Consider the following 144,179-nt stretch of genomic DNA (forward strand, 5'->3'; position numbering starts at 1 on the left):
GGTCTCGAAATTGAGATGTTTGGGATATTTTGAAAACTGCAGGGGGGATTGAGACAAATGTGACCAAACGCCGCTTTCAGTACTTGGCATATGTTGGGTATATAAATTCATAAATTCAAACTGCGAATACGTGCAAAGAGCCAGAATTTGGCTCCAAAATATGGCTCATGCCTCGAAATTGGGTTGTTTGGGATATTTTGAAAACTGCAGGGAGGTTTGGGACAAATGTGACCAAACGCCACTTTCAGTATTTGGCATATGTTGGGTATAAAAAGTCGTAATTTCAAACTGCGAATACGTGCAGAAAGCCAGAATTTGGCTCCAAAATATGGCTCAGGCCTCGAAATTGGGATGTTTGGGATATTTTAAAAACTGTAGGGGGGGTTTGGGACAAATGTGACCAAATGCTGCTTTCTGTACTTGGAATATGTTGTGTATAAAAAATTCGTAATTTCAAACTGCGAATACGTGCAGAGAGCCAGAATTTAGCTCCAAAATATGGCTCAGGCCTCGAAATTGGGATGTTTGGGATATTTTGAAAACTGCAGGGGGGATTGAGACAAATGTGACCAAACGCCGCTTTCAGTACTTGGCATATGTTGGGTATAAAAAAGTGGTAATTTCAAACTGCGAATACATGCAGAGAGCCAGAATTTGGCTCCAAAATATGGCTCAGGCCTCAAAATTGGGATATTTATGATATTTCAAAAACTGCAGGGGAGTTTGTGCGAAATGTGACTCACTGCCGCTTTCAGGACTTGGCATATGTTGGGTATAAAATATCATAATTTCAAACCGCGAATACATGCATAGAGCCAGAATTTGGCTCCAAAATAGTGCTCAGGCCTCGAAATTGGGATGTTTGGGATATTTTGAAAACTGCAGGGGGGGTTTGGGACAAATGTGACCAAACGCTGCTTTCAGTACTTGGCATATGTTGGGCATAAAAAAGTCGTATTTTCAAACTGCGAATACGTGCAGAGAGCCAGAATTTGGCTCGAAAATATTTCTCAGTCCTCGAAATTGGGATATTTGGGATATTTCGAAAACTGCAGGGGAGTTTGTGCGAAATGTGACTCACTGCCGGTTTCAGGACTTGGCATATGTTGGGTATAAAATGTCGTAATTTCAAACCGCGAATACCTGCATAGAGCTAGAATTTGGCTCCAAAATATGGCTCAGGCCTCGAAATTGGGATGTTTCGGATATTTTGAAAACTGCAGGAGGGTTTGGGACAAAGGTTACCAAACGCCGCTTTCAGAACTTGGCATATGTTGGGTATAAAATATTGGTAATTTCAAACTGAGAATAAGTGCAGAGAGCCAGAATTTGCCTCCAAAATATGGCTCAAGCATCGAAATTAGGATATTTAGGATATTTCGAAAACTGCAGGGGAGTTTGTGCTAAATGTGATTCACTGCTGCTTTCAGGACTTGGCATATGTTGGGTATAAAAATCGTTATTTCAAACTGCGAATATGTGCAGAGAGCCAGAATTTGGCTCCAAAATATGGCTCAGGTGTCGAAGTTGGGATATTTCGGGTATTTCGAAAACTGCAAGGGAACTTGTGAAAAATGGTACTCACTGCCGCTTTCAAGACTTGGCATATGTTGGGTATAAAAATCGTTATTTCAAACTACGAATACGTGCAGAGAGCTTGAATTTTGCTCTAAAATATGGCTCAAGCCTCGAAAGTGGGATGTTTGGGATATTTTGAAAACTGCAGGGGAGTTTGTGCAAAATGTGACTAACTGCTGCTTTCAGTACTTGTAATATGTTGTGTATAAAAAGTCGTAATTTCAAACTGCGAATATGTGCAGAGAGCCAGAATTTGGCGCCAAAATATGGCTCAGGCGTCGAAATTGGGATATTTGGGATATTTTGAAAACTGCAGGGGAGCTTGTGCAATATGTGACTCACTGCTGCTTTCAGTTCTTGGCATATGTTGGGTATAAAAAGTCGTAATTTCAAACTGCGAATACGTGCAGAGAGCCAGAATTTGGCTCCAAAATATTGTTCAGTCCTCGAAATTGGGATGTTTGGGATATTTCGAAAACTGCAGGGGGGGTTTGGGACAAATTTGACCAAACGCCGCTTTCAGTACTTGGTATATGTTGGGTATAAAAAAGTCGTAATTTCAAACTGCGAATACGTGCGAGAGCCAGAATTTGGCTCCAAAATATGGCTCAGGCCTCACAATTGGGATATTTGGGATATTTCGAAAACTGAAGGGGAGTTTGTGCGAAATGTGACTCACTGCCGCTTTTAGGACTTGACATATGTTATGTATAAAATGTCATAATTTCAAACTGCGAATACGTGCAGAGAGCCAGAATTTATCTCCAAAATATGGCTAAGGTGCCGAAATTGGGATATTTGGGTTATTTCGAAAACTGCTAGGGAGTTTGTGCAAAATGTGACTCGATGCCGCTTTCAGGACTTGGCATATTTTGGGTACAAAAAGTCGTAATTTCAAACTGTGAATACGTGCAGAGAGCCAAACGTTGGCTCCAAAATATGGCTCCGGCCTCGAAATTGAGATATTTGGGATATTTTGGAAACTGCACGGGAGTTTGCGCAAAATGTGACTCACTGCCACTTTCAGTACTTGGCAAATGTTGGGTTTAAAAAGTCGTAATTTCAAACTGTGAATACGTGCAGAGAGCCAGAATTTGGCTCCAAAATATGGCTCAGGTCTCGATATTGAGATGTTTGGGATATTTTGAAAACTGCAGGGAGGTTTAGGACAAATGTGACCAAACGCCGCTTTCAGTACTAGGCATATGTTGGGTATAAAAAATTCGTAATTTCAAAATGCGAATACGTGCAGAGAGCCAGAATTTGGCTCCAAAATATGGCTCAGGCATCGTTATTGGGATATTTGGGATATTTTGAAAACTGCAGGGGAGTTTGTTCAAAATGTGACTCAAGGCCACTTTCAGGACTTGGCATATGTTGGGTATAAAAATCGTAATTTCAAACTGCGAATACGTGCAGAGAGCCAGAATTTGATCCAAAATATGGCTCAGGCCTCGAAATTGGGATATTTGGGAGATTTCGAACCCTGCAGGGGAGTTTGTGCAATATGTGACTCACTGCAGCTTTCTGGACTTGGCATATGTTGGGTATAAAAAACTCGTAATTTCAACCTGCGAATACGTGCATAGAGCCAGAGTTTGGCTCCAAAATATGGCTCAGGCCTCGAAATTGAGATGTTTGGGATATTTTGAAAACTGCAGGAGGGATTGGAACAAATGTGACCAACGCCGCTTTCAGTACTTGGCATATGTTGAGTATAAAAAGTCGTAATTTCACACTGCGAATACGTGCAGATAGCCAGAATTTGGCTCCAAAATATGGCTCAGGCCTTGAAATTGGGATGTGTAGGATATTTTGAAAACTGCAGGAGGGTTTTGGACAAATGTGACCAAACGCAGTTTTCAGTAATTGGCATATGTTGGGTATAAAATGTCGTAATTTCAAACCGCGAATACCTGCATAGAGCTAGAATTTGGCTCCAAAATATGGCTCAGGCCTCGAAATTGGGATGTTTCGGATATTTTGAAAACTGCAGGAGGGTTTGGGACAAAGGTTACCAAACGCCGCTTTCAGAACTTGGCATATGTTGGGTATAAAATATTGGTAATTTCAAACTGAGAATAAGTGCAGAGAGCCAGAATTTGCCTCCAAAATATGGCTCAAGCATCGAAATTAGGATATTTGGGATATTTCGAAAACTGCAGGGGAGTTTGTGCTAAATGTGATTCACTGCTGCTTTCAGGACTTGGCATATGTTGGGTATAAAAATCGTTATTTCAAACTGCGAATATGTGCAGAGAGCCAGAATTTGGCTCCAAAATATGGCTCAGGTGTCGAAGTTGGGATATTTCGGGTATTTCGAAAACTGCAAGGGAACTTGTGCAAAATGGTACTCACTGCCGCTTTCAAGACTTGGCATATGTTGGGTATAAAAATCGTTATTTCAAACTACGAATACGTGCAGAGAGCTTGAATTTTGCTCTAAAATATGGCTCAAGCCTCGAAAGTGGGATGTTTGGGATATTTTGAAAACTGCAGGGGAGTTTGTGCAAAATGTGACTAACTGCTGCTTTCAGTACTTGTAATATGTTGTGTATAAAAAGTCGTAATTTCAAACTGCGAATATGTGCAGAGAGCCAGAATTTGGCGCCAAAATATGGCTCAGGCGTCGAAATTGGGATATTTGGGATATTTTGAAAACTGCAGGGGAGCTTGTGCAATATGTGACTCACTGCTGCTTTCAGTTCTTGGCATATGTTGGGTATAAAAAGTCGTAATTTCAAACTGCGAATACGTGCAGAGAGCCAGAATTTGGCTCCAAAATATTGTTCAGTCCTCGAAATTGGGATGTTTGGGATATTTCGAAAACTGCAGGGGGGGTTTGGGACAAATTTGACCAAACGCCGCTTTCAGTACTTGGTATATGTTGGGTATAAAAAAGTCGTAATTTCAAACTGCGAATACGTGCGAGAGCCAGAATTTGGCTCCAAAATATGGCTCAGGCCTCACAATTGGGATATTTGGGATATTTCGAAAACTGAAGGGGAGTTTGTGCGAAATGTGACTCACTGCCGCTTTTAGGACTTGACATATGTTATGTATAAAATGTCATAATTTCAAACTGCGAATACGTGCAGAGAGCCAGAATTTATCTCCAAAATATGGCTAAGGTGCCGAAATTGGGATATTTGGGTTATTTCGAAAACTGCTAGGGAGTTTGTGCAAAATGTGACTCGATGCCGCTTTCAGGACTTGGCATATTTTGGGTACAAAAAGTCGTAATTTCAAACTGTGAATACGTGCAGAGAGCCAAACGTTGGCTCCAAAATATGGCTCCGGCCTCGAAATTGAGATATTTGGGATATTTTGGAAACTGCACGGGAGTTTGCGCAAAATGTGACTCACTGCCACTTTCAGTACTTGGCAAATGTTGGGTTTAAAAAGTCGTAATTTCAAACTGTGAATACGTGCAGAGAGCCAGAATTTGGCTCCAAAATATGGCTCAGGTCTCGATATTGAGATGTTTGGGATATTTTGAAAACTGCAGGGAGGTTTAGGACAAATGTGACCAAACGCCGCTTTCAGTACTAGGCATATGTTGGGTATAAAAAATTCGTAATTTCAAAATGCGAATACGTGCAGAGAGCCAGAATTTGGCTCCAAAATATGGCTCAGGCATCGTTATTGGGATATTTGGGATATTTTGAAAACTGCAGGGGAGTTTGTTCAAAATGTGACTCAAGGCCACTTTCAGGACTTGGCATATGTTGGGTATAAAAATCGTAATTTCAAACTGCGAATACGTGCAGAGAGCCAGAATTTGATCCAAAATATGGCTCAGGCCTCGAAATTGGGATATTTGGGAGATTTCGAACCCTGAAGGGGAGTTTGTGCAATATGTGACTCACTGCAGCTTTCTGGACTTGGCATATGTTGGGTATAAAAAACTCGTAATTTCAACCTGCGAATACGTGCATAGAGCCAGAGTTTGGCTCCAAAATATGGCTCAGGCCTCGAAATTGAGATGTTTGGGATATTTTGAAAACTGCAGGAGGGATTGGAACAAATGTGACCAACGCCGCTTTCAGTACTTGGCATATGTTGAGTATAAAAAGTCGTAATTTCACACTGCGAATACGTGCAGATAGCCAGAATTTGGCTCCAAAATATGGCTCAGGCCTTGAAATTGGGATGTGTAGGATATTTTGAAAACTGCAGGAGGGTTTTGGACAAATGTGACCAAACGCAGTTTTCAGTAATTGGCATATGTTGGGTTTAAAAAGTCGTAATTTCAAACAGCTAATACGTGCAGAGAGCCAGAATTTGGCTCCAAAATGTGGCTCAGGCCTCGAAATTGGAATATTTGGGATATGTTAAAAACTGCAGGGAGGTTTGGAACCAATGTGACCAAATGCCGCTTTCAGTACTTGGCATATGTTGGGTATAAAAAGTCGTAATTTAAAATTGCGAATACGTGTAGAGAGCCAGATATTGGCTCCAAAATATGGCTCAGGCCTCGAAATTGGAATTTATGTTATATTTTGAAAACTGCAGTTGAGTTTATGCAAAATATGACTCAATGCCGTTTTACGTACTTGGCATATGTTGGGTATAAAAAGTCCTAATTTAAAACTGCGAATACGTGCAGAGAGCCAGAATTTGGCTCCAAAATATGGCTCAGGCCTCGAAATTGAGATGTTTGGGATATTTTGAAAACTGCAGGGGGGATTGGGACAAATGTGACCAAACGCCGCTTTCAGTACTTGGTATATGTTGGGTATAAAAAAGTCGTAATTTCAAACTGAGAATACGTGCAGAGAGCTAGAATTTGGCTCCAAAATATGGCTCAGGCCTCAAAATTGGGATATTTTGGATATTTCGAAAACTGCAGAGGAGTTTTTGCAAAATGTGACTTACTGCCACTTTCAGGACTTGGCATATGTTGGGTATAAAAAGTCATAATTTCAAACTGCGAATACGTGCATAGAGCCAGAATTTGGCTCCAAAATATTGCTCAGTCTCGAAATTGGGATGTTTAGGATATTTTGAAAACTGCAGGGGTGATTGTGACAAATGTGACCAAACGCCGCTTTCAGGACTTCACACATGCTGAGTATAAAATTTGCAATTTCAAACTGCGAATACGTGCAGAGACCCAGAATTTGGCTCCAAATTATGGCTCAGGCCTCGAAATTGGGATATTTGGGATGTTACGAAAACTGCAGGGGAGTTTGTTTGAAATGTGACTCACTGCCGCTTTCAGGACTTGGCATATGTTGCGTATAAAATGTCGTAATTTCAAACCGCGAATAGGTGCATAGAGCCAGAATTTGGGTCCATAATATTGCTCAGGCCTCGAAATTTGGATATTTGGGATATTTTGAAAACTGCAGTGCAGTTTGTGCGAAATGTGACTCACTGCTGCTTTCAGGACACGGCATATGTTGGGTATAAAATCTCGTAATTTCAAACTGCGAATACGTGCATAGAGCCAGAATTTGGCTCTAAAATATGGCTCAGGCGCTGAAATTGGGATGTTTTGGATATTTTGAAAACTGCAGTGAGGTTTGGGACAAATATGACCAAACGTCGCTTTCAGTACTTGGCATATGTTGGGTATATAAATTCGTAATTTCAAACTGCGAATACGTGCATAGAGCCAGAATTTGGCTCAAAAATATTGCCCAGTCCTCGATATTGGGATGTTTGGGATATTTTGAAAACTGCAGGGGGGGTTTGGGAGAAATTTGACCAAACGCCGCTTTCGGTACTTGGTATATGTTGGGTATAAAAAAGTCGTAATTTCAAACTGCGAATACGTGCAGAGAGCCAGAATTTGGCTCCAAAATATGGATCAGGCCTCAAAATTGGGATATTTGGGATATTTCGAAAACTGCAGGGGAGTTTGAGCGAAATGTGACTCACTGCCGCTTTCAGGACTTGGCATATGTTATGTATAAAATGTCGTAATTTCAAACTGCGAATACGTGCATAGAGCCAGAATTTGGCTCCAAAATATTGCTCAGTCCTCGAAATTGGGATGTTTGGGATATTTTGAAAACTGCAGGAGGGTTTGGGACAAATATGACCAAACGCCGCTTTCAGAACTTGGCATATGTTTGGTATAAAAATTCGTAATTTCAAACTGCGAAAACGTGCAGAGAGCTTGAATTTTGCTCCAAAATATGGCTCAAGCCTCGAAAGTGGGATGTTTGGGATATTTTGAAAACTTCAGGGTAGTTTGTGCAAAATGTGACTCACTGCTGCTTTCAGTACCTGGCATATGTTGGGAATAAAAAGTCGTAATTTCAAACTGCGAATACGTGCAGAGAGTTAGAATTTGGCTCCAAAATATGGTTCAGGTGTCGAAATTGGAATATTTGGGATATTTTGAAAACTGCAGGGGAGTTTGTGCAAAATGTGACTCACTGCTGCTTTCAGTTCTTGGCATATGTTGCGTATAAAAAGTCGTAAATTCAATCTACGAATACGTGCATAGAGCCAGAATTTGGCTGCAAAATATGGCTCAGGCCTCGAAATTGGGATGTTTAGGATATTTTGAAAACTGCAGGGAGGTTTGGGACAAATATGACCAAACGCCGCTTTCAGTACTTGGCAAAAGGTTGGGTATATAAAGCCATAATTTCAAACTGCGAATACGTGCAGAGAGCCAGAATTTGGCTCCAAAATATGGCTCAGGCTTCGAAATTGTGATGTTTGGGATATTTTAAAAACTGCAGGGGGGATTGAGACAAATGTGACCAAACGCATTGGCATATGTTGGGTATAAAAAAGTCGTAATTTCAAACTGAGAATACGTACAGAGAGCCAGAATTTGGCTCCAAAATATGGCTCAGGCCTCGAAATTGGGATATTTGGGGTATTTTGAAAACTGCAATGGAGTTTGTGCAAAATGTGACTCACTGCTGCTTTGAGTACTTGGAAGATGTTGGGTATAAAAGTCGTAATTTAAAACTGCGAATACGTGCAGAGAGCCAGAATTTGGCTCCAAAATATGGCTCAGGCCTCGAAATTTGGATATTTGGGATATTTTGAAAACTGCAGGGGAGTTTGTGCAAAATGTGACTCACTGCTGTTTTCAGTACTTGGAAGATGTTGGGTAAAAAAGTCGTAATTTCAAACTGCGAATACGTGCAGAGAGCCAGAATTTGGTTACAAAATAAGGCTCAGGCCTCGAAATTGGGATGTGTGGGATATTTTGAAAACTGAGGGGAGTTTGTGCAAATTGTGACTCGCTGCCACTTTCAGTACTTGGCATATGTTGGGTATAAAAATTCGTAAAATCAAAATATGAATACTTGCAGAGAGCCAGACGTTGGCTCCAAATTATGACTCAGGCCTCGATATTGGAATGTTTGGGATATATAGAAAATTGCAGGGAGGATTGGGACAAATGTGACCAAGCTCCGCTTTCAGTACTTGGCATATGTTTGGTATAAAAAAGTCGCAATTTCAAACTGCGAATACGTGCAGAGAGCCAGAATTTGGCTCCAAAACATGGCCAAGGCCTCGAAATTGGGATATTTGGGATATTTTAAAAACTACAGGAGAGTTTGTGCAAAATGTGACTCACTGCTGCTTTCAGTACTAGGCATATATTGGGTATAAAAAGTCGTAATTTCAAACTGCGTATACATGCAGAGAGCCAGAATTTGGCTCCAAAATATGGCTCAGGCCTCGAAATTGGGATATTTGGGATATTTCGAAAACTGCAGGGGAGTTTGTGCAAAATGTGACTCACTGTCACTTTCAGGACTTGGCATATGTTGGGTATAAAAAGTCATAAATTCAATCAGCGAATACGTGTATAGAGCCAGAATTTGGCTCCAATATATGGCTCAGGCCTCGAAATTAGCATGTTTGGGATATTTTGAAAACTGCAGGAAGTTTTGTGACAAATGTGACCAAACGCCGCTTTCAGTACTTGGCATAAGTTGGGTATAAAAAGTCGTAATTTTAAACTGCGAATACGTGCAGAGAGCCAGAATTTGGCTACAAAATTTGGCTCTGGCCTTGAAATTGAGATGTTTTAGATATTTTGAAAACTGCAGGGGGGGATTGGGACAGATGTGACCAAACGCCGCTTTTAGTACTTGGCATATGTTGGGTATAAAAAGTCGTAATTTCAAACTGTGAATAAGTGCAGATAGCCAGAATTTGGCTACAAAATATGGTTCAGGCCTCGAAATTGGGATGTTTGGGATATTTTGAAAACTGCAGGGGAGTTTGCGCAACATGTGACACACTGCCACTTTCAGTACTTGGCATATGTTGGGTAAATAAAGTCGTACTTTCAAAGTGCCAATACGTGCAGAGAGCCAGAGTTTTGCTCCAAACTATGGCTCAGGCCTCGAAATTAGCATGTTTGGGATATTTTGAAAACTGCAGGGGAGATTGGGACAAATGTGACCAAACGCCTCTTTCAGTACTTGGCATATGTTGAGTATAAAATTCGCAATTTCAAACTGCGAATACGTGCAGAGACCCAGAATTTGGATCAAAATTATGGCTCAGGCCTCGAAATTGGGATATTTGTGATATTTTTGAAAACTGCAGGGGAGTTTGTGCCAAATGTGACTCAATGCCGCTCTCAGGACTTGGCATATGTTGGGTATAAAATTTCGTAATTTCAAACAGCGAACACGTGCATAGAGCCAGAATTTGGCTCCAAAATATGCCTCAGGCCTCGAAATTAGGATATTTGGGATATTTTTAAAACTGCAGGGAGGTTTGTGCGAAATGTGACTAACTGCCGCTTTCAGGACTTGGCTTATGTTGGGTATAAAATGTCGTAATTTCAAACAGCGAACACGTGCATAGAGCCAGAATTTGGCTCCAAAATATGGCTCAGTCCTCGAAATTGGGATGTTTGGGATATTTTGAAAACTGCAGGGGGCGTTTGGGACAAATGTCACCAAACGCTACTTTCAGTACTTGGCATATGTTGGGTATAAAAAAGTCGTAATTTCAAACTGTGAATACGTGCAGAGAGACAGAATTTGGCTCCAAAATATAGCTCAGGCCTTAAAATTGGGATATTTGGGATATTTCGAAAACTGCAGGGGAGTTTGTGCGAAATGTGACTCACTGCCGCTTTCAGGACTTGGCATATGTTGGTTATAAAATGTCGTAATTTCAAACCGCGAATACGTGCATAGAGCCAAAATTTGCCCCCAAAATATGTCTAAGGCCTCGAAATTGGGATGTTTGGGATATTTTGAAAACTACAGGGGAGTTTGCGCAAAATGTGACTCACTGGCACTTTCAGTACTTGGCATATGTTGGGTATAAAAAGCCGTAATATCAAAATATGAATACGTGCAGAGAGCCAGACGTTGGCTCCAAAATATGCCTCAGGCCTCGAAATTGGGATATTTGGGATATTTTAAAAACTGCAGGGAGGTTTGGGACATTTGTGACCAAACGCCGCTTCCAGTACTTGGCATATGTTGGATATAAGAAGTCGTAATTTCACACTGCGAGTACGTGCAGAGAGCCAGAATTTGGCTCCAAAATATGGCTCAGGCCTCGAAATTAGCATGTTTGGGATATTTTGAAAACTGCAGGAAGCTTTGGGACAAATGTGACCAAACGCCGCTTTCAGTACTTAGCATAAGTTGGGTATAAAAATCGTAATTTCAAACTGCGAATACGTGCAGAGAGCCAGAATTTGGCTACAAAATATGGCTCTGGCCTTGAAATTGAGAGGTTTGGGATATTTTGAAAACTGCAGGGGGGATTGGGACAGATGTGACCAAACGCCGCTTTTAGTACTTGGCATATGTTGGGTATAAAAAGTCGTAATTTCAAACTGCGAATACGTGCAGAGAGCCAGAATTTGGCTACAAAATATGGTTCAGGCCTCGAAATTGGGATGTTTGGGATATTTTGAAAACTGCAGGGGAGTTTGCGCAATATGTGACACACTGCCACTTTCATTACTTGGCATATGTTGGGTATAAAAAGTCGTAATATCAAATTATGAATACGTGCAGAGAGCCAGACGTTGGCTCCAAAATATGATTCAGGCCTCGATATTGGGATGTTTGTGATATTTAGAAAACTGCAGGAAGGTTTGGGACAAATGTGACCAAACGCCGCTTTCAGTACTTGGCATATATTGGGCATAAAAAAGTCGCAATTTCAAACTGCGAATACGTGCAGAGAGCCAGCATTTTGCTCCAAAACATGGCTAAGGCCTCGAAATTGGGATATTTGGGATATTTTGAAAACTGCAGGGGAGTTTGTGCAAAATGTGACTCACTGCCGCTTTCAGTACTTGGCATATGTTGGGTAAATAAAACCTTAATTTAAAAGTGCCAATACGTGCAGAGAGCCAGAATTTTACTCCAAGCTATTGTTCAGGCCTCGAAATTATCATGTTTGGGATATTTTGAAAACTGCAGGGAAGTTTAGGACAAATGTGACCAAACGCCACTTTCAGTACTTGGCATTTGTTGGGATTAAAAAGTCGTAATTTCAAACTGCGAATACGTGCTGAGAGCCAGAACTTGCCTCCAAAATATGGCTCAGGCCTTGAAATTGAGATGTTTAGGATATTTTGAAAACTGCAGAGGAGTTTGTGCCAAACGTGACTCAATGCCGCTCTCAGGACTTGGCATATGTTGGGTATAAAATGTCGTAATTTCAAACAGCGAACACGTGCATAGAGCCAGAATTTGGCTCCAAAATATGCCTCAGGCCTCGAAATTGGGATATTTGGGATATTTTTAAAACTGCAGGGAGGTTTGTGCGAAATGTGACTAACTGCCGCTTTCAGGACTTGGCATATGTTGGGTATAAAATGTCGTAATTTTAAACAGCGAACACGTGCATAGAGCCAGAATTTGGCTCCAAAATATGGCTCAGACCTCGAAATTGGGATGTTTGGGATATTTTGAAAACTGCTGGGGGCGTTTGGGACAAATGTCACCAAACGCCGCTCTCAGTACTTGGCATATGTTTGGTATAAAAAAGTGGTAATTTCAAACTGCGAATACTTGCAGAGAGCCAGAATTTGACTCCAAAATATGGCTCAGGTCTCGAAATTGGGATGTTTAGGATATTTTGAAAACTGCAGGGGGGTTTGCGACAAATGTCACCAAACGCCACTTTCAGTACTTGGCATATGTTGGGTATAAAAAAGTGGTAATTTTAAACTGTGAATACGTGCAGAGAGCCAGAATTTGGCTCCAAAATATAGCTCAGGCCTCAAAATTGGGATATTAGGGATATTTCGAAAACTGCAGGGTAGTTTGTGCGAAATGTGACTCACTGCCCCTTTCTGGACTTGGCATATGTTGGTTATAAAATGTCGTAATTTTAAACCGCGAATACGTGCATAGAGCCAGAATTTGGCTCCAAAATATGCCTCAGTCCTCGAAACTGGGATGTTTGGGATATTTTGAAAACTACAGGGGAGTTTGCGCAAAATGTGACTCACTGCCACTTTCAGTACTTGGCATATGTTGGGTATAAAAAGTCGTAATATCAAAATATGAATACGTGCAGAGAGCCAGACGTTGACTCCAAAATATGGCTCAGCCCTCGATATTGGGTTGTTTGGGATATTTTGAAAACTGCAGGGAGGTTTGGGACAAATGTAACCAAACGCCGCTTTCAGTACTTGGCATAAGTTGGGTATAAACAAGTCGCAATTTCAAACTGCGAATACGTGCAGAGAGCCAGCATTTTGCTCCAAAACATTGCTAAGGCCTCGAAATTGGGATATTTGGGATATTTTGAAAACTGCAGGGGAGTTTGTGCAAAATGTGACTCACTGCTGCTTTCAGTACTTGGCATATGTTGGGTATAAAAAGTCATAATTTCAATCTGCGAATACGTGCATAGAGCCAGAATTTGGCTCTAAAATATGGCTCAGGCCTCGAAATTGGGATGTTTGGAATATTTCGAAAACTGCAGGGAGTTTGTGCAAAATGTGACTCACTGCCGCTTTCAGTACTTGGCATATGTTGGGTATATAAAGCCATAATTTAAAACTGCGAATACGTACAGAGAGCCAGAATTTGGCTCCAAAATATGGCTCAGGCCTCGAAATTGTGATGTTTGGGATATTTTGAAAACTGCCGGGGGGATTGAGACAAATGTGACCAAACGCATTGGCATATGTTGGGTATAAAAAAGTCGTAATTTCATAATGCGAATACGTGCAGAGAGCCAGAATTTGGCTCCAAAATATGGCTCAGGCCTCGATATTGGGATATTTGGGATATTTTGAAAACTGCAGGGAAGTTTGTGCAAAATGTGACTCACTGCTGCTTTCAGTACTTGGAAGATGTTGGGTATAAAAGTCGTAATTTCAAACTGCGAATACGTGCAGAGAGCCAGAATATGGATACAACATATGGCTCAGGCCTAGAAATTGGGATATTTGGGATATTTTAAAAACTGCAGGTGAGTTTGTGCAAAATGTGACTCACTGCTGTTTTCAGTACTAGGCATATATTGGGTATAAAAAGTCGTAATATCAAAATATGAATACGTGCAGAGTGCCAGACGTTGGCTCCAAATTATGACTCAGGCCTTGATATTGGGATGTTTCGGATATTTAGAAAATTGCAGGGAGGATTGGGACAAATTTGACCAAATGCCGCTTTCAGAACTTGGCATATGCTGGTTATAAAAAAGTCGCAATTTCAAAATGCGAATACGTGCAAAGAGCCAGAATTTGGCTCCAAAACATGGCTAAGGCCTCGAAATTGGGATATTTGGGATATATTAAAAACTGCAGGTGAGTTTCTGCAAAATGTGACTCACTGCTGCTTTCAGTACTAGGCATATAATGGGTATAAAAATTCGTAATTTCAAACTGCGAATACGTGCAGAGAGCCAGAATTTGGCTCCAAAATATGGCTCTGGCCTCGAAATTGGGATATTTGGGATATTTCGAAAACGGCAGGGGAGTTTGTGCAAAATGTGACTCACTGCCACTCTCAGGACTTGGCATATGTTGGGTATAAAAATTCGTAATTTCAAACTGCGAATACGTGCAGAGAGCCAGAATTTGGCTCCAAAATATGGCTCAGGCCTCGAAATTAGCATGTTTGGGATATTTTGAAAACTGCAGGGGGGATTGGGACAGATGTGACCAAACGCCGCTTTTAGTACTTGGCATATGTTGGGTGTAAAAAGTCACAATTTCAAACTGCGAATACGTGCAGAGAGCCAGAATTTGGCTACAAAATATGGCTGAGGCCTCGAAATTAGGATGTTTGGGATATTTTGAAAACTGCAGGGGAGTTTGCGCAAAATGTGACTCACTGCCACTTTCAATACTTTGCACATGTTGGGTATAAAAAGTCGTAATATCAAAATATGAATACGTGCATAGAGTCAGACGTTGGCTCGAAAATATGACTCAGGCCTCGATATTGGGATGTTTGGAATATTTAGAAAACTGCAGGGAGGTTTGGGACAAATGTTACCAAATGCCGCTTTCAGTACTGGGCATATGTTGGGCATAAAAAAGTCGCAATTTCAAACTACGAATACGTGCAGAGAGCCAGAATTTGGCTCCAAAACATGACAAAGGCCTCGAAATTGGGATATTTGGGATATTTTGAAAACTGCAGGGGAGTTTGTGCAAAATGTGACTCACTGCCGCTTTCAGGACTTGGCATATGTTGGGTATAAAAAGTCGTAATTTCAAACTGCGAATACGTGCAGAGAGCCAGAATTTGGCTCCAAAATATTGCTCAAGCCTCGAAATTGGGATATTTGGGATATTTTGAAAACTCCAGGGGAGTTTGTGCGAAATGTGACTCACTGCCGCTTTCAGGACTTGGCATATATTGGGTATATAAATTCGTAATTTCAAACTGCGAATACGTGCAGAGAGCCACAATTTGGCTCCAAAATATGGCTCATGCCTCGAAATTGGGATATTTGGGATATTTTGAAAACTGCAGGGAGGTGTGGGACAAATGTGACCAAACGCCACTTTTAGTACTTGGCATATGTTGGGTATAAAAAGTCGTAATTTCAAATTGCGAATACGTGCAGAGAGCCAGAAATTGGCTCCAAAATATTGTTCAGGCCTCGAAATTGGGATATATGGGATATTTTGAAAACTGCAAGGAGGTTTGGGACAAATTGGACCACACGCAACTTTCAGTCCTCGGCATATGTTGCGTATAAAAAGTCGTAATTTCAAACTTCGAATACTTGAAGAGAGCCTGAATTTGGCTCCATAATATGGCTCAGGCCTCAAAATTGGGATATTTGGGATATTTCGAAAACTGCAGGGGAGTTTGTTCAAAATGTGACTCACTGACGCATTCAGGACTTGGCATATGTTGGGTATAAAATGTTGTAATTTCAAACCGCGAATACATGCATGGAGCCAGAATTTGGCTCCAAAATATAGCTCTGGCCTCGAAATTGGGATGTTTGGGATATTTTGAAAACTGCAGGGAGGTTTGGGACAAATGTGACCAAACGCCACTTTCAGTCCTTGGCATATGTTGGGTATACAAATTCGTAATATCAAACTGCGAATACGTGCAGAGAGCCAGAATTTGGCTCCAAATTATGGCTCAGGCCTCGAAAGTGGGATGTTTGGGATATTTTAAAAACTGCAGGGGAGTTTGTGCAAAATGTGACTCACTGCCGCTTTCAGTACATGGCATATTTTGGGTATAAAAAGTCGTAATATCAAACTGCGAATACTTGCAGAGAGCCAAAATTTGGCTCCAAAATATTGCTCAAGCCTCGAAATTGGGATATTTGGGATATTTTGAAAACTGCAGGGGAGTTTGTGCAAAATGTGACTCACTGCTGCTTTCAGTACTTGGCATATTTTGGGTATAAAAAGTCGTAATTTCAAACTGCGAATACGGGCAGAGAGCCAGAATTTGGCTCCAAAATATTGCTTAGGCGTCGAAATTGGGATATTTGGGATATTTTGAAAACTGCAGGGAGGTTTGGGACAAATATGACCAAACGCCGCTTTCAGTACTTGGCAAAAGGTTGGGTATATAAAGCCATAATTTCAAACTGCGAATACGTGCAGAGAGCCAGAATTTGGCTCCAAAATATGGCTCAGGCTTCGAAATTGGGATGTTTGGGATATTCTAAAAACTGCAGGGGGGATTGAGACAAATGTGACCAAACGCCATGGCATATGTTGGGTATAAAAAAGTCGTAATTTCAAACTGAGAATACGTGCAGAGAGCCAGAATTTGGCTCCAAAATATGGCTCAGGCCTCGAAATTGGGGTATTTGGGGTATTTTGAAAACTGCAATGGAGTTTGTGCAAAATGTGACTCACTGCTGCTTTGAGTACTTGGAAGATGTTGGGTATAAAAGTCGTAATTTCAAACTGCGAATACGTGCAGAGAACCAGAATTTGGCTCCAAAATATGGCTCAGGCCTCAAAATTTGGATATTTGGGATATTTTGAAAACTGCAGGGGAGTTTGTGCAAAATGTGACTCACTGCTGCTTTCAGTACTTGGAAGATGTTGGGTAAAAAAGTCATACTTTCAAACTGCGAATACGTGCAGAGAGCCAGAATTTGGTTACAAAATATGGCTCAGGCCTCGAAATTGGGATGTTTGGGATATTTTGAAAACTGCAGGGGAGTTTGTGCAAAATGTGACTCACTGCCGCTTTCAGGACTTGGCATATGTTGGGTATAAAAAGTCGTAATTTCAAACTGCGAATACGTGCAGAGAGCCAGAATTTGGCTACAAAATATAGCTCATGCCTCGACATTGGGATGTTTGGGATATTTTGAAAACTGCAGGGGGGATTGAGACATATGTGACCAAACGCATTGGCATATGTTGGGTATAAAAAATTCGTAATTTCAAACTGCGAATACCTGCAGAGAGCCAGAATTTGGCTCCAAAATACGGCTCAGGCCTCGAAATTGCGATATTTGGGATATTTTGAAAACTGCAGGGGAGTTTGTGGAAAATGTGACTCACTGCTGCTTTCAGTACTTGGCATATGTTGGGTATAAAAAGTCGTAATTTCTAACTGCGAATACGTGCAGAGAGCCAAAATTTGGCAACAAAATATGGCTCAGGCCTCTAAATTGGGATATTTGGAATATTTCGAAAACTGCAGGGGAGTTTGTGCAAAATGTGACTCACTGCAGCTTTCAGGACTTGGCATATGTTGGGTATAAAAAGTCGTAAATTCAATCTGCGAATACGTGCATAGAGCCAGAATTTGGCTGCAAAATATGGCTCAGGCCTCGAAATTGGAATGTTTAGGATATTTTGAAAACTGCAGGGAGGTTTGGGACAAATATGACCAAACGCCGCTTTCAGTACTTGGCAAAAGGTTGGGTATATAAAGCCATAATTTCAAACTGCGAATACGTGCAGAGAGCCAGAATTTGGCTCCAAAATATGGCTCAGGCTTTGAAATTGGGAAGTTTGGGATATTTTAAAAACTGCAGGGGGGATTGAGACAAATGTGACCAAACGCATTGGCATATGTTGGGTATAAAAAAGTCGTAATTTCAAACTGCGAATACGTGCAGAGAGCCAGAATTTGGCTCCAAAATATGGCTCAGGCCTCGAAATTTGGATATTTGGGATATTTTGAAAACTGCAGGGGAGTTTGTGCAAAATGTGACTCAATGCTGCTTTCAGTACTTGGAAGATGTTGGGTAAAAAATTCGTAATTTCAAACTGCGAATACGTGCAGAGAGCCAGAATTTGGTTACAAAATATGGCTCAGGCCTCGAAATTGGGATGTTTGGGATATTTTGAAAACTGCAAGGTAGTTTGTGCAAATTGTGACTCACTGCCACTTTCAGTACTTGGCATATGTTGGGTATAAAAATTCGTAAAATCAAAATATGAATACTTGCAGAGAGCCAGACGTTGGCTCCAAATTATGACTCAGGCCTCGATATTGGAATGTTTGGGATATTTAGAAAATTGCAGGGAGGATTGGGACAAATGTGACCAAGCTCCGCTTTCAGTACTTGGCATATGTTTGGTATAAAAAAGTCGCAATTTCAAACTGCGAATACGTGCAAAGAGCCAGAATTTGGCTCCAAAACATGGCCAAGGCCTCGAAATTGGGATATTTGGGATATTTTAAAAACTGCAGGGGAGTTTGTGCAAAATGTGACTCACTGCTGCTTTCAGTACTAGGCATATATTGGGTATAAAAAGTCGTAATTTCAAACTGCGAATAAATGCAGAGAGCCAGAATTTGGCTCCAAAATATGGATCAGGCCTCGAAATTGAGATATTTGGGATATTTCGAAAACTGCAGGGGAGTTTGTGCAAAATGTGACTCACTGTCACTTTCAGGACTTGGCATATGTTGGGTATAAAAAGTCATAAATTCAATCAGCGAATACGTGCATAGAGCCAGAATTTGGCTCCAATATATGGCTCAGGCTTTGAAATTAGCATGTTTGGGATATTTTGAAAACTGCAGGAAGCTTTGTGACAAATGTGACCAAACGCCGCTTTCAGTACTTGGCAAAAGTTGGGTATAAAAAGTCGTAATTTCAAACTGCGAATACGTGCAGAGAGCCAGAATTTGGCTACAAAATATGGCTCTGGCCTGGAAATTGAGATGTTTGGGATATTTTGAAAACTGCAGGGGGGATTGGGACAGATGTGACCAAACGCCGCTTTTAGTACTTGGCATATGTTGGGTATAAAAAGTCGTAATTTCAAACTGCGAATAAGTGCAGAGAGCCAGAATTTGGCTACAAAATATGGTTCAGGCCTCGAAATTGGGATGTTTGGGATATTTTGAAAACTGCAGGGGAGTTTGCGCAACATGTGACACACTGCTACTTTCATTACTTGGCATATGTTGGGTATAAAAAGTCGTAATATCAAATTATGAATACGTGCAAAGAGCCAGACGTTGGCTCCAAAATATGACTCAGGCCTCGATATTGGGATGTTTGGGATATTTAGAAAACTGCAGGGAGGTTTGGGACAAATGTGACCAAACGCCGCTTTCCGTACTTGGCATATGTTGGGCATAAAAAAGTCGCAATTTCAAACTGCGAATACGTGCAGAGAGCCAGCATTTTGCTCCAAAACATGGCAAAGGCCTCGAAATTGGGATATTTGGGATATTTTGAAAACTGCAGGGGAGTTTGTGCAAAATGTGACTAACTGCTGCTTTCAGTACTTGGCATATGTTGGGTATAAAAAGTCGTAATTTCAAACGGCGAATACGTGCAGAGAGCCAGAATTTGGCTCCAAAATATGGCTCAGGCCTCGAAATTGGGATATTTGGGATATTTCGAAAACAGCAGGGGAGTTTGTGCAAAATGTGACTCACTGCCGCTTTCAGTACTTGGCATATGTTGGGTAAATAAAGTCGTAATTTCAAAGTGCCAATACGTGCAGAGAGCCAGAATTTTGCTCCAAACTATGGCTCAGGCCTCGAAATTAGTATGTTTGGGATATTTTGAAAACTGCAGGGGAGATTGGGACAAATGTGACCAAACGCCGCTTTCAGTACTTGGCATATGTTGAGTATAAAATTCGCAATTTCAAACTGCGAATACGTGCAGAGACCCAGAATTTGGATCCAAATTATGGCTCAGGCCTCGAAATTGGGATATTTGTGATATTTTTGAAAACTGCAGGGGAGTTTGTGCCAAATGTAACTCAATGCCGCTCTCAGGACTTTGCATATGTTGGGTGAAAAAATGTCGTAATTTCAAACAGCGAACACGTGCATAGAGCCAGAATTTTTCTCCAAAATATGCCTCAGGCCTCGAAATTAGGATATTTGGGATATTTTTAAAACTGCAGGGAGGTTTGTGCGAAATGTGACTAACTGCCGCTTTCAGGACTTGGCTTATGTTGGGTATAAAATGTCGTAATTTCAAACGGCGAACACGTGCATAGAGCCAGAATTTGGCTCCAAAATATGGCTCAGGCCTCGAAATTGGGATGTTTGGGATATTTTGAAAACTGCAGTGGGCGTTTGGGACAAATGTCACCAAACGCCACTTTCAGTACTTGGCATATGTTGGGTATAAAAAAGTCGTAATTTCAAACTGTGAATACGTGCAGAGAGCCAGAATTTGGCTCCAAAATATAGCTCAGGCCTCAAAATTGGGATATTTGGGATATTTCGAAAACTGCAGGGGAGTTTGTGCGAAATGTGACTCACTGCCGCTTTCAGGACTTGGCATATGTTGGTTATAAAATGTCGTAATTTCAAACCGCGAATACGTGCATAGAGCCAAAATTTGCCCCCAAAATATGTCTAAGGCCTCGAAATTGGGATGTTTGGGATATTTTGAAAACTACAGGGGAGTTTGCGCAAAATGTGACTCACTGCCACTTTCAGTACTTGGCATATGTTGGGTATAAAAAGCCGTAATATCAAAATATGAATACGTGCAGAGAGCCAGACGTTGGCTCCAAAATATGGCTCAGCCCTCGATATTGGGATGTTTGGGATTTTTTGAAAACTGCAGGGAGGTTTGGGACAAATGTAACCAAACGCCGCTTTCAGTACTTGGCATATGTTGGGTATAAAAAGTCGTAATTTCAAACTGCGAATACGTGCAGAGAGCCAGAATTTGGCTACAAAATATGGCTCTGGCCTTGAAATTGAGATGTTTGGGATATTTTGAAAACTGCAGGGGGGATTGAGACAGATGTGACCAAACGCCGCTTTTAGTACTTGGCATATGTTGGGTATAAAAAGTCGTAATTTCAAACTGCGAATAAGTGCAGAGAGCCAGAATTTGGCTACAAAATATGGTTCAGGCCTTGAAATTGGGATGTTTGGGATATTTTGAAAACTGCAGGGGAGTTTGCGCAACATGTGACACACTGCCACTTTCATTACTTGGCATATGTTGGGTATAAAAAGTCGTAATATCAAATTATGAATACATGCAAAGAGCCAGACGTTGGCTCCAAAATATGACTCAGGCCTCGATATTGGGATGTTTGGGATATTTAGAAAACTGCAGGGAGGTTTGGGACAAATGTGACCAAACGGCTCTTTCAGTACTTGGCATATGTTGGGCATAAAAAAGTCGCAATTTCAAACTGCGAATGCGTGCAGAGAGCCAGCATTTTGCTCCAAAACATGGCTAAGGCCTCGAAATTGGGATATTTGGGATATTTTGAAAATTGCAGGGGAGTTTGTGCAAAATGTGACTAACTGCTGCTTTCAGTACTTGGCATATGTTGGGTATAAAAAGTCGTAATTTCAAACGGCGAATACGTGCAGAGAGCCAGAATTTGGCTCCAAAATACGGCTCAGGCCTCGAAATTGGGATATTTGGGATATTTCGAAAACTGCAGGGGAGTTTGTGGAAAATGTGACTCACTGCCGCTTTCAGTACTTGGAATATGTTGGGTAAATAAAGTCGTAATTTCAAAGTGCCAATACGTGCAGAGAGCCAGAATTTTGCTCCAAACTATGGCTCAGGCCTCGAAATTAGCATGTTTGGGATATTTTGAAAACTGCAGGGGAGATTGGGACAAATGTGACCAAACGCCGATTTCAGTACTTGGCATATGTTGAGTATAAAATACGCAATTTCAAACTGCGAATACGTGCAGAGACCCAGAATTTGGATCCAAATTATGGCTCAGGCCTCGAAATTGGGATTTTTGTGATATTTTTGAAAACTGCAGGGGAGTTTGTGCCGAATGTGACTCAATGCCGCTCTCAGGACTTTGCATATGTTGGGTTAAAAAATTTCGTAATTTCAAACAGCGAACACTTGCATAGAGCCAGAATTTGGCTCCAAAATATGGCTCAGGCCTCGAAATTGGGATGTTTGGGATATTTTGAAAACTGCAGGGGGCGTTTGGGACAAATGTCACCAAACGCCACTTTCAGTACTTGGCATATGTTGGGTATAAAAAAGTCGTAATTTTAAACTATGAATACGTGCAGAGAGCCAGAATTTGGCTCCAAAATATAGCTCAGGCCTCAAAATTGGGATATTTGGGATATTTCGAAAACTGCAGGGGAGTTTGTGCGAAATGTGACTCACTGCCGCTTTCAGGACTTGGCATATGTTGGTTATAAAATGTCGTAATTTTAAACCGCGAATACGTGCATAGAGTCAAATTTTGCCCCCAAAATATGGCTAAGGCCTCGAAATTGGGATGTTTGGGATATTTTGAAAACTACAGGGGAGTTTGCGCAAAATGTGACTCACTGCCACTTTCAGTACTTGGCATATGTTGGGTATAAAAAGCCGTAATATCAAAATATGAATACGTGCAGAGAGCCAGACGTTGGCTCCAAAATATGGCTCAGCCCTCGATATTGGGATGTTTGGGATATTTTGAAAACTGCAGGGAGGTTTGGGACAAATGTAACCAAACGCCGCTTTCAGTACTTGGCATATGTTGGGTATAAACAAGTCGCAATTTCAAACTGCGAATACGTGCAGAGAGCCAGCATTTTGCTCCAAAACATGGCTAAGGCCTCGAAATTGGGATATTTGGGATATTTTGAAAACTGCAGGGGAGTTTGTGCAAAATGTGACTCACTGCCACTTTCAGTACTTGGCATATGTTGGGTATGAAAAGTCGTATTATCAAACTGTGAATACGTACAGAGATCCAGACGTTGACTCCAAAATATGGCTCAGACCTCGATATTGGGATGTTTGGAATATTTCGAAAACTGCAGGGAGTTTGTGCAAAATGTGACTCACTGCCGCTTTCAGTACTTGGCATATGTTGGGTATATAAAGCCATAATTTAAAACTGCGAATACGTACAGAGAGCCAGAATTTGGCTCCAAAATATGGCTCAGGCCTCGAAATTGTGATGTTTGGGATATTTTGAAAACTGCCGGCGGGATTTAGACAAATGTGACCAAACGCATTGGCATATGTTGGGTATAAAAAAGTCGTAATTTAAAAATGCGAATACGTGCAGAGAGCCAGAATTTGGCTCCAAAATAAGGCTCAGGCCTCGATATTGGGATATTTGGGATATTTTGAAAACTGCAGGGAAGTTTGTGCAAAATGTGACTCACTGCTGCTTTCAGTACTTGGAAGATGTTGGGTATAAAAGTCGTAATTTCAAACTGCGAATACGTGCAGAGAGCCAGAATTTGGATACAAAATATGGCTCAGGCCTATAAATTGGGATATTTGGAATATTTTAAAAACTGCAGGTGAGTTTGTGCAAAATGTGACTCACTGCCACTTTCAGTACTTGGCATATGTTGGATATAAAAAGTCGTAATATCAAAATATGAATACGTGCAGAGAGCCAGAATTTGGCTACAAAATATGGCTCAGGCCTCGAAATTGGGATGTTTGGGATATTTTGAAAACTGCAGGGTAGTTTGCGCAAAATGTGACTCACTGCCACTTTCAATACTTTGCATATGTTGGGTATAAAAAGTCGTAATATCAAAATATGAATACGTGCATAGAGTCAGAAGTTGGCTCGAAAATATGACTCAGGCCTCCATATTGGGATGTTTGGGATATTTAGAAAACTGCAGGGAGGTTTGGGACAAATGTTACCAAATGCCGCTTTCAGTACTTGGCATATGTTGGGCATAAAAAAGTCGCAATTTCAAACTGCGAATACGTGCAGAGAGCCAGAATTTGGCTCCAAAACATGACAAAGGCCTCGAAATTGGGATATTTGGGATATTTTGAAAACTGCAGGGGAGTTTGTGCAAAATGTGACTCACTGCCGCTTTCAGGACTTGGCATATGTTGGGTATAAAAAGTCGTAATTTCAAACTGCGAATACGTGCAGAGAGCCAGAATTTGGCTCCAAAATATGGCTCAGGCCTCGAAATTGAGATGTTTGGGATATTTTGAAAACTGCAGGGGGGATTGGGACAGATGTGACCAAACGCCGCTTTGACTACTTGTCATATGTTGGGTATAAAAAGTCGTAATTTCAAACTGCGAATACGTGCAGAGAGCCAGAATTTGGCTACAAAATATGGCTCAGGCCTCGACATTGGGATGTTTGGGATATTTTGAAAACTGCAGGGGGGATTGAGACATATGTGACCAAACGCATTGGCATATGTTGGGTATAAAAAAGTCGTAATTTCAAACTGCGAATACCTGCAGAGAGCCAGAATTTGGCTCCAAAATACGGCTCAGGCCTCGAAATTGCGATATTTGGGATATTTTGAAAACTGCAGGGGAGTTTGTGGAAAATGTGACTCACTGCTGCTTTCAGTACTTGGCATATGTTGGGTATAAAAAGTCGTAATTTCTAACTGCGAATACGTGCAGAGAGCCAAAATTTGGCAACAAAATATGGCTCAGGCCTCTAAATTGGGATATTTGGAATATTTCGAAAACTGCAGGGGAGTTTGTGCAAAATGTGACTCACTGCAGCTTTCAGGACTTGGCATATGTTGGGTATAAAAAGTCGTAAATTCAATCTGCGAATACGTGCATAGAGCCAGAATTTGGCTGCAAAATATGGCTCAGGCCTCGAAATTGGAATGTTTAGGATATTTTGAAAACTGCAGGGAGGTTTGGGACAAATATGACCAAACGCCGCTTTCAGTACTTGGCAAAAGGTTGGGTATATAAAGCCATAATTTCAAACTGCGAATACGTGCAGAGAGCCAGAATTTGGCTCCAAAATATGGCTCAGGCTTCGAAATTGGGATGTTTGGGATATTTTAAAAACTGCAGGGGGGATTGAGACAAATGTGACCAAACGCATTGGCATATGTTGGGTATAAAAAAGTCGTAATTTCAAACTGCGAATACGTGCAGAGAGATAGAATTTGGCTCCAAAATATGGCTCAGGCCTCGAAAATGGGATATTTGGGGTATTTTGAAAACTGCAATGGAGTTTGTGCAAAATTTGACTCAATGCTGCTTTCAGTACTTGGAAGATGTTGGGTAAAAAAATCGTAATTTCAAACTGCGAATACGTGCAGAGAGCCAGAATTTGGTTACAAAATATGGCTCAGGCCTCGAAATTTGGATATTTGGGATATTTTGAAAACTACAGGGGAGTTTGTGCAAAATGTGACTCAATGCTGCTTTCAGTACTTGGAAGATGTTGGGTAAAAAAATCGTAATTTCAAACTGCGAATACGTGCAGAGAGCCAGAATTTGGCTCCAAAATATGGCTCAGGCCTCGAAATTTGGATATTTGGGATATTTTGAAAACTACAGGGGAGTTTGTGCAAAATGTGACTCAATGCTGCTTTCAGTACTTGGAAGATGTTGGGTAAAAAAATCGTAATTTCAAACTGCGAATACGTGCAGAGAGCCAGAATTTGGTTACAAAATATGGCTCAGGCCTCGAAATTGGGATGTTTGGGATATTTTGAAAACTGCAGGGTAGTTTGTGCAAATTGTGACTCACTGCCACTTTCAGTACTTGGCATATGTTGGGTATAAAAATTCGTAAAATCAAAATATGAATACTTGCAGAGAGCCAGACGTTGGCTCCAAATTATGACTCAGGCCTCGATATTGGAATGTTTGGGATATTTAGAAAATTGCAGGGAGGATTGGGACAAATGTGACCAAGCTCCGCTTTTAGTACTTGGCATATGTTTGGTATAAAAAAGTCGCAATTTCAAACTGCGAATACGTGCAAAGAGCCAGAATTTGGCTCCTAAACATGGCCAAGGCCTCGAAATTGGGATATTTGGGATATTTTAAAAACTGCAGGGGAGTTTGTGCAAAATGTGACTCACTGCTGCTTTCAGTACTAGGCATATATTGGGTATAAAAAGTCGTAATTTCAAACTGCGAATAAATGCAGAGAGCCAGAATTTGGCTCCAAAATATGGATCAGGCCTCGAAATTGGGATATTTGGGATATTTCGAAAACTGCAGGGGAGTTTGTGCAAAATGTGACTCACTGTCACTTTCAGGACTTGGCATATGTTGGGTATAAAAAGTCATAAATTCAATCAGCGAATACGTGCATAGAGCCAGAATTTGGCTCCAATATATGGCTCAGGCCTCAAAATTAGCATGTTTGGGATATTTTGAAAACTGCAGGAAGCTTTGTGACAAATGTGACCAAACGCCGCTTTCAGTACTTGGCAAAAGTTGGGTATAAAAAGTCGTAATTTCAAACTGCGAATACGTGCAGAGAGCCAGAATTTGGCTACAAAATATGGCTCTGGCCTTGAAATTGAGATGTTTGGGATATTTTGAAAACTGCAGGGGGGATTGGGACAGATGTGACCAAACGCCGCTTTTAGTACTTGGCATATGTTGGGTATAAAAAGTCGTAATTTCAAACTGCGAATAAGTGCAGAGAGCCAGAATTTACATACAAAATATGGTTCAGGCCTCGAAATTGGGATGTTTGGGATATTTTGAAAACTGCAGGGGAGTTTGCGCAACATGTGACACACTGCCACTTTCATTACTTGGCATATGTTGGGTATAAAAAGTCGTAATATCAAATTATGAATACGTGCAAAGAGCCAGACGTTGGCTCGAAAATATGACTCAGGCCTCGATATTGGGATGTTTGGGATATTTAGAAAACTGCAGGGAGGTTTGGGACAAATGTGACCAAATGCCGCTTTCCGTACTTGGCATATGTTGGGCATAAAAAAGTCGCAATTTCAAACTGCGAATACGTGCAGAGAGCCAGCATTTTGCTCCAAAACATGGCTAAGGCCTCGAAATTGGGATATTTGGGATATTTTGAAAACTGCAGGGGAGTTTGTGCAAAATGTGACTAACTGCTGCTTTCAGTACTTGGCATATGTTGGGTATAAAAAGTCGTAATTTCAAACGGCGAATACGTGCAGAGAGCCAGAATTTGGCTCCAAAATATGGCTCAGGCCTCGAAATTGGGATATTTGGGATATTTCGAAAACTGCAGGGGAGTTTGTGCAAAATGTGACTCACTGCCGCTTTCAGTACTTGGCATATGTTGGGTAAATAAAGTCGTAATTTCAAAGTGCCAATACGTGCAGAGAGCCAGAATTTTGCTCCAAACTATGGCTCAGGCCTCGAAATTAGCATGTTTGGGATATTTTGAAAACTGCAGGGGAGATTGGGACAAATGTGACCAAACGCCGCTTTCAGTACTTGGCATATGTTGAGTATAAAATTCGCAATTTCAAACTGCGAATACGTGCAGAGACCCAGAATTTGGATCCAAATTATGGCTCAGGCCTCGAAATTGGGATATTTGTGATATTTTTGAAAACTGCAGGGGAGTTTGTGCCAAATGTAACTCAATGCCGCTCTCAGGACTTGGCATATGTTGGGTATAAAATGTCGTAATTTCAAACAGCGAACACGTGCATAGAGCCAGAATTTGGCTCCAAAATATGCCTCAGGCCTCGAAATTAGGATATTTGGGATATTTTTAAAACTGCAGGGAGGTTTGTGCGAAATGTGACTAACTGCCGCTTTCAGGACTTGGCTTATGTTGGGTATAAAATGTCGTAATTTCAAACGGCGAACACGTGCATAGAGCCAGAATTTGGCTCCAAAATATGGCTCAGGCCTCGAAATTGGGATGTTTGGGATATTTTGAAAACTGCAGTGGGCGTTTGGGACATATGTCACCAAACGCCACTTTCAGTACTTGGCATATGTTGGGCATAAAAAAGTCGCAATTTCAAACTGCGAATACGTGCAGAGAGCCAGAATTTGGCTCCAAAACATGACAAATGCCTCGAAATTGGGATATTTGGGATATTTTGAAAACTGCAGGGGAGTTTGTGCAAAATGTGACTCACTGCCGCTTTCAGGACTTGGCATATGTTGGGTATAAAAAGTCGTAATTTCAAACTGCGAATACGTGCAGAGAGCCAGAATTTGGCTCCAAAATATGGCTCAGGCCTCGAAATTGAGATGTTTGGGATATTTTGAAAACTGCAGGGGGGATTGGGACAGATGTGACCAAACGCCGCTTTGACTACTTGGCATATGTTGGGTATAAAAATTCGTAATTTCAAACTGCGAATACGTGCAGAGAGCCAGAATTTGGCTACAAAATATGGCTCAGGCCTCGACATTGGGATGTTTGGGATATTTTGAAAACTGCAGGGGGGATTGAGACATATGTGACCAAACGCATTGGCATATGTTGGGTATAAAAAAGTCGTAATTTCAAACTGCGAATACCTGCAGAGAGCCAGAATTTGGCTCCAAAATGCGGCTCAGGCCTCGAAATTGCGATATTTGGGATATTTTGAAAACTGCAGGGGAGTTTGTGGAAAATGTGACTCTCTGCTGCTTTCAGTACTTGGCATATGTTGGGTATAAAAAGTCGTAATTTCTAACTGCGAATACGTGCAGAGAGCCAAAATTTGGCAACAAAATATGGCTCAGGCCTCTAAATTGGGATATTTGGAATATTTCGAAAACTGCAGGGGAGTTTGTGCAAAATGTGACTCACTGCAGCTTTCAGGACTTGGCATATGTTGGGTATAAAAAGTCGTAAATTCAATCTGCGAATACGTGCATAGAGCCAGAATTTGGCTGCAAAATATGGCTCAGGCCTCGAAATTGGAATGTTTAGGATATTTTGAAAACTGCAGGGAGGTTTGGGACAAATATGACCAAACGCCGCTTTCAGTACTTGTCAAAAGGTTGGGTATATAAAGCCATAATTTCAAACTGCGAATACGTGCAGAGAGCCAGAATTTGGCTCCAAAATATGGCTCAGGCTTCGAAATTGGGATGTTTGGGATATTTTAAAAACTGCAGGGGGGATTGAGACAAATGTGACCAAACGCATTGGCATATGTTGGGTATAAAAAAGTCGTAATTTCAAACTGCGAATACGTGCAGAGAGCCAGAATTTGGCTCCAAAATATGGCTCAGGCCTCGAAATTGGGATATTTGGGGTATTTTGAAAACTGCAATGGAGTTTGTGCAAAATTTGACTCACTGCTGCATTGAGTACTTTGAAGATGTTGGGTATAAAAGTCGTAATTTCAAACTGCGAATACGTGCAGAGAGCCAGAATTTGGCTCCAAAATATGGCTCAGGCCTCGAAATTTGGATATTTGGGATATTTTGAAAACTACAGGGGAGTTTGTGCAAAATGTGACTCAATGCTGCTTTCAGTACTTGGAAGATGTTGGGTAAAAAATTCGTAATTTCAAACTGCGAATACGTGCAGAGAGCCAGAATTTGGTTACAAAATATGGCTCAGGCCTCGAAATTGGGATGTTTGGGATATTTTGAAAACTGCAGGGTAGTTTGCGCAAAATGTGACTCACTGCCACTTTCAGTACTTGGCATATGTTGGGTATAAAAAGCCGTAATATCAAAATATGAATACGGGCAGAGAGCCAGACGTTGGCTCCAAAATATGGCTCAGCCCTCGATATTGGGATGTTTGGGATATTTTGAAAACTGCAGGGAGGTTTGGGACAAATGTAACCAAACGCCGCTTTCAGTACTTGGCATATGTTGGGTATAAAAAGTCGTAATTTCAAACTGCGAATACGTGCAGAGAGCCAGAATTTGGCTACAAAATATGGCTCTGGCCTTGAAATTGAGATGTTTGGGATATTTTGAAAACTGCAGGGGGGATTGAGACAGATGTGACCAAACGCCGCTTTTAGTACTTGGCATATGTTGGGTATAAAAAGTCGTAATTTCAAACTGCGAATAAGTGCAGAGAGCCAGAATTTGGCTACAAAATATGGTTCAGGCCTTGAAATTGGGATGTTTGGGATATTTCGAAAACTGCAAGGGAGTTTGTGCGAAATGTGACTCACTACCGCTTTCAGTACTTGGCATATGTTGGGTAAAAAATTTCGTAATTTCAAACCGCGAATACGTGCATAGAGCCTGAATTTTGCTCCAAAATATGGCTCAGGCCACGAAATTGGGATGTTTGGGATATTTTGAAAACTACAGGGGGGGACTGGGACAAATGTGACCAAACGCCGCGTTCAGTACTGGGCATATGTTGGGTACAAAAAAGTCGTAATTTCAAACTGCGAATACATTCAGAGAGCCAGAATTTGGCTCCAAAATATGGCTCAGGCCTCGAAATTGGGATGTTTGTGATATTTTGAAAACTGCAGGGAGGGTTTGGGACAAATGTGACCAAACGCCGCTTTCAGTACTTGGTATATGTTGGGTATCAAAAACTCGTAATTTCAAATTTCGAATACGTGCAGAGAGCCAGAACTTGGCTCCAAAATATGGCTCAGGCCTCGAAATTGGGATGTTTGGGATATTTTGAAAACTGCATTGGGGATTGAGACAAATGTGACAAAACGCCGCTTTCTCTACTTGGTTGGGTATAAAAAGTCGTAATTTCAAACTACGAATACGTGCAGAGAGCCAGAATTTGGCTCCAAAATATGGCTCATGCCTCGATATTGAGATGTTTGGGATATTTTGAAAACTGCAGGGAGGTTTGGGACAAATGTGACCAAACGCCAATTTCATTACTTGGCATATGTTGGGCATAAGAAGTCGTAATTTCAAACTGCGAATACGTGCAGAGAGCCAGAATTTGGCTCCAAAATATGGCTCAGGCCTCAAAATTGGGATATTTGGGATATTTCGAAAACTGCAGGGGAGTTTGTGCGAAATGTGACTCACTGCCGCTTTCAAAACTTGGCATATGTTTGGTATAAAATCTCGTAATTGCAAACCGCGAATACGTGCATAGAGCAAGAATTTGGTTCCAAAGTATGGCTCAGGCCTCAAAATTGGGATGTTTGGGATATTTTGAAAACTGCAGGGGGGGTTTGGGACAAATGTGACCAAACGCCGCTTTCTGTACTTGGTATATGTTGGGTATAAAAAAGTCGTAATTTCAAACTGTGAATACGTGCAGAGAGCCAGAATTTAGCTCCAAAATATGGCTCAGGCCTCGAAATTGGGATGTTTGGGATATTTTGAAAACTGCAGGGGGGATTGAGACAAATGTGACCAAACGCCGCTTTCAGTACTTGGCATATGTTGGGTATAAAAAAGTGGTAATTTCAAACTGCGAATACATGCAGAGAGCCAGAGTTTCGCTCCAAAATATGGATCAGGCCTCGAAATTGGGATGTTTGGGATATTTCGAAAACTGCAGGGGAGTTTGTGCAAAATTTGACTCACTGCCGCTTTCATGACTTGGCATATGTTGGGTATAAAAAGGTAATTTTAAACTGCGAATACTTGAATAGAGCTCGAATTTGGCTCAAAAATATTGCTCTGTGCTCGAAATTGGGATGTTTGGGATATTTTTTAAACTGCTGGGAGGTTTGGGACAAATGTAACCAAACGCCGCTTTCAGTACTTGGCATATGTTGGGTATAAAAAAGTTGTAGTTTCAAACTGCGAATACGTGCAGAGAGCCTGAATTTGGCTCCAAAATATGGCTCAGGCCTCGAAACTGGGATGTTTGGGATATTTTGAAAACTGCAGGGGGCGTTTGGGACAATTGTCACCAAACGCCACTTTCAGTACTTGGCATATGTTGGGTATAAAAAAGTCGTAATTTCAAACTGTGAATTCGTGCAGAGAGCCAGAATTTGGCTCCAAAATATAGCTCAGGCCTCAAAATTGGGATATTTGGGATATTTCGAAAACTGCAGGGGAGTTTGTGAGAAATGTGACTCACTGCCGCTTTCAGGACTTGGCATATGTTGGTTATAAAATGTTGTAATTTTAAACCGCGAATACGTGCATAGAGCCAAATTTTGCCCCCAAAATATGGCTAAGGCCTCGAAATTGAGATGTTTGGGATATTTTGAAAACTACAGGGGAGTTTGCGCAAAATGTGACTCACTGCCACTTTCAGTACTTGGCATATGTTGGGTATAAAAAGCCGTAATATCAAAATATGAATACGTGCAGAGAGCCAGACGTTGGCTCCAAAATATGGCTCAGCCCTCGATATTGAGATGTTTGGGATATTTTGAAAACTGCAGGGAGGTTTGGGACAAATGTAATCAAACGCCGCTTTCAGTACTTGGCATATGTTGGGTATAAACAAGTCGCAATTTCAAACTGCGAATACGTGCAGAGAGCCAGCATTTTGCTCCAAAACATGGCTAAGGCCTCGAAATTGGGATATTTGGGATATTTTGAAAACTGCAGGGGAGTTTGTGCAAAATGTGACTCACTGCCACTTTCAGTACTTGGCATATGTTGGGTATGAAAAGTCGTATTATCAAACTGTGAATACGTGCAGAGATCCAGACGTTGACTCCAAAATATGGCTCAGACCTCGATATTGGGATGTTTGGGATATTTTGAAAACTGCAGGGAGGTTTGGGACAAATGTGACAAAACGCCGCTTTCAGTACTTCGCATATTTTGGGTATAAAAAAAGTCGTAATTTCAGACTGCGAATACGTGCAGAGAGCCAAAATTTGGCTCCAAAATATAGCTCAGGCCTCGAAATTGGGATATTTGGGATATTTCGAAAACTGCAGGGGGTAGTTTGTGCAAAATGTGACTCACTGCCACTTTCAGGACTTGGCATATGTTGGGTATAAAAAGTCGTAATTTCTATCTGCGAATACGTGCATAGAGCCAGAATTTGGCTCGAAAATATGGCTCAGGTCTCGAAATTGGGATGTTTGGGATATTTTGAAAACTACAGGGAGGTTTGGGACAAATGTGATTTAACGCCATTTTCAGTACTTGGCATATGTTGGGTATAAAAAGTCGTAATTTCAATCTGCGAATATGTGCAGAGAGCCAATATTTGGTTCCAAAATATGGCTCAGGCCTCGAAATTGGGATGTTTGGGATATTTTGAAAACTGCAGGGGAGTTTGTGCAAAATGTGACTCACTGCCACTTTCAATACTTGGCATATGTTGGGTATAAAAATTCGCAATATCAAACTGTGAATACGTGCAGAGATCCAGACGTTGACTCCAAAATATGGCTCGGACCTCGATATTGGGATGTTTGGAATATTTTGAAAACTGCGGGGAGGTTTGGGACAAATGTGACAAAACGCCGCTTTCAGTACTTCGCATATTTTGGGTATAACAAGTCTTAATTTCAAACTGCGAATACGTGCATAGAACCAGAATTTGGCTCCAAAATATGGCTCAGGCCACGAAATTGGGATGTTTGGGATATTTTGAAAACTGCAGGGAGGTTTGGGACAAATGTGACTCACTACCGCTTTCAGTACTTGGCATATATTGGGTATAAAAAATCGTAATTTCAAACTGCGAATACATGCAGAGAGCCAGAATTTGGCTACAAAATGTGAATCAGGCCTAAAATTGGGATGTTTAGGATATTTTTAAAACTGCAATGAGGTTTAGGACGAATGTGACCAAACGCCACTTTCAGTACTTGGCATATGTTGGGTATAAAAATTCGTAATTTTAAACCGCGAATATGTGCAGAGAGCCAGAATTTGGCTCCAAAATATGACTCAGGCCTCAAAATTGGGATATTTGGGATATTTCGAAAACTGCAGGGGAGTTTGTGCGAAATGTGACTCACTGCTGCCTTTAGGGCTTGGCATATGTTGGGTAAAAAATGTCGTAATTTCAAACCGCGAATACGTGCATAGAGCCAGAATTTTGCTCCAAAATATGGCTCAGGCCTCGAAATTGGGATGTTTGGGATATTTCGAAAACTGCAGGGGAGTTTGTGCAAAATTTGACTCACTGCCGCTTTCATGACTTGGCATATGTTGGGTATAAAAAGGTAATTTTAAACTGCGAATACTTGCATAGAGCTAGAATTTAGCTCATAAATATTGCTCTGTCCTCGAAATTGGGATGTTTGGGATATTTTGAAAACTCCAGGGGGGTTTGGGACCAATATGACCAAACGCCGCTTTCAGAACTTGGCATATGTTGGGTATAAAAAGTCGTAATTTCAAACTGCGAATACGTGCAGAGAGCTTGAATTTGGCTCCAAAATGTGGATCAGGCCTCGAAAGTGGGATGTTTGGGATATTTTGAAAACTGCAGGGGAGTTTGTGCAAAATGTGACTCTCTGCCGCTTTCAGTACATGGCATATGTTGGGTATAAAAAGTCGTAATATCAAACTGCGAATACTTGCAGAGAGCCAAAATTTGGCACCAAAATATTGCTCAGGCCTCGAAATTGGGATATTTGGGATATTTTGAAAACTGCAGGGGAGTTTGTGCGAAATGTGACTCACTGCTGCTTTCAGTACTTGGCATATGTTGGGTATAAAAAGTCGTAATTTCAAACTGCGAATATGGGCAGAGAGCCAGAATTTGGCTCCAAAATATGGCTCAGGCGTCGAAATTGGGATATTTGGGATATTTCGAAAACTGCAAGGGAGTTTGTGCGAAATGTGACTCACTACCGCTTTCAGTACTTGGCATATGTTGGGTAAAAAATTTCGTAATTTCAAACCGGGAATACGTGCATAGAGCCTGAATTTTGCTCCAAAATATGGCTCAGGCCACGTAATTGGGATGTTTGGGATATTTTGAAAACTACAGGGGGGGACTGGGACAAATGTGACCAAACGCCGCGTTCAGTACTGGGCATATGTTGGGTACAAAAAAGTCGTAATTTCAAACTGCGAATACATTCAGAGAGCCAGAATTTGGCTCCAAAATATGGCTCAGGCCTCGAAATTGGGATGTTTGTGATATTTTGAAAACTGCAGGGAGGGTTTGGGACAAATGTGACCAAACGCCGCTTTCAGTACTTGGTATATGTTGGGTATCAAAAACTCGTAATTTCAAATTTCGAATACGTGCAGAGAGCCAGAACTTGGCTCCAAAATATGGCTCAGGCCTTGAAATTGGGATGTTTGGGATATTTTGAAAACTGCAGGGGGGATTGAGACAAATGTGACCAAACGCCGCTTTCTCTACTTGGTTGGGTATAAAAAGTCGTAATTTCAAACTGCGAATACGTGCAGAGAGCCAGAATTTGGCTCCAAAATATGGCTCATGCCTCGATATTGAGATGTTTGGGATATTTTGAAAACTGCAGGGAGGTTTGGGACAAATGTGACCAAACGCCAATTTCATTACTTGGCATATGTTGGGCATAAGAAGTCGTAATTTCAAACTGCGAATACGTGCAGAGAGCCAGAATTTGGCTCCAAAATATGGCTCAGGCCTCAAAATTGGGATATTTGGGATATTTCGAAAACTGCAGGGGAGTTTGTGCGAAATGTGACTCACTGCCGCTTTCAAAACTTGGCATATGTTTGGTATAAAATCTCGTAATTGCAAACCGCGAATACGTGCATAGAGCAAGAATTTGGTTCCAAAGTATGGCTCAGGCCTCAAAATTGGGATGTTTGGGATATTTTGAAAACTGCAGGGGGGGTTTGGGACAAATGTGACCAAACGCCGCTTTCTGTACTTGGTATATGTTGGGTATAAAAAAGTCGTAATTTCAAACTGTGAATACGTGCAGAGAGCCAGAATTTAGCTCCAAAATATGGCTCAGGCCTCGAAATTGGGATGTTTGGGATATTTTGAAAACTCCAGGGGGGATTGAGACAAATGTGACCAAACGCCGCTTTCAGTACTTGGCATATGTTGGGTATAAAAAAGTGGTAATTTCAAACTGCGAATACATGCAGAGAGCCAGAGTTTCGCTCCAAAATATGGATCAGGCCTCGAAATTGGGATGTTTGGCATATTTCGAAAACTGCAGGGGAGTTTGTGCAAAATTTGACTCACTGCCGCTTTCATGACTTGGCATATGTTGGGTATAAAAAGGTAATTTTAAACTGCGAATACTTGAATAGAGCTCGAATTTGGCTCAAAAATATTGCTCTGTGCTCGAAATTGGGATGTTTGGGATATTTTTTAAACTGCTGGGAGGTTTGGGACAAATGTAACCAAACGCCGCTTTCAGTACTTGGCATATGTTGGGTATAAAAAAGTTGTAGTTTCAAACTGCGAATACGTGCAGAGAGCCTGAATTTGGCTCCAAAATATGGCTCAGGCTTCAAAATAGGGATATTTGGTATATTTCGAAAACTGCAGTAGAGTTTGTGCGAAATGTGACTCACTGCCGCTTTCAGGACTTGGCATATGTTGGGTATAAAATGTCGTAATTTCAAACCACGAATACGTGCATAGAGCCAGAATTTGGCTCCAAAATTTGGCTTAGGCCTCAAAATAGGGATGTTTGGGATATTTTGAAAACTACAGGGGAGTTTGTGCAAAATGTGACTAACTGCTGCTTTCAGTACTTGGCATATGTTGATTATAAAAAGTCGTAATTTCAAACGGCGAATACGTGCAGAGAGCCAGAATTTGGCTCCAAAATATGGCTCAGGCCTCGAAATTGGGATATTTGGGATATTTCGAAAACTGCAGGGGAGTTTGTGCAAAATGTGACTCACTGCTGCTTTCAGTACTAGGCATATATTGGGTATAAAAAGTCGTAATTTCAAACTGCGAATAAATGCAGAGAGCCAGAATTTTGCTCCAAAATATGGATCAGGCCTCGAAATTGGGATATTTGGGATATTTCGAAAACTGCAGGGGAGTCTGTGCAAAATGTGACTCACTGTCACTTTCAGGACTTGGCATATGTTGGGTATAAAAAGTCATAAATTCAATCAGCGAATACGTGCATAGAGCCAGAATTTGGCTCCAATATATGGCTCAGGCCTCGAAATTAGCATGTTTGGGATATTTTGAAAACTGCAGGAAGCTTTGTGACAAATGTGACCAAACGCCGCTTTCAGTACTTGGCAAAAGTTGGGTATAAAAAGTCGTAATTTCAAACTGCGAATACGTGCAGAGAGCCAGAATTTGGCTACAAAATATGGCTCTGGCCTTGAAATTGAGATGTTTGGGATATTTTGAAAACTGCAGGGGGGATTGGGACAGATGTGACCAAACGCCGCTTTTAGTACTTGGCATATGTTGGGTATAAAAAGTCGTAATTTCAAACTGCGAATAAGTGCAGAGAGCCAGAATTTGGCTACAAAATATGGTTCAGGCCTCGAAATTGGGATGTTTGGGATATTTTGAAAACTGCAGGGGAGTTTGCGCAACATGTGACACACTGCCACTTTCATTACTTGGCATATGTTGGGTATAAAAAGTCGTAATATCAAATTATGAATACGTGCAAAGAGCCAGACGTTGGCTCCAAAATATGACTCAGGCCTCGATATTGGGATGTTTGGGATATTTAGAAAACTGCAGGGAGGTTTGGGACAAATGTGACCAAACGGCTCTTTCAGTACTTGGCATATGTTGGGTATAAAAAGTCGTAATTTCAAACGGCGAATACGTGCAGAGAGCCAGAATTTGGCTCCAAAATATGGCTCAGGCCTCGAAATTGGGATATTTGGGATATTTCGAAAACTGCAGGGGAGTTTGTGCAAAATGTGACTCACTGCCGCTTTCAGTACTTGGCATATGTTGGGTAAATAAAGTCGTAATTTCAAAGTGCCAATACGTGCAGAGAGCCAGAATTTTGCTCCAAACTATGGCTCAGGCCTCGAAATTAGCATGTTTGGGATATTTTGAAAACTGCAGGGGAGATTGGGACAAATGTGACCAAACGCCGCTTTCAGTACTTGGCATATGTTGAGTATAAAATTTGCAATTTCAAACTGCGAATACCTGCAGAGACCCAGAATTTGGATCCAAATTATGGCTCAGGCCTCGAAATTGGGATATTTGTGATATTTTTGAAAACTGCAGGGGAGTTTGTGCCAAATGTAACTCAATGCCGCTCTCAGGACTTGGCATATGTTGGGTATAAAATGTCGTAATTTCAAACAGCGAACACGTGCATAGAGCCAGAATTTGGCTCCAAAATATGCCTCAGGCCTCGAAATTAGGATATTTGGGATATTTTTAAAACTGCAGGGAGGTTTGTGCGAAATGTGACTAACTGCCGCTTTCAGGACTTGGCTTATGTTGGGTATAAAATGTCGTAATTTCAAACGGCGAACACGTGCATAGAGCCAGAATTTGGCTCCAAAATATGGCTCAGGCCTCGAAATTGGGATGTTTGGGATATTTTGAAAACTGCAGTGGGCGTTTGGGACATATGTCACCAAACGCCACTTTCAGTACTTGGCATATGTTGGGTATAAAAAAGTCGTAATTTCAAACTGTGAATACGTGCAGAGAGCCAGAATTTGGCTCCAAAATATAGCTCAGGCCTCAAAATTGGGATATTTGGGATATTTCGAAAACTGCAAGGGAGTTTGTGCGAAATGTGACTCACTGCCGCTTTCAGGACTTGGCATATGTTGGTTATAAAATGTCGTAATTTCAAACCGCGAATACGTGCATAGAGCCAAAATTTGCCCCCAAAATATGTCTAAGGCCTCGAAATTGGGATGTTTGGGATATTTTGAAAACTGCAGGGGGCGTTTGGGACAAATGTCACTAAACGCCACTTTCAGTACTTGGCATATGTTGGGTATAAAAAAGTCGTAATTTCAAACTGTGAATACGTGCAGAGAGCCAGAATTTGGCTCCAAAATATAGCTCAGGCCTCAAAATTGGGATATTTGGGATATTTCGAAAACTGCAGGGGAGTTTGTGAGAAATGTGACTCACTGCCGCTTTCAGGACTTGGCATATGTTGGTTATAAAATGTTGTAATTTTAAACCGCGAATACGTGCATAGAGCCAAATTTTGCCCCCAAAATATGGCTAAGGCCTCGAAATTGGGATGTTTGGGATATTTTGAAAACTACAGGGGAGTTTGCGCAAAATTTGACTCACTGCCACTTTCAGTACTTGGCATATGTTGGGTATAAAAAGCCGTAATATCAAAATATGAATACGTGCAGAGAGCCAGACGTTGGCTCCAAAATATGGCTCGGACCTCGATATTGGGATGTTTGGAATATTTTGAAAACTGCGGGGAGGTTTGGGACAAATGTGACAAAACGCCGCTTTCAGTACTTCGCATATTTTGGGTATAAAAAGTCGTAATTTCAAACTGCGAATACGTGCATAGAACCAGAATTCGGCTCCAAAATATGGCTCAGGCCACGAAATTGGGATGTTTGGGATATTTTGAAAACTGCAGGGAGGTTTGGGACAAATGTGACTCACTACCGCTTTCAGTACTTGGCATATATTGGGTATAAAAAATCGTAATTTCAAACTGCGAATACGTGCAGAGAGCCAGAATTTGGCTCTAAAATGTGAATCAGGCCTTAAAATTGGGATGTTTAGGATATTTTTAAAACTGCAATGAGGTTTAGGACGAATGTGACCAAACGCCACTTTCAGTACTTGGCATATGTTGGGTATAAAAATTCGTAATTTTAAACCGCTAATATGTGCAGAGAGCCAGAATTTGGCTCCAAAATATGGCTCAGGCCTCAAAATTGGGATATTTGGGATATTTCGAAAACTGCAGGGGAGTTTGTGCGAAATGTGACTCACTGCTGCCTTTAGGGCTTGGCATATGTTGGGTAAAAAATGTCGTAATTTCAAACCGCGAATACGTGCATAGAGCCAGAATTTTGCTCCAAAATATGGCTCAGGCCTCGAAATTGGGATGTTTGGGATATTTCGAAAACTGCAGGGGAGTTTGTGCAAAATTTGACTCACTGCCGCTTTCATGACTTGGCATATGTTGGGTATAAAAAGGTAATTTTAAACTGCGAATACTTGCATAGAGTTAGAATTTAGCTCATAAATATTGCTCTGTCCTCGAAATTGGGATGTTTGGGATATTTTGAAAACTCCAGGGGGGTTTGGGACCAATATGACCAAACGCCGCTTTCGGAACTTGGCATATGTTGGGTATAAAAAGTCGTAATTTCAAACTGCGAATACGTGCAGAGAGCTTGAATTTGGCTCCAAAATATGGATCAGGCCTCGAAAGTGGGATGTTTGGGATATTTTGAAAACTGCAGGGGAGTTTGTGCAAAATGTGACTCACTGCCGCTTTCAGTACATGGCATATGTTGGGTATAAAAAGTCGTAATATCAAACTGCGAATACTTGCAGAGAGCCAAAATTTGGCACCAAAATATTGCTCAGGCCTCGAAATTGGGATATTTGGGATATTTTGAAAACTGCAGGGGAGTTTGTGCGAAATGTGACTCACTGCTGCTTTCAGTACTTGGCATATGTTGGGTATAAAAAGTCGTAATTTCAAACTGCGAATATGGGCAGAGAGCCAGAATTTGGCTCCAAAATATGGCTCAGGCGTCGAAATTGGGATATTTGGGATATTTCGAAAACTGCAAGGGAGTTTGTGCGAAATGTGACTCACTACCGCTTTCAGTACTTGGCATATGTTGGGTAAAAAATTTCGTAATTTCAAACCGCGAATACGTGCATAGAGCCTGAATTTTGCTCCAAAATATGGCTCAGGCCACGAAATTGGGATGTTTGGGATATTTTGAAAACTACAGGGGGGGATTGGGACAAATGTGACCAAACGCCGCGTTCAGTACTGGGCATATGTTGGGTACAAAAAAGTCGTAATTTCAAACTGCGAATACGTTCAGAGAGCCAGAATTTGGCTCCAAAATATGGCTCAGGCCTCGAAATTGGGATGTTTGTGATATTTTGAAAACTGCAGGGAGGGTTTGGGACAAATGTGACCAAACGCCGCTTTCAGTACTTGGTATATGTTGGGTATCAAAAACTCGTAATTTCAAATTTCGAATACGTGCAGAGAGCCAGAACTTGGCTCCAAAATATGGCTCAGGCCTCGAAATTGGGATGTTTGGGATATTTTGAAAACTGCAGGGGGGATTGAGACAAATGTGACAAAACGCCGCTTTCTCTACTTGGTTGGGTTTAAAAAGTCGTAATTTCAAATTGCGAATACGTGCAGAGAGCCAGAATTTGGCTCCAAAATATGGCTCATGCCTCGATATTGAGATGTTAGGGATATTTTGAAAACTGCAGGGAGGTTTGGGACAAATGTGACCTAACGCCAATTTCATTACTTGGCATATGTTGGGCATAAGAAGTCGTAATTTCAAACTGCGAATACGTGCAGAGAGCCAGAATTTGGCTCCAAAATATGGCTCAGGCCTCAAAATTGGGATATTTGGGATATTTCGAAAACTGCAGGGGAGTTTGTGCGAAATGTGACTCACTGCCGCTTTCAAAACTTGGCATATGTTTGGTATAAAATCTCGTAATTGCAAACCGCGAATACGTGCATAGAGCAAGAATTTGGTTCCAAAGTATGGCTCAGGCCTCAAAATTGGGATGTTTGGGATATTTTGAAAACTGCAGGGGGGGTTTGGGACAAATGTGACCAAACGCCGCTTTCTGTACTTGGTATATGTTGGGTATAAAAAAGTCGTAATTTCAAACTGTGAATACGTGCAGAGAGCCAGAATTTAGCTCCAAAATATGGCTCAGGCCTCGAAATTGGGATGTTTGGGATATTTTGAAAACTGCAGGGGGGATTGAGACAAATGTGACCAAACGCCGCTTTCTGTACTTGGCATATGTTGGGTATAAAAAAGTGGTAATTTCAAACTGCGAATACATGCAGAGAGCCAGAGTTTCGCTCCAAAATATGGATCAGGCCTCGAAATTGGGATGTTTGGGATATTTCGAAAACTGCAGGGGAGTTTGTGCAAAATTTGACTCACTGCCGCTTTCATGACTTGGCATATGTTGGGTATAAAAAGGTAATTTTAAACTGCGAATACTTGAATAGAGCTAGAATTTGGCTCAAAAATATTGCTCTGTGCTCGAAATTGGGATGTTTGGGATATTTTTTAAACTGTTGGGAGGTTTGGGACAAATGTAACCAAACGCCGCTTTCAGTACTTGGCATATGTTGGGTATAAAAAAGTCGTAGTTTCAAACTGCGAATACGTGCAGAGAGCCTGAATTTGGCTCCAAAATATGGCTCAGGCCTCAAAATAGGGATATTTGGTATATTTGGAAAACTGCAGTGGAGTTTGTGCGAAATGTGACTCACTGCCGCTTTCAGGACTTGGCATATGTTGGGTATAAAATGTCGTAATTTCAAACCACGAATACGTGCATAGAGCCAGAATTTGGCTCCAAAATTTGGCTTAGGCCTCGAAATAGGGATGCTTGGGATATTTGGAAAACTACAGGGGGGGGGGGGGGGGACAAATGTGACCAAATGCCGCGTTCAGTACTTGGCATATGTTGGGTATAAAAAAGTCGTAATTTCAAACTGCGAATATGTGCAGAGAGCCAGCATTTGGCTCCAAAATATTGCTCAGTCCTCGAAATTGGGATGTTTGGGATATTTTGAAAGTTGCAGGGGGGTTTGGGACAAATTTGACCAAACGCCGCTTTTAGAACTTGGCATATGTTGGGTATAAAAAGTCGTAATTTCAAACTGCGAATACGTGCAGAGAGCTTGAATTTGACTCCAAAATATGGCTCAGGAGTTGAAATTGGGATATTTGGGATATTTCGAAAACTGCAAGGGAGTTTGTGCAAAACGTGACTCACTGGCTCTTTCAGGACTTGGCATGTGTTTGAATAAAGTCGTAATTTCAAACTGCGTATACGTGCAGAGAGCCAGAATTTGGCTCCAAAATATAGCTCGGGCCTCAAAATTGAGATATTTGGGATATTTCGAAAACTGTAGGGGAGTTTGTGCGAAATGTGACTCACTGCCGCTTTCAGAACTTGGCATATGTTGGGGATAAAATCTCGTAAATTCAAACCTCGAATACGTGCATAGAGCCAGAATTTGGCTCCAAAATATGGCTCAGGCCTCGAAATTGGAATGTTTGGGATATTTTGAAAACTGCAGGGAGGGTTTGGGACAAATGTGACCAAACGCCGCTTTCTGTACTTGGTATATGTTGGGTTTAAAAAAATTCGTAATTTCAAACTGCGAATTCGTGCAGAGAGCCAGAATTTAGCTCCAAAATATGGCTCAGGCCTCGAAATTGGGATGTTTTGGATATTTTGAAAACTGCAGGGGGGATTGAGACAAATGTGACCAAACGCCGCTTTCAGTATTTGGCATATGTTGGGTATAAAAAATTGGTAATTTCAAACTGCGAATACGTGCAGAGAGCCAGAATTTGGATCCAAAATATGGCTCAGGCCTCAAAATTGAGATATTTATGATATTTCAAAAACTGCAGGGGAGTTTGTGCGAAATGTGACTCATTGCCGGTTTCAGGACTTTTCATATGTTGGGTATAAAATGTCGTAATTTCAAACCGCAAATAGGTGCATAGAGCTAGAATTTGGCTCCAAAATATGGCTCAGGCCTCGAAATTGGGATGTTTGTGATATTTTGAAAACTGCAGGGAGGGTTTAGGACAAATGTAACCAAACGCCGCTTTCAGTACTTGGTATATGTTGGGTATAAAAAAGTCATAATTTCAAACTGCAAATACGTGCAGAGAGCCAGAACTTGGCTCGAAAATATGGCTCAGGCCTCGAAATTGGGATGTTTGGGATATTTCGAAAACTGCAGGGGAGTTTGTGCAAAATGTGACTCACTGCCGCTTTCAGTACTTTTCATATGTTGGGTATAAAAATCGTAATATCAAACTGCGAATTCGTGCAGTGAGCCAGAATTTGGCTCCAAAATATGGCTGAGGCCTCGATATTGTGATGTTTGAGACATTTTGGAAACTGCAGGGAGGTTTGGGACAAATGTAACCAAACGCCGTTTTCAGTACTTGGCATATGTTGGGTATAAAAAGTCGTAATTTCAAACTGCGAATACGTGCAGAGAGCCTGAATTTGGCTCCAAAATATGGCTCAGGCCTCAAAATAGGGATATTTGGTATATTTGGAAAACTGCAGTGGAGTTTGTGCGAAATGTGACTCACTGCCGCTTTCAGGACTTGGCATATGTTGGGTATAAAATGTCGTAATTTCAAACCACGAATACGTGCATAGAGCCAGAATTTGGCTCCAAAATTTGGCTTAGGCCTCGAAATAGGGATGCTTGGGATATTTGGAAAACTACAGGGGGGGGGGGTTTGGGACAAATGTGACCAAATGCCGCGTTCAGTACTTGGCATATGTTGGGTATAAAAAAGTCGTAATTTCAAACTGCGAATATGTGCAGAGAGCCAGCATTTGGCTCCAAAATATTGCTCAGTCCTCGAAATTGGGATGTTTGGGATATTTTGAAAGTTGCAGGGGGGTTTGGGACAAATTTGACCAAACGCCGCTTTTAGAACTTGGCATATGTTGGGTATAAAAAGTCGTAATTTCAAACTGCGAATACGTGCAGAGAGCTTGAATTTGACTCCAAAATATGGCTCAGGAGTTGAAATTGGGATATTTGGGATATTTCGAAAACTGCAAGGGAGTTTGTGCAAAACGTGACTCACTGGCTCTTTCAGGACTTGGCATGTGTTTGAATAAAGTCGTAATTTCAAACTGCGTATACGTGCAGAGAGCCAGAATGTGGCTCCAAAATATAGCTCGGGCCTCAAAATTGGGATATTTGGGATATTTCGAAAACTGTAGGGGAGTTTGTGCGAAATGTGACTCACTGCCGCTTTCAGAACTTGGCATATGTTGGGGATAAAATCTCGTAAATTCAAACCTCGAATACGTGCATAGAGCCAGAATTTGGCTCCAAAATATGGCTCAGGCCTCGAAATTGGAATGTTTGGGATATTTTGAAAACTGCAGGGAGGGTTTGGGACAAATGTGACCAAACGCCGCTTTCTGTACTTGGTATATGTTGGGTTTAAAAAAATTCGTAATTTCAAACTGCGAATTCGTGCAGAGAGCCAGAATTTAGCTCCAAAATATGGCTCAGGCCTCGAAATTGGGATGTTTTGGATATTTTGAAAACTGCAGGGGGGATTGAGACAAATGTGACCAAACGCCGCTTTCAGTATTTGGCATATGTTGGGTATAAAAAATTGGTAATTTCAAACTGCGAACACGTGCAGAGAGCCAGAATTTGGATCCAAAATATGGCTCAGGCCTCAAAATTGAGATATTTATGATATTTCAAAAACTGCAGGGGAGTTTGTGCGAAATGTGACTCATTGCCGGTTTCAGGACTTGGTATATGTTGGGTATAAAATGTCGTAATTTCAAACCGCAAATAGGTGCATAGAGCTAGAATTTGGCTCCAAAATATGGCTCTGGCCTCGAAATTGGGATGTTTGTGATATTTTGAAAACTGCAGGGAGGGTTTAGGACAAATGTAACCAAACACCGCTTTCAGTACTTGGTATATGTTGGGTATAAAAAAGTCATAATTTCAAACTGCAAATACGTGCAGAGAGCCAGAACTTGGCTCGAAAATATGGCTCATGCCTCGAAATTGGGATGTTTGGGATATTTCGAAAACTGCAGGGGAGTTTGTGCAAAATGTGACTCACTGCCGCTTTCAGTACTTTTCATATGTTGGGTATAAAAATCGTAATATCAAACTGCGAATTCGTGCAGTGAGCCAGAATTTGGCTCCAAAATATGGCTGAGGCCTCGATATTGTGATGTTTGAGACATTTTGGAAACTGCAGGGAGGTTTGGGACAAATGTAACCAAACGCCGTTTTCAGTACTTGGCATATGTTGGGTATAAAAAGTCGTAATTTCAAACTGCGAATACGTGCAGAGAGCCAGAATTTGGCTCCAAAATATGGCTCAGGCCTCGAAATTAGGATATTTGGGATATTTCGAAAACTGCAGGGGAGTTTGTGCAAAATGTGACTAACTGCCGCTTTCAGGACTTGGAATATGTTGGGTATAAAAAATTCGTAATTTCAAACTGCGAATACGTGCAGAGAGCCAAAATTTGGCTCCAAAATATGGCTCGGGCCTCGATATTGGGATGTTTGGGATATTTTGAAAACTGCAGGGAGGTTTGGGACAAATGTGATCAAACGCCACTCTCAGTACTTGGCACATGTTGGGTATAAAAAGTCGTAATTTCAAACTGCGAATACGTGCAGAGAGCCAGAATTTGGCTCCAAAATATGGCTCAGGCCTCAAAATAGGGATATTTGGTATATTTCGAAAACTGCAGTGGAGTTTGGGCGAAATGTGACTCACTGCCGCTTTCAAGGACTTGGCATATGTTGGGTATGAAATGTCGTAATTTCAAACCGCGAATACGAGCATAGAGCCAGAATTTGGCTCCAAAATTTGGCTTAGGCCTCGAAATAGGGATGTTTGTGATATTTTGAAAATTAAATTGGGGGGGGGGGGGTTTGGGACAAATGTGACCAAATGCCGCATTCAGTACTTGGCATATGTTGGGTATAAAAAATTCGTAATTACAAACTGCGAATACGTGCAGAGAACCAGCAATTGGCTCCAAAATAGTGCTCAGTCATCGAAATTGGGATGTTTGGGATATTTTGAAAACTGCAGGGGGGTTTGGGACAAATTTGACCAAACGCCGCTTTCAGAACTTGGCATATGTTGGGTATAAAAAGTCGTAATTTCAAACTGCGAATACGTGCAGAGAGCTTTAATTTGGCTCCAAAATATGGCTCAGGCCTCGAAAGTGGCATGCTTGGGATATTTTGAAAACTGCAGGGGAGTTTGTGCAAAATGTGACTCACTGCTGCTCTCAGTACTTGGCATATGTTGGGTATAAAAAGTCGTAATTTCAAACTGCGAATAGGTGCAGAGAGCAAGAATTTGGCTCCAAAATATGGCTCAGGCGTCGAAATTGGGATATTTAGGATATTTTGAAAACTGCAGGGGAGATTGTGCTAAATGTGACTCACTGCTGCTTTCAGTACTTGGCATATGTTGGGTATAAAAAGTCGAAATTTCAAACTGCGAATACGTGCAGAGAGCCAGAATTTGGCTCCAAAATATTGGTCAGGTGTCGAAATTTAGATATTTGGGATATTTCGAAAACTGCAAGGGAGTTTGTGCAAAACGTGACTCACTGCCTCTTTCAGGACTTGGCATATGTTTGAATAAAGTCGTAATTTCAAACAGCGAATACGTGCAGAGAGCCAGAATTTGGCTCCAAAATATGGCACAGGCGTCGAAATTGGGATGTTTGAGATATTTTGAAAACTGCAGTGAGGTTTTGGGACAAATATGACCAAACGTCGCTTTCAGTACTTGGCATATGTTAGGTATATAAATTCGTAATTTCAAACTGAGAATACGTGCAGAGAGCCAGAATTTTCTCCAACATATGGATCAGGCCTCAAAATTGGGATATTTGGGATATTTTGAAAACTGCAGGGGAGTTTGTGTGAAATGTTACTCACTGCCGCTTTCAGGACTTGGCATATGTTGCGTATAAAATGTCGTAATTTCAAACCGCGAATACGTGCATAGAGCCAGAATTTGGCTCCATAATATTGCTCAGGCCTCGAAAGTGGGATGTTTGGGATATTTTGAAAACTGCAGGGGAGTTTGGGACAAATGTGACCAAACGCCTCTTTCAATACTTGGCATATATTGGGCATAAAAAAGTCGTTATTTCAAACTGCGAATACGTGCAGAGAGAAAAGAATTTGGCTCCCAAATATTGCTCAGGCCTTGAAATTGGGATATTTGGGATATTTTGAAAACTGCAGTGCAGTTTGTGCGAAATGTGACTCACTGCCGCTTTCAGGACACGGCATGTGTTGGGTATAAAATCTCGTAATTTCAAACCGCGAATACGTGCATAGAGCCAGAATTTGGCTCCAAAATGTGGCTCAGGCCTCGATATTGTGTTGTTTGGGATATTTTGAAAACTGCAGGGAGGTTTGGGACAAATGTAACCAAACGCCGCATTCAGTACTTGGCATATGTTGGGTATAAAAAATTCGAGATTTCAAACTGCGAATACCTGCAGAGAGCCAGAATTTGGCTCCAAACTATGGCTCAGGCCTCGAAATTGCGATATTTAGAGTATTTCGAAAACTGCAGGGGAGTTTGTGCAAAATGTGACTCACTGCCGCTTTCAGGACTTGGAATATGTTGGGTATAAAAAGTCGTAATTTCAAACTGGGAATACGTGCATAGAGCCAGAATTTGGCTCCAAAATATTGCTCAGTCCTCGAAATTGGGATATTTGGGATATTTTGAAAACTGCAGGGGGGTTTGGGACAAATATGACCAAACGCCTCTTTCAGAACTTGGCATATGTTGGGTATAAAAAGTTGTAATTTCAAACTGCGAATACGTGCAGAGAGCTGGAATTTGGATCCAAAATATGGCTCAGGCCTCGAAACTGGGATGTTTGGGATATTTTGAAAACTGCAGGGGAGTTTGTGCTAAATGTGACTCACTGCTGCTTTCAGTACTTGGCATATGTTGGGTACAAAAAGTCGTAATTTCAATCTGCGAATACGTGCATAGAGCCAGAATTTTGCTCCAAAATAGGGTTCAGGCCTCGAAATGGGGATGTTTGTGATATTTTGAAAACTGCTGGGAGGTTTGGGACAAATGTAACCAAACGCCGCTTTCAGCACTTGGCATATGTTGGGTATAAAAAAGTCGTAGTTTCAAACTGCGAATACGTGCAGAGAGCCTGAATTTGGCTCCAAAATATGGCTCAGGCCTCGAAATTGGGATATTTTGGATATTTCGAAAACTGCAGGGGAGTTTGTTCGAAATGGGACTCACTGCCGCTTTCAAGACTTGGCATATGTTGGGTATAAAATGTCGTAATTTCAAACCGCGAATACGTACATTGAACCAGAATTTGGCTCCAAAATATGGCTCAGGCCTCGAAATTGGGATGTTTGTGATATTTTGAAAACTGCTGGGAGGTTTGGGACAAATGTAACCAAACGCCGCTTTCAGTACTTGGCATATGTTGGGTATAAAAAAGTCGTAGTTTCAAACTGCGAATACGTGCAGAGAGCCTGAATTTGGCTCCAAAATATGGCTCAGGCCTCAAAATAGGGATATTTGGTATATTTGGAAAACTGCAGTGGAGTTTGTGCGAAATGTGACTCACTGCCGCTTTCAGGACTTGGCATATGTTGGGTATAAAATGTCGTAATTTCAAACCACGAATACGTGCATAGAGCCAGAATTTGGCTCCAAAATTTGGCTTAGGCCTCGAAATAGGGATGCTTGGGATATTTGGAAAACTACAGGGGGGGGGGGGGTTTGGGACAAATGTGACCAAATGCCGCGTTCAGTACTTGGCATATGTTGGGTATAAAAAAGTCGTAATTTCAAACTGCGAATATGTGCAGAGAGCCAGCATTTGGCTCCAAAATATTGCTCAGTCCTCGAAATTGGGATGTTTGGGATATTTTGAAAGTTGCAGGGGGGTTTGGGACAAATTTGACCAAACGCCGCTTTTAGAACTTGGCATATGTTGGGTATAAAAAGTCGTAATTTCAAACTGCGAATACGTGCAGAGAGCTTGAATTTGACTCCAAAATATGGCTCAGGAGTTGAAATTGGGATATTTGGGATATTTCGAAAACTGCAAGGGAGTTTGTGCAAAACGTGACTCACTGGCTCTTTCAGGACTTGGCATGTGTTTGAATAAAGTCGTAATTTCAAACTGCGTATACGTGCAGAGAGCCAGAATTTGGCTCCAAAATATAGCTCGGGCCTCAAAATTGGGATATTTGGGATATTTCGAAAACTGTAGGGGAGTTTGTGCGAAATGTGACTCACTGCCGCTTTCAGAACTTGGCATATGTTGGGGATAAAATCTCGTAAATTCAAACCTCGAATACGTGCATAGAGCCAGAATTTGGCTCCAAAATATGGCTCAGGCCTCGAAATTGGAATGTTTGGGATATTTTGAAAACTGCAGGGAGGGTTTGGGACAAATGTGACCAAACGCCGCTTTCTGTACTTGGTATATGTTGGGTTTAAAAAAATTCGTAATTTCAAACTGCGAATTCGTGCAGAGAGCCAGAATTTAGCTCCAAAATATGGCTCAGGCCTCGAAATTGGGATGTTTTGGATATTTTGAAAACTGCAGGGGGGATTGAGACAAATGTGACCAAACGCCGCTTTCAGTATTTGGCATATGTTGGGTATAAAAAATTGGTAATTTCAAACTGCGAATACGTGCAGAGAGCCAGAATTTGGATCCAAAATATGGCTCAGGCCTCAAAATTGAGATATTTATGATATTTCAAAAACTGCAGGGGAGTTTGTGCGAAATGTGACTCATTGCCGGTTTCAGGACTTGGTATATGTTGGGTATAAAATGTCGTAATTTCAAACCGCAAATAGGTGCATAGAGCTAGAATTTGGCTCCAAAATATGGCTCTGGCCTCGAAATTGGGATGTTTGTGATATTTTGAAAACTGCAGGGAGGGTTTAGGACAAATGTAACCAAACACCGCTTTCAGTACTTGGTATATGTTGGGTATAAAAAAGTCATAATTTCAAACTGCAAATACGTGCAGAGAGCCAGAACTTGGCTCGAAAATATGGCTCATGCCTCGAAATTGGGATGTTTGGGATATTTCGAAAACTGCAGGGGAGTTTGTGCAAAATGTGACTCACTGCCGCTTTCAGTACTTTTCATATGTTGGGTATAAAAATCGTAATATCAAACTGCGAATTCGTGCAGTGAGCCAGAATTTGGCTCCAAAATATGGCTGAGGCCTCGATATTGTGATGTTTGAGACATTTTGGAAACTGCAGGGAGGTTTGGGACAAATGTAACCAAACGCCGTTTTCAGTACTTGGCATATGTTGGGTATAAAAAGTCGTAATTTCAAACTGCGAATACGTGCAGAGAGCCAGAATTTGGCTCCAAAATATGGCTCAGGCCTCGAAATTAGGATATTTGGGATATTTCGAAAACTGCAGGGGAGTTTGTGCAAAATGTGACTAACTGCCGCTTTCAGGACTTGGAATATGTTGGGTATAAAAAATTCGTAATTTCAAACTGCGAATACGTGCAGAGAGCCAAAATTTGGCTCCAAAATATGGCTCGGGCCTCGATATTGGGATGTTTGGGATATTTTGAAAACTGCAGGGAGGTTTGGGACAAATGTGATCAAACGCCACTCTCAGTACTTGGCACATGTTGGGTATAAAAAGTCGTAATTTCAAACTGCGAATACGTGCAGAGAGCCAGAATTTGGCTCCAAAATATGGCTCAGGCCTCAAAATAGGGATATTTGGTATATTTCGAAAACTGCAGTGGAGTTTGGGCGAAATGTGACTCACTGCCGCTTTCAAGGACTTGGCATATGTTGGGTATGAAATGTCGTAATTTCAAACCGCGAATACGAGCATAGAGCCAGAATTTGGCTCCAAAATTTGGCTTAGGCCTCGAAATAGGGATGTTTGTGATATTTTGAAAATTAAATTGGGGGGGGGGGGGTTTGGGACAAATGTGACCAAATGCCGCATTCAGTACTTGGCATATGTTGGGTATAAAAAATTCGTAATTACAAACTGCGAATACGTGCAGATAACCAGCAATTGGCTCCAAAATAGTGCTCAGTCATCGAAATTGGGATGTTTGGGATATTTTGAAAACTGCAGGGGGGTTTGGGACAAATTTGACCAAACGCCGCTTTCAGAACTTGGCATATGTTGGGTATAAAAAGTCGTAATTTCAAACTGCGAATACGTGCAGAGAGCTTTAATTTGGCTCCAAAATATGGCTCAGGCCTCGAAAGTGGCATGCTTGGGATATTTTGAAAACTGCAGGGGAGTTTGTGCAAAATGTGACTCACTGCTGCTCTCAGTACTTGGCATATGTTGGGTATAAAAAGTCGTAATTTCAAACTGCGAATAGGTGCAGAGAGCAAGAATTTGGCTCCAAAATATGGCTCAGGCGTCGAAATTGGGATATTTAGGATATTTTGAAAACTGCAGGGGAGATTGTGCTAAATGTGACTCACTGCTGCTTTCAGTACTTGGCATATGTTGGGTATAAAAAGTCGAAATTTCAAACTGCGAATACGTGCAGAGAGCCAGAATTTGGCTCCAAAATATTGGTCAGGTGTCGAAATTTAGATATTTGGGATATTTCGAAAACTGCAAGGGAGTTTGTGCAAAACGTGACTCACTGCCTCTTTCAGGACTTGGCATATGTTTGAATAAAGTCGTAATTTCAAACAGCGAATACGTGCAGAGAGCCAGAATTTGGCTCCAAAATATGGCACAGGCGTCGAAATTGGGATGTTTGAGATATTTTGAAAACTGCAGTGAGGTTTTGGGACAAATATGACCAAACGTCGCTTTCAGTACTTGGCATATGTTAGGTATATAAATTCGTAATTTCAAACTGAGAATACGTGCAGAGAGCCAGAATTTTCTCCAACATATGGATCAGGCCTCAAAATTGGGATATTTGGGATATTTTGAAAACTGCAGGGGAGTTTGTGTGAAATGTTACTCACTGCCGCTTTCAGGACTTGGCATATGTTGCGTATAAAATGTCGTAATTTCAAACCGCGAATACGTGCATAGAGCCAGAATTTGGCTCCATAATATTGCTCAGGCCTCGAAAGTGGGATGTTTGGGATATTTTGAAAACTGCAGGGGAGTTTGGGACAAATGTGACCAAACGCCTCTTTCAATACTTGGCATATATTGGGCATAAAAAAGTCGTTATTTCAAACTGCGAATACGTGCAGAGAGAAAAGAATTTGGCTCCCAAATATTGCTCAGGCCTTGAAATTGGGATATTTGGGATATTTTGAAAACTGCAGTGCAGTTTGTGCGAAATGTGACTCACTGCCGCTTTCAGGACACGGCATGTGTTGGGTATAAAATCTCGTAATTTCAAACCGCGAATACGTGCATAGAGCCAGAATTTGGCTCCAAAATGTGGCTCAGGCCTCGATATTGTGTTGTTTGGGATATTTTGAAAACTGCAGGGAGGTTTGGGACAAATGTAACCAAACGCCGCATTCAGTACTTGGCATATGTTGGGTATAAAAAATTCGAGATTTCAAACTGCGAATACCTGCAGAGAGCCAGAATTTGGCTCCAAACTATGGCTCAGGCCTCGAAATTGCGATATTTAGAGTATTTCGAAAACTGCAGGGGAGTTTGTGCAAAATGTGACTCACTGCCGCTTTCAGGACTTGGAATATGTTGGGTATAAAAAGTCGTAATTTCAAACTGGGAATACGTGCATAGAGCCAGAATTTGGCTCCAAAATATTGCTCAGTCCTCGAAATTGGGATATTTGGGATATTTTGAAAACTGCAGGGGGGTTTGGGACAAATATGACCAAACGCCTCTTTCAGAACTTGGCATATGTTGGGTATAAAAAGTTGTAATTTCAAACTGCGAATACGTGCAGAGAGCTGGAATTTGGATCCAAAATATGGCTCAGGCCTCGAAACTGGGATGTTTGGGATATTTTGAAAACTGCAGGGGAGTTTGTGCTAAATGTGACTCACTGCTGCTTTCAGTACTTGGCATATGTTGGGTACAAAAAGTCGTAATTTCAATCTGCGAATACGTGCATAGAGCCAGAATTTTGCTCCAAAATAGGGTTCAGGCCTCGAAATGGGGATGTTTGGGATATTTTGAAAACTGCCGGGGGGGATTGGGACAAATGTGACCACACGCTGCGTTCAGTACTGGGCATATTTTGGGTATAAAAAAGTCGTAATTTAAAACTGCGAATACGTGCAGAGAGCCAGAATTTGGCTCCAAAATATGGCTCAGGCCTCGAAATTGGGATATTTTGGATATTTCGAAAACTGCAGGGGAGTTTGTTCGAAATGGGACTCACTGCCGCTTTCAAGACTTGGCATATGTTGGGTATAAAATGTCGTAATTTCAAACCGCGAATACGTACATTGAACCAGAATTTGGCTCCAAAATATGGCTCAGGCCTCGAAATTGGGATGTTTGTGATATTTTGAAAACTGCTGGGAGGTTTGGGACAAATGTAACCAAACGCCGCTTTCAGTACTTGGCATATGTTGGGTATAAAAAAGTCGTAGTTTCAAACTGCGAATACGTGCAGAGAGCCTGAATTTGGCTCCAAAATATGGCTCAGGCCTCGAAATTGGGATATTTTGGATATTTCGAAAACTGCAGGGGAGTTTGTTCGAAATGGGACTCACTGCCGCTTTCAAGACTTGGCATATGTTGGGTATAAAATGTCGTAATTTCAAACCGCGAATACGTACATTGAACCAGAATTTGGCTCCAAAATATGGCTCAGGCCTCGAAATTGGGATGTTTGTGATATTTTGAAAACTGCTGGGAGGTTTGGGACAAATGTAACCAAACGCCGCTTTCAGTACTTGGCATATGTTGGGTATAAAAAAGTCGTAGTTTCAAACTGCGAATACGTGCAGAGAGCCTGAATTTGGCTCCAAAATATGGCTCAGGCCTCAAAATAGGGATATTTGGTATATTTGGAAAACTGCAGTGGAGTTTGTGTGAAATGTGACTCACTGCCGCTTTCAGGACTTGGCATATGTTGGGTATAAAATGTCGTAATTTCAAACCACGAATACGTGCATAGAGCCAGAATTTGGCTCCAAAATTTGGCTTAGGCCTCGAAATAGGGATGCTTGGGATATTTGGAAAACTACAGGGGGGGGGGGTTTGGGACAAATGTGACCAAATGCCGCGTTCAGTACTTGGCATATGTTGGGTATAAAAAAGTCGTAATTTCAAACTGCGAATATGTGCAGAGAGCCAGCATTTGGCTCCAAAATATTGCTCAGTCCTCGAAATTGGGATGTTTGGGATATTTTGAAAGTTGCAGGGGGGTTTGGGACAAATTTGACCAAACGCCGCTTTTAGAACTTGGCATATGTTGGGTATAAAAAGTCGTAATTTCAAACTGCGAATACGTGCAGAGAGCTTGAATTTGACTCCAAAATATGGCTCAGGAGTTGAAATTGGGATATTTGGGATATTTCGAAAACTGCAAGGGAGTTTGTGCAAAACGTGACTCACTGGCTCTTTCAGGACTTGGCATGTGTTTGAATAAAGTCGTAATTTCAAACTGCGTATACGTGCAGAGAGCCAGAATTTGGCTCCAAAATATAGCTCGGGCCTCAAAATTGGGATATTTGGGATATTTCGAAAACTGTAGGGGAGTTTGTGCGAAATGTGACTCACTGCCGCTTTCAGAACTTGGCATATGTTGGGGATAAAATCTCGTAAATTCAAACCTCGAATACGTGCATAGAGCCAGAATTTGGCTCCAAAATATGGCTCAGGCCTCGAAATTGGAATGTTTGGGATATTTTGAAAACTGCAGGGAGGGTTTGGGACAAATGTGACCAAACGCCGCTTTCTGTACTTGGTATATGTTGGGTTTAAAAAAATTCGTAATTTCAAACTGCGAATTCGTGCAGAGAGCCAGAATTTAGCTCCAAAATATGGCTCAGGCCTCGAAATTGGGATGTTTTGGATATTTTGAAAACTGCAGGGGGGATTGAGACAAATGTGACCAAACGCCGCTTTCAGTATTTGGCATATGTTGGGTATAAAAAATTGGTAATTTCAAACTGCGAATACGTGCAGAGAGCCAGAATTTGGATCCAAAATATGGCTCAGGCCTCAAAATTGAGATATTTATGATATTTCAAAAACTGCAGGGGAGTTTGTGCGAAATGTGACTCATTGCCGGTTTCAGGACTTTTCATATGTTGGGTATAAAATGTCGTAATTTCAAACCGCAAATAGGTGCATAGAGCTAGAATTTGGCTCCAAAATATGGCTCAGGCCTCGAAATTGGGATGTTTGTGATATTTTGAAAACTGCAGGGAGGGTTTAGGACAAATGTAACCAAACGCCGCTTTCAGTACTTGGTATATGTTGGGTATAAAAAAGTCATAATTTCAAACTGCAAATACGTGCAGAGAGCCAGAACTTGGCTCGAAAATATGGCTCAGGCCTCGAAATTGGGATGTTTGGGATATTTCGAAAACTGCAGGGGAGTTTGTGCAAAATGTGACTCACTGCCGCTTTCAGTACTTTTCATATGTTGGGTATAAAAATCGTAATATCAAACTGCGAATTCGTGCAGTGAGCCAGAATTTGGCTCCAAAATATGGCTGAGGCCTCGATATTGTGATGTTTGAGACATTTTGGAAACTGCAGGGAGGTTTGGGACAAATGTAACCAAACGCCGTTTTCAGTACTTGGCATATGTTGGGTATAAAAAGTCGTAATTTCAAACTGCGAATACGTGCAGAGAGCCTGAATTTGACTCCAAAATATGGCTCAGGCCTCAAAATAGGGATATTTGGTATATTTGGAAAACTGCAGTGGAGTTTGTGCGAAATGTGACTCACTGCCGCTTTCAGGACTTGGCATATGTTGGGCATAAAATGTCGTAATTTCAAACCACGAATACGTGCATGGAGCCAGAATTTGGCTCCAAAATTTGGCTTAGGCCTCGAAATAGGGATGCTTGGGATATTTGGAAAACTACAGGGGGGGGGGGGGTTTGGGACAAATGTGACCAAATGCCGCGTTCAGTACTTGGCATATGTTGGGTATAAAAAAGTCGTAATTTCAAACTGCGAATATGTGCAGAGAGCCAGCATTTGGCTCCAAAATATTGCTCAGTCCTCGAAATTGGGATGTTTGGGATATTTTGAAAGTTGCAGGGGGGTTTGGGACAAATTTGACCAAACGCCGCTTTTAGAACTTGGCATATGTTGGGTATAAAAAGTCGTAATTTCAAACTGCGAATACGTGCAGAGAGCTTGAATTTGACTCCAAAATATGGCTCAGGAGTTGAAATTGGGATATTTGGGATATTTCGAAAACTGCAAGGGAGTTTGTGCAAAACGTGACTCACTGGCTCTTTCAGGACTTGGCATGTGTTTGAATAAAGTCGTAATTTCAAACTGCGTATACGTGCAGAGAGCCAGAATTTGGCTCCAAAATATAGCTCGGGCCTCAAAATTGGGATATTTGGGATATTTCGAAAACTGTAGGGGAGTTTGTGCGAAATGTGACTCACTGCCGCTTTCAGAACTTGGCATATGTTGGGGATAAAATCTCGTAAATTCAAACCTCGAATACGTGCATAGAGCCAGAATTTGGCTCCAAAATATGGCTCAGGCCTCGAAATTGGAATGTTTGGGATATTTTGAAAACTGCAGGGAGGGTTTGGGACAAATGTGACCAAACGCCGCTTTCTGTACTTGGTATATGTTGGGTTTAAAAAAATTCGTAATTTCAAACTGCTAATTCGTGCAGAGAGCCAGAATTTAGCTCCAAAATATGGCTCAGGCCTCGAAATTGGGATGTTTTGGATATTTTGAAAACTGCAGGGGGGATTGAGACAAATGTGACCAAACGCCGCTTTCAGTATTTGGCATATGTTGGGTATAAAAAATTGGTAATTTCAAACTGCGAATACGTGCAGAGAGCCAGAATTTGGATCCAAAATATGGCTCAGGCCTCAAAATTGAGATATTTATGATATTTCAAAAACTGCAGGGGAGTTTGTGCGAAATGTGACTCATTGCCGTTTTCAGGACTTGGCATATGTTGGGTATAAAATGTCGTAATTTCAAACCGCAAATAGGTGCATAGAGCTAGAATTTGGCTCCAAAATATGGCTCTGGCCTCGAAATTGGGATGTTTGTGATATTTTGAAAACTGCAGGGAGGGTTTAGGACAAATGTAACCAAACGCCGCTTTCAGTACTTGGTATATGTTGGGTATAAAAAAGTCATAATTTCAAACTGCAAATACGTGCAGAGAGCCAGAACTTGGCTCGAAAATATGGCTCATGCCTCGAAATTGGGATGTTTGGGATATTTCGAAAACTGCAGGGGAGTTTGTGCAAAATGTGACTCACTGCCGCTTTCAGTACTTTTCATATGTTGGGTATAAAAATCGTAATATCAAACTGCGAATTCGTGCAGTGAGCCAGAATTTGGCTCCAAAATATGGCTGAGGCCTCGATATTGTGATGTTTGAGACATTTTGGAAACTGCAGGGAGGTTTGGGACAAATGTAACCAAACGCCGTTTTCAGTACTTGGCATATGTTGGGTATAAAAAGTCGTAATTTCAAACTGCGAATACGTGCAGAGAGCCAGAATTTGGCTCCAAAATATGGCTCAGGCCTCGAAATTAGGATATTTGGGATATTTCGAAAACTGCAGGGGAGTTTGTGCAAAATGTGACTAACTGCCGCTTTCAGGACTTGGAATATGTTGGGTATAAAAAATTCGTAATTTCAAACTGCGAATACGTGCAGAGAGCCAAAATTTGGCTCCAAAATATGGCTCGGGCCTCGATATTGGGATGTTTGGGATATTTTGAAAACTGCAGGGAGGTTTGGGACAAATGTGATCAAACGCCACTTTCAGTACTTGGCACATGTTGGGTATAAAAAGTCGTAATTTCAAACTGCGAATACGTGCAGAGAGCCAGAATTTGGCTCCAAAATATGGCTCAGGCCTCAAAATAGGGATATTTGGTATATTTCGAAAACTGCAGTGGAGTTTGGGCGAAATGTGACTCACTGCCGCTTTCAAGGACTTGGCATATGTTGGGTATGAAATGTCGTAATTTCAAACCGCGAATACGAGCATAGAGCCAGAATTTGGCTCCAAAATTTGGCTTAGGCCTCGAAATAGGGATGTTTGTGATATTTTGAAAATTAAATTGGGGGGGGGGGGTTTGGGACAAATGTGACCAAATGCCGCATTCAGTACTTGGCATATGTTGGGTATAAAAAATTCGTAATTTCAAACTGCGAATACGTGCAGAGAACCAGCAATTGGCTCCAAAATAGTGCTCAGTCATCGAAATTGGGATGTTTGGGATATTTTGAAAACTGCAGGGGGGTTTGGGACAAATTTGACCAAACGCCGCTTTCAGAACTTGGCATATGTTGGGTATAAAAAGTCGTAATTTCAAACTGCTAATACGTGCAGAGAGCTTTAATTTGGCTCCAAAATATGGCTCAGGCCTCGAAAGTGGCATGCTTGGGATATTTTGAAAACTGCGGGGGAGTTTGTGCAAAATGTGACTCACTGCTGCTCTCAGTACTTGGCATATGTTGGGTATAAAAAGTCGTAATTTCAAACTGCGAATAGGTGCAGAGAGCAAGAATTTGGCTCCAAAATATGGCTCAGGCGTCGAAATTGGGATATTTAGGATATTTTGAAAACTGCAGGGGAGATTGTGCTAAATGTGACTCACTGCTGCTTTCAGTACTTGGCATATGTTGGGTATAAAAAGTCGAAATTTCAAACTGCGAATACGTGCAGAGAGCCAGAATTTGGCTCCAAAATATTGGTCAGGTGTCGAAATTTAGATATTTGGGATATTTCGAAAACTGCAAGGGAGTTTGTGCAAAACGTGACTCACTGCCTCTTTCAGGACTTGGCATATGTTTGAATAAAGTCGTAATTTCAAACAGCGAATACGTGCAGAGAGCCAGAATTTGGCTCCAAAATATGGCACAGGCGTCGAAATTGGGATGTTTGAGATATTTTGAAAACTGCAGTGAGGTTTTGGGACAAATATGACCAAACGTCGCTTTCAGTACTTGGCATATGTTAGGTATATAAAGTCGTAATTTCAAACTGAGAATACGTGCAGAGAGCCAGAATTTTCTCCAACATATGGATCAGGCCTCAAAATTGGGATATTTGGGATATTTTGAAAACTGCAGGGGAGTTTGTGTGAAATGTTACTCACTGCCGCTTTCAGGACTTGGCATATGTTGCGTATAAAATGTCGTAATTTCAAACCGCGAATACGTGCATAGAGCCAGAATTTGGCTCCATAATATTGCTCAGGCCTCGAAAGTGGGATGTTTGGGATATTTTGAAAACTGCAGGGGAGTTTGGGACAAATGTGACCAAACGCCTCTTTCAATACTTGGCATATATTGGGCATAAAAAAGTCGTTATTTCAAACTGCGAATACGTGCAGAGAGAAAAGAATTTGGCTCCCAAATATTGCTCAGGCCTTGAAATTGGGATATTTGGGATATTTTGAAAACTGCAGTGCAGTTTGTGCGAAATGTGACTCACTGCCGCTTTCAGGACACGGCATGTGTTGGGTATAAAATCTCGTAATTTCAAACCGCGAATACGTGCATAGAGCCAGAATTTGGCTCCAAAATGTGGCTCAGGCCTCGATATTGTGTTGTTTGGGATATTTTGAAAACTGCAGGGAGGTTTGGGACAAATGTAACCAAACGCCGCATTCAGTACTTGGCATATGTTGGGTATAAAAAATTCGAGATTTCAAACTGCGAATACCTGCAGAGAGCCAGAATTTGGCTCCAAACTATGGCTCAGGCCTCGAAATTGCGATATTTAGAGTATTTCGAAAACTGCAGGGGAGTTTGTGCAAAATGTGACTCACTGCCGCTTTCAGGACTTGGAATATGTTGGGTATAAAAAGTCGTAATTTCAAACTGGGAATACGTGCATAGAGCCAGAATTTGGCTCCAAAATATTGCTCAGTCCTCGAAATTGGGATATTTGGGATATTTTGAAAACTGCAGGGGGGTTTGGGACAAATATGACCAAACGCCTCTTTCAGAACTTGGCATATGTTGGGTATAAAAAGTTGTAATTTCAAACTGCGAATACGTGCAGAGAGCTGGAATTTGGATCCAAAATATGGCTCAGGCCTCGAAACTGGGATGTTTGGGATATTTTGAAAACTGCAGGGGAGTTTGTGCTAAATGTGACTCACTGCTGCTTTCAGTACTTGGCATATGTTGGGTATAAAAAGTCGTAATTTAAAACTGCGAATACGTGCAGAGAGCCAGAATTTGGCTCCAAAATATGGCTCAGGCATCGAAATTGGGATGTTTTGGATATTTTGAAAACTTCAGTGAGGTTTGGGACAAATATGACAAACGTCGCTTTCAGTTCTTGGCATATGTTGGGTATATAAATTCGAAATTTCAAACTGCGAATACGTGCAGAGAGCCAGAGTTTGGCTCCAAAATATGGCTCAGGCCTCGAAATTGAGATGTTTGGGATATTTTGAAAACTGCAGGGGGGATTGGGACAAATGTGACCAACGCCGCTTTCAGTACTTGGCATATGTTGAGTATAAAAAGTCGTAATTTCAAACTGCGAATACGTGCAGATAGCTAGAATTGGGCTACAAAATATGGCTCAGGCCTTGAAATTGGGATGTTTGGGATATTTTGAAAACTGCAGGGGAGTTTGCGCAAAATGTGACTTAGTGCCACTTTCAGTACTTGGCATATGTTGGGTATAAAAAGTCGAAATATCAAACTGTGAATTCGTGCAGAGAGCCAAACGTTGGCTCCAAAATATGGCTCAGGTCTCGATATTGGGATGTTTGGGATATTTTGAAAACTGCAGGGGGGTTTGGGACAAATGTGACCAAACGCCGCTTTCAGTACTTGGCCTATGTTGGGTATAAAAAGTCGTAATATCAAACTGTGAATTCGTGCAGAGAGCCAAACGTTGGCTCCAAAATAAGGCTCGGGCGTCGAAATAGGGATATTTGGGATATTTTGAAAACTGCAGGGGAGTTTGTGCAAAATGTGACTCACTACTGCTTTCAGTTCATGGCATATGTTGGGTATAAAAAGTCGTAATTTCAAACTGTGAATACGTGCAAAGAGCCAGAATTTGGCTCCAAAATATTGCTCAGTCCTCGAAATTGGGATGTTTGGGATATTTTGAAAACTGCAGGGGGGGTTTGGGACAAATTTGACCAAACGCCGCTTTCAGTACTTGGTATATGTTGGGTATAAAAAAGTCGTAATTTCAAACTGCGAATACGTGCAGAGAGCCAGAATTTAGCTCTAAAATATGACTCAGCCCTCGAAATTGGGATGTTTGGGATATTTTGAAAACTGCAGGGGGGATTGAGACAAATGTGACCAAACGCCGCTTTCAGTACTTGGTATATGTTGGGTATAAAAAATTCGTTATTTCAAACTGCGAATACGTTCAGAGAGCCAGAATTTGGCTCCAAAATATGGCTAAGGTGTCGAAATTGGGATATTTGGGATATTTCGAAAACTGCAAGGGAGTTTGTGCAAAATTTGAATCACTGCCGCTTTCAGGACTTGGCATATGTTGGGTTCAAAAAGTCGTAGTTTCAAACTGTGAATACGTGCAGAGAGCCAGAATTTGGCTCCAAAATATGGCTCCGGCCTCGAAATTGAGATATTTGGGATATTTTGAAAACTGCAAGGGAGTTTGCGCAAAATGTGACTCACTGCCACTTTCAATACTTGGCAAATGTTGGGTTTAAAAAGTCGTATTATCAAACTGTGAATTCGTGCAGAGAGCCAAACGTTGGATCCAAAATATGGCTCAGGTCTCGATATTGGGATGTTTGGGATATTTTGAAAACTGCAGGGAGGTTTAGGACAAATGTGACCAAACGCCGCTTTTAGTACTTGGCATATGTTGGGTATAAAAAAGTCGTAATTTCAAACTGCGAATTCGTGCAGAGAGCCAGAATTTGGCTCCAAAATATGGCTCAGGCATCGTAATTGGGATATTTAGGATATTTTGAAAACTGCAGGGGAGATTGTGCAAAATGTGACTCACTGCAGCTTTCAGTACTTGGCATATGACAGGTATAAAAAGTCGTAATTTCAAACTGCGAATACGTGCAGAGAGACAGAATTTGGCTCCAAAATATGGCTCAGGCCTCGAAATTGAGATATTTGGGATATTTTGAAAACTGCAGGGGGGATTATGACAAATGTGACCAAACGCCGCTTTCAGTACCTGGCATATGTTGGGTATAAAAAAGTGGTAATTTCAAACTGCGAATACGTGCAGAGAGCTAGAATTTGGCTTCAAAATATGGATCAGGCCTAAAAATTGGGATATTTGGGATATTTCGAAAACTGCAGGGGAGTTTGTGCGAAATGTGACTCACTGCCGCTTTCAGGACTTGGCATATGTTATGTATAAAATGTCGAAATTTCAAACCGCGAATACGTGCATAGAGCCAGAATTTGGATCCAAAATATTGCTCATGCCTCGAGATTGGGATGTTTGGGATATTTTGAAAACTGCAGTGGGGGTTTGGGACAAATGTGACCAAACGCCTCTCTCAGTACTTGGCATATGTTGGGCATAAAAAAGTCGTAATTTCAAACTTTGAATAAGTGCAGAGAGCCAGAATTTGGCTCCAAAATATTGCTCAGGCCTCAAAATTGGGATATTCGGGATATTTCGTAAACTGCAGGGGAGTTTGTGCGAAATGTGACTCACTGCCACTCTCAGTACTTGGCATATGTTGGGTAAAAAAGTCGTAATTTCAAACCGCAAATACGTGCATAGAGCCAGATTTTGGCTCCAAAATATGGCTAAGGCCTCGAAATTGGGATGTTTGGGATATTTTGAAATCTGCAGGGGGGGTTTGGGACAAATGTTACCAAACGCCGCTTTCAGTACTTGGCATATATTGGGTATAAAAAATTCGTAATTTCAAACTGCGAATACGTGCAGAGAGCAAGAGTTTGGCTACAAAATATGGCTCAGGCCTCGAAATTGGGATCTTTGGGATATTTCGAAAACTACAGGGGAGTTTGTGCAAAATGTGACTCACTGATGCTTTCAGTACTTGGCATATGTTGGGTATTAAAATCGTAATATCAAAATGCGAATACGTGCATAGAGCCAGAATTTGGCTCCAAAATATTGCTCAGTCCTCGAAATTGGGATGTTTGGGATATTTTGAAAACTGCAGGAGGGTTTGGGACAAATATGACCAAACGCCGCTTTAAGATCTTGGCTTATGTTTGGTATAAAAAGTCGTAATTTCAAACTGCGAATACGTGCAGAGAGCTTGAATTTGGCTCCAAAATATGGCTCAGGCCTCGAAAGTGGGATGTTTGGGATATTTTGATAACTGCAGGGGAGTTTGTGCAAAATGTGACTCACTGCTGCTTTCAGTACTTGGCATATGTTGGGTATTAAAAGTCGTAATTTCAAACTGCCAATACGTGCAGAGAGCCAGAATTTGGCTCCAAAATATGGCTCAGGCGTCGAAATTGGGATATTTCGGATATTTTGAAAACTGCAGGGGAGTTTGTGCTAAATGTGACTCACTGCTGCTATCAGTACTTGGCATATGTTGGGTATAAAAAGTCGTAATTTAAAACTGCGAATACGTGCAGAGAGCCAGAATTTGGATCCAAAATATAGCTCCGGCCTCGAAATTGAGATATTTGGGATATTTTGAAAACTGCAAGGGAGTTTGCGCAAAATGTGACTCACTGCCACTTTCAATACTTGGCAAATGTTGGGTTTAAAAAGTCGTATTATCAAACTGTGAATTCGTGCAGAGAGCCAAACGTTGGCTCCAAAATATGGCTCAGGTCTCGATATTGGGATGTTTGGGATATTTTGAAAACTGCAGGGAGGTTTAGGACAAATGTGACCAAACGCCGCTTTCAGTACTTTGCATATGTTGGGTATAAAAAAGTCGTAATTTCAAACTGCGAATTCGTGCAGAGAGCCAGAATTTGGCTCCAAAATATGGCTCAGGCATCGTAATTGGGATATTTAGGATATTTTGAAAACTGCAGGGGAGATTGTGCAAAATGTGACTCACTGCTGCTTTCAGTACTTGGCATATGACAGGTATAAAAAGTCGTAATTTCAAACTGCGAATACGTGCAGAGAGACAGAATTTGGCTCCAAAATATGGATCAGGCCTCGAAATTGAGATATTTGAGATATTTTGAAAACTGCAGGGGGGATTATGACAAATGTGACCAAACGCCGCTTTCAGTACCTGGCATATGTTGGGTATAAAAAAGTGGTAATTTCAAACTGCGAATACGTGCAGAGAGCTAGAATTTGGCTCCAAAATATGGATCAGGCCTAAAAATTGGGATATTTGGGATATTTCGAAAACTGCAGGGGAGTTTGTGCGAAATGTGACTCACTGCCGCTTTCAGGACTTGGCATATGTTATGTATAAAATGTCGAAATTTCAAACCGCGAATACGTGCATAGAGCCAGAATTTGGATCCAAAATATTGCTCATGCCTCGAGATTGGGATGTTTGGGATATTTTGAAAACTGCAGTGGGGGTTTGGGACAAATGTGACCAAACGCCTCTCTCAGTACTTGGCATATGTTGGGCATAAAAAAGTCGTAATTTCAAACTTTGAATAAGTGCAGAGAGCCAGAATTTGGCTCCAAAATATTGCTCAGGCCTCAAAATTGGGATATTCGGGATATTTCGTAAACTGCAGGGGAGTTTGTGCGAAATGTGACTCACTGCCACTCTCAGGCTTTGGCATATGTTGGGTAAAAAATGTCGTAATTTCAAACCGCAAATACGTGCATAGAGCCAGATTTTGGCTCCAAAATATTGCTCAGTCCTCGAAATTGGGATGTTTGGGATATTTTGAAAACTGCAGGAGGGTTTGGGACAAATATGACCAAACGCAGCTTTAAGATCTTGGCTTATGTTTGGTATAAAAAGTCGTAATTTCAAACTGCGAATACGTGCAGAGAGCTTGAATTTGGCTCCAAAATATGGCTCAGGCCTCGAAAGTGGGATGTTTGGGATATTTTGATAACTGCAGGGGAGTTTGTGCAAAATGTGACTCACTGCTGCTTTCAGTACTTGGCATATGTTGGGTATTAAAAGTCGTAATTTCAAACTGCCAATACGTGCAGAGAGCCAGAATTTGGCTCCAAAATATGGCTCAGGCGTCGAAATTGGGATATTTGGGATATTTTAAAAACTGCAGGGGAGTTTGTGCTAAATGTGACTCACTGCTGCTATCAGTACTTGGCATATGTTGGGTATAAAAAGTCGTAATTTAAAACTGCGAATACGTGCAGAGAGCCAGAATTTGGATCCAAAATATAGCTCCGGCCTCGAAATTGAGATATTTGGGATATTTTGAAAACTGCAAGGGAGTTTGCGCAAAATGTGACTCACTGCCACTTTCAATACTTGGCAAATGTTGGGTTTAAAAAGTCGTATTATCAAACTGTGAATTCGTGCAGAGAGCCAAACGTTGGCTCCAAAATATGGCTCAGGTCTCGATATTGGGATGTTTGGGATATTTTGAAAACTGCAGGGAGGTTTAGGACAAATGTGACCAAACGCCGCTTTCAGTACTTTGCATATGTTGGGTATAAAAAAGTCGTAATTTCAAACTGCGAATTCGTGCAGAGAGCCAGAATTTGGCTCCAAAATATGGCTCAGGCATCGTAATTGGGATATTTAGGATATTTTGAAAACTGCAGGGGAGATTGTGCAAAATGTGACTCACTGCTGCTTTCAGTACTTGGCATATGACAGGTATAAAAAGTCGTAATTTCAAACTGCGAATACGTGCAGAGAGACAGAATTTGGCTCCAAAATATGGATCAGGCCTCGAAATTGAGATATTTGGGATATTTTGAAAACTGCAGGGGGGATTATGACAAATGTGACCAAACGCCGCTTTCAGTACCTGGCATATGTTGGGTATAAAAAAGTGGTAATTTCAAACTGCGAATACGTGCAGAGAGCTAGAATTTGGCTCCAAAATATGGATCAGGCCTAAAAATTGGGATATTTGGGATATTTCGAAAACTGCAGGGGAGTTTGTGCGAAATGTGACTCACTGCCGCTTTCAGGACTTGGCATATGTTATGTATAAAATGTCGAAATTTCAAACCGCGAATACGTGCATAGAGCCAGAATTTGGATCCAAAATATTGCTCATGCCTCGAGATTGGGATGTTTGGGATATTTTGAAAACTGCAGTGGGGGTTTGGGACAAATGTGACCAAACGCCTCTCTCAGTACTTGGCATATGTTGGGCATAAAAAAGTCGTAATTTCAAACTTTGAATAAGTGCAGAGAGCCAGAATTTGGCTCCAAAATATTGCTCAGGCCTCAAAATTGGGATATTCGGGATATTTCGTAAACTGCAGGGGAGTTTGTGCGAAATGTGACTCACTGCCACTCTCAGTACTTGGCATATGTTGGGTAAAAAATGTCGTAATTTCAAACCGCAAATACGTGCATAGAGCCAGATTTTGGCTCCAAAATATGGCTAAGGCCTCGAAATTGGGATGTTTGGGATATTTTGAAATCTGCAGGGGGGGTTTGGGACAAATGTTACCAAACGCCGCTTTCAGTACTTGGCTTATATTGGGTATAAAAAATTCGTAATTTCAAACTGCGAATACGTGCAGAGAGCAAGAGTTTGGCTGCAAAATATGGCTCAGGCCTCGAAATTGGGATCTTTGGGATATTTCGAAAACTACAGGGGAGTTTGTGCAAAATGTGACTCACTGATGCTTTCAGTACTTGGCATATGTTGGGTATTAAAATCGTAATATCAAAATGCGAATACGTGCATAGAGCCAGAATTTGGCTCCAAAATATTGCTCAGTCCTCGAAATTGGGATGTTTGGGATATTTTGAAAACTGCAGGAGGGTTTGGGACAAATATGACCAAACGCCGCTTTAAGATCTTGGCTTATGTTTGGTATAAAAAGTCGTAATTTCAAACTGCGAATACGTGCAGAGAGCTTGAATTTGGCTCCAAAATATGGCTCAGGCCTCGAAAGTGGGATGTTTGGGATATTTTGATAACTGCAGGGGAGTTTGTGCAAAATGTGACTCACTGCTGCTTTCAGTACTTGGCATATGTTGGGTATTAAAAGTCGTAATTTCAAACTGACAATACGTGCAGAGAGCCAGAATTTGGCTCCAAAATATGGCTCAGGCGTCGAAATTGGGATATTTGGGATATTTTGAAAACTGCAGGGGAGTTTGTGCTAAATGTGACTCACTGCTGCTATCAGTACTTGGCATATGTTGGGTATAAAAAGTCGTAATTTAAAACTGCGAATACGTGCAGAGAGCCAGAATTTGGATCCAAAATATAGCTCAGGTGTCGAAATTGGGAAATTTGGGATATTTCGAAAACTGCAAAGGAGTTTGTGCAAAATGTGACTCACTGCCGCTCTCAGGACTTGGCATATGTTGGGTATAAAAAGTCGCAATTTCAAACTTCGAATACATGCATAGGGCCAGAATTTGGCTCCAAAATATTGCTCAGTAATTGAAATTGGGATGTTTGGGATATTTTGAAAACCTCAGGGGGGGTTTGGGACAATTATGACCAAACGCCGCTTTCAGAACTTGGCATATGTTGGGTATAAAAAGTCGTAATTTCAAACTGCGAATACGTGCAGAGAGCCAGAATTTGGCTCCAAAATATGGCTCAGGCCCCGAAATTAGGATGTTTGGGATATTTTGAAAACTGCAGGGAGGTTTTGGACAATTATGACCAAACGCCGCTTTCAGTACTTGGCATATGTTGGGTATAAAAAGTCGTAATTTCAAACTGCGAATACGTGCAGAGAGCCAGAATTTGGCTCCAAAATATGGCTCAGGCCTCGAAATTAGGTTGTTTGGGATATTTTGAATACTGCAGGGAGATTTGGGACACATGTGACCAAACGCCGCTTTCAGTACTTGGCATATGTTCGGTATAAAAAGTCGTAATTTCAAACTGCGAATCCGTGCAGAGAGCCAGCATTTGGCTCCAAAATATTACTAAGGCCTCGAAATTGGGATATTTGGGTCATTTCGAAAACTGCAGGGGAGTTTGTGCAAAATGTGACTCACTGCCGCTTTCAAGACTTGGCATATGTTGGGTATAAAATGTCGTAATTTCAAACCGCGAATACGTGCATAGAGCCAGAATTGGGCTAAAAAATAAGGCTCAGGACTCGAAATTGGGATGTTTGGGATATTTTGAAAACTGCAGGGGGGGTTTGGGACAAATGTGACCAAACGCCACATTCAGTACTTAGTATATGTTGGGTATAAAAAAGTCGTAATTTCAAACTGCGAATACGTGCAGAGAGCCAGAATTTGGTTCCAAAATATAGCTCAGGCATCGAAATTGGTATGTTTGGGATATTTTGAAACCTGCAGGGGGGATTGAGACAAATGTGACCAAACGCCGCTTTCAGTACCTGGCATATGTTGGGAAAAAAATAGTGTTAATTTCAAACTGAGAATACGTGCGAGAGCCAGAATTTGGCTCCAAAATATGGATCAGGCCTCAAAATTGGGATATTTGGGATATTTCGAAAACTGCAGGGGAGTTTGTGTGAAATGTGACTCACTGCTGCTTTCAGTACTTGGCATATGTTGGGTATAAAAAGTAGTAATTTCAAACTGCGAATACGTGCAGAGAGCTTGAATTTGGCTCCAAAATATGGCTCAGGCGTCGAAATTGGGATATATGGAATATTTTGAAAACTGCAGGGGAGTTTGTGCTAAATGTGACTCACTGCTGCTTTCAGTACTTGGCATATGTTGGATATAAAAAGTCGTAATTTCAAACTGCGAATACGTGCAGAGAGCCGGAATTTGGCTCCAAAATATGGCTCAGGTGTCGAAATTGGGATATTTGGGATATTTCGAAAACTGCAAGGGAGTTTGTGCAAAATGTGACTCACTGCCGCTTTCAGGACTTGGCATATGTTTGGTATAAAAAGTCGTAATTTCAAACTACTAATACGTACAGAGAGCTTGAATTTGGCTCCAAAATATGGCTCAGTTGTCGAAATTGGGATATTTGGAATATTTTGAAAACTGCAGGGGAGTTTGTGCTAAATGTGACTCACTGCCGCTTTCAGGACTTGGCATATGTTGGGTATAAAAAGTCGTAATTTCAGACTGCGAATACGTGCAGAGAGCCAGAATTTGGCTCCAAAATATGGCTCAGGCGTCGAAATTGGGATGTTTGGGATATTTTGAAAACTGCAGTGAGGTTTGGGACAAATATGACCAAACGTCTCTTTCAGTACCTGGCATATGTTGGGTATATAAAGTCGTAATTTCAGACTGCGAATACGTGCAGAGAGCTAGAGTTTGGCTCCAAAATATGGCTCAGGCCTCGAAATTGAGATGTTTGGGATATTTTGAAAACAACAAGGGGGGCAAATGTGACCAACGCAGCTTTCAGTACTTGGCATATGTTGAGTATAAAAAGTCGTAATTTCACACTGCGAATATGTGCAGAGAGCCAGAATTTGGCTCCAAAATATGGCTCAGGCCTCGAAATTGGGATGTTTGGGATATTTCGAAAACTGCAGGGGAGTTTGTGCAAAATGTGACTCACTGATGCTCTCAGTACTTGGCATATGTTGGGTATAAAAATCGTAATATTAAAATGCGAATACGTGCAGAGAGCCAGAATTTGGCTCCAAAATATGGCTCAGGCCTCGAAATTGGGATGTTTGGGATATTTTGAAAACTGCAGGAGAGTTTGCGCAAAATGTGACTCAGTGCCACTTTCAGTATTTGGCATATGTTGGGTATAAAAAGTCGTAATATCAAACTGTGAATTCGTGCAGAGAGACAAACGTTGGCTCCAAAATATGGCTCAGGTCTCGATATTGGGATGTTTGGGATATTTTGAAAACTGAAGGGAGGTTTGGGACAAATGTGGCCAAACGCCGCTTTCAGTACTTGGCATATGTTGGGTATAAAAAGTTGTAATTTCAAACTGCGAATACGTGCAGAGAGCCAGAATTTGGCTCAAAAACATGGCTCAGGCCTCGAAATTGGGATATTTGTGATATTTTGAAACCTGCAGGGGAGTTTGTGCAAAATGTGACTCACTACTGCTTTCAGTTCTTGGCATATGTTGGGTATAAAAAGTCGTAATTTCAAACTGTGAATTCGTGCATAGAGCCAGAATTTGGCTCCAAAATATTGCTCAGTCCTCGAAATTGGGATGTTTGGGATATTTTGAAAACTGCAGGGGGGATTGGGACAAATGTGACCAACGCCGCTTTCAGTACTTGGCATATGTTGAGTATAAAATGTCGTAATTTCAAACTGCGAATACGTGCAGATAGCTAGAATTGGGCTACAAAATATGGCTCAGGCCTTGAAATTGGGATGTTTGGGATATTTTGAAAACTACAGGAGAGTTTGCGCAAAATGTGACTCAGTGCCACTTTCAGTATTTGGCATATGTTGGGTATAAAAAGTCGTAATATCAAACTGTGAATTCGTGCAGAGAAACAAACGTTGGCTCCAAAATATGGCTCAGGTCTCGATATTGGGATGTTTGGGATATTTTGAAAACTGCAGGGAGGTTTGGGACAAATATGACCAAACGCCGCTTTCAGTACTTGGCAAAAGGTTGGGTATATAAAGCCATAATTTCAAACTGCGAATACGTGCAGAGAGAAAGAATTTGGCTCCAAAATATGGCTCAGGCCTCGAAATTTGGATATTTGGGATATTTTGAAAACTGCAGGGGAGTTTGTGCAAAATGTGACTCACTGCTGCTTTCAGTACTTGGAAGATGTTGGGTAAAAAAGTCGTAATTTCAAACTGCGAATACGTGCAGAGAGCCAGAATTTGGTTACAAGATATGGCTCAGGCCTCGAAATTGGGATGTTTGGGATATTTTGAAAACTGCAGGGGAGTTTGTGCAAAATGTGACTCACTGCTGCTCTCAGTACTTGGCATATGTTGGGTATAAAAAGTCGTAATTTCAAACTGCGAATAGGTGCAGAGAGCAAGAATTTGGCTCCAAAATATGGCTCAGGCGTCGAAATTGGGATATTTGGGATATTTTGAAAACTGCAGGGGTGTTTGTGCTAAATGTGACTCACTGCTGCTTTCAGTACTTGGCATATGTTGGGTATAAAAAGTCGAAATTTCAAACTGCGAATACGTGCAGAGAGCCAGAATTTGGCTAAAAAATATGGCTCAGGTGTCGAAATTTAGATATTTGGGATATTTCGAAAACTGCAAGCGAGTTTGTGCAAAACGTGACTCACTGCCTCTTTCAGTACTTGGCATATGTTTGAATAAAGTCGTAATTTCAAACTGCGAATACGTGCAGAGAGCCATAATTTGGCTCCAAAATATGGCACAGGCGTTGAAATTGGGATGTTTGAGATATTTTGAGAACTGCAGTGAGGTTTTGGGACAAATATGACCAAACGTCGCTTTCAGTACTTGGAATATGTTGGGTATATAAAGTCGTAATATCAAACTGAGAATACGTGCAGAGAGCCAGAATTTGGCTCCAACATATGGATCAGGCCTCAAAATTGGGATATTTGGGATATTTTGAAAACTGCAGGGGAGTTTGTTTGAAACGTGACTCACTGCCGCTTTCAGGACTTGGCATATGTTGCGTATAAAATGTCGTAATTTCAAACCGCGAATACGTGCATAGCGCCAGAATTTGGCTCCATAATATTGCTCAGGCCTCGAAATTGGGATGTTTGGGATATTTTGAAAACTGCAGGGGGGTTTGGGACAAATGTGACCAAACGCCTCTTTCAATACTTGGCATATGTTGGGTATAAAAAGTCGTAATTTCAAACTGCGAATACGTGCAGAGAGCCAGAATTTGGCTCCAAAATATGGCTCGTGCCTCGATATTGAGATGTTTGGGATATTTTGAAAACTGCAGGGGGTTTTGGGACAAATGTGACCAAACGCCACCTTCATTACTTGGCATATGTTGGGTATAAAAAGTCGTAATTTCAAACTGCGAATACGTGCAGAGAGCCAGAATTTGGCTCCAAAATATTGCTGAGGCCTCAAAATTGGAATATTTGGGATATTTCGAAAACTGCAGGGGAGTTTGTGCGAAATGTGACTCACTGCCGTTTTCAAAACTTGGCATATGTTTGGTATAAAATCTCGTAATTTCAAACCGCGAATACGTGCATAGAGCCAGAATTTGGTTCCAAAATATGGCTCAGGCCTCGAAATTGGGATGTTTGGGATATTTTGAAAACTGCAGGGGGGGTTTGGGACAAATGTGACCAAACGCCGCTTTTTGTACTTGGTATATGTTGGGTATAAAAAAGTCGTAATTTCAAACTGTGAATACGTGCAGAGAGCCAGAATTTAGCTCCAAAATATGGTTCAGGCCTCGAAATTGGGATGTTTGGCATATTTTGAAAACTGCAGGGGGGGATTGAGACAAATGTGACCAAACGCCACCTTCATTACTTGGCATATGTTGGGTATAAAAAGTCGTAATTTCAAACTGCGAATACGTGCAGAGAGCCAGAATTTGGCTCCAAAATATGGCTCAGGCCTCAAAATTGGGATATTTGGGATATTTCGAAAACTGCAGGGGAGTTTGTGCTAAATGTGACTCACTGCCGCTTTCAGGACTTGGCATATGTTGGGTATAAAAAGTCGTAATTTCAGACTGCGAATACGTGCAGAGAGCCAGAATTTGGCTCCAAAATATGGCTCAGGCGTCGAAATTGGGATGTTTGGGGTATTTCGAAAACTGCAAGGGAGATTGTGCAAAATGTGACTCACTGCCGCTTTCAGGACTTGGCATATGTTGGGTATAAAAAGTCGTAATTTCAGACTGCGAATACGTGCAGAGAGCCAGAATTTGGCTCCAAAATATGGCTCAGGCGTCGAAATTGGGATGTTTGGGATATTTTGAAAACTGCAGTGAGGTTTGGGACAAATATGACCAAACGTCTCTTTCAGTACCTGGCATATGTTGGGTATATAAAGTCGTAATTTCAGACTGCGAATACGTGCAGAGAGCTAGAGTTTGGCTCCAAAATATGGCTCAGGCCTCGAAATTGAGATGTTTGGGATATTTTGAAAACTACAAGGGGGGCAAATGTGACCAACGCAGCTTTCAGTACTTGGCATATGTTGAGTATAAAAAGTCGTAATTTCACACTGCGAATATGTGCAGAGAGCCAGAATTTGGCTCCAAAATATGGCTCAGGCCTCGAAATTGGGATGTTTGGGATATTTCGAAAACTGCAGGGGAGTTTGTGCAATATGTGACTCACTGATGCTCTCAGTACTTGGCATATGTTGGGTATAAAAATCGTAATATTAAAATGCGAATACGTGCAGAGAGCCAGAATTTGGCTCCAAAATATGGCTCAGGCCTCGAAATTGGGATGTTTGGGATATTTTTAAAACTGCAGGGGGGGGGGGTTTGGGACAAATGTGACCAAACGCCACTTTCAGTACTTGGCATATGTTGGGCATAAAAAAGTCGTAATTTCAAACTGCGAATACGTGCAGAGAGCCAGAATTTGGCTCCCAAATATTGCTCAGGCCTCGAAATTAGGATATTTGATATATTTTGAAAACTGCAGGGGAGTTTTTGCTAAATGTGACTCACTGCTGCTTTCAGTACTTGGCATATGTTGAGTATAAAAAGTCGTAATTTCACACTGCGAATACGTGCAGAGAGCTAGAATTTGGCTACAAAATATGGCTCAGGCCTCGAAATTGGGATGTTTGGGATATTTTGAAAACTGCAGGAGAGTTTGCGCAAAATGTGACTCAGTGCCACTTTCAGTATTTGGCATATGTTGGGTATAAAAAGTCGTAATATCAAACTGTGAATTCGTGCAGAGAGACAAACGTTGGCTCCAAAATATGGCTCAGGTCTCGATATTGGGATGTTTGGGATATTTTGAAAACTGAAGGGAGGTTTGGGACAAATGTGGCCAAACGCCGCTTTCAGTACTTGGCATATGTTGGGTATAAAAAGTTGTAATTTCAAACTGCGAATACGTGCAGAGAGCCAGTATTTGGCTCAAAAACATGGCTCAGGCCTCGAAATTGGGATATTTGTGATATTTTGAAACCTGCAGGGGAGTTTGTGCAAAATGTGACTCACTACTGCTTTCAGTTCTTGGCATATGTTGGGTATTAAAATCGTAATATCAAAATGCGAATACGTGCATAGAGCCAGAATTTGGCTCCAAAATATTGCTCAGTCCTCGAAATTGGGATGTTTGGGATATTTTGAAAACTGCAGGAGGGTTTGGGACAAATATGACCAAACGCCGCTTTAAGATCTTGGCTTATGTTTGGTATAAAAAGTCGTAATTTCAAACTGCGAATACGTGCAGAGAGCTTGAATTTGGCTCCAAAATATGGCTCAGGCCTCGAAAGTGGGATGTTTGGGATATTTTGATAACTGCAGGGGAGTTTGTGCAAAATGTGACTCACTGCTGCTTTCAGTACTTGGCATATGTTGGGTATTAAAAGTCGTAATTTCAAACTGCCAATACGTGCAGAGAGCCAGAATTTGGCTCCAAAATATGACTCAGGCGTCGAAATTGGGATATTTGGGATATTTTGAAAACTGCAGGGGAGTTTGTGCTAAATGTGACTCACTGCTGCTATCAGTACTTGGCATATGTTGGGTATAAAAAGTCGTAATTTAAAACTGCGAATACGTGCAGAGAGCCAGAATTTGGATCCAAAATATAGCTCAGGTGTCGAAATTGGGATATTTGGGATATTTCGAAAACTGCAAAGGAGTTTGTGCAAAATGTGACTCACTGCCGCTCTCAGGACTTGGCATATGTTGGGTATAAAAAGTCGCAATTTCAAACTTCGAATACATGCATAGGGCCAGAATTTGGCTCCAAAATATTGCTCAGTAATTGAAATTGGGATGTTTGGGATATTTTGAAAACCTCAGGGGGGGTTTGGGACAATTATGACCAAACGCCGCTTTCAGAACTTGGCATATGTTGGGTATAAAAAGTCGTAATTTCAAACTGCGAATACGTGCAGAGAGCCAGAATTTGGCTCCAAAATATGGCTCAGGCCCCGAAATTAGGATGTTTGGGATATTTTGAAAACTGCAGGGAGGTTTGGGACAATTATGACCAAACGCCGCTTTCAGTACTTGGCATATGTTGGGTATAAAAAGTCGTAATTTCAAACTGCGAATACGTGCAGAGAGCCAGAATTTGGCTCCAAAATATGGCTCAGGCCTCGAAATTAGGTTGTTTGGGATATTTTGAATACTGCAGGGAGATTTGGGACACATGTGACCAAACGCCGCTTTCAGTACTTGGCATATGTTGGGTATAAAAAGTCGTAATTTCAAACTGCGAATCCGTGCAGAGAGCCAGCATTTGGCTCCAAAATATGGCTCAGGCCTCGAAATTGGGATATTTGGGTCATTTCGAAAACTGCAGGGGAGTTTGTGCAAAATGTGACTCACTGCCGCTTTCAAGACTTGGCATATGTTGGGTATAAAATGTCGTAATTTCAAACCGCGAATACGTGCATAAAGCCAGAATTGGGCTCCAAAATAAGGCTCAGGACTCGAAATTGGGATGTTTGGGATATTTTGAAAACTGCAGGGGGGGTTTGGGACAAATGTGACCAAACGCCAGTTTCAGTACTTAGTATATGTTGGGTATAAAAAAGTCGTAATTTCAAACTGCGAATACGTGCAGAGAGCCAGAATTTGGTTCCAAAATATAGCTCAGGCATCGAAATTGGTATGTTTGGGATATTTTGAAAACTGCAGGGGGGATTGAGACAAATGTGACCAAACGCCGCTTTCAGTACCTGGCATATGTTGGGAATAAAATAGTGGTAATTTCAAACTGAGAATACGTGCGAGAGCCAGAATTTGGCTCCAAAATATGGATCAGGCCTCAAAATTGGGATATTTGGGATATTTCGAAAACTGCAGGGGAGTTTGTGTGAAATGTGACTCACTGCTGCTTTCAGTACTTGGCATATGTTGGGTATAAAAAGTAGTAATTTCAAACTGCGAATACGTGCAGAGAGCTTGAATTTGGCTCCAAAATATGGCTCAGGCGTCGAAATTGGGATATATGGAATATTTTGAAAACTGCAGGGGAGTTTGTGCTAAATGTGACTCACTGCTGGTTTCAGTACTTGGCATATGTTGGATATAAAAAGTCGTAATTTCAAACTGCGAATACGTGCAGAGAGCCGGAATTTGGCTCCAAAATATGGCTCAGGTGTCGAAATTGGGATATTTGGGATATTTCGAAAACTGCAAGGGAGTTTGTGCAAAATGTGACTCACTGCCGCTTTCAGGACTTGGCATATGTTTGGTATAAAAAGTCGTAATTTCAAACTACTAATACGTACAGAGAGCTTGAATTTGGCTCCAAAATATGGCTCAGGCGTCGAAATTGGGATATTTGGAATATTTTGAAAACTGCAGGGGAGTTTGTGCTAAATGTGACTCACTGCTGCTTTCAAGACTTGACATATGTTGGGTATAAAAAGTCCTAATTTCAAACTGCGAATACGTGCAGAGAGCCAGAATTTGGCTCCAAAATATGGCTCAGTTGTCGAAATTTGGATATTTGGGGTATTTCGAAAACTGCAAGGGAGATTGTGCAAAATGTGACTCAATGCCGCTTTCAGGACTTGGCATATGTTGGGTATAAAAAGTCGTAATTTCAGACTGCGAATACGTGCAGAGAGCCAGAATTTGGCTCCAAAATATGGCTCAGGCGTCGAAATTGGGATGTTTGGGATATTTTGAAAACTGCATTGAGGTTTGGGACAAATATGACCAAACGTCTCTTTCAGTACCTGGCATATGTTGGGTATAAAAAGTCGTAATTTCACACTGCGAATATGTGCAGAGAGCCAGAATTTGGCTCCAAAATATGGCTCAGGCCTCGAAATTGGGATGTTTGGGATATTTCGAAAACTGCAGGGGAGTTTGTGCAAAATGTGACTCACTGATGCTCTCAGTACTTGGCATATGTTGGGTATAAAAATCGTAATATTAAAATGCGAATACGTGCAGAGAGCCAGAATTTGGCTCCAAAATATGGCTCAGGCCTCGAAATTGGGATGTTTGGGATATTTTTAAAACTGCAGGGGGGGGGTTTGGGACAAATGTGACCAAACGCCACTTTCAGTACTTGGCATATGTTGGGCATAAAAAAGTCGTAATTTCAAACTGCGAATACGTGCAGAGAGCCAGAATTTGGCTCCCAAATATTGCTCAGGCCTCGAAATTAGGATATTTGATATATTTTGAAAAGTGCAGGGGAGTTTTTGCTAAATGTGACTCACTGCTGCTTTCAGTACTTGGCATATGTTGAGTATAAAAAGTCGTAATTTCACACTGCGAATACGTGCAGAGAGCTAGAATTTGGCTACAAAATATGGCTCAGGCCTCGAAATTGGGATGTTTGGGATATTTTGAAAACTGCTGGAGAGTTTGCGCAAAATGTGACTCAGTGCCACTTTCAGTATTTGGCATATGTTGGGTATAAAAAGTCGTAATATCAAACTGTGAATTCGTGCAGAGAGACAAACGTTGGCTCCAAAATATGGCTCAGGTCTCGATATTGGGATGTTTGGGATATTTTGAAAACTGAAGGGAGGTTTGGGACAAATGTGGCCAAACGCCGCTTTCAGTACTTGGCATATGTTGGGTATAAAAAGTTGTAATTTCAAACTGCGAATACGTGCAGAGAGCCAGAATTTGGCTCAAAAACATGGCTCAGGCCTCGAAATTGGGATATTTGTGATATTTTGAAACCTGCAGGGGAGTTTGTGCAAAATGTGACTCACTACTGCTTTCAGTTCTTGGCATATGTTGGGTATAAAAAGTCGTAATTTCAAACTGTGAATTCGTGCATAGAGCCAGAATTTGGCTCCAAAATATTGCTCAGTCCTCGATATTGGGATGTTTGGGATATTTTGAAAACTGCAGGGGGGATTGGGACAAATGTGACCAACGCCGCTTTCAGTACTTGGCATATGTTGAGTATAAAAATTCGTAATTTCAAACTGCGAATACGTGCAGATAGCTAGAATTGGGCTACAAAATATGGCTCAGGCCTTGAAATTGGGATGTTTGGGATATTTTGAAAACTGCAGGAGAGTTTGCGCAAAATGTGACTCAGTGCCACTTTCAGTATTTGGCATATGTTGGGTATAAAAAGTCGTAATATCAAACTGTGAATTCGTGCAGAGAGACAAACGTTGGCTCCAAAATATGGCTCAGGTCTCGATATTGGGATGTTTGGGATATTTTGAAAACTGCAGGGAGGTTTGGGACAAATATGACCAAACGCCGCTTTCAGTACTTGGCAAAAGGTTGGGTATATAAAGCCATAATTTCAAACTGCGAATACGTGCAGAGAGCCAGAATTTGGCTCCAAAATATGGCTCAGGCCTCGAAATTTGGATATTTGGGATATTTTGAAAACTGCAGGGGAGTTTGTGCAAAATGTGACTCACTGCTGCTTATAGTACTTGGAAGATGTTGGGTAAAAAAGTCGTAATTTCAAACTGCGAATACGTGCAGAGAGCCAGAATTTGGTTACAAAATATGGCTCAGGCCTCGAAATTGGGATGTTTGGGATATTTTGAAAACTGCAGGGGAGTTTGTGCAAAATGTGACTCACTGCTGCTCTCAGTACTTGGCATATGTTGGGTATAAAAAGTCGTAATTTCAAACTGCGAATAGGTGCAGAGAGCAAGAATTTGGCTCCAAAATATGGCTCTGGCGTCGAAATTGGGATATTTGGGATATTTTGAAAACTGCAGGGGTGTTTGTGCTAAATGTGACTCACTGCTGCTTTCAGTACTTGGCATATGTTGGGTATAAAAAGTCGAAATTTCAAACTGCGAATACGTGCAGAGAGCCAGAATTTGGCTAAAAAATATGGCTCAGGTGTCGAAATTTAGATATTTGGGATATTTCGAAAACTGCAAGGGAGTTTGTGCAAAACGTGACTCACTGCCTCTTTCAGTACTTGGCATATGTTTGAATAAAGTCGTAATTTCAAACTGCGAATACGTGCAGAGAGCCAGAATTTGGCTCCAAAATATGGCACAGGCGTCGAAATTGGGATGTTTGAGATATTTTGAGAACTGCAGTGAGGTTTTGGGACAAATATGACCAAACGTCGCTTTCAGTACTTGGAATATGTTGGGTATATAAAGTCGTAATATCAAACTGAGAATACGTGCAGAGAGCCAGAATTTGGCTCCAACATATGGATCAGGCCTCAAAATTGGGATATTTGGGATATTTTGAAAACTGCAGGGGAGTTTGTTTGAAACGTGACTCACTGCCGCTTTCAGGACTTGGCATATGTTGCGTATAAAATGTCGTAATTTCAAACCGCGAATACGTGCATAGCGCCAGAATTTGGCTCCATAATATTGCTCAGGCCTCGAAATTGGGATGTTTGGGATATTTTGAAAACTGCAGGGGGGTTTGGGACAAATGTGACCAAACGCCTCTTTCAATACTTGGCATATGTTGGGTATAAAAAGTCGTAATTTCAAACTGCGAATACGTGCAGAGAGCCAGAATTTGGCTCCAAAATATGGCTCGTGCCTCGATATTGAGATGTTTGGGATATTTTGAAAACTGCAGGGGGTTTTGGGACAAATGTGACCAAACGCCACCTTCATTACTTGGCATATGTTGGGTATAAAAAGTCGTAATTTCAAACTGCGAATACGTGCAGAGAGCCAGAATTTGGCTCCAAAATATTGCTGAGGCCTCAAAATTGGAATATTTGGGATATTTCGAAAACTGCAGGGGAGTTTGTGCGAAATGTGACTCACTGCCGTTTTCAAAACTTGGCATATGTTTGGTATAAAATCTCGTAATTTCAAACCGCGAATACGTGCATAGAGCCAGAATTTGGTTCCAAAATATGGCTCAGGCCTCGAAATTGGGATGTTTGGGATATTTTGAAAACTGCAGGGGGGGTTTGGGACAAATGCGACCAAACGCCGCTTTCTGTACTTGGTATATGTTGGGTATAAAAAAGTCGTAATTTCAAACTGTGAATACGTGCAGAGAGCCAGAATTTAGCTCCAAAATATGGTTCAGGCCTCGAAATTGGGATGTTTGGCATATTTTGAAAACTGCAGGGGGGGATTGAGACAAATGTGACCAAACGCCACCTTCATTACTTGGCATATGTTGGGTATAAAAATCGTAATATTAAACTGCGAATACGTGCAGAGAGCCAGAATTTGGCTCCATAATATGGCTCAGGCATCGATATTGGGATATTTGGGATATTTCGAAAACTGCAGGGGAGTTTGTGCAAAATTTGACTTACTGCCGCTTTCAGGACTTGGCATATGTTGGGTATAAAAAGTCGTAATTTCAATCTGCGAATACGTGCATAGAGCAAGAATTTGGCTCCAAAATATGGCTCAGTCCTCGAAATTGGGATGTTTGTGATATTTTTAAAACTGCAGGGAGGTTTGGGACAAATGTGACCAAACGCCACTTTCAGTACTTGGCATATGTTGGGTGTAAAAAGTCGTAATTTCAAACTGCGAATATGTGCAGAGAGCCAGAATTTGGCTCAAAAATATGGCTCATGCCTCAAAATTGGGATATTTGGGATATTTCGAAAACTGCAGGGGAGTTTGTGCGAAATGTGACTCACTGCCGCTTTCAGGACTTGGCATATGTTGGGTAAAAAATTTCGTAATTTCAAACTGCGAATACATGCATAGAGCCAGAATTTTGCTCCAAAATATGGCTCAAGCCTCGAAATTGGGATGTTTGGGATATTTTGAAAACAGCAGGGGGGGTTTGGGACAAATGTGACCAAACGCCGCGTTCAGTACTGGGCATATGTTGGGTATAAAAATTGAAATATTAAACTGCGAATACGTGGAGAGAGCCAGAATTTGGCTCTATAATATGGCTCAGGCCTTGATATTGGGATATTTGGGATATTTCAAAAACTGCAAGGGAGTTTGTGCAAAATTTGACTTACTGCCGCTTTCAGGACTTGGCATATGTTGGGTATAAAAAGCTGTAATTTCAAACTGCGAATACGTGCATAGAGCCAGAATTTGGCTCAAAAATATTGCTCTGTCCTCGAAATTGGGATTTTTGGGATATTTTAAAAACTCCAGGGGGGTTTGGGACCAATATGACCAAACGCCGCTTTCAGAACTTGGCATATGTTGGGTATAAAAAGTCGTAATTTTAAATAGCGAATTCCTGCAGAGAGCTTGAATTTGGCTACAAAATATGGCTCAGGCCTCGAAAGTGGGATGTTTGGGATATTTTGAAAACTGCAGGGGAGTTTGTGCAAAATGTGACTCACTGTCGCTTTCAGTACTTGGCATATGTTGGGTACAAAAAGTCATAATATCAGACTACGAATACTTGCAGAGAGCCAAAATTTGGCTCCAAAATATGGCTCAGGCCTCGAAATTGGGATATTTTGGATATTTCGAAAACTGCAGGGGAGTTTGTTCGAAATGGGACTCACTGCCGCTTTCAAGACTTGGCATATGTTGGGTATAAAATGTCGTAATTTCAAACCGCGAATACATACATTGAACCAGAATTTGGCTCCAAAATATGGCTCAGGCCTCGAAATTGGGATGTTTGTGATATTTTGAAAACTGCTGGGAGGTTTGGGACAAATGTAACCAAACGCCGCTTTCAGTACTTGGCATAAGTTGGGTATAAAAAAGTCGTAGTTTCAAACTGCGAATACGTGCAGAGAGCCCGAATTTGGCTCCAAAATATGGCTCAGGCCTCAAAATAGGGATATTTGGTATATTTGGAAAACTGCAGTGGAGTTTGTGCGAAATGTGACTCACTGCCGCTTGCAGGACTTGGCATATGTTGGGTATAAAATGTCGTAATTTCAAACCACGAATACGTGCATAGAGCCAGAATTTGGCTCCAAAATTTGGCTTAGGCCTCGAAATAGGGATGTTTGGGATATTTGGAAAACTACAGGGGGGGGGGGGTTGGGACAAATGTGACCAAATGCCGCGTTCAGTACTTGGCATATGTTGGGTATAAAAAAGTCGTAATTTCAAACTGCGAATATGTGCAGAGAGCCAGCATTTGGCTCCAAAATATTGCTCAGTCCTCGAAATTGGGATGTTTGGGATATTTTGAAAATTGCAGGGGGGTTTGGGACAAATTTGACCAAACGCCGCTTTTAGAACTTGGCATATGTTGGGTATAAAAAGTCGTAATTTCAAACTGCGAATACGTGCAGAGAGCTTGAATTTGACTCCAAAATATGGCTCAGGTGTTGAAATTGGGATATTGGGGATATTTCGAAAACTGCAAGGGAGTTTGTGCAAAACGTGACTCACTGGCTCTTTCAGGACTTGGCATGTGTTTGAATAAAGTCGTAATTTCAAACTGCGAATACGTGCAGAGAGCCAGAATTTGGCTCCAAAATATAGCTCGGGCCTCAAAATTGGGATATTTGGGATATTTCGAAAACTGTAGGGGAGTTTGTGCGAAATGTGACTCACTGCCGCTTTCAGAACTTGGCATATGTTGGGGATAAAATCTCGTAAATTCAAACCTCGAATACGTGCATAGAGCCAGAATTTGGCTCCAAAATATGGCTCAGGCCTCGAAATTGGAATGTTTGGGATATTTTGAAAACTGCAGGGAGGGTTTGGGACAAATGTGACCAAACGCCGCTTTCTGTACTTGGTATATGTTGGGTATAAAAAAAGTCGTAATTTCAAACTGCGAATTCGTGCAGAGAGCCAGAATTTAGCTCCAAAATATGGCTCAGGCCTCGAAATTGGGATGTTTTGGATATTTTGAAAACTGCAGGGGGGATTGAGACAAATGTGACCAAACGCCGCTTTCAGTATTTGGCATATGTTGGGTATAAAAAATTGGTAATTTCAATCTGCGAATACGTGCAGAGAGCCAGAATTTGGCTCCAAAATATGGCTCAGGCCTCAAAATTGAGATATTTATGATATTTCAAAAACTGCAGGGGAGTTTGTGCGAAATGTGACTCATTGCCGGTTTCAGGACTTGGCATATGTTGGGTATAAAATGTCGTAATTTCAAACCGCAAATAGGTGCATAGAGCTAGAATTTGGCTCCAAAATATGGCTCAGGCCTCGAAATTGGGATGTTTGTGATATTTTGAAAACTGCAGGGAGGGTTTAGGACAAATGTAACCAAACGCCGCTTTCAGTACTTGGTATATGTTGGGTATAAAAAAGTCATAATTTCAAACTGCAAATACGTGCAGAGAGCCAGAACTTGGCTCGAAAATATGGCTCAGGCCTCGAAATTGGGATGTTTGGGATATTTCGAAAACTGCAGGGGAGTTTGTGCAAAATGTGACTCACTGCCGCTTTCAGTACTTTTCATATGTTGGGTATAAAAATCGTAATATCAAACTGCGAATTCGTGCAGAGAGCCAGAATTTGGCTCCAAAATATGGCTGAGGCCTCGATATTGTGATGTTTGAGACATTTTGGAAACTGCAGGGAGGTTTGGGACAAATGTAACCAAACGCCGTTTTCAGTACTTGGCATATGTTGGGTATAAAAAGTCGTAATTTCAAACTGCGAATACGTGCAGAGAGCCAGAATTTGGCTCCAAAATATGGCTCAGGCCTCGAAATTGGGATGTTTGGGATATTTTGAAAACTGCAGGGGGGTTTGGGACAAATGTGACCAAACGCCTCTTTCAATACTTGGCATATGTTGGGTATAAAAAGTCGTAATTTCAAACTGCGAATACGTGCAGAGAGCCAGAATTTGGCTCCAAAATATGGCTCGTGCCTCGATATTGAGATGTTTGGGATATTTTGAAAACTGCAGGGGGTTTTGGGACAAATGTGACCAAACGCCACCTTCATTACTTGGCATATGTTGGGTATAAAAAGTCGTAATTTCAAACTGCGAATACGTGCAGAGAGCCAGAATTTGGCTCCAAAATATTGCTGAGGCCTCAAAATTGGAATATTTGGGATATTTCGAAAACTGCAGGGGAGTTTGTGCGAAATGTGACTCACTGCCGTTTTCAAAACTTGGCATATGTTTGGTATAAAATCTCGTAATTTCAAACCGCGAATACGTGCATAGAGCCAGAATTTGGTTCCAAAATATGGCTCAGGCCTCGAAATTGGGATGTTTGGGATATTTTGAAAACTGCAGGGGGGGGTTTGGGACAAATGCGACCAAACGCCGCTTTCTGTACTTGGTATATGTTGGGTATAAAAAAGTCGTAATTTCAAACTGTGAATACGTGCAGAGAGCCAGAATTTAGCTCCAAAATATGGTTCAGGCCTCGAAATTGGGATGTTTGGCATATTTTGAAAACTGCAGGGGGGGATTGAGACAAATGTGACCAAACGCCACCTTCATTACTTGGCATATGTTGGGTATAAAAATCGTAATATTAAACTGCGAATACGTGCAGAGAGCCAGAATTTGGCTCCATAATATGGCTCAGGCCTCGATATTGGGATATTTGGGATATTTCGAAAACTGCAGGGGAGTTTGTGCAAAATTTGACTTACTGCCGCTTTCAGGACTTGGCATATGTTGGGTATAAAAAGTCGTAATTTCAATCTGCGAATACGTGCATAGAGCAAGAATTTGGCTCCAAAATATGGCTCAGTCCTCGAAATTGGGATGTTTGTGATATTTTTAAAACTGCAGGGAGGTTTGGGACAAATGTGACCAAACGCCACTTTCAGTACTTGGCATATGTTGGGTGTAAAAAGTCGTAATTTCAAACTGCGAATATGTGCAGAGAGCCAGAATTTGGCTCAAAAATATGGCTCATGCCTCAAAATTGGGATATTTGGGATATTTCGAAAACTGCAGGGGAGTTTGTGCGAAATGTGACTCACTGCCGCTTTCAGGACTTGGCATATGTTGGGTAAAAAATTTCGTAATTTCAAACTGCGAATACATGCATAGAGCCAGAATTTTGCTCCAAAATATGGCTCAAGCCTCGAAATTGGGATGTTTGGGATATTTTGAAAACAGCAGGGGGGGTTTGGGACAAATGTGACCAAACGCCGCGTTCAGTACTGGGCATATGTTGGGTATAAAAATTGAAATATTAAACTGCGAATACGTGGAGAGAGCCAGAATTTGGCTCTATAATATGGCTCAGGCCTTGATATTGGGATATTTGGGATATTTCGAAAACTGCAAGGGAGTTTGTGCAAAATTTGACTTACTGCCGCTTTCAGGACTTGGCATATGTTGGGTATAAAAAGTCGTAATTTCAAACTGCGAATACGTGCATAGAGCCAGAATTTGGCTCAAAAATATTGCTCTGTCCTCGAAATTGGGATTTTTGGGATATTTTAAAAACTCCAGGGGGGTTTGGGACCAATATGACCAAACGCCGCTTTCAGAACTTGGCATATGTTGGGTATAAAAAGTCGTAATTTTAAATAGCGAATTCCTGCAGAGAGCTTGAATTTGGCTACAAAATATGGCTCAGGCCTCGAAAGTGGGATGTTTGGGATATTTTGAAAACTGCAGGGGAGTTTGTGCAAAATGTGACTCACTGTCGCTTTCAGTACTTGGCATATGTTGGGTACAAAAAGTCATAATATCAGACTACGAATACTTGCAGAGAGCCAAAATTTGGCTCCAAAATATGGCTCAGGCCTCGAAATTGGGATATTTTGGATATTTCGAAAACTGCAGGGGAGTTTGTTCGAAATGGGACTCACTGCCGCTTTCAAGACTTGGCATATGTTGGGTATAAAATGTCGTAATTTCAAACCGCGAATACGTACATTGAACCAGAATTTGGCTCCAAAATATGGCTCAGGCCTCGAAATTGGGATGTTTGTGATATTTTGAAAACTGCTGGGAGGTTTGGGACAAATGTAACCAAACGCCGCTTTCAGTACTTGGCATAAGTTGGGTATAAAAAAGTCGTAGTTTCAAACTGCGAATACGTGCAGAGAGCCTGAATTTGGCTCCAAAATATGGCTCAGGCCTCAAAATAGGGATATTTGGTATATTTGGAAAACTGCAGTGGAGTTTGTGCGAAATGTGACTCACTGCCGCTTTCAGGACTTGGCATATGTTGGGTATAAAATGTCGTAATTTCAAACCACGAATACGTGCATAGAGCCAGAATTTGGCTCCAAAATTTGGCTTAGGCCTCGAAATAGGGATGTTTGGGATATTTGGAAAACTACAGGGGGGGGGGGGTTGGGACAAATGTGACCAAATGCCGCGTTCAGTACTTGGCATATGTTGGGTATAAAAAAGTCGTAATTTCAAACTGCGAATACGTGCAGAGAGCCAGAATTTGGCTCCAAAATATGGCTCAGGCCTCGAAATTAGGTTGTTTGGGATATTTTGAATACTGCAGGGAGATTTGGGACACATGTGACCAAACGCCGCTTTCAGTACTTGGCATATGTTGGGTATAAAAAGTCGTAATTTAAAACTGCGAATCCGTGCAGAGAGCCAGCATTTGGCTCCAAAATATGGCTCAGGCCTCGAAATTGGGATATTTGGGTCATTTCGAAAACTGCAGGGGAGTTTGTGCAAAATGTGACTCACTGCCGCTTTCAAGACTTGGCATATGTTGGGTATAAAATGTCGTAATTTCAAACCGCGAATACGTGCATAGAGCCAGAATTGGGCTCCAAAATAAGGCTCAGGACTCGAAATTGGGATGTTTGGGATATTTTGAAAACTGCAGGGGGGGTTTGGGACAAATGTGACCAAACGCCAGTTTCAGTACTTAGTATATGTTGGGTATAAAAAAGTCGTAATTTCAAACTGCGAATACGTGCAGAGAGCCAGAATTTGGTTCCAAAATATAGCTCAGGCATCGAAATTGGTATGTTTGGGATATTTTGAAAACTGCAGGGGGGATTGAGACAAATGTGACCAAACGCCGCTTTCAGTACCTGGCATATGTTGGGAATAAAATAGTGGTAATTTCAAACTGAGAATACGTGCGAGAGCCAGAATTTGGCTCCAAAATATGGATCAGGCCTCAAAATTGGGATATTTGGGATATTTCGAAAACTGCAGGGGAGTTTGTGTGAAATGTGACTCACTGCTGCTTTCAGTACTTGGCATATGTTGGGTATAAAAAGTAGTAATTTCAAACTGCGAATACGTGCAGAGAGCTTGAATTTGGCTCCAAAATATGGCTCAGGCGTCGAAATTGGGATATATGGAATATTTTGAAAACTGCAGGGGAGTTTGTGCTAAATGTGACTCACTGCTGGTTTCAGTACTTGGCATATGTTGGATATAAAAAGTCGTAATTTCAAACTGCGAATACGTGCAGAGAGCCGGAATTTGGCTCCAAAATATGGCTCAGGTGTCGAAATTGGGATATTTGGGATATTTCGAAAACTGCAAGGGAGTTTGTGCAAAATGTGACTCACTGCCGCTTTCAGGACTTGGCATATGTTTGGTATAAAAAGTCGTAATTTCAAACTACTAATACGTACAGAGAGCTTGAATTTGGCTCCAAAATATGGCTCAGGCGTCGAAATTGGGATATTTGGAATATTTTGAAAACTGCAGGGGAGTTTGTGCTAAATGTGACTCACTGCTGCTTTCAAGACTTGACATATGTTGGGTATAAAAAGTCCTAATTTCAAACTGCGAATACGTGCAGAGAGCCAGAATTTGGCTCCAAAATATGGCTCAGTTGTCGAAATTTGGATATTTGGGGTATTTCGAAAACTGCAAGGGAGATTGTGCAAAATGTGACTCACTGCCGCTTTCAGGACTTGGCATATGTTGGGTATAAAAAGTCGTAATTTCAGACTGCGAATACGTGCAGAGAGCCAGAATTTGGCTCCAAAATATGGCTCAGGCGTCGAAATTGGGATGTTTGGGATATTTTGAAAACTGCATTGAGGTTTGGGACAAATATGACCAAACGTCTCTTTCAGTACCTGGCATATGTTGGGTATATAAAGTCGTAATTTCAGACTGCGAATACGTGCAGAGAGCCAGAGTTTGGCTCCAAAATATGGCTCAGGCCTCGAAATTGAGATGTTTGGGATATTTTGAAAACTACAAGGGGGGCAAATGTGACCAACGCAGCTTTCAGTACTTGGCATATGTTGAGTATAAAAAGTCGTAATTTCACACTGCGAATATGTGCAGAGAGCCAGAATTTGGCTCCAAAATATGGCTCAGGCCTCGAAATTGGGATGTTTGGGATATTTCGAAAACTGCAGGGGAGTTTGTGCAAAATGTGACTCACTGATGCTCTCAGTACTTGGCATATGTTGGGTATAAAAATCGTAATATTAAAATGCGAATACGTGCAGAGAGCCAGAATTTGGCTCCAAAATATGGCTCAGGCCTCGAAATTGGGATGTTTGGGATATTTTTAAAACTGCAGGGGGGGGGTTTGGGACAAATGTGACCAAACGCCACTTTCAGTACTTGGCATATGTTGGGCATAAAAAAGTCGTAATTTCAAACTGCGAATACGTGCAGAGAGCCAGAATTTGGCTCCCAAATATTGCTCAGGCCTCGAAATTAGGATATTTGATATATTTTGAAAAGTGCAGGGGAGTTTTTGCTAAATGTGACTCACTGCTGCTTTCAGTACTTGGCATATGTTGAGTATAAAAAGTCGTAATTTCACACTGCGAATACGTGCAGAGAGCTAGAATTTGGCTACAAAATATGGCTCAGGCCTCGAAATTGGGATGTTTGGGATATTTTGAAAACTGCTGGAGAGTTTGCGCAAAATGTGACTCAGTGCCACTTTCATTATTTGGCATATGTTGGGTATAAAAAGTCGTAATATCAAACTGTGAATTCGTGCAGAGAGACAAACGTTGGCTCCAAAATATGGCTCAGGTCTCGATATTGGGATGTTTGGGATATTTTGAAAACTGAAGGGAGGTTTGGGACAAATGTGGCCAAACGCCGCTTTCAGTACTTGGCATATGTTGGGTATAAAAAGTTGTAATTTCAAACTGCGAATACGTGCAGAGAGCCAGAATTTGGCTCAAAAACATGGCTCAGGCCTCGAAATTGGGATATTTGTGATATTTTGAAACCTGCAGGGGAGTTTGTGCAAAATGTGACTCACTACTGCTTTCAGTTCTTGGCATATGTTGGGTATAAAAAGTCGTAATTTCAAACTGTGAATTCGTGCATAGAGCCAGAATTTGGCTCCAAAATATTGCTCAGTCCTCGATATTGGGATGTTTGGGATATTTTGAAAACTGCAGGGGGGATTGGGACAAATGTGACCAACGCCGCTTTCAGTACTTGGCATATGTTGAGTATAAAAATTCGTAATTTCAAACTGCGAATACGTGCAGATAGCTAGAATTGGGCTACAAAATATGGCTCAGGCCTTGAAATTGGGATGTTTGGGATATTTTGAAAACTGCAGGAGAGTTTGCGCAAAATGTGACTCAGTGCCACTTTCAGTATTTGGCATATGTTGGGTATAAAAAGTCGTAATATCAAACTGTGAATTCGTGCAGAGAGACAAACGTTGGCTCCAAAATATGGCTCAGGTCTCGATATTGGGATGTTTGGGATATTTTGAAAACTGCAGGGAGGTTTGGGACAAATATGACCAAACGCCGCTTTCAGTACTTGGCAAAAGGTTGGGTATATAAAGCCATAATTTCAAACTGCGAATACGTGCAGAGAGCCAGAATTTGGCTCCAAAATATGGCTCAGGCCTCGAAATTTGGATATTTGGGATATTTTGAAAACTGCAGGGGAGTTTGTGCAAAATGTGACTCACTGCTGCTTATAGTACTTGGAAGATGTTGGGTAAAAAAGTCGTAATATCAAACTGCGAATACGTGCAGAGAGCCAGAATTTGGTTACAAAATATGGCTCAGGCCTCGAAATTGGGATGTTTGGGATATTTTGAAAACTGCAGGGGAGTTTGTGCAAAATGTGACTCACTGCTGCTCTCAGTACTTGGCATATGTTGGGTATAAAAAGTCGTAATTTCAAACTGCGAATAGGTGCAGAGAGCAAGAATTTGGCTCCAAAATATGGCTCTGGCGTCGAAATTGGGATATTTGGGATATTTTGAAAACTGCAGGGGTGTTTGTGCTAAATGTGACTCACTGCTGCTTTCAGTACTTGGCATATGTTGGGTATAAAAAGTCGAAATTTCAAACTGCGAATACGTGCAGAGAGCCAGAATTTGGCTAAAAAATATGGCTCAGGTGTCGAAATTTAGATATTTGGGATATTTCGAAAACTGCAAGGGAGTTTGTGCAAAACGTGACTCACTGCCTCTTTCAGTACTTGGCATATGTTTGAATAAAGTCGTAATTTCAAACTGCGAATACGTGCAGAGAGCCAGAATTTGGCTCCAAAATATGGCACAGGCGTCGAAATTGGGATGTTTGAGATATTTTGAGAACTGCAGTGAGGTTTTGGGACAAATATGACCAAACGTCGCTTTCAGTACTTGGAATATGTTGGGTATATAAAGTCGTAATATCAAACTGAGAATACGTGCAGAGAGCCAGAATTTGGCTCCAACATATGGATCAGGCCTCAAAATTGGGATATTTGGGATATTTTGAAAACTGCAGGGGAGTTTGTTTGAAACGTGACTCACTGCCGCTTTCAGGACTTGGCATATGTTGCGTATAAAATGTCGTAATTTCAAACCGCGAATACGTGCATAGCGCCAGAATTTGGCTCCATAATATTGCTCAGGCCTCGAAATTGGGATGTTTGGGATATTTTGAAAACTGCAGGGGGGTTTGGGACAAATGTGACCAAACGCCTCTTTCAATACTTGGCATATGTTGGGTATAAAAAGTCGTAATTTCAAACTGCGAATACGTGCAGAGAGCCAGAATTTGGCTCCAAAATATGGCTCGTGCCTCGATATTGAGATGTTTGGGATATTTTGAAAACTGCAGGGGGTTTTGGGACAAATGTGACCAAACGCCACCTTCATTACTTGGCATATGTTGGGTATAAAAAGTCGTAATTTCAAACTGCGAATACGTGCAGAGAGCCAGAATTTGGCTCCAAAATATTGCTGAGGCCTCAAAATTGGAATATTTGGGATATTTCGAAAACTGCAGGGGAGTTTGTGCGAAATGTGACTCACTGCCGTTTTCAAAACTTGGCATATGTTTGGTATAAAATCTCGTAATTTCAAACCGCGAATACGTGCATAGAGCCAGAATTTGGTTCCAAAATATGGCTCAGGCCTCGAAATTGGGATGTTTGGGATATTTTGAAAACTGCAGGGGGGGTTTGGGACAAATGCGACCAAACGCCGCTTTCTGTACTTGGTATATGTTGGGTATAAAAAAGTCGTAATTTCAAACTGTGAATACGTGCAGAGAGCCAGAATTTAGCTCCAAAATATGGTTCAGGCCTCGAAATTGGGATGTTTGGCATATTTTGAAAACTGCAGGGGGGGATTGAGACAAATGTGACCAAACGCCACCTTCATTACTTGGCATATGTTGGGTATAAAAATCGTAATATTAAACTGCGAATACGTGCAGAGAGCCAGAATTTGGCTCCATAATATGGCTCAGGCCTCGATATTGGGATATTTGGGATATTTCGAAAACTGCAGGGGAGTTTGTGCAAAATTTGACTTACTGCCGCTTTCAGGACTTGGCATATGTTGGGTATAAAAAGTCGTAATTTCAATCTGCGAATACGTGCATAGAGCAAGAATTTGGCTCCAAAATATGGCTCAGTCCTCGAAATTGGGATGTTTGTGATATTTTTAAAACTGCAGGGAGGTTTGGGACAAATGTGACCAAACGCCACTTTCAGTACTTGGCATATGTTGGGTGTAAAAAGTCGTAATTTCAAACTGCGAATATGTGCAGAGAGCCAGAAATTGGCTCAAAAATATGGCTCATGCCTCAAAATTGGGATATTTGGGATATTTCGAAAACTGCAGGGGAGTTTGTGCGAAATGTGACTCACTGCCGCTTTCAGGACTTGGCATATGTTGGGTAAAAAATTTCGTAATTTCAAACTGCGAATACATGCATAGAGCCAGAATTTTGCTCCAAAATATGGCTCAAGCCTCGAAATTGGGATGTTTGGGATATTTTGAAAACAGCAGGGGGGGTTTGGGACAAATGTGACCAAACGCCGCGTTCAGTACTGGGCATATGTTGGGTATAAAAATTGAAATATTAAACTGCGAATACGTGGAGAGAGCCAGAATTTGGCTCTATAATATGGCTCAGGCCTTGATATTGGGATATTTGGGATATTTCGAAAACTGCAAGGGAGTTTGTGCAAAATTTGACTTACTGCCGCTTTCAGGACTTGGCATATGTTGGGTATAAAAAGTCGTAATTTCAAACTGCGAATACGTGCATAGAGCCAGAATTTGGCTCAAAAATATTGCTCTGTCCTCGAAATTGGGATTTTTGGGATATTTTAAAAACTCCAGGGGGGTTTGGGACCAATATGACCAAACGCCGCTTTCAGAACTTGGCATATGTTGGGTATAAAAAGTCGTAATTTTAAATAGCGAATTCCTGCAGAGAGCTTGAATTTGGCTACAAAATATGGCTCAGGCCTCGAAAGTGGGATGTTTGGGATATTTTGAAAACTGCAGGGGAGTTTGTGCAAAATGTGACTCACTGTCGCTTTCAGTACTTGGCATATGTTGGGTACAAAAAGTCATAATATCAGACTACGAATACTTGCAGAGAGCCAAAATTTGGCTCCAAAATATGGCTCAGGCCTCGAAATTGGGATATTTTGGATATTTCGAAAACTGCAGGGGAGTTTGTTCGAAATGGGACTCACTGCCGCTTTCAAGACTTGGCATATGTTGGGTATAAAATGTCGTAATTTCAAACCGCGAATACGTACATTGAACCAGAATTTGGCTCCAAAATATGGCTCAGGCCTCGAAATTGGGATGTTTGTGATATTTTGAAAACTGCTGGGAGGTTTGGGACAAATGTAACCAAACGCCGCTTTCAGTACTTGGCATAAGTTGGGTATAAAAAAGTCGTAGTTTCAAACTGCGAATACGTGCAGAGAGCCTGAATTTGGCTCCAAAATATGGCTCAGGCCTCAAAATAGGGATATTTGGTATATTTGGAAAACTGCAGTGGAGTTTGTGCGAAATGTGACTCACTGCCGCTTTCAGGACTTGGCATATGTTGGGTATAAAATGTCGTAATTTCAAACCACGAATACGTGCATAGAGCCAGAATTTGGCTCCAAAATTTGGCTTAGGCCTCGAAATAGGGATGTTTGGGATATTTGGAAAACTACAGGGGGGGGGGGTTGGGACAAATGTGACCAAATGCCGCGTTCAGTACTTGGCATATGTTGGGTATAAAAAAGTCGTAATTTCAAACTGCGAATATGTGCAGAGAGCCAGCATTTGGCTCCAAAATATTGCTCAGTCCTCGAAATTGGGATGTTTGGGATATTTTGAAAATTGCAGGGGGGTTTGGGACAAATTTGACCAAACGCCGCTTTTAGAACTTGGCATATGTTGGGTATAAAAAGTCGTAATTTCAAACTGCGAATACGTGCAGAGAGCTTGAATTTGACTCCAAAATATGGCTCAGGTGTTGAAATTGGGATATTGGGGATATTTCGAAAACTGCAAGGGAGTTTGTGCAAAACGTGACTCACTGGCTCTTTCAGGACTTGGCATGTGTTTGAATAAAGTCGTAATTTCAAACTGCGAATACGTGCAGAGAGCCAGAATTTGGCTCCAAAATATAGCTCGGGCCTCAAAATTGGGATATTTGGGATATTTCGAAAACTGTAGGGGAGTTTGTGCGAAATGTGACTCACTGCCGCTTTCAGAACTTGGCATATGTTGGGGATAAAATCTCGTAAATTCAAACCTCGAATACGTGCATAGAGCCAGAATTTGGCTCCAAAATATGGCTCAGGCCTCGAAATTGGAATGTTTGGGATATTTTGAAAACTGCAGGGAGGGTTTGGGACAAATGTGACCAAACGCCGCTTTCTGTACTTGGTATATGTTGGGTATAAAAAAAGTCGTAATTTCAAACTGCGAATTCGTGCAGAGAGCCAGAATTTAGCTCCAAAATATGGCTCAGGCCTCGAAATTGGGATGTTTTGGATATTTTGAAAACTGCAGGGGGGATTGAGACAAATGTGACCAAACGCCGCTTTCAGTATTTGGCATATGTTGGGTATAAAAAATTGGTAATTTCAATCTGCGAATACGTGCAGAGAGCCAGAATTTGGCTCCAAAATATGGCTCAGGCCTTAAAATTGAGATATTTATGATATTTCAAAAACTGCAGGGGAGTTTGTGCGAAATGTGACTCATTGCCGGTTTCAGGACTTGGCATATGTTGGGTATAAAATGTCGTAATTTCAAACCGCAAATAGGTGCATAGAGCTAGAATTTGGCTCCAAAATATGGCTCAGGCCTCGAAATTGGGATGTTTGTGATATTTTGAAAACTGCAGGGAGGGTTTAGGACAAATGTAACCAAACGCCGCATTCAGTACTTGGTATATGTTGGGTATAAAAAAGTCATAATTTCAAACTGCAAATACGTGCAGAGAGCCAGAACTTGGCTCGAAAATATGGCTCAGGCCTCGAAATTGGGATGTTTGGGATATTTCGAAAACTGCAGGGGAGTTTGTGCAAAATGTGACTCACTGCCGCTTTCAGTACTTTTCATATGTTGGGTATAAAAATCGTAATATCAAACTGCGAATTCGTGCAGAGAGCCAGAATTTGGCTCCAAAATATGGCTGAGGCCTCGATATTGTGATGTTTGAGACATTTTGGAAACTGCAGGGAGGTTTGGGACAAATGTAACCAAACGCCGTTTTCAGTACTTGGCATATGTTGGGTATAAAAAGTCGTAATTTCAAACTGCGAATACGTGCAGAGAGCCAGAATTTGGCTCCAAAATATAGCTCAGGCCTCGAAATTAGGATATTTGAGATATTTCGAAAACTGCAGGGGAGTTTGTGCAAAATGTGACTAACTGCCGCTTTCAGGACTTGGAATATGTTGGGTATAAAAAATTCGTAATTTCAAAATGCGTATACGTGCAGAGAGCCAAAATTTGGCTCCAAAATATGGCTCGGGCCTCGATATTGGGATGTTTGGGATATTTTGAAAACTGCAGGGAAGTTTGAGACAAATGTGATCAAACGCCACTTTCAGTACTTGGCACATGTTGGGTATAAAAAGTCGTAATTTCAAACTGCGAATACGTGCAGAGAGCCAGAATTTGGCTCCAAAATATGGCTCAGGCCTCAAAATAGGGATATTTGGTATATTTCGAAAACTGCAGTGGAGTTTGGGCGAAATGTGACTCACTGCCGCTTTCAAGGACTTGACATATGTTGGGTATGAAATGTCGTAATTTCAAACCGCGAATACGAGCAAAGAGCCAGAATTTGGCTCCAAAATTTGGCTTAGGCCTCGAAATAGGGATGTTTGTGATATTTTGAAAATTAAATTGGGGGGGGGGGTTTGGGACAAATGTGACCAAATGCCGCATTCAGTACTTGGCATATGTTGGGTATAAAAAATTCGTAATTTCAAACTGCGAATACGTGCAGAGAACCAGCAATTGGCTCCAAAATAGTGCTCAGTCATCGAAATTGGGATGTTTGGGATATTTTGAAAACTGCAGGGGGGTTTGGGACAAATTTGACCAAACGCCGCTTTCAGAACTTGGCATATGTTGGGTATAAAAAGTCGTAATTTCAAACTGCGAATACGTGCAGAGAGCTTTAATTTGGCTCCAAAATATGGCTCAGGCCTCGAAAGTAGCATGCTTGGGATATTTTGAAAACTGCAGGGGAGTTTGTGCAAAATGTGACTCACTGCTGCTCTCAGTACTTGGCATATGTTGGTATAAAAAGTCGTAATTTCAAACTGCGAATAGCTGCAGAGAGCAAGAATTTGGCTCCAAAATATGGCTCAGGCGTCGAAATTGGGATATTTGGGATATTTTGAAAACTGCAGGGGAGATTGTGCTAAATGTGACTCACTGCTGCTTTCAGTACTTGGCATATGTTGGGTATAAAAAGTCGAAATTTCAAACTGCGAATACGTGCAGAGAGCCAGAATTTGGCTCCAAAATATTGGTCAGGTGTCGAAATTTAGATATTTGGGATATTTCGAAAACTGCAAGGGAGTTTGTGCAAAACGTGACTCACTGCCTCTTTCAGGACTTGGCATATGTTTGAATAAAGTCGTAATTTCAAACAGCGAATACGTGCAGAGAGCCAGAATTTGGCTCCAAAATATGGCACAGGCGTCGAAATTGGGATGTTTGAGATATTTTGAAAACTGCAGTGAGGTTTTGGGACAAATATGACCAAACGTCGCTTTCAGTACTTGGCATATGTTAGGTATATAAAGTCGTAATTTCAAACTGAGAATACGTGCAGAGAGCCAGAATTTTCTCCAACATATGGATCAGGCCTCAAAATTGGGATATTTGGGATATTTTGAAAACTGCAGGGGAGTTTGTGTGAAATGTGACTCACTGCCGCTTTCAGGACTTGGCATATGTTGCGTATAAAATGTCGTAATTTCAAACCGCGAATACGTGCATAGAGCCAGAATTTGGCTCCATAATATTGCTCAGGCCTCGAAAGTGGGATGTTTGGGATATTTTGAAAACTGCAGGGGGGTTTGGGACAAATGTGACCAAACGCCTCTTTCAATACTTGGCATATATTGGGCATAAAAAAGTCGTTATTTCAAACTGCGAATACGTGCAGAGAGAAAAGAATTTGGCTCCCAAATATTGCTCAGGCCTTGAAATTGGGATATTTGGGATATTTTGAAAACTGCAGTGCAGTTTGTGCGAAATGTGACTCACTGCCGCTTTCAGGACACGGCATATGTTGGGTATAAAATCTCGTAATTTCAAACCGCGAATACGTGCATAGAGCCAGAATTTGGCTCCAAAATGTGGCTCAGGCCTCGATATTGTGTTGTTTGGGATATTTTGAAAACTGCAGGGAGGTTTGGGACAAATGTAACCAAACGCCGCATTCAGTACTTGGCATATGTTGGGTATAAAAAATTCGAGATTTCAAACTGCGAATACCTGCAGAGAGCCAGAATTTGGCTCCAAAATATGGCTCAGGCCTCGAAATTGCGATATTTAGAGTATTTCGAAAACTGCAGGGGAGTTTGTGCAAAATGTGACTCACTGCCGCTTTCAGGACTTGGAATATGTTGCGTATAAAAAGTCGTAATTTCAAACTGGGAATACGTGCATAGAGCCAGAATTTGGCTCCAAAATATTGCTCAGTCCTCGAAATTGGGATATTTGGGATATTTTGAAAACTGCAGGGGGGTTTGGGACAAATATGACCAAACGCCTCATTCAGAACTTGGCATATGTTGGGTATAAAAAGTTGTAATTTCAAACTGCGAATACGTGCAGAGAGCTTGAATTTGGATCCAAAATATGGCACAGGCCTCGAAAGTGGGATGTTTGGGATATTTTGAAAACTGCAGGGGAGTTTGTGCTAAATGTGACTCACTGCTGCTTTCAGTACTTGGCATATGTTGGGTATAAAAAGTCGTAATTTAAAACTGCGAATACGTGCAGAGAGCCAGAATTTGGCTCCAAAATATGGCTCAGGCGTCGAAGTTGGGATGTTTTGGATATTTTGAAAACTGCAGTGAGGTTTGGGACAAATATGACAAACGTCGCTTTCAGTTCTTGGCATATGTTGGGTATATAAATTCGAAATTTCAAACTGCGAATACGTGCAGAGAGCCAGAGTTTGGCTCCAAAATATGGCTCAGGCCTCGAAATTGAGATGTTTGGGATATTTTGAAAACTGCAGGGGGGATTGGGACAAATGTGACCAACGCCGCTTTCAGTACTTGGCATATGTTGAGTATAAAAAGTCGTAATTTCAAACTGCGAATACGTGCAGATAGCTAGAATTGGGCTACAAAATATGGCTCAGGCCTTGAAATTGGGATGTTTGGGATATTTTGAAAACTGCAGGGGAGTTTGCGCAAAATGTGACTTAGTGCCACTTTCAGTACTTGGCATATGTTGGGTATAAAAAGTCGAAATATCAAACTGTGAATTCGTGCAGAGAGCCAAACGTTGGCTCCAAAATATGACTCAGGTCTCGATATTGGGATGTTTGGGATATTTTGAAAACTGCAGGGGGGTTTGGGACAAATGTGACCAAACGCCGCTTTCAGTACTTGGCCTATGTTGGGTATAAAAAGTCGTAATATCAAACTGTGAATTCGTGCAGAAAGCCAAACGTTGGCTCCAAAATATGGCTCGGGCGTCGAAATAGGGATATTTGGGATATTTTGAAAACTGCAGGGGAGTTTGTGCAAAATGTGACTCACTGCTGCTTTCAGTTCATGGCATATGTTGGGTATAAAAAGTCGTAATTTCAAACTGTGAATACGTGCATAGAGCCAGAATTTGGCTCCAAAATATTGCTCAGTCCTCGAAATTGGGATGTTTGGGATATTTTGAAAACTGCAGGGGGGGTTTGGGACAAATTTGACCAAACGCCGCTTTCAGTACTTGGTATATGTTGGGTATAAAAAAGTCGTAATTTCAAACTGCGAATACGTGCAGAGAGACAGAATTTGGCTCTAAAATATGGCTCAGGCCTCGAAATTGGGATGTTTGGGATATTTTGAAAACTGCAGGGGGGATTGAGACAAATGTGACCAAACGCCGCTTTCAGTACTTGGTATATGTTGGGTATAAAAAATTCGTTATTTCAAACTGCGAATACGTTCAGAGAGCCAGAATTTGGCTCCAAAATATGGCTAAGGTGTCGAAATTGGGATATTTGGGATATTTCGAAAACTGCAAGGGAGTTTGTGCAAAATTTGAATCACTGCCGCTTTCAGGACTTAGCATATTTTGGGTTCAAAAAGTAGTAGTTTCAAACTGTGAATACGTGCAGAGAGCCAGAATTTGGCTCCAAAATATGGCTCCGGCCTCGAAATTGAGATATTTGGGATATTTTGAAAACTGCAAGGGAGTTTGCGCAAAATGTGACTCACTGCCACTTACAATACTTGGCAAATGTTGGGTTTAAAAAGTCGTATTATCAAACTGTGAATTCGTGCAGAGAGCCAAACGTTGGCTCCAAAATATGGCTCAGGTCTCGATATTGGGATGTTTGGGATATTTTGAAAACTGCAGGGAGGTTTAGGACAAATGTGACCAAACGCTGCTTTCAGTACTTGGCATATGTTGGGTATAAAAAAGTCGTAATTTCAAACTGCGAATTCGTGCAGAGAGCCAGAATTTAGCTCCAAAATATGGCTCAGGCATCGTAATTGGGATATTTAGGATATTTTGAAAACTGCAGGGGAGATTGTGCAAAATGTGACTCACTGCTGCTTTCAGTACTTGGCATATGACAGGTATAAAAAGTCGTAATTTCAAACTGCGAATACGTGCAGAGAGACAGAATTTGGCTCCAAAATATGGCTAAGGCCTCGAAATTGAGATATTTGGGATATTTTGAAAACTGCAGGGGGGATTATGACAAATGTGACCAAACGCCGCTTTCAGTACCTGGCATATGTTGGGTATAAAAAAGTGGTAATTTCAAACTGCGAATACGTGCAGAGAGCTAGAATTTGGCTCCAAAATATGGATCAGGCCTAAAAATTGGGATATTTGGGATATTTCGAAAACTGCAGGGGAGTTTGTGCGAAATGTGACTCACTGCCGCTTTCTGCACTTGGCATATGTTATGTATAAAATGTCGAAATTTCAAACCGCGAATACGTGCATAGAGCCAGAATTTGGATCCAAAATATTGCTCATGCCTCGAGATTGGGATGTTTGGGATATTTTGAAAACTGCAGTGGGGGTTTGGGACAAATGTGACCAAACGCCTCTCTCAGTACTTGGCATATGTTGGGCATAAAAAAGTCGTAATTTCAAACTTTGAATAAGTGCAGAGAGCAAGAATTTAGCTCCAAAATATTGCTCAGGCCTCAAAATTGGGATATTCGGGATATTTCGTAAACTGCAGGGGAGTTTGTGCGAAATGTGACTCACTGCCACTCTCAGTACTTGGCATATGTTGGGTAAAAAATGTCGTAATTTCAAACCGCAAATACGTGCATAGAGCCAGATTTTGGCTCCAAAATATGGCTAAGGCCTCGAAATTGGGATGTTTGGGATATTTTGAAATCTGCAGGGGGGGTTTGGGACAAATGTTACCAAACGCCGCTAACAGTACTTGGCATATATTGGGTATAAAAAATTCGTAATTTCAAACTGCGAATACGTGCAGAGAGCAAGAGTTTGGCTGCAAAATATGGCTCAGGCCTCGAAATGGGGATCTTTGGGATATTTCGAAAACTACAGGGGAGTTTGTGCAAAATGTGACTCACTGATGCTTTCAGTACTTGGCATATGTTGGGTATTAAAATCGTAATATCAAAATGCGAATACGTGCATAGAGCCAGAATTTGGCTCCAAAATATTGCTCAGTCCTCGAAATTGGGATGTTTGGGATATTTTGAAAACTGCAGGAGGGTTTGGGACAAATATGACCAAACGCCGCTTTAAGATCTTGGCTTATGTTTGGTATAAAAAGTCGTAATTTCAAACTGCGAATACGTGCAGAGAGCTTGAATTTGGCTCCAAAATATGGCTCAGGCCTCGAAAGTGGAATGTTTGGGATATTTTGATAACTGCAGGGGAGTTTTTGCAAAATGTGACTCACTGCTGCTTTCAGTACTTGGCATATGTTGGGTATTAAAGGTCGTAATTTCAAACTGCCAATACGTGCAGAGAGCCAGAATTTGGCTCCAAAATATGGCTCAGGCGTCGAAATTGGGATATTTGGGATATTTTGAAAACTGCAGGGGAGTTTGTGCTAAATGTGACTCACTGCTGCTATCAGTACTTGGCATATGTTGGGTATAAAAAGTCGTAATTTAAAACTGCGAATACGTGCAGAGAGCCAGAATTTGGATCCAAAATATAGCTCAGGTGTCGAAATTGGGATATTTATGATATTTCGAAAACTGCAAAGGAGTTTGTGCAAAATGTGACTCACTGCCGCTCTCAGGACTTGGCATATGTTGGGTATAAAAAGTCGCAATTTCAAACTTCGAATACATGCATAGTGCCAGAATTTGGCTCCAAAATATTGCTCAGTAATTGAAATTGGGATGTTTGGGATATTTTGAAAACCTCAGGGGGCTTTAAGACAAATATGACAAAAAGCCGCTTTCAGAACTTGGCATATGTTGGGTATAAAAAGTCGTAATTTCAAACTGCGAATACGTGCAGAGAGCCAGAATTTGGCTCCAAAATATGGCTCAGGCCCCGAAATTAGGATGTTTGGGATATTTTGAAAACTGCAGGGAGGTTTGGGACAATTATGACCAAACGCCGCTTTCAGTACTTGGCATATGTTGGGTATAAAAAGTCGTAATTTCAAACTGCGAATACGTGCAGAGAGCCAGAATTTGGCTCCAAAATATGGCTCAGGCCTCGAAATTAGGTTGTTTGGGATATTTTGAATACTGCAGGGAGATTTGGGACACATGTGACCAAACGCCACATTCAGTACTTAGTATATGTTGGGTATAAAAAAGTCGTAATTTCAAACTGCGAATACGTGCAGAGCCAGAATTTGGTTCCAAAATATAGCTCAGGCATCGAAATTGGTATGTTTGGGATATTTTGAAAACTGCAGGGGGGATTGAGACAAATGTGACCAAACGCCGCTTTCAGTACCTGGCATATGTTGGGAATAAAATAGTGGTAATTTCAAACTGAGAATACGTGCGAGAGCCAGAATTTGGCTCCAAAATATGGATCAGGCCTCAAAATTGGGATATTTGGGATATTTCGAAAACTGTAGGGGAGTTTGTGAGAAATGTGACTCACTGCTGCTTTCAGTACTTGGCATATGTTGGGTATAAAAAGTAGTAATTTCAAACTGCGAATACGTGCAGAGAGCTTGAATTTGGCTCCAAAATATGGCTCAGGCGTCGAAATTGGGATATATGGAATATTTTGAAAACTGCAGGGGAGTTTGTGCTAAATGTGACTCACTGCTGCTTTCAAGACTTGACATATGTTGGGTATAAAAAGTCCTAATTTCAAACTGCGAATACGTGCAGACAGCCAGAATTTGGCTCCAAAATATGGCTCAGTTGTCGAAATTTGGATATTTGGGGTATTTCGAAAACTGCAAGGGAGATTGTGCAAAATGTGACTCACTGCCGCTTTCAGGACTTGGCATATGTTGGGTATAAAAAGTCGTAATTTCAGACTGCGAATACGTGCAGAGAGCCAGAATTTGGCTCCAAAATATGGCTCAGGCGTCGAAATTGGGATGTTTGGGATATTTTGAAAACTGCAGTGAGGTTTGGGACAAATATGACCAAACGTCTCTTTCAGTACCTGGCATATGTTGGGTATATAAAGTCGTAATTTCAGACTGCGAATACGTGCAGAGAGCCAGAGTTTGGCTCCAAAATATGGCTCAGGCCTCGAAATTGAGATGTTTGGGATATTTTGAAAACTACAAGGGGGGCAAATGTGACCAACGCAGCTTTCAGTACTTGGCATATGTTGAGTATAAAAAGTCGTAATTTCACACTGCGAATATGTGCAGAGAGCCAGAATTTGGCTCCAAAATATGGCTCAGGCGTCGAAATTGGGATGTTTGGGATATTTCGAAAACTGCAGGGGAGTTTGTGCAAAATGTGACTCACTGATGCTCTCAGTACTTGGCATATGTTGGGTATAAAAATCGTAATATCAAAATGCGAATACGTGCAGAGAGCCAGAATTTGGCTCCAAAATATGGCTCAGGCCTCGAAATTGGGATGTTTGGGATATTTTTAAAACTGCAGGGGGGGGTTTGGGACAAATGTGACCAAACGCCACTTTCAGTACTTGGCATATGTTGGGCATAAAAAAGTCGTAATTTCAAACTGCGAATACGTGCAGAGAGCCAGAATTTGGCTCCCAAATATTGCTCAGGCCTCGAAATTAGGATATTTGATATATTTTGAAAACTGCAGGGGAGTTTTTGCTAAATGTGACTCACTGCTGCTTTCAGTACTTGGCATATGTTGAGTATAAAAAGTCGTAATTTCACACTGCGAATACGTGCAGAGAGCTAGAATTTGGCTACAAAATATGGCTCATGCCTCGAAATTGGGATGTTTGGGATATTTTGAAAACTGCAGGAGAGTTTGCGCAAAATGTGACTCAGTGCCACTTTCAGTATTTGGCATATGTTGGGTATAAAAAGTCGTAATATCAAACTGTGAATTCGTGCAGAGAGACAAACGTTGGCTCCAAAATATGGCTCAGGTCTCGATATTGGGATGTTTGGGATATTTTGAAAACTGAAGGGAGGTTTGGGACAAATGTGGCCAAACGCCGCTTTCAGTACTTGGCATATGTTGGGTATAAAATTTTGTAATTTCAAACTGCGAATACGTGCAGAGAGCCAGAATTTGGCTCAAAAACATGGCTCAGGCCTCGAAATTGGGATATTTGTGATATTTTGAAACCTGCAGGGGAGTTTGTGCAAAATGTGACTCACTACTGCTTTCAGTTCTTGGCATATGTTGGGTATAAAAAGTCGTAATTTCAAACTGTGAATTCGTGCATAGAGCCAGAATTTGGCTCCAAAATATTGCTCAGTCCTCGAAATTGGGATGTTTGGGATATTTTGAAAACTGCAGGGGGGATTGGGACAAATGTGACCAACGCCGCTTTCAGTACTTGGCATATGTTGAGTATAAAAAGTCGTAATTTCAAACTGCGAATACGTGCAGATAGCTAGAATTGGGCTACAAAATATGGCTCAGGCCTTGAAATTGGGATGTTTGGGATATTTTGAAAACTGCAGGAGAGTTTGCACAAAATGTGACTCAGTGCCACTTTCAGTATTTGGCATATGTTGGGTATAAAAAGTCGTAATATCAAACTGTGAATTCGTGCAGAGAGACAAACGTTGGCTCCAAAATATGGCTCAGGTCTCGATATTGGGATGTTTGGGATATTTTGAAAACTGCAGGGAGGTTTGGGACAAATATGACCAAACGCCGCTTTCAGTACTTGGCAAAAGGTTGGGTATATAAAGCCATAATTTCAAACTGCGAATACGTGCAGAGAGCCAGAATTTGGCTCCAAAATATGGCTCAGGCTTCGAAATTGGGATGTTTGGGATATTTTAAAAACTGCATGCGGGATTGAGACAAATGTGACCAAACGCATTGGCATATGTTGGGTATAAAAAAGTCGTAATTTCAAACTGCGAATACGTGCAGAGAGCCAGAATTTGGCTCCAAAATATGGCTCAGGCCTCGAAATTGGGATATTTGGGGTATTTTGAAAACTGCAATGGAGTTTGTGCAAAATGTGACTCACTGCTGCTTTGAGTACTTGGAAGATGTTGGGTATAAAAGTCGTAATTTCAAACTGCGAGTACGTGCAGAGAGCCAGAATTTTGCTCCAAAATATGGTTCAGGCCTCGAAATTTGGATATTTGGGATATTTTGAAAACTGCAGGGGAGTTTGTGCAAAATGTGACTCACTGCTGCTTTCAGTACTTGGAAGATGTTGGGTAAAAAAGTCGTAATTTCAAACTGCGAATACGTGCAGAGAGCCAGAATTTGGTTACAAAATATGGCTCAGGCCTCGAAATTGGGATGTTTGGGATATTTTGAAAACTGCAGGGGAGTTTGTGCAAATTGTGACTCACTGCCACTTTCAGTACTTGGCATATGTTGGGTATAAAAATTCGTAAAATCAAAATATGAATACTTGCAGAGAGCCAGACGTTGGCTCCAAATTATGACTCAGGCCTCGATATTTGAATGTTTGGGATATTTAGAAAATTGCAGGGAGGATTGGGACAAATGTGACCAAGCTCCGCTTTCAGTACTTGGCATATGTTTGGTATAAAAAAGTCGCAATTTCAAACTGCGAATACGTGCAAAGAGCCAGAATTTGGCTCCAAAACATGGCCAAGGCCTCGAAATTGGGATATTTGGGATATTTTAAAAACTGCAGGGGAGTTTGTGCAAAATGTGACTCACTGCTGCTTTCAGTACTAGGCATATATTGGGTATAAAAAGTCGTAATTTCAAACTGCGAATACGTGCAGATAGCTAGAATTGGGCTACAAAATATGGCTCAGGCCTTGAAATTGGGATGTTTGGGATATTTTGAAAACTGCAGGAGAGTTTGTACAAAATGTGTCTCACTGTCACTTTCAGGACTTGGCATATGTTGGGTATAAAAAGTCATAAATTCAATCAGCGAATACGGGCATAGAGCCAGAATTTGGCTCCAATATATGGCTCAGGCCTCGAAATTAGCATGTTTGGGATATTTTGAAAACTGCAGGAAGCTTTGTGACAAATGTGACCAAACGCCGCTTTCAGTACTTGGCAAAAGTTGTGTATAAAAAGTCGTAATTTCAAACTGCGAATACGTGCAGAGAGCCAGAATTTGGCTACAAAATATGGCTCTGGCCTTGAAATTGAGATGTTTGGGTTATTTTGAAAACTGCAGGGGGGATTGGGACAGATGTGACCAAACGCCGCTTTTAGTACTTGGCATATGTTGGGTATAGAAAGTCGTAATTTCAAACGGCGAATACGTGCAGAGAGCCAGAATTTGGCTCCAAAATATGGCTCAGGCCTCGAAATTGGGATATTTGGGATATTTCGAAAACTGCAGGGGAGTTTGTGCAAAATGTGACTCACTGCCGCTTTCAGTACTTGGCATATGTTGGGTAAATAAAGTCGTAATTTCAAAGTGCCAATACGTGCAGAGAGCCAGAATTTTGCTCCAAACTATGGCTCAGGCCTCGAAATTAGCATGTTTGGGATATTTTGAAAACTGCAGGGGAGATTGGGACAAATGTGACCAAACGCCGCTTTCAGTACTTGGCATATGTTGAGTATAAAATTCGCAATTTCAAACTGCGAATACGTGCAGAGACCCAGAATTTGGATCCAAATTATGGCTCAGGCCTCGAAATTGGGATATTTGAGATATTTTTGTAAACTGCAGGGGAGTTTGTGCCAAATGTAACTCAATGCCGCTCTCAGGACTTGGCATATGTTGGGTATAAAATGTCGTAATTTCAAACAGCGAACACGTGCATAGAGCCAGAATTTGGCTCCAAAATATGGCTCAGGCCTCGAAATTGGGATGTTTGGGATATTTTGAAAACTACAGGGGAGTTTGCGCAAAATGTGACTCACTGCCACTTTCAGTACTTGGCATATGTTGGGTAAATAAAGTCGTAATTTCAAAGTGCCAATACGTGCAGAGAGCCGGAATTTTGCTCCAAACTATGGCTCAGGCCTCGAAATTAGCATGTTTGGGATATTTTGAAAACTGCAGGGGAGATTGGGACAAATGTGACCAAACGCCGCATTCAGTACTTGGCATATGTTGAGTATAAAATTCGCAATTTCAAACTGCGAATACGTGCAGAGACCCAGAATTTGGATCCAAATTATGGCTCAGGCCTCGAAATTGGGATATTTGTGATATTTTTGAAAACTGCAGGGGAGTTTGTGCCAAATGTGACTCAATACCGCTCTCAGGACTTGGCATATGTTGGGTATAAAATGTCGTAATTTCAAACAGCGAACACGTGCATAGAGCCAGAATTTGGCTCCAGAATATGGCTCAGGCCTCGAAATTGGGATGTTTGGGATATTTTGAAAACTGCAGGGGGCGTTTGGGACAAATGTCACCAAACGCCACTTTCAGTACTTGGCATATGTTGGGTATAAAAAAGTCGTAATTTCAAACTGTGAATACGTGCAGAGAGCCAGAATTTGGCTCCAAAATATAGCTCAGGCCTCAAAATTGGGATATTTGGGATATTTCGAAAACTGCAGGGGAGTTTGTGCGAAATGTGACTCACTGCCGCTTTCAGGACTTGGCATATGTTGGTTATAAAATGTCGTAATTTCAAACCGCGAATACGTGCATAGAGCCAAAATTTGCCCCCAAACTATGGCTAAGGCCTCGAAATTGGGATGTTTGGGATATTTTGAAAACTACAGGGGAGTTTGCGCAAAATGTGACTCACTGCCACTTTCAGTACTTGGCATATGTTGGGTATAAAAAGCCATAATATCAAAATATGAATACGTGCAGAGAGCCAGACGTTGGCTCCAAAATATGGCTCAGCCCTCGATATTGGGATGTTTGGGATATTTTGAAAACTGCAGGGAGGTTTGGGACAAATGTAACCAAACGCCGCTTTCAGTACTTGGCATATGTTGGGTATAAACAAGTCGCAATTTCAAACTGCGAATACGTGCAGAGAGCCAGCATTTTGCTCCAAAACATGGCTAAGGCCTCGAAATTGGGATATTTGGGATATTTTGAAAACTGCAGGGGAGTTTGTGCAAAATGTGACTCACTGCCACTTTCAGTACTTGGCATATGTTGGGTATGAAAAGTCGCATTATCAAACTGTGAATACGTGCAGAGATCCAGACGTTGACTCCAAAATATGGCTCAGACCTCGATATTGGGATGTTTGGGATATTTTGAAAACTGCAGGGAGGTTTGGGACAAATGTGACAAAACGCCGCTATCAGTACTTCGCATATTTTGGGTATAAAAAAGTCGTATTTTCAGACTGCGAATACATGCAGAGAGCCAAAATTTGGCTCCAAAATATAGCTCAGGCCTCGAAATTGGGATATTTGGGATATTTCGAAAACTGCACGGGGAAGTTTGTGCAAAATGTGACTCGCTGCCACTTTCAGGACTTGGCATATGTTGGGTATAAAAAGTCGTAATTTCTATCTGGGAATACGTGCATAGAGCCAGAATTTGGCTCGAAAATATGGCTCAGGTCTCGAAATTGGGATGTTTGGGATATTTTGAAAACTGCAGGGAGGTTTGGGACAAATGTGACAAAACGCCGCTTTCAGTACTTCGCATATTTTGGGTATAAAAAGTCGTAATTTCAAACTGCGAATACGTGCATAGAACCAGAATTTGGCTCCAAAATATGGCTCAGGCCACGAAATTGGGATGTTTGGGATATTTTGAAAACTGCAGGGAGGTTTGGGACAAATGTGACTCACTACCGCTTTCAGTACTTGGCATATATTGGGTATAAAAAATCGTAATTTCGAACTGCGAATACGTGCAGAGAGCCAGAATTTGGCTCCAAAATGTGAATCAGGCCTTAAAATCGGGATGTTTAGGATATTTTTAAAACTGCAATGAGGTTTCGGACGAATGTGACCAAACGCCACTTTCAGTACTTGGCATATGTTGGGTATAAAAATTCGTAATTTTAAACCGCGAATATGTGCAGAGAGCCAGAATTTGGCTCCAAAATATGGCTCAGGCCTCAAAATTGGGATGTTTGGGATATTTCGAAAACTGCAGGGGAGTTTGTGCGAAATGTGACTCACTGCTGCCTTTAGGGCTTGGCATATGTTGGGTAAAAAATGTCGTAATTTCAAACCGCGAATACGTGCATAGAGCCAGAATTTTGCTCCAAAGTATGGCTCAGGCCTCGAAATTGGGATGTTTGGGATATTTTGTAAACTGCAGGGGGGGGGGGGGTTTGGGACAAATGTTACCAAACGCCACATTCAGTACTTGGCATATATTGGGTATAAAAAAGTCGTAATTTTGAAACTGCGAATACGTGCAGAGAGCCAGAGTTTGGCTCCAAAATATGGATCAGGCCTCGAAATTGGGATGTTTGGGATATTTCGAAAACTGCAGGGGAGTTTGTGCAAAATTTGACTCACTGCCGCTTTCATGACTTGGCATATGTTGGATATAAAAAGGTAATTTTAAACTGCGAATACGTGCATAGAGCTAGAATTTAGCTCATAAATATTGCTCTGTCCTCGAAATTGGGATGTTTGGGATATTTTGAAAACTCCAGGGGGGTTTGGGACCAATATGACCAAACGCCGCTTTCAGAACTTGGCATATGTTGGGTATAAAAAGTCGTAATTTTAAACTGCGAATACGTGCAGAGAGCTTGAATTTGGCTCCAAAATATGGCTCAGGCCTCGAAAGTGGGATGTTTGGGATATTTTGAAAACTGCAGGGGAGTTTGTGCAAAATGTGACACACTGCCGCTTTCAGTACATGGCATATGTTGGGTATAAAAGGTCGTAATATCAAACTGCGAATACTTGCAGAGAGCCAAAATTTGGCTCCAAAATATTGCTCAGGCCTCGAAATTGGGATATTTGGGATATTTTGAAAACTGCAGGGGAGTTTGTGCGAAATGTGACTCACTGCTGCTTTCAGTACTAGGCATATGTTGGGTATAAAAAGTCGTAATTTCAAACTGCGAATACGGGCAGAGAGCTAGAATTTGGCTCCAAAATATGGCTCAGGCGTCGAAATTGGGATATTTGGGATATTTCGAAAACTGCAAGGGAGTTTGTGCGAAATGTGACTCACTGCCGCTTTCAGGACTTGGCATATGCTGGGTAAAAAATGTCGTAATTTCAAACCGCGAATACGTGCATAGAGCCTGAATTTTGCTCCAAAATATGGCTCAGGCCACGAAATTGGGATGTTTGGGATATTTTGAAAGCTACAGGGGGTGATTGGGACAAATGTGACCAAACGCCGCGTTCAGTACTGGGAATATGTTGGGTACAAAAAAGTCGTAATTTCAAACTGCGAATACGTTCAGAGAGCCAGAATTTGGCTCCAAAATATGGCTCAGGCCTCGAAATTGGGATGTTTGTGATATTTTGAAAACTGCAGGGAGGGTTTGGGACAAATGTGACCAAACGCCGCTTTCAGTACTTGGTATATGTTGGGTATCAAAAAGTCGTAATTTCAAATTCCGAATACGTGCAGAGAGCCAGAACTTGGCTCCAAAATATGGCTCAGGCCTCGAAATTGGGATGTTTGGGATATTTTGAAAACTGCAGGGGGGATTGAGACAAATGTGACAAAACGCCGCTTTCAGTACTTGGCATATGTTGGGTATATAAATTCATAAATTCAAACTGCGAATACATGCAGAGAGCCAGAATTTGGCTCCAAAATATGGCTCATGCCTCGATATTGAGATGTTTGGGATATTTTGAAAACTGCAGGGAGGTTTGGGACAAATGTGACCAAACGCCACCTTCATTACTTGGCATATGTTTGGTATAAAATCTCGTAATTTCAAACCGCGAATACGTGCATAGAGCCAGAATTTGGTTCCAAAATATGGCTCAGGCCTCAAAATTGGGATGTTTGGAATATTTTGAAAACTGCAGGGGGGGGTTTGGGACAAATGTGACCAAACGCCGCTTTCTATACTTGGTATATGTTGGGTATAAAAAAGTCGTAATTTCAGACTGTGAATACGTGCAGAGAGCCAGAATTTAGCTCCAAAATATGGCTCAGGCCTCGAAATTGGGATGTTTGGGATATTTTGAAAACTGCAGGGGGGGATTGAGACAAATGTGACCAAACGATGCTTTCAGTACTTGGCATATGTTGGGTATAAAAAAGTTGTAATTTCAAACTGCGAATACGTGCAGAGAGCCAGAATTTGGCTCCAAAATATGGCTCAGGCCTCAAAATTGGGATATTTATGATATTTCAAAAACTGCAGGGGAGTTTGTGCGAAATGTGACTCACTGCCGCTTTCAGGACTTGGCATATGTTGGGTATAAAATGTCGCAATTTCAAACCGCGAATACATGCATAGAGCCAGAATTTGGCTCCAAAATATTGCTCAGGCCTCGAAATTGAGATGTTTGGGATATTTTGAAAACTGCAGGGAGGGTTTGGGACAAATGTGACCAAACGCCGCTTTCAGTACTTGGCATATGTTGGTTATAAAAAGTCGTAATTTCAAACTGCGTATACGTGCAGAGAGCCAGAATTTGGCTTCAAAATATGGCTCAGGCCTCGAAATTAGCATGTTTGGGATATTTTGAAAACTGCAGGGAGGTTTGGGACAAATGTGATTTAACGCCACTTTCAGTACTTGGCATATGTTGGGTATAAAAAGTCATAATTTCAATCTGCGAATACGTGCAGAGAGCCAATATTTGGTTCCAAAATATGGCTCAGGCCTCGAAATTGGAATGTTAGGGATATTTTGAAAACTGCAGGGGAGTTTGTGCAAAATGTGACTCACTGCCACTTTCAGTACTTGGCATATGTTGGGTATGAAAAGTCGGATTATCAAACTGTGAATACGTGCAGAGATCCAGACGTTGACTCCAAAATATGGCTCAGACCTCGATATTGGGATGTTTGTGATATTTTGAAAACTGCAGGGAGGTTTGGGACAAATGTGACAAAACGCCGCTTTCAGTACTTCACATATTTTGGGTATAAAAAAGTCGTAATTTCAAACTGCGAATACGTGCAGAGAGCCAAAATTTGGCTCCTAAATATAGCTCAGGCCTCGAAATTGGGATATTTGGGATATTTCGAAAACTGCAGGGGGAAGTTTGTGCACAATTTGACTCACTGCCACTTTCATGACTTGGCATATGTTGGGTATAAAAAGTCGTAATTTCTATCTGCGAATAAGTGCATAGAGCCAGAATTTGGCTCGAAAATATGGCTCAGGTCTCGAAATTGGGATGTTTGCGATATTTTGAAAACTGCAGGGAGGTTTGGGACAAATGTGATTTAACGCCACTTTCAGTACTTGGCATATGTTGGGTATAAAAAGTCGTAATTTCAATCTGCGAATACGTGCAGAGAGCCAATATTTGGTTCCAAAATATGGCTCAGGCCTCGAAATTGGGATGTTTGGGATATTTTGAAAACTGCAGGGGAGTTTGTGCAAAATGTGACTCACTGCCACTTTCAGTACTTGGCATATGTTGGGTATAAAAAGTCGCAATATCAAACTGTGAATACGTGCAGAGATCCAGACGTTGACTCCAAAATATGGCTCGAACCTCGTTATTGGGATGTTTGGGATATTTTGAAAACTGCAGGGAGGTTTGGGACAAATGTGACAAAACGCCGCTTTCAGTACTTCGCATATTTTGGGTATAAAAAGTCGTAATTTCAAACTGCGAATACGTGCATAGAACCAGAATTTGGCTCCAAAATATGGCTCAGGCCACGAAATTGGGATGTTTTGGATATTTTGAAAACTGCAGGGGAGGTTTGGGACAAATGTTACCAAACGCCACATTCAGTACTTGGCATATATTGGGTAAAAAAAGTCGTAATTTCAAACTGCGAATACGTGCAGAGAGCCAGAGTTTGGCTCCAAAATATGGATCAGGCCTCGAAATTGGGATGTTTGGGATATTTCGAAAACTGCAGGGGAGTTTGTGCAAAATTTGACTCACTGCCGCTTTCATGACTTGGCATATGTTGGGTATAAAAAGGTAATTTTAAACTGCGAATACTTGAATAGAGCTAGAATTTGGCTCAAAAATATTGCTCTGTGCTCGAAATTGGGATGTTTGGGATATTTTTTAAACTGCTGGGAGGTTTGGGACAAATGTAACCAAACGCCGCTTTCAGTACTTGGCATATGTTGGGTATAAAAAAGTCGTAGTTTCAAACTGCGAATACGTGCAGAGAGCCTGAATTTGGCTCCAAAATATGGCTCAGGCCTCAAAATAGGGATATTTGGTATATTTCGAAAACTGCAGTAGAGTTTGTGCGAAATGTGACTCACTGCCGCTTTCAGGACTTGGCATATGTTTGGAATAAAATGTCGTAATTTCAAACCACGAATACGTGCATAGAGCCAGAATTTGGCTCCAAAATTTGGCTTAGGCCTCAAAATAGGGATGTTTGAGATATTTTGAAAACTCCAGGGGGGTTTGGCACCAATATGACCAAACGCCGCTTTCAGAACTTGGCATATGTTGGGTATAAAAAGTCGTAATTTTAAACTGCGAATACGTGCAGAGAGCTTGAATTTGGCTCCAAAATATGGCTCAGGCATCGAAAGTGGGATGTTTGGGATATTTTGAAAACTGCAGGGGAGTTTGTGCAAAATGTGACTCACTGCCGCTTTCAGTACATGGCATATGTTGGGTATAAAAGGTCGTAATATCAAACTGCGAATACTTGCAGAGAGCCAAAATTTGGCTCCAAAATATTGCTCAGGCCTCGAAATTGGGATATTTGGGATATTTTGAAAACTGCAGGGGAGTTTGTGCGAAATGTGACTCACTGCTGCTTTCAGTACTAGGCATATGTTGGGTATAAAAAGTCGTAATTTCAAACTGCGAATACGGGCAGAGAGCTAGAATTTGGCTCCAAAATATGGCTCAGGCGTCGAAATTGGGATATTTGGGATATTTCGAAAACTGCAAGGGAGTTTGTGCGAAATGTGATTCACTGCCGCTTTCAGGACTTGGCATATGTTGGGTAAAAAATGTCGTAATTTCAAACCGCGAATACGTGCATAGAGCCTGAATTTTGCTCCAAAATATGGCTCAGGCCACGAAATTGGGATGTTTGGGATATTTTGAAAGCTACAGGGGGGGATTGGGACAAACATGACCAAACGCCGCGTTCAGTACTGGGCATATGTTGGGTACAAAAAAGTCGTAATTTCAAACTGCGAATACGTTCAGAGAGCCAGAATTTGGCTCCAAAATATGGCTCAGGCCTCGAAATTGGGATGTTTGTGATATTTTGAAAACTGCAGGGAGGGTTTGGGACAAATGTGACCAAACGCCGCTTTCAGTACTTGGTATATGTTGGGTATCAAAAAGTCGTAATTTCAAATTCCGAATACGTGCAGAGAGCCAGAACTTGTCTCCAAAATATGGCTCAGGCCTCGAAATTGGGATGTTTGGGATATTTTGAAAACTGCAGGGAGGATTGAGACAAATGTGACAAAACGCCGCTTTCAGTACTTGGCATATGTTGGGTATATATATTCATAAATTCAAACTGCGAATACATGCAGAGAGCCAGAATTTGGCTCCAAAATATGGCTCATGCCTCGATATTGAGATGTTTGGGATATTTTGAAAACTGCTGGGAGGTTTGGGACAAATGTGACCAAACGCCACCTTCATTACTTGGCATATGTTGGGTATAAAAAGTCGTAATTTCACAATGCGAATACGTGCAGAGAGCCAGAATTTGGCTCCAAAATATGGCTCAGGCCTCAAAATTGGGATATTTCGGATATTTCGAAAACTGCAGGGGAGTTTGTGCGAAATGTGACTCAATGCCGCTTTCAAAACTTGCCATATGTTTGGTATAAAATCTCGTAATTTCAAACCGCGAATACGTGCATAGAGCCAGAATTTGGTTCCAAAATATGGCTCAGGCCTCGAAATTGGGATGTTTGGGATATTTTGAAAACTGCAGGGGGGGTTTGGGACAAATGTGACCAAACGCCGCTTTCTATACTTGGTATATGTTGGGTATAAAAAAGTCGTAATTTCAGACTGTGAATAGGTGCAGAGAGCCAGAATTTAGTTCCAAAATATGGCTCAGGCCTCGAAATTGGGATGTTTGGGATATTTTGAAAACTGCAGGGGGGATTGAGACAAATGTGACCAAACGATGCTTTCAGTACTTGGCATATGTTGGGTATAAAAAAGTTGTAATTTCAAATTGCGAATACGTGCAGAGAGCCAGAATTTGGCTCCAAAATATGGCTCAGGCCTCAAAATTGGGATATTTATGATATTTCAAAAACTGCAGGGGAGTTTGTGCGAAATGTGACTCACTGCCGCTTTCAGGACTTGGCATATGTTGGGTATAAAATGTCGCAATTTCAAACCGCGAATAAATGCATAGAGCCAGAATTTGGCTCCAAAATATTGCTCAGGCCTCGAAATTGAGATGTTTGGGATATTTTGAAAACTGCAGGGGGGGTTTGGGACAAATGTGACCAAACGCCGCTTTCAGTACTTGGCATATGTTGGTTATAAAAAGTCGTAATTTCAAACTGCGTATACGTGCAGAGAGCCAGAATTTGGCTTCAAAATATGGCTCAGGCCTCGAAATTAGCATGTTTGGGATATTTTGAAAACTGCAGGGAGGTTTGGGACAAATGTGATTTAACGCCACTTTCAGTACTTGGCATATGTTGGGTATAAAAAGTCATAATTTCAATCTGCGAATACGTGCAGAGAGCCAATATTTGGTTCCAAAATATGGCTCAGGCCTCGAAATTGGAATGTTAGGGATATTTTGAAAACTGCAGGGGAGTTTGTGCAAAATGTGACTCACTGCCACTTTCAGTACTTGGCATATGTTGGGTATGAAAAGTCGTATTATCAAACTGTGAATACGTGCAGAGATCCAGACGTTGACTCCAAAATATGGCTCAGACCTCGATATTGGGATGTTTGTGATATTTTGAAAACTGCAGGGAGGTTTGGGACAAATGTGACAAAACGCCGCTGTCAGTACTTCACATATTTTGGGTATAAAAAAGTCGTAATTTCAAACTGCGAATACGTGCAGAGAGCCAAAATTTGGCTCCTAAATATAGCTCAGGCCTCGAAATTGGGATATTTGGGATATTTCGAAAACTGCAGGGGGTAGTTTGTGCACAATTTGACTCACTGCCGCTTTCATGACTTGGCATATGTTGGGTATAAAAAGTCGTAATTTCTATCTGCGAATAAGTGCATAGAGCCAGAATTTGGCTCGAAAATATGGCTCAGGTCTCGAAATTGGGATGTTTGGGATATTTTGAAAACTGCAGGGGAGGTTTGGGACAAATGTTACCAAACGCCACATTCAGTACTTGGCATATATTGGGTATAAAAAAGTCGTAATTTCAAACTGCGAATACGTGCAGAGAGCCAGAGTTTGGCTCCAAAATATGGATCAGGCCTCGAAATTGGGATGTTTGGGATATTTCTAAAACTGCAGGGGAGTCTGTGCAAAATTTGACTCACTCCCGCTTTCATGACTTGGCATATGTTGGGTATAAAAAGGTAATTTTAAACTGCGAATACTTGAATAGAGCTAGAATTTGGCTCAAAAATATTGCTCTGTGCTCGAAATTGGGATGTTTGGGATATTTTTTAAACTGCTGGGAGGTTTGGGACAAATGTAACCAAACGCCGCTTTCAGTACTTGGCATATGTTGGGTATAAAAAAGTCGTAGTTTAAAACTGCGAATACGTGCAGAGAGCCTGAATTTGGCTCCAAAATATGGCTCAGGCCTCGAAATTGGGATATTTGGGATATTTCGAAAACTGCAGGGGAGTTTGTGCAAAATGTGACTCACTGCCGCTTTCAGGACTTGGCATATGTTTGGAATAAAATGTCGTAATTTCAAACCACGAATACGTGCATAGAGCCAGAATTTGGCTCCAAAATTTGGCTCCAAAATTTGGCTTAGGCCTCAAAATAGGGATGTTTGGGATATTTTGAAAACTACAGGGGGGGGGGTTGGGACAAATGTGACCAAATGCCGCGTTCAGTACTTGGCATATGTTGGGTATAAAAAAGTCGTAATTTCAAACTGCGAATATGTGCAGAGAGCCAGCATTTGGCTCCAAAATATTGCTCAGTCCTCGAAATTGGGATGTTTGGGATATTTTGAAAATTGCAGGGGGGTTTGGGACAAATTTGACCAAACGCCGCTTTCAGATCTTGGCATATGTTGGGTATAAAAAGTCGTAATTTCAAACTGCGAATACGTGCAGAGAGCTTGAATTAGACTCCAAAATATGGCTCAGGTGTCGAAATTGGGATATTTGGGATATTTCGAGAACTGGAAGGGAGTTTGAGCAAAACGTGACTCACTGCCTCTTTCAGGACTTGGCATATGTTTGAATAAAGTCGTAATTTCAAACTGCGAATACGTGCAGAGAGCTTGAATTTGACTCCAAAATATAGCTCAGGCCTCAAAATTGGGATATTTGGGATATTTCGAAAACTGTAGGGGAGCTTGTGCGAAATGTGACTCACTGCCGCTTTCAGAACAAGGCATATGTTGGGGATAAAGTCTCGTAATTTCAAACCGCGAATACGTGCATAGAGCCAGAATTTGGCTCCAAAATATGGCTCAGGCCTCGAAATTGGGATGTTTTGGATATTTTGAAATCGGCAGGGGGGGTTTGGGACAAATGTGACCAAACGCCGCTTTCTGTACTTGGTATATGTTGGGTATAAAAAAGTCGTAATTTCAAACTGCGAATTCGTGCAGAGAGCCAGAATTTAGCTCCAAAATATGGCTCAGGCCTCGAAATTGGGATGTTTTGGATATTTTGAAAACGGCAGGGGGGATTGAGACAAATGTGACCAAACGCCGCTTTCAGTATTTGGCATATGTTGGGTATAAAAAAGTCGTAATTTCAAACTGCAAATACGTGCAGAGAGCCAGAACTTGGCTCGAAAATATGGCTCAGGCCTCGAAATTGGGATATTTGGGATATTTCGAAAACTGCAGGGGAGTTTGTGCAAAATGTGACTCACTGCCGCTTTCAGTACTTTTCATGTGTTGGGTATAAAAATCGCAATATCAAACTGCGAATACGTGCAGAGAGCCAGAATTTGGCTCCAAAATATGGCTGAGGCCTCGATATTGTGATGTTTGAGATATTTTGGAAACTGCAGGGAGGTTTGGGACAAATGTAACCAAACGCCGCTTTCAGTACTTGGCATATGTTGGGTATAAAAAGTCGTAATTTCAAACAGCGAATACGTGCAGAGAGCCAGAATTTGGCTCCAAAATATGGCTCAGGCTTCGAAATTAGGATATTTGGGATATTTCGAAAACTGCAGGGGAGTTTGTGCAAAATGTGACTAACTGCCGCTTTCAGGACTTAGCATATGTTGGGTATAAAAATTCGTAATTTCAAACTGCGAATACGTGCAGAGAGCCAGCATTAGGCTCCAAAATATTGCTCAGTCATCGAAATTGGGATGTTTGGGATATTTTGAAAACTGCAGGGGGGTTTGGGACAAATTTGACCAAACGCCGCTTTCAGAACTTGGCATATGTTGGGTATAAAAAGTCGTAATTTCAAACTGCGAATACGTGCAGAGAGCTTGAATTTGGCTCCAAAATATGGCTCAGGTCTCGAAAGTGGCATGCTTGGGATATTTTGAAAACTGCAGGGGAGTTTGTGCAAAATGTGACTCACTGCTGCTCTCAGTACTTGGCATATGTTGGGTATAAAAAGTCGTAATTTCAAACTGCGAATAGGTGCAGAGAGCAAGAATTTGGCTCCAAAATATGGCTCAGGCGTCGAAATTGAGATATTTGGGATATTTTGAAAACTGCATGGGTGTTTGTGCTAAATGTGACTCACTGCTGCTTTCAGTACTTGGAATATGTTGGGTATAAAAAGTCGAAATTTCAAACTGCGAATACGTGCAGAGAGCCAGAATTTGGCTCCAAAATATGGCACAGGCGTCGAAATTGGGATGTTTGAGATATTTTGAGAACTGCAGTGAGGTTTTGGGACAAATATGACCAAACGTCGCTTTCAGTACTTGGCATATGTTGGGTATAAAAAGTCGTAATTTCAAACTGCGAATACGTGCAGAGAGCCAGAATTTGGCTCCAAAATATGGCTCAGGCCTCAAAATTGGGATATTTGGGATATTTCGAAAACTGCAGGGGAGTTTGTGCGAAATGTGACTCACTGCCGTTTTCAAAACTTGGCATATGTTTGGTATAAAATCTCGTAATTTCAAACCGCGAATACGTGCATAGAGCCAGAATTTGGTTCCAAAATATGGCTCAGGCCTCGAAATTGGGATGTTTAGGATATTTTGAAAACTGCAGGGGGGGTTTGGGACAAATGTGACCAAACGCCGCTTTCTGTACATGGTATATGTTGGGTATAAAAAAATCGTAATTTCAAACTGTGAATACGTGCAGAGAGCCAGAATTTAGCTCCAAAATATGGCTCAGGCCTCGAAATTGGGATGTTTGGGATATTTTGAAAACTGCAGGGGGGATTGAGACAAATGTGACCAAACGCCACCTTCATTACTTGGCATATGTTGGGTATAAAAAGTCGTAATATCAAACTGCGAATACGTGCAGAGAGCCAGAATTTGGCTCCAAAATATGGCTCAGGCCTCAAAATTGGGATATTTGGGATATTTCGAAAACTGCAGGGGAGTTTGTGCGAAATGTGACTCACTGCCGCTTTCAAAACTTGGCATATGTTTGGTATAAAATCTCGTAATTTCAAACCGCGAATACGTGCATAGAGCCAGAATTTGGTTCCAAAATATGGCTCAGGCCTCGAAATTGGGATGTTTGGGATATTTTGAAAGCTGCAGGGGGGGTTTGGGACAAATGTGACCAAACGCCGCTTTCTGTACTTGGTATATGTTGGGTATAAAAAAGTCGTAATTTCAAACTGTGAATACGTGCAGAGAGCCAGAATTTAGCTCCAAAATATGGCTCAGGCCTCGAAATTGGGATGTTTGAGATATTTCGAAAACTGCAGGGGGGATTGAGACAAATGTGACCAAACGCCGCTTTCAGTACTTGGCATATGTTGGGTATAAAAAAGTGGTAATTTCAAACTGCGAATACATGCAGAGAGCCAGAATTTGGCTCCAAAATATGGCTCAGGCCTCAAAATTGGGATATTTTTGATATTTCAAAAACTGCAGGGGAGTTTGTGCGAAATGTGACTCACCGTTGCTTTCAGGACTTGGCATATGTTGGGTATAAAATGTCGTAATTTCAAACCGCGAATACGTGCATAGAGCCAGAATTTGGCTCCAAAATATTGCTCAGGCCTCGAAATTGGGATGTTTGGGATATTTTGAAAACTGCAGGGGGGGTTTGCGACAAATGTGACCAAACGCCGCTTTCAGTACTTGGCATATGTTGGTTATAAAAAAGTCGTATTTTCAAACTGCGAATACGTGCAGAGAGCCAGAATTTGGCTCGAAAATATTGTTCAGTCCTCGAAAATGGGACATTTGGGATATTTCAAAATATTGAAATATGGTTCAGGCCTCGAAATGGGGATGTTTGGGATATTTTGAAAACTGCAGGGGGGGATTGGGAAAAATGTGACCAAACGCTGCGTTCAGTACTGGGCATATGTTGGGTATAAAAAAGTCATAATTTAAAACTGCGAATACGTGCAGAGAGCCAGAATTTGGCTCCAAAATATGGCTCAGGCCTCGAAATTGGGATATTTTGGATATTTCGAAAACTGCAGGGGAGTTTGTTCGAAATGGGACTCACTGCCGCTTTCAAGACTTGGCATATGTTGGGTATAAAATGTTGTAATTTCAAACCGCGAATACGTACATTGAACCAGAATTTGGCTCCAAAATATGGCTCAGGCCTCGAAATTGGGATGTTTGTGATATTTTGAAAACTGCTGGGAGGTTTAGGACAAATGTAACCAAACGCCGCTTTCAGTACTTGGCATATGTTGGGTATAAAAAAGTCGTAGTTTCAAACTGCGAATACGTGCAGAGAGCCTGAATTTGGCTCCAAAATATGGCTCAGGCCTCAAAATAGGGATATTTGGTATATTTGGAAAACTGCAGTGGAGTTTGTGCGAAATGTGACTCACTGCTGCTTTCAGGACTTGGCATATGTTGGGTATAAAATGTCGTAATTTCAAACCGCGAATACGTGCATAGAGCCAGAATTTGGCTCCATAATATTGCTCAGACCTCGAAATTGGGATGTTTGGAATATTTTGAAAACTGCAGGGGGGTTTGGGACAAATGTGACCAAACGCCACTCTCAGTACTCGGCATTTATTGGGCATAAAAAAGTCGTAATTTCAAACTGCCAATACGTGCAGAGAGCCAGAATATTGCTCCCAAATAATGCTCAGGCCTCGAAATTGGGATATTTGGGATATTTTGAAAACTGCAGTGCAGTTTGTGCGAAATGTGACTCACTGCCGCTTTCAGGACACGGCATATGTTGGGTATAAAATCTCGTAATTTCAAACCGCGAATACGTGCATAGAGCCAGAATTTGGCTCCAAAATGTGGCTCAGGCCTCGATATTGTGTTGTTTGGGATATTTTGAAAACTGCAGGGAGGTTTGGGACAAATGTAACCAAACGCCGAATTCAGTACTTGGCATATGTTGGGTATAAAAAATTCGTAATTTCAAACTGCGAATACCTGCAGAGAGCCAGAATTTGGCTCCAAAATATGGCTCAGGCCTCGAAATTGCGATATTTAGGATATTTCGAAAAACTGCAGGGGAGTTTGTGCAAAATGTGACTCACTGCCGCTTTCAGGACTTGGCATATGTTGGGTATAAAAAGTCGTAATTTCAAACTGGGAATACGTGCATAGAGCCAGAATTTGGCTCCAAAATATTGCTCAGTCCTCGAAATTGGGATGTTTGGGATATTTTGAAAACTGCAGAGGGGTTTGGGACAAATATGACCAAACGCCGCTTTCAGAACTTGGCATATGTTGGGTATAAAAAGTCGTAATTTCAAACTGCGAATACGTGCAGAGAGCTTGAATTTGGATCCAAAATATGGCTCAGGCATCGATATTAGGATATTTGGGATATTTCGAAAACTGCAGGGGAGTTTGTGCTAAATGTGATTCACTGCTGCTTTCAGGACTTGGCATATGTTGGGTATAAAAATCGTTATTTCAAACTGCGAATATGTGCAGAGAGCCAGAATTTGGCTCCAAAATATGGCTCAGGTGTCGAAGTTGGGATATTTCGGATATTTCGAAAACTGCAAGGGAACTTGTGCAAAATGTGACTCACTGCCGCTTTCAAGACTTGGCATATGTTGGGTATAAAAATCGTTATTTCAAACTACGAATACGTGCAGAGAGCCAGAATTTGGCTCCAAAATATGGCTCAGGCGCCGAAATTGGGATGTTTTGGATATTTTGAAAACTGCAGTGAGGTTTGGGACATATATGACCTAACGTCGCTTTCAGTACTTGCCATATGTTGGGTATAAAAAGTCGTAATTTCAAACTGCGAAAACGTGCATAGAGCCAGAATTTGACTCCAAAATATTGCTCAGTCCTCGAAATTGGGATGTTTGGGATATTTTGAAAACTGCAGGGGGGGTTTGGGACAAATTTGACCAAACGCTGCTTTCAATACTTGGAATATGTTGGGTATAAAAAGTCGTAATTTCACACTGCGAATATGTGCAGAGAGCTTGAATTTTGCTCCAAAATATGGCTCAAGCCTCGAAAGTGGGATGTTTGGGATATTTTGAAAACTGCAGGGGAGTTTGTGCAAAATGTGACTAACTTCTGCTTTCAGTACTTGTAATATGTTGTATATAAAAAGTCGTAATTTCAAACTGCGAATATGTGCAGAGAGCCAGAATTTGGCGCCAAAATATGGCTCAGGCGTCGAAATTGGGATATTTGGGATATTTTGAAAACTGCAGGGGAGTTTGTGCAATATGTGACTCACTGCTGCTTTCAGTTATTGGCAAATGTTGGGTTTAAAAAGTCGTAACATCAAACTGTGAATTCGTGTAGAGAGCCAAACGTTGGCTCCAAAATATGGCTCAGGTCTCGATATTGAGATGTTTGGGATATTTTGAAAACTGCAGGGAGGTTTAGGACAAATGTGACCAAACGCCGCTTTCAGTACTAGGCATATGTTGGGTATAAAAAATTCGTAATTTCAAAGTGCGAATACTTGCAGAGTGCCAGAATTTGACTCCAAAATATGGCTCAGGCATCGTTAATGGGATATTTGGGATATTTTGAAAACTGCAGGGGAGTTTGTTCAAAATGTGACTCAAGGCCACTTTCAGGACTTGGCATATGTTGGGTATAAAAATCGTAATTTCAAACTGCGAATAAGTGCATAGAGCCAGAATTTGGCTCCAAAATATGACTCAGTCCTCGAAATTGGGATGTTTGGGATATTTTGAAAACTGCAAGAGGGATTGAGACAAATGTGACCAAACGCCGCTTTCAGTACTTGGCATATGTTGGGTATAAAAAAGTGGTAATTTCAAACTGCGAATACATGCAGAGAGCCAGAATTTGGCTCCAAAATATGGCTCAGGCCTCAAAATTGGGATATTTATGATATTTCAAAAACTGCAGGGGAGTTCGTGCGAAATGTGACTCACTGCCGCTTTCAGGACTTGGCATATGTTGGGTATAAAATGTCGTAATTTCAAACCTCGAATACATGCATAGAGCCAGAATTTGTCTCCAAAATATTGCTCAGGCCTCGAAATTGGGATGTTTGGGATATTTTGAAAACTGCAGGGGGGGTTTGGGACAAATGTGACCAAACGCTGCTTTCAGTACTTGGCATATGTTGGGCATAAAAAAGTCGTATTTTCAAACTGCGAATACGTGCTTAGAGCTAGAATTTGGCTCGAAAATATTGCTCAGTCCTCGAAATTGGGATATTTGGGATATTTCGAAAACTGCAGGGGAGTTTGTGCGAAATGTGACTCACTGCCGGTTTCAGGACTTGGCATATGTTGGGTATAAAATGTCGTAATTTCAAACCGCGAATACGTGCATAGAGCCAGAATTTGGCTCCAAAATATGGCTCAGGCCTCGAAATTGGGATGTTTGTGATATTTTGAAAACTGCAGGGAGGGTTTGGGACAAATGTGACCAAACGCCGCTTTCAGTACTTGGTATATGTTGGGTATAAAAAAGTCGTAATTTCAAACTGCGAATAGGTGCAGAGAGCCAGAACTTGGCTCCAAAATATGGCTCAGGCCTCCAAATTGGGATATTTGGGATATTTCGAAAACTGCAGGGGAGTTTGTGCAAAATGTGACTGACTGCCGCTTTCAGTACTTGGCACATGTTGGGTATAAAAATCGTAATATCAAACTGCGAATACGTGCAGAGAGTCAAAATTTGGTTCCAAAATATGGCTGAGGCCTCGATATTGTGATGTTTGGGATATTTTGAAAACTGCAAGAAGGTTTGGGACAAATGTAACCAAACGCCGCTTTCAGTACTTGGCATATGTTGGGTATAAAAAAGTCGTAATTTCAAACTGCGAATACGTGCAGAGAACCAGAATTTGGCTCCAAAATATTTCTCATGCCTCGAAATTGGGATGTTTGGGATATTTTGAAAACTGCAGGGAGGTTTGGGACAAATGTGATCAAACGCCACTATCAGTACTTGGCATATGTTGGGTATAAAAAGTCGTATTTTCAAACTGCGAATATATGCAGAGAGCCAGAATTTGGCTCCAAAATATGGCTCAGGCCTCAAAATAGGGATATTTGGTATATTTCGAAAACTGCAGTGGAGTTTGTTCGAAATGTGACTCACTGCCACTTTCAGGACTTGGCATATGTTGGGTATAAAATGTCGTAATTTCAAACCACGAATACGTGCATAGAGCCAGAATTTGGCTCCAAAATTTGGCTTAGGCCTCGAAATAGAGATGTTTGGGATATTTTGAAAACTACAGCGGGGGGGGGGGGTTTGGGACAAATGTGACCAAATGCCGCATTCAGTACTTGGCATATGTTGGGTATAAAAAAGTAGTAATTTCAAACTGCGAATACGTGCAGAGAGCCAGCATTTGGCTCCAAAATATGGCTCAGTCCTCGAAATTGGGATATTTCGAAAACTGCAGGGGTGTTTGTGCGAAATGTGACTCACTGCCGCTTTCAAGACTTGGCATATGTTGGGTATAAAATGTCGTAATTTCAAACCGCGAATACGTGCATAGAGCCAGAATTTGGCTCCATAATATTGCTCAGACCTCGAAATTGGGATGTTTGGAATATTTTGAAAACTGCAGGGGGGTTTGGGACAAATGTGACCAAACGCCACTCTCAGTACTCGGCATTTATTGGGCATAAAAAAGTCGTAATTTCAAACTGCCAATACGTGCAGAGAGCCAGAATATTGCTCCCAAATAATGCTCAGGCCTCGAAATTGGGATATTTGGGATATTTTGAAAACTGCAGTGCAGTTTGTGCGAAATGTGACTCACTGCCGCTTTCAGGACACGGCATATGTTGGGTATAAAATCTCGTAATTTCAAACCGCGAATACGTGCATAGAGCCAGAATTTGGCTCCAAAATGTGGCTCAGGCCTCGATATTGTGTTGTTTGGGATATTTTGAAAACTGCAGGGAGGTTTGGGACAAATGTAACCAAACGCCGAATTCAGTACTTGGCATATGTTGGGTATAAAAAATTCGTAATTTCAAACTGCGAATACCTGCAGAGAGCCAGAATTTGGCTCCAAAATATGGCTCAGGCCTCGAAATTGCGATATTTAGGATATTTCGAAAAACTGCAGGGGAGTTTGTGCAAAATGTGACTCACTGCCGCTTTCAGGACTTGGCATATGTTGGGTATAAAAAGTCGTAATTTCAAACTGGGAATACGTGCATAGAGCCAGAATTTGGCTCCAAAATATTGCTCAGTCCTCGAAATTGGGATGTTTGGGATATTTTGAAAACTGCAGAGGGGTTTGGGACAAATATGACCAAACGCCGCTTTCAGAACTTGGCATATGTTGGGTATAAAAAGTCGTAATTTCAAACTGCGAATACGTGCAGAGAGCTTGAATTTGGATCCAAAATATGGCTCAGGCATCGATATTAGGATATTTGGGATATTTCGAAAACTGCAGGGGAGTTTGTGCTAAATGTGATTCACTGCTGCTTTCAGGACTTGGCATATGTTGGGTATAAAAATCGTTATTTCAAACTGCGAATATGTGCAGAGAGCCAGAATTTGGCTCCAAAATATGGCTCAGGTGTCGAAGTTGGGATATTTCGGATATTTCGAAAACTGCAAGGGAACTTGTGCAAAATGTGACTCACTGCCGCTTTCAAGACTTGGCATATGTTGGGTATAAAAATCGTTATTTCAAACTACGAATACGTGCAGAGAGCCAGAATTTGGCTCCAAAATATGGCTCAGGCGCCGAAATTGGGATGTTTTGGATATTTTGAAAACTGCAGTGAGGTTTGGGACATATATGACCTAACGTCGCTTTCAGTACTTGGCATATGTTGGGTATAAAAAGTCGTAATTTCAAACTGCGAAAACGTGCATAGAGCCAGAATTTGACTCCAAAATATTGCTCAGTCCTCGAAATTGGGATGTTTGGGATATTTTGAAAACTGCAGGGGGGGTTTGGGACAAATTTGACCAAACGCTGCTTTCAGTACTTGGAATATGTTGGGTATAAAAAGTCGTAATTTCACACTGCGAATATGTGCAGAGAGCTTGAATTTTGCTCCAAAATATGGCTCAAGCCTCGAAAGTGGGATGTTTGGGATATTTTGAAAACTGCAGGGGAGTTTGTGCAAAATGTGACTAACTTCTGCTTTCAGTACTTGTAATATGTTGTATATAAAAAGTCGTAATTTCAAACTGCGAATATGTGCAGAGAGCCAGAATTTGGCGCCAAAATATGGCTCAGGCGTTGAAATTGGGATATTTGGGATATTTTGAAAACTGCAGGGGAGTTTGTGCAATATGTGACTCACTGCTGCTTTCAGTTATTGGCATATGTTGGGTATAAAAAGTCGTAATTTCAAACTGCGAATACGTGCAGAGAGCCAGAATTTGGCTCCAAAATATTGTTCAGTCCTCGAAATTGGGATGTTTGGGATATTTTGAAAACTGCAGGGGGGGTTTGGGACAAATTTGACCAAACGCCGCTTTCAGTACTTGGTATATGTTGGGTATAAAAAAGTCGTAATTTCAAACTGCGAATACGTGCAGAGAGCCAGAATTTGTCTCCAAAATATGGCTCAGGCCTCGAAATTGGGATATTTATGATATTTCAAAAACGGCAGGGGAGTTCGTGCGAAATGTGACTCACTGCCGCTTTTATGACTTGGCATATGTTATGTATAAAATGTCATAATTTCAAACTGCGAATACGTGCAGAGAGCCAGAATTTATCTCCAAAATATGGCTACGGTGCCGAAATTGGGATATTTGGGTTACTTCGAAAACTGCTAGGGAGTTTGTGCAAAATGTGACTCACTGCCGCTTTCAGGACTTTTCATATTTTGGGTACAAAAAGTCGTAATTTCAAACTGTGAATACGTGCAGAGAGCCAGAATTTGGCTCCAAAATATGGCTCCGGCCTCGAAATTGAGATATTTGGGATATTTTGAAAACTGCAGGGGAGTTTGCGCAAAATGTGACTCACTGCCACTTTCAGTACTTGGCAAATGTTGGGTTTAAAAAGTCGTAACATCAAACTGTGAATTCGTGTAGAGAGCCAAACGTTGGCTCCAAAATATAGCTCAGGTCTCGATATTGAGATGTTTGGGATATTTTGAAAACTGCAGGGAGGTTTAGGACAAATGTGACCAAACGCCGCTTTCAGTACTAGGCATATGTTGGGTATAAAAAAATCGTAATTTCAAAGTGCGAATACTTGCAGAGTGCCAGAATTTGACTCCAAAATATGGCTCAGGCATCGTTAATGGGATATTTGGGATATTTTGAAAACTGCAGGGGAGTTTGTTCAAAATGTGACTCAAGGCCACTTTCAGGACTTGGCATATGTTGGGTATAAAAATCGTAATTTCAAACTGCGAATAAGTGCATAGAGCCAGAATTTGGCTCCAAAATATGACTCAGTCCTCGAAATTGGGATGTTTGGGATATTTTGAAAACTGCAAGAGGGATTGAGACAAATGTGACCAAACGCCGCTTTCAGTACTTGGCATATGTTGGGTATAAAAAAGTGGTAATTTCAAACTGCGAATACATGCAGAGAGCCAGAATTTGGCTCCAAAATATGGCTCAGGCCTCAAAATTGGGATATTTATGATATTTCAAAAACTGCAGGGGAGTTCGTGCGAAATGTGACTCACTGCCGCTTTCAGGACTTGGCATATGTTGGGTATAAAATGTCGTAATTTCAAACCTCGAATACATGCATAGAGCCAGAATTTGTCTCCAAAATATTGCTCAGGCCTCGAAATTGGGATGTTTGGGATATTTTGAAAACTGCAGGGGGGGTTTGGGACAAATGTGACCAAACGCTGCTTTCAGTACTTGGCATATGTTGGGCATAAAAAAGTCGTATTTTCAAACTGCGAATACGTGCTTAGAGCTAGAATTTGGCTCGAAAATATTGCTCAGTCCTCGAAATTGGGATATTTGGGATATTTCGAAAACTGCAGGGGAGTTTGTGCGAAATGTGACTCACTGCCGGTTTCAGGACTTGGCATATGTTGGGTATAAAATGTCGTAATTTCAAACCGCGAATACCTGCATAGAGCTAGAATTTGGCTCCAAAATATGGCTCAGGCCTCGAAATTGGGATGTTTGGGATATTTTGAAAACTGCAGGAGGGTTTGGGACAAATGTTACCAAATGCCGCTTTCAGTACTTGGCATATGTTGGGTATAAAAAGTCGTAATTTAAAATTGCGAATACGTGCAGAGAGCCAGAATTTGGCTCCAAAATATGGCTAAGGTGTCGAAATTGGGATATTTGGGATATTTCGAAAACTGCAAGGGAGTTTGTGCAAAATGTGACTCACTGCCGCTTTCAGGACTTGGCATATGTTGGGTATAAAAAAGTCGTAATTTCAAACTGCGAATACGTGCAGAGAGCCAGAATTTGGCTCCAAAATATGGCTCAGGCATCGTAATTGGGATATTTGGGATATTTTGAAAACTACAGGGGAGTTTGTGCAAAATGATCTCACTGCTGCTTTCAGTACTTGGCATATGTTGGTTAAAAAATGTCGTAATTTCAAACCGCGAATACGTGCATAGAGCCAGATTTTGGCTCCAAAATATGGCTAAGGCCTCGAAATTGAGATGTTTGGGATATTTTGAAAACTGCAGGGGGGTTTGGGACAAATATGACCAAACGCCGCTTTCAGAACTTGGCATATGTTGGGTATAAAAAGTCGTAATTTCAAACTGCGAGTACGTGCAGAGAGCTTGAATTTTATTCCAAAATATGGCTCAGGCCTCGAAAGTGGGATGTTTGGGATATTTTGACAACTGCAGGGGAGTTTGTGCTAAATGTGACTCACTGCTGCTTTCAGTACATGACATATGTTTGTTATAAAAAATCGTAATTTCAAACTGCGAATGCGTGCAGAGAGCCAGAATTTGGCTCCAAAATATGTCTCGGGTGTCGAAATTGGGATATTTCGGATATTTCGAAAACTGCAAGGGAGTTTGTGCAAAATGTGACTCACTGCCGCTTTCAAGACTTGGCATATGTTGGGTATAAAAAGTCGTAATTTCAAACTACGAATACCTTCAGAGAGCCAGAATTTGGCTCCAAAATATGGCTCAGGCGCCGAAATTGGGATGTTTTGGATATTTTGAAAACTGCAGAGGGGATTGGGACAAATGTGACCAACGCCGCTTTCAGTACTTGGCATATGTTGAGTATAAAAAGTCGTAATTTCATACTGCAAATACGTGCAGATAGCCAGAATTTGGCTACAAAATATGTCTCATGCCTTGAAATTGGGATGTTTGGGATATTTTGAAAACTGAAGGGGAGTTTGCGCAAAATGTGACTCAGTGCCACTTTCAGTACTTGGCATATGTTGGGTATAAAAAGTCGTAATATCAAACTGTGAATTCATGCAGAGAGCCAAACAGTGGCTCCAAAATATGGCTCAGGTCTCGATATTGGGATGTTTGGGATATTTTGAAAACTGCAGGGGGGTTTGGGACAAATGTGACCAAACGCCGCTTTCAGTACTAGGCATATGTTGGGTATAAAAAAATCGTAATTTCAAAGTGCGAATACTTGCAGAGTGCCAGAATTTGACTCCAAAATATGGCTCAGGCATCGTTAATGGGATATTTGGGATATTTTGAAAACTGCAGGGGAGTTTGTTCAAAATGTGACTCAAGGCCACTTTCAGGACTTGGCATATGTTGGGTATAAAAATCGTAATTTCAAACTGCGAATAAGTGCATAGAGCCAGAATTTGGCTCCAAAATATGACTCAGTCCTCGAAATTGGGATGTTTGGGATATTTTGAAAACTGCAAGAGGGATTGAGACAAATGTGACCAAACGCCGCTTTCAGTACTTGGCATATGTTGGGTATAAAAAAGTGGTAATTTCAAACTGCGAATACATGCAGAGAGCCAGAATTTGGCTCCAAAATATGGCTCAGGCCTCAAAATTGGGATATTTATGATATTTCAAAAACTGCAGGGGAGTTCGTGCGAAATGTGACTCACTGCCGCTTTCAGGACTTGGCATATGTTGGGTATAAAATGTCGTAATTTCAAACCTCGAATACATGCATAGAGCCAGAATTTGTCTCCAAAATATTGCTCAGGCCTCGAAATTGGGATGTTTGGGATATTTTGAAAACTGCAGGGGGGGTTTGGGACAAATGTGACCAAACGCTGCTTTCAGTACTTGGCATATGTTGGGCATAAAAAAGTCGTATTTTCAAACTGCGAATACGTGCTTAGAGCTAGAATTTGGCTCGAAAATATTGCTCAGTCCTCGAAATTGGGATATTTGGGATATTTCGAAAACTGCAGGGGAGTTTGTGCGAAATGTGACTCACTGCCGGTTTCAGGACTTGGCATATGTTGGGTATAAAATGTCGTAATTTCAAACCGCGAATACCTGCATAGAGCTAGAATTTGGCTCCAAAATATGGCTCAGGCCTCGAAATTGGGATGTTTGGGATATTTTGAAAACTGCAGGAGGGTTTGGGACAAATGTTACCAAATGCCGCTTTCAGTACTTGGCATATGTTGGGTATAAAAAGTCGTAATTTAAAATTGCGAATACGTGCAGAGAGCCAGAATTTGGCTCCAAAATATGGCTAAGGTGTCGAAATTGGGATATTTGGGATATTTCGAAAACTGCAAGGGAGTTTGTGCAAAATGTGACTCACTGCCGCTTTCAGGACTTGGCATATGTTGGGTATAAAAAAGTCGTAATTTCAAACTGCGAATACGTGCAGAGAGCCAGAATTTGGCTCCAAAATATGGCTCAGGCATCGTAATTGGGATATTTGGGATATTTTGAAAACTACAGGGGAGTTTGTGCAAAATGATCTCACTGCTGCTTTCAGTACTTGGCATATGTTGGTTAAAAAATGTCGTAATTTCAAACCGCGAATACGTGCATAGAGCCAGATTTTGGCTCCAAAATATGGCTAAGGCCTCGAAATTGAGATGTTTGGGATATTTTGAAAACTGCAGGGGGGTTTGGGACAAATATGACCAAACGCCGCTTTCAGAACTTGGCATATGTTGGGTATAAAAAGTCGTAATTTCAAACTGCGAGTACGTGCAGAGAGCTTGAATTTTATTCCAAAATATGGCTCAGGCCTCGAAAGTGGGATGTTTGGGATATTTTGACAACTGCAGGGGAGTTTGTGCTAAATGTGACTCACTGCTGCTTTCAGTACATGACATATGTTTGTTATAAAAAATCGTAATTTCAAACTGCGAATGCGTGCAGAGAGCCAGAATTTGGCTCCAAAATATGTCTCGGGTGTCGAAATTGGGATATTTCGGATATTTCGAAAACTGCAAGGGAGTTTGTGCAAAATGTGACTCACTGCCGCTTTCAAGACTTGGCATATGTTGGGTATAAAAAGTCGTAATTTCAAACTACGAATACCTTCAGAGAGCCAGAATTTGGCTCCAAAATATGGCTCAGGCGCCGAAATTGGGATGTTTTGGATATTTTGAAAACTGCAGAGGGGATTGGGACAAATGTGACCAACGCCGCTTTCAGTACTTGGCATATGTTGAGTATAAAAAGTCGTAATTTCATACTGCAAATACGTGCAGATAGCCAGAATTTGGCTACAAAATATGTCTCATGCCTTGAAATTGGGATGTTTGGGATATTTTGAAAACTGAAGGGGAGTTTGCGCAAAATGTGACTCAGTGCCACTTTCAGTACTTGGCATATGTTGGGTATAAAAAGTCGTAATATCAAACTGTGAATTCATGCAGAGAGCCAAACAGTGGCTCCAAAATATGGCTCAGGTCTCGATATTGGGATGTTTGGGATATTTTGAAAACTGCAGGGGGGTTTGGGACAAATGTGACCAAACGCCGCTTTCAGTACTTGGCATATGTTGGGTATAAAAAGTCGTAATTTCAAACTGCGAATACGTGCAGAGAGCTTGAATTTTGCTCCAAAATATGGCTCAAGCTTCGAAAGTGGGATGTTTTGGATATTTTGAAAACTGCAGGGGAGTTTGTGCAAAATGTGACTAAATGCTGCTTTCAGTACTTGTAATATGTTGTGTATAAAAAGTCGTAAATTCAAACTGCGAATATGTGCAGAGAGCCATAATTTGCCGCCAAAATATGGCTCAGGCGTCGAAATTGGGATATTTGGGATATTTTGAAAACTGCAGGGGAGTGTGTGCAAAATGTGACTCACTGCTGCTTTCAGTTCTTGGCATATGTTGGGTATAAAAAGTCGTAATTTCAAACTGCGAATACGTGCATAGAGCCAGAATTTGGCTCAAAAATATTGCTCAGTCCTCGAAATTGGGATGTTTGGGATATTTTGAAAACTGCAGGGGGGATTGAGACAAATGTGACCAAACGCCGCTTTCAGTCCCTGGCATATGTAGGGTATAAAAAAGTGGTAATTTTCATCTGCGAATACGTGCAGAGAGCCAGAATTTGATCCAAAATATGGCTCAGGCCTCGAAATTGGGATATTTGGGAGATTTCGAACACTGCATGGGAGTTTGTGCAATATGTGACTCACTGCCGCTTTCAGTACCTGGCATATGTTGGGTATAAAAAAGTGGTAATTTCAAACTGCGAATACGTGCAGAGAGCCAGAATTTGGCTCCAAAATATGGATCAGGCCTCAAAATTGGGATATTTGGGATATTTGGAAAACTGCAGGGGAGTTTGTGCGAAATGTGACTCACTGCTGCTTTCAGGACTTGGCATATGTTATGTATAAAATGTCGAAATTTCAAACCGCGAATACGTGCATAGAGCCAGAATTTGGATCCAAAATATTGCTCATGCCTCGAGATTGGGATGTTTGGGATATTTTGAAAACTGCAGTGGGGGTTTGGGACAAATGTGACCAAACGCCGCTCTCAGTACTTGGCATATGTTGGGCATAAAAAAGTCGTAATTTAAAACTGCGAATACATGCAGAGAGCCAGAGTTTGGCTGCAAAATATGGCTCAGGCCTCGAAATTGGGATGTTTGGGATATTTCGAAAACTGCAGAGGAGTTTTTGCAAAATGTGACTAACTGCTGCTTTCAGTACTTGTAATATGTTGTGTATAAAAAGTCGTAAATTCGAACTGCGAATATGTGCAGAGAGCCAGAATTTGGCTCAAAAATATTGCTCAGTCTCGAAATTGGGATGTTTAGGATATTTTGAAAACTGCAGGGGGGATTGGGACAAATGTGACCAAACGCCGCTTTCAGTACTTGGCATATGTTGGGTATAAAAAGTCATAATATCAAACTGTGAATTCGTGCAGAGAGCCAAACGTTGGCTCCAAAATATGTCTCAGGTCTCGATATTGGGATGTTTGGGATATTTTGAAAACTGCAGGGGGGTTTGGGACAAATGTGACCAAACGCCGCTTTCAGTACTTGGCATATGTTGGGTATAAAAAGTCGTAATTTCAAACTGCGAATACGTGCAGAGAGCTTGAATTTTGCTCCAAAATAAGGCTCAAGCCTCGAAAGTGGGATGTTTGGGATATTTTGAAAACTGCAGGGGAGTTTGTGCAAAATGTGACTAACTGCTGCTTTCAGTACTTGTAATATGTTGTGTATAAAAATTCGTAAATTCGAACTGCGAATATGTGCAGAGAGCCATAATTTGGCGCCAAAATATGGCTCAGGCGTCGAAATTGGGATATTTGTGATGTTTTGAAAACTGCAGGGGAGTTTGTGTAAAATGTGACTCACTGCTGCTTTCAGTTCTTGGCATATGTTGGGTATAAAAAGTCGTAATTTCAAACTGCGAATACGTGCATAGAGCCAGAATTTGGCTCAAAAATATTGCTCAGTCCTCGAAATTGGTATGTTTGGGATATTTTGAAAACTGCAAGGGGGGTTGGGTCAAATTTGACCAAACGCCGCTTTCAGTACTTGGTATATGTTGGGTATAAAAAAGTCGTAATTTCAAACTGCGAATACGTTCAGAGAGCCAGAATTTAGCTCCAAAATATGGCTCAGGCCACGAAATTGGGATGTTTGGGATATTTTGAAAACTGCAGGGGGGTTTGGGACAAATGTGACCAAACGCCGCTTTCAGAACTTGGCATATGTTTGGTATAAAAAGTCGTAATTTCAAACTGCGAAAACGTGCAGAGAGCTTGAATTTTGCTCCAAAATATGGCTCAAGCCTCGAAAGTGGGATGTTTGGGACATTTTGAAAACTGAAGGGGAGTTTGTGCAAAATGTGACTCACTGCTGCTTTCAGTACTTGGCATATGTTGGGTATAAAAAGTCGTAATTTCAAACTGCGAATACTTACAGAGAGTTAGAATTTGGCTCCAAAATATGGCTCAGGTGTCGAAATTGGGATATTTGGGATATTTTGAAAACTGCAGGGGAGTTTGTGCTAAATGTGACTCACTGCTGCTTTCAGTACTTGGCATATGTTGGGTATAAAAATTCGTAATTTCAAACTGCGAATACGTGCAGAAAGCCAGAATTTGGCTCCAAAATATGGCTAAGGTGTCGAAATTGGGATATTTGGGATATTTCGTAAACTGAAGGGGAGTTTGTGCGAAATGTGACTCACTGCCACTCTCAGTACTTGGCATATGTTGGGTAAAAAATGTCGTAATTTCAAACTGCGAATACGTGCATAGAGCCAGATTTTGGCTCCAAAATATGGCTCAGGCATCGTAATTGGGATATTTGGGATATTTTGAAAACTGCAGGGGAGTTTGTGCAAAATGTGACTCACTGCTGCTATCAGTACTTGGCATATGATGGGTATAAAAAGTCGAAATTTCAAACTGCGAATACGTGCAGAGAGACAGAATTTGGCTCCAAAATATGGCTCAGGCCTCGAAATTGAGATATTTGGGATATTTTGAAAACAGCAGGGGGGATTATGACAAATGTGACCAAACGCCACTTTCAGTACCTGGCATATGTTGGGTATAAAAAAGTAGTAATTTCAAACTGCGAATACGTGCAGAGAGCCAGAATTTGGCTCCAAAATATGGATCAGGCCTCAAAATTGGGATATTTGGGATATTTCGAAAACTGCAGGGGAGTTTTTGCGAAATGTGACTCGCTGCCGCTTTCAGGACTTGGCATATGTTATGTATAAAATGTCGAAATTTCAAACAGCGAATACGTGAATAGAGCCAGATTTTGGATCCAAAATATTGCTCATGCCTCGAGATTGGGATGTTTGGGATATTTTGAAAACTGCAGTGGGGGTTTGGGACAAATGTGACCAAACGCCGCTCTCAGTACTTGGCATATGTTGGGCATAAAAAAGTCGTAATTTCAAACTGCGAATACGTGCAGAGAGCCAGAATTTGGCTCCAAAATATTGCTCATGCCTCGAAATTGAGATATTTGGGATATTTTGAAAACAGCAGGGGGGATTATGACAAATGTGACCAAACGCCGCTTTCAGTACCTGGCATATGTTGGGTATAAAAAAGTGGTAATTTCAAACTGCGAATACGTGCAGAGAGCCAGAATTTGGCTCCAAAATATGGATCAGGCCTCGAAATTGGGATATTTGGGATATTTCGTAAACTGCAGGGGAGTTTGTGCGAAATGTGACTCACTGCCACTCTCAGTACTTGGCATATGTTGGGTAAAAAATGTCGTAATTTCAAACCTCGAATACGTGCATAGAGCCAGATTTTGGCTCCAAAATATGGCAAAGGCCTCGAAATTGGGATGTTTGGGATATTTTGAAATCTGCAGGGGGGGTTTGGGACAAATGTTACAAAACGTCGCTTTCAGTACTTGGCATATATTGGGTATAAAAAATTCGTATTTTCAAACTTCGAATACGTGCAGAGAGCCAGTGTTTGGCTGCAAAATATGGCTCAGGCCTCGAAATTGAGATGTTTGGGATATTTCGAAAACTGCAGGGGAGTTTGTGCAAAATGTGACTCACTGATGCTTTCAGTACTTGGCATATGTTGGGTATAAAAATCGTAATATCAAAATGCAAATACGTGCATATAGCCAGAATTTGGCTCCAAAATATTGCTCAGTCCTCGAAATTGGGATGTTTGGGATATTTTGAAAACTGCAGGAGGGTTTGGGACAAATATGACCAAACGCCGCTTTAAGAACTTGGCATATGTTTGGTATAAAAAGTCGTAATTTCAAACTGCGAATACGTGCAGAGAGCTTGAATTTGGCTCCAAAATATGGCTCAGGTGTCGAAATTGGGATATTTGGGATATTTTGAAAACTGCAGAGGAGTTTGTGCTAAATGTGACTCACTGCTGCTATCAGGACTTGGCATATGTTGGGTATAAAAAGTCGTAATTTCAAACTGCGAATACGTGCAGAGAGCCAGAATTTGGCTCCAAAATATGGCTCAGGTGTCGAAATTGGGATATTTGGGATATTTTGAAAACTGCAGGCGAGTTTGTGCTAAATGTGTCTCACTGCTGCTTTCAGTACTTGGCATATGTTGGGTATAAAAAGTCGTAATTTCAAACTGCGAATATGTGCAGAGAGCCAGAATTTGGCTCCAAAATATGGCTCAGACCACGAAATTAGGATGTTTGGGATATTTTGAAAACTGCAGGGAGGTTTGGGACAAATATGACCAAACGCCGCTTTCAGTACCTGGCATATGTTGGGTATAAAAAGTCGTAATTTCAAACTGCGAATACGTGCAGAGACCCAGAATTTGGCTCCAAATTATGGCTCAGGCCTCGAAATTGGGATATTTGGGATATATCAAAAACTGCAGGGGAGTTTGTTCAAAATGTGACTCAAGGCCACTTTCAGGACTTGGCATATGTTGGGTATAAAAATCGTAATTTCAAACTGCGAATACGTGCATAGAGCCAGAATTTGGCTCCAAAATATGACTCAGTCCTCGAAATTGGGATGTTTGGGATATTTTGAAAACTGCAGGAGGGATTGAGACAAATGTGACCAAATGCCGCTTTCAGTACTTGGCATATGTTGGGTATAAAAAAGTCGTAATTTCAAACTGCGAATACGTGCAGAGAGCCAGAATTTGATCCAAAATATGGCTCAGGCCTCGAAATTGGGATATTTGGGAGATTTCGAACACTGCATGGGAGTTTGTGCAATATGTGACTCACTGCCGCTTTCAGTAACTGGCATATGTTGGGTATAAAAAAGTGGTAATTTCAAACTGCGAATACGTGCAGAGAGCCAGAATTTGGCTCCAAAATATGGATCAGGCCTCAAAATTGGGATATTTGGGATATTTGGAAAACTGCAGGGGAGTTTGTGCGAAATGTGACTCACTGCTGCTTTCAGGACTTGGCATATGTTATGTATAAAATGTCGAAATTTCAAACCGCGAATACGTGCATAGAGCCAGAATTTGGATCCAAAATATTGCTCATGCCTCGAGATTGGGATGTTTGGGATATTTTGAAAACTGCAGTGGGGGTTTGGGACAAATGTGACCAAACGCCGCTCTCAGTACTTGGCATATGTTGGGCATAAAAAATTCGTAATTTCAAACTGCGAATACGTGCAGAGAGCCAAAATTTGGCTCCAAAATATTGCTCAGGCCTCGAAATTGAGATATTTGGGATATTTTGAAAACAGCAGGGGGGATTATGACAAATGTGACCAAACGCCGCTTTCAGTACTTGGCATATGTTGGGTATAAAAAAGTGGTAATTTCAAACTGTGAATACGTGCAGAGAGCCAGAATTTGGCTCCAAAATATGGATCAGGCCTCGAAATTGGGATATTTGGGATATTTCGTAAACTGCAGGGGAGTTTGTGCGAAATGTGACTCACTGCCACTCTCAGTACTTGGCATATGTTGGGTAAAAAATGTCGTAATTTCAAACCGCGAATACGTGCATAGAGCCACATTTTGGCTCTAAAATATGGCTAAGGCCTCGAAATTGGGATGTTTGGGATATTTTGAAATCTGCAGGGGGGGTTTGGGACAAATGTTACCAAACGCCGCTCTCAGTACTTGGCATATAATGGGTATAAAAAAATCGTAATTTCAAACTTCGAATACGTCCAGAGAGCCAGAGTTTGGCTGCAAAATATGGCTCAGGCCTCGAAATTGAGATGTTTGGGATATTTCGAAAACTGCAGGGGAGTTTGTGCCAAATGTGACTCACTGATACTTTCAGTACTTGGCATATGTTGGGTATAAAAATCGTAATATCAAAATGCGAATACGTACATAGAGCCAGAATTTGGCTCCAAAATATTGCTCAGTCCTCGAAATTGGGATGTTTGAGATATTTTGAAAACTGCAGGAGGGTTTGGGACAAATATGACCAAACGCCGCTTTAAGAACTTGGCATGTTTGGTATAAAAAGTCGTAATTTCAAACTGCGAATACGTGCAGAGAGCTTGAATTTGGCTCCAAAATATGGCTCAGGCCTCGAAAGTGGGATGTTTGGGATATTTTGAAAACTGCAGGGGAGTTTGTGCAAAATGTGACTCACTGCTGCTTTCAGTACTTGGCATATGTTGGGTATAAAAATTCGTAATTTCAAACTGCGAATACGTGCAGAGAGCCAGAATTTGGCTCCAAAATATGGCTCAGGTGTCGAAATTGGGATATTTGGGATATTTTGAAAACTGCAGAGGAGTTTGTGCTAAATGTGACTCACTGCAGCCATCAGTACTTGGCATATGTTGGGTATAAAAACTCGTAATTTCAAACTGCGAATACGTGCAGAGAGCCAGAATTTGGCTCCAAAATATGGCTCAGGCCACGAAATTAGGATGTTTGGGATATTTTGAAAACTGCAGGGAGGTTTGGGACAAATAAGACCAAACGCCGCTATCAGTACTTGGCATATGTTGGGTATATAAAGTCATAATTTCAAACTGCGAATAAGTGCAGAGAGCAAGAATTTGGCTCCAAAATATGGCTCAGGCCTCGAAATTAGGTTGTTTGGATTATTTTGAAAACTGCAGGGAGATTTGGGACACATGTGACCAAATGCCGCTTTCAGTACTTGGCATATGTTGGGTATAAAAAGTCGTAATTTCAAACTGCGAATACGTGCAGAGACCCAGAATTTGGCTCCAAATTATGGCTCAGGCCTCGAAATTGGGATATTTGGGATATTTCGAAAACTGCAGGGGAGTTTGTTCAAAATGTGACTCAAGGCCACTTTCAGGACTTGGCATATGTTGGGTATAAAAATCGTAATTTCAAACTGCGAATACGTGCATAGAGCCAGAATTTGGCTCCAAAATATGACTCAGTCCTCGAAATTGGGATATTTGGGATATTTTGAAAACTGCAGGAGGGATTGAGACAAATGTGACCAAATGCCGCTTTCAGTACTTGCCATATGTTGGGTATAAAAAAGTCGTAATTTCAAACTGCGAATACGTGCAGAGAGCCAGAATTTGATCCAAAATATGGCTCAGGCCTCGAAATTGGGATATTTGGGAGATTTCGAACACTGCATGGGAGTTTGTGCAATATGTGACTCACTGCCGCTTTCAGTACCTGGCATATGTTGGGTATAAAAAAGTGGTAATTTCAAACTGCGAATACGTGCAGAGAGCCAGAATTTGGCTCCAAAATATGGATCAGGCCTCAAAATTGGGATATTTGGGATATTTGGAAAACTGCAGGGGAGTTTGTGCGAAATGTGACTCACTGCTGCTTTCAGGACTTGGCATATGTTATGTATAAAATGTCGAAATTTCAAACCGCGAATACGTGCATAGAGCCAGAATTTGGATCCAAAATATTGCTCATGCCTCGAGATTGGGATGTTTGGGATATTTTGAAAACTGCAGTGGGGGTTTGGGACAAATGTGACCAAACGCCGCACTCAGTACTTGGCATATGTTGGGTATAAAAAAGTCGTAATTTAAAACTGCGATACGTGCAGAGAGCCAGAATTTGGCTCCAAAATATGGCTAAGGCCTTGAAATTGGGATGTTTGGGATATTTCGAAAACTCCAGGGGAGTTTGTGCAAAATGTGACTCACTGATGCTTTCTGTACTTGGCATATGTTGGGTATAAAAATCGCAATATCAAAATGCGAATACGTGCAGAGAGCCAGAGTTTGGCTGCAAAATATGGCTCAGGCCTCGAAATTGGGATGTTTGGGATATTTCGAAAACTGCAGGGGAGTTTGTGCAAAATGTGACTCACTGATGCTTTCAGTACTTGGCATATGTTGGGTATAAAAATCGTAATATCAAAATGCGAATACGTGCATAGAGCCAGAATTTGGCTCCAAAATATTGCTCAGTCCTCGAAATTGGGATGTTTGGGATATTTTGAAAACTGCAGGAGGGTTTGGTCCAAATATTACCAAACGCCGCTTTAAGAACTTGGCATATGTTTGGTATAAAAAGTCGTAATTTCAAACTGCGAATATGTGCAGAGAGCTTGAATTTGGCTCCAAAATATGGCTCAGGCCTCGAAAGTGGGATGTTTGGGATATTTTGAAAACTGCAGGGGAGTTTGTGCAAAATGTGACTCACTGCTGCTATCAGTACTTGACATATGTTGGGTATAAAAAGTCGTAATTTCAAACTGCGAATACGTGCAGAGAGCTTGAATTTGGCTCCAAAATATGGCTCAGGCCTCGAAAGTGGGATGTTTGGGATATTTTGAAAACTGCAGGGGAGTTTGTGCAAAATGTGACTCACTGCTGCTATCAGTACTTGGCATATGTTGGGTATAAAAAGTCGTAATTTCAAACTGCGAATACGTGCAGAGAGCCAGAATTTGGCTCCAAAATATGGCTCAGTCCTCGAAATTGGGATGTTTGGGATATTTTGAAAACTGCAGGAGGGTTTGGGACAAATATGACCAAACGCCGCTTTCAGTACTTGGCATATGTTGGGTATAATAAAGTGATGTGGAAAGCATGGGGGATTTTTTTATATTGCAGAATGGTGACTGGGGCTAGTGCGTGATGCTTTCCTACTAATCCAAACCCACTCAGATGCACCTGCTATATTTAGATCAACAACACTGCTGATCTATGATTCATCCAGTGTTTAATGTCACTTAGTGGAGAGATTTAGCAAGAGGTCAGCAGCAGATCAACTTTTTCTAAATACCATGTTGGCGATCACGCCAAACAATGAGGGTGAAAAAAAATCATTTGCTGAGAGATTGCAATTCAGTAGAACTCCATTCACACTGACTGATGCCTAAATCTAGTACATCCATATCAGCCTGGATAGCTCCAGGGAGCCTCTGGCTCTCGCCAAGTAAATGATGTTTCATTACATTCATTTTTTTTTTACCCTGTCTATAAGACATTGTTTTCTACAGAAAAAATAATAACTATTTGGTATTTTTGAACATCATTCTCATCAATTTCTGCTCTGTTTAATTGAAGCCTTTTTATTTCAGCCATCCAACTATTATGAAGCCAAATGAGCTACGTAACAGCAATCCACGATTAGCAGAACTCACTGCCAAACAGGTAAGTGGGAGGGATGAGGTTTGATGCAAATGACAGATAAGGACAAACTTTAAAAGGATTCAGTATAAGTAGACAAATAAACACAAAAATAACAGGAGCATATTTAAGCAGTAGCGTATATACTAAGCCTACAAACATCGGATTATGCCTAAACAGTAGGAGTGAGTGCTCCCAAAGACACAAAGCCAGTGTTCTAAACACTTATATTCGTCGAGTCCTTACCCACTGTTCAGAATGGAGCAACGTGAGTAGGAAGTTTGAAAGTTAACTGAAGTGTTGGTGAACAATAGATATAGCAACAAAGAAATAAACGCGACATAAGATGACACCTGGACCAGGTACAATCCTGAGCCTAGAACAGAAACCACAACACCTCCAATAATATTATATTACAAATCGGATTTGGAAGGAAGGACTGGGCTACAGGAAGGATTGGGCTACAGGAAGGATTGGTCTACAGGAAGGATTGGGCTACAAGAAGGATTGGGCTACAGGAAAGATTGGGCTACAGGAAGGATTGAGCTACATCTCCAAATGTATATTTGCCAGATAATTTGGCACTAAAAACAAAACGCATATATTATTGTTTAGACTAAATCCGCTACTCATTACTTTCCTAAAGTTGTCGTATATACACTACAAAATCTGCGTGTAAATCACGACAATTAACACGTGATGAAAATGTGACAGTGTCAGACCACGAAGGAAGAATTGAAACAGGAATTTCCTTAAGTATTTTCGTAATTAATAATACATCTTCAGAAGGGTGTTTCAATTCTTCCTTCGAGGTCTGACACTGTCACTACAGAACATGAATGTATTTACACGTTGCAACAATGAATAATGAGAACAATCATTATATGGATGGCGTAATAATAGGGGAGCATTAGCGACTCTGGTGGTCACATGCTTAACTGTATTAGAGGTTGACAGTTTAGATATTATGGTGAAGTAAGGGTGAGTGGCGCGTCTGGGAATCCCACTTCTTAATGTGTGGCTCATTTGTCGACCAGCCCCCGCCTGGCAAGGGTCACGTTGATTACCAGTGAGCAAAAAATAAATGTGTTACAGATATCATTATTCAATCATAATATAGAAAGGATTGTTCGGGGTGTGTACTTCATGCTGTTATTCGTTATTATTTCGTATATTATATGTATTTAGACAAAATATAGAGGTGACTGTCAGGTGGCAGCCATAGGTGTACCCGCTAGTTAAGTCATTAGTGCGCTTGTGGTGGCCTTAATAGCCATGCCAGTAGTTAGCCAGCAATCTTAAGGTTATCTTGAGATGACTTCGGGGCTTAGCGTCCCCCGCGGCCCTGTCCTCGACCAGGCCTTCTTTTTCTTACACATCCCCAGGAAGCAGCCCATAGCAGCTGTCTAACTCCCAGGTACTTATTTACTGATAGGTAAACAGGGTCATCAGGGTGAAAGAAAGTGCCCATTTGTTTCAGCCTCCAACGGGGGATCGAACCCGGAACCTCAGGATTATGAATCCGAAGCGCTGTCCACTCGGCTGTCATGCCCTTAAAACAACCCACAGAGAAATCTTCGACATATTTTGATGAAAATCTGAATGAAACGGAAAATGTTGGCCACAGATTGTGTGAAGATGGTGGAGGGGGGGGGGGGGATTGAGGGGGTGCAGGTTAATATGATGAGCATGATTCAGCATGATGGAAGGAGAAGGGCTCCTATGATGAATTGACCTAAGGGCCACCACCTACAGTGGCCTCGACGGGGACAAGACGGCGGCGCCTTGTCAAAGTTCAGCCTTCCTACCGCCCCCCCCCCCCTTTATTTTATTGAGGATTTGTCTTGTGTATAATGGGAACAAGAGGAATGACTCGGCATTTCAGACTTGAGTGGTTAAGCGGGTTCATTGGTTAATAATCCTTTGAGGGAAACAACACCCCTATTGTCTGTGTTACATTGTGGCTTATTGAGCTTGAAGCTGTTGCCCAGCCTGTCTGTGTCAAATATGACATTTTTCAGAAGTGGTCTGTATTAATGACCTC

The sequence above is a fragment of the Procambarus clarkii genome, chromosome 10 (genome assembly GCF_040958095.1).
Source record: "Procambarus clarkii isolate CNS0578487 chromosome 10, FALCON_Pclarkii_2.0, whole genome shotgun sequence".
In the NCBI taxonomy this organism is placed as follows: Eukaryota; Metazoa; Arthropoda; class Malacostraca; order Decapoda; family Cambaridae; genus Procambarus; species Procambarus clarkii.